This window comes from Mya arenaria, chromosome 11 (genome assembly GCF_026914265.1).
Source record: "Mya arenaria isolate MELC-2E11 chromosome 11, ASM2691426v1".
NCBI lineage: Eukaryota > Metazoa > Mollusca > Bivalvia > Myida > Myidae > Mya > Mya arenaria.
The window spans coordinates 19485290-19629468 of record NC_069132.1 but is presented as its reverse complement, the minus strand read 5'-3'; the positions used below and the strand labels follow the sequence as shown (position 1 = coordinate 19629468).

The window sequence follows — 144179 nt, the reverse complement described above, 5'->3', positions numbered from 1 at the left end:
CAACTTTCAGCAGTTGCAGCAGGGAACGGAGATTGGCAAAATGGTCATGCTGATTGCTCACGCATGTGGCACACGTACACACGCACGCACGCACACACGCACACGCACGCACACACGCATGCACACGCACACACACACACGCACACGCACACACACACACACGCACACACACACACACACACACACAAACACACACACATAATATACACATAGAATATGTATTAAACCAATTCAAAAACACAGTATTTTAATGATGTATTCACATTTTAAAACACACTGTATTTGATGATAAAGTTACATTTTAAAACACACTGTGTTTAATTGTATATTTGCATTTAAAACACAAAATGTTAAATGATATCTGTACACTTTAAAAACACTGTATTTTAAGATATCGTTTCATTTTAAAACACACTTTTTTAATTGTATATCTACATTTAAAAGTACACTATAATTTATTATATAGCTACATTTTAAAACACTGTATGTTCATTCAATGATATATGTAGATTTCAAAACACACTACGTTTAATAATATAGTTACAGTTTTAAACACAATATATTAAACAGTGTTAAAAGATATGTGCACGTTTTAAAGCACATTGTGTTTGATGATATAATTACATTTCAAAACTATCTAGCGACAACGCTTTAATTGATCTTTACTTGGAAATAATCCTTACCAGTGCACGTGTGTTCTGTTTAGTCACGTGACGTTCACTCGATTAGATCAATTGTACTTCATTACAATCTGTTTCGACGCCAAATATAAACAGTAACAGACGTTATTTATTATCATTAATTCTCATCTCCAAGTTTTCTTTTCATTATAACCATGTTCGGTGTTTAACAAGGCATAACTGATGTTAATTACCTCTGTGGTCAGTCTCGCTGGACACTGGCTGTGATCAATACTGGACGCAGCGCTGGTCATCGTAAGGGAGGACAAGAAAATGAAATCTTGCAAAATGTCCGTAATACAACGACTTAATATTTACAACATAAATATTAATATATTAAAGTAAAATGTTTAATTGTCTGAAATTTTATTAAAGCAAAGTGATGGTGTGTTGCTTTTGTGTGTTTTCTCAAGAACAACGTATACACAAATTATTGTACTACACTTTCACTCTAGTAGCGGGTCCGTGGTCTTGCAATATGACAATAGTCTATCAATCCAGGTGTCGCGGGCTCGATCCCATACCTCATCACATATTTCGGGACTGGACGTTAAACCAGGGTCCCGTGTGACAGTGCTACACACTGGGTTACTCTGAAGAACCAGAGTAGCTCTGACCAGGCTAGCAGCATGTATGCATAATGACCACACTCTAACAAGACTCATACACTCGCTGGCTACGACGCCGATGGATGATTTTCCCGGTGACGTCGTAAAATAAGCGTACATCCCCCAATATTTACAGTTTACCCAAGGCAATGGTATGTGTTTAGGCTAAAATGAAGACATTACGAAACCAAAGGCATGATACTGACACTTCCATGTATCATTATACTGAGCGTGCACCTGCAACATGAAATAAAACATAATGAAGTAATTTAAAGCGATAGAATAGAGGTGTTGTAATTAAATTATCAACCAAAGAGTGGGTGAAACAATTTTTTACGGAAGGGTTGTTTCAACTATGTGGCATATTTATGGCAAAAAAAGCTATGAAATGCATTTACTTTATAAAAATAGCGTTAGCAGAACAGGTTCACTAATTCAGGCACAACATTACGATAGTCTAGTACATAATGTGAGGCAATAACTGTTGTTGATTTATATACACTTTTCTATGGTGTAATACAAGTGCAACTGAATACTAATTACATTCCTCAAGCGGTAAAATATGTTTATAAATTTTTCGATATGTTTCCAAAGTCAATAAGATGCAAATACTAACTTACAGATGTATTTCAATGGGAATCAACCCGGCTATAGGAATTTACCTTCATGGCTCTGAAGACTTTATTTTACTAGAAAGGGATAAACTTTGTCTATCACATTGAGATAAACTGCGTTACCAAAACCAGATGTTAATAAACTAATAGCACAGATAACGCCAGAAAAGCTTCAAGAAATCTTCATTTTGAAATTGTTCTTAATATCCATATTTATAACTTTATTTAGGCATGTTGTTAAAACTCATTAAAACGCAAGTTTTTACTGATAATGCGAGCTTATGTCAAAAAGAATGCAAGTGTGATATGTGAAATCCAAATGAAAGTAACTATCGGCAATGCAGTAGGAACAATTGTGTAAACATTTAATATAATAGATTATTTTTAAATTGGCTTAGGTCATCAAACAAATTACTTTCAGCATTGTTTTGATGCAGGTAGGTCCGGAGTCGCCTTTCTGGCCACATAAGCGGAACGCCCAGGGGTCTCTCCATGTCTGCGCCCCAAACGCGTGTCTCTCTATATTCGTACCATTCCACACCTTCCACATGATAATAACTTTATATGGTGAGTGTACATATCCTCTCAAATACCCGAGCCGGTAGATTAATCATTTATCATACGAATATGATTTTTGAAATTGTAAATGACGCCACCTGTGTCGGAATATAGGCACCCTCCCCGGGAACTGGCTGGCGGCGAACAATGCAACATTGTTAGATGCTGGCTTCACAGCGCCACCTACTTGTAATACTGTCATAGTTTCTCGTAAATAAAAGTGTCATCCTAAAAGATTTATTTGTGTGTTTGGTATTCAGAAAAGTGGTCAACAAGCCACAAAATTGTTGCACGTCAAATTTCTCGGTTGGTTAGAGGACAGTAAATTACAAATGTATGTCTCGGACACGGTTCTCTGTTTATAGGCGTTTGCAACACCTGGATGAAACGAACTAAACGACCGTGGAATAGATTTCGATTTTTAATAATGATAAAACCTCCTGGCCATGATTTATTTCCAATACTTTTATTATTATCATTTCAATATTTGCGTGCGTTTTCTACTGGTAATGATAAATACAACGGACATTACATGGATATGGCCATCGTCTTTTACTTATTGTGGTCTTCTTAATTGCACAGCAATAAAAAGACAACTGTTTTAAATCATATGTAGATTTTATGGAAAATCGCACTTAGACTATTTGTAAGTAAATCACGTTTATCCATAAATCAAAATATAGACTTAATATGTTTGAGGACTCAATATAAATAAAACGCTATGAAGAACAAATCTTCCAGTGCGGGTTGAAACTGATTTCAAGGGAATAACTTTATACCCAATAAATATTTCAATAATGAGTGAATACTTGAATAAGGTTAGCCTAATTATAATGCGAAGTATTCGTGGAGAAACGCGATATTCGAAGATTAGAGAGTAATGTCCGGCGTTAACTGTGCTCCGTGTGAAAATGGTGAAAGGGGACACCAATTGTGTAAGTGATACATGATCAACGTTAACGTAAGATTGAACACTTATGGCCGGAGATGATCGGTAATGATCGGGTACGCTGTAATTACAGTCCAGGTGAGCGAGCGCTTCACAGTGGACCCACGAACGTACAACATACCCTGTTATTTTGGTAGGTATTTTCTCACGACTTTGGTTCTTCATCGGCCGGACACAATCGTATGACCGGTATCGTATGTTTCCAAAGGCATGTCAGCGTTTTGAAATATAAATATTTATAATAACACATACATGCCTTTTCCCGGATAATAATGACAGGCAAGAACTTAAATCCTCAAATTGAGCCTCAAATAAAGGTGTATTTGTCGAGTTTATCGCAAGCAATTTTCTATCAGTTCTATATACAAATGTTGTCATGCAACGAATTCAAATGACATTTTTCTTGTTAATGTAAAACAGGGACAGAGGAACGCGGATAATACTGAGACGGGAGAAGTCGTTTATAAAAAAATCGAAGAAATATATTCAGAAACGCATTGAGAAACATAAGAGAAATACGTGAAACAGCGTGTAAAATGTCACGGTATTGAATCAAGGAATAATCATCATGGAAGAGTCTGTAATTTAAATTGCTACAAATGTAATTCAACTAAAATAAAACACAAACTAGACAGGAACGTCGTGAAAATCGCTTACGTCGACCTCATAAAACACTTGACGAAAATGCCGTTTGAGTGACATAATTACGGCGAACGTTGCGAACAAGGAACACCTACAGAACCCCAAAAGAGCACACAGTGTGTAATAATCAAAGAATAATTACAAGATGGTCTTATATCTTAGAATTATAATGCGTGCTCATATTATTGTATTAGTTACGACGCGTAGCACATTTTGGGTAATAAGAAAATAGTAAAAGCTTTATTGATCGTTTTTATCAACTTGGGTGGTAGCTGAGAACAAACCGGTGTGCACAGATCGTCGGAACCGATTTGTACTTGTTCGTGAAATTGGCAACTCTGCATTCGGATAATTAATTTACTTTCTTGACACTCCGCTATTCTTTAATATACCTTGAACTAGTCATGATAGCACGTTTCATGGCCGTAACAATCTAATAAGGGATACAAAATGGTATCTCAAGGACAAGATGTTATACGGTGATTTATGAATATTGAATGGTCAATCAAAATGATTGTCTTGGTACTAAGTACCAGACCAATTAATCATACCGGCTTGTGAACGTTCATTCACCGGAGATTAGATGATACTGCGCGTCAGGACGACTCTCTGGTCCTAGATGACAGGAGTGGCACTTGCTCCTCTAGATTGAAACATCAATAAAAAGCCGGCCATGCTGGGAGATAATTCCTGGAAGTATAGTAGGTAAGCCCGATAAGGACCGGACGAGGACAAACGCTGCTTGCTCCTGATCCTATCTCCCTGCCACCTCGTCGAGGACCGCCAAGGCTCAAAGCCCGCAAACGAGATAAAAACTACAAATGAAACCCAATAAAACGGAAATCAAATAAGGGATCATTGAATTTTATTTACTGTTGTTAATTCATTAGTACATTGTTCGCATTGATGTTTGACGAATTTGTCTTGAGATTGACCCTGGACAAGACACGTACCAACAAATGTGTCTATGACGTGCTCTGTATCTTCTTGTTATACGTTTTTTTGAAGTTCAAGGGGTTGAATGATAATTATCGTAAGTTCATTATCCATACATATGAAGTTTTACATGGATCTGAGTTAAACAGATTTTGAGGCGTCACCTTATTGATTTACCGTCAAATGTTCTCTAAGCTGCATAAAATTAATGATTGTAACACGCTGTTATTACATTGAGACTGTAAAAGTCTCGTAAAAACTAATACAGCATATGTATCCGTGAACCGATTTTATTTAACGTGGGTGTCCAACTAGTTTTGTTTTATTGCTTTGAACCTTTTGCTCACATTACCATCTATTTACTTTTTGATACGATATCAATTTATTTTTATTTGCTAGCACAGATGATGTACAGGTGCTCGTGTAATATAAGCAAGCCTCGCTGCCAGATGTGCCACGGAGGGGTTCCCTGTCGCTCCAAGCGGTCTTGCCGCTCTTCCAACCGTGGTGGGAACGAGGCCACCGCCGCCTCGTAAACATGCCGATACCGCGGCCCCATTGCCGACTCGTCCGGTCATGTTAGGGTTTGTAGGAAATTGGTTTGGGCAACACTGTGAATATGGTCTTCGTTCTTGATTAACATTACAACTAAAAATAAAACTCATAAAAGACGAAATTACATAATAAATGTAGTAACTGTGTCGTTATATTAAGTACAATCTCATCGGAAGGAAAACATTATTGCGAGGTATACTTTTGAAACGACAAGACCCGTAGCTTCTTAATGGTCGAGCTGTAATTAATATATTTTGTGAAATATCGTCATGCGCTAAAAAATGTGTTTCAAAAAGACAAGACAAGTCAAATGCAAAGTTTAAAGAAAAAATAAATAAAACCCCTTTTGCCGGCTTCAAAATCTCCAAACAGGGTCAGTGATTGTTGGTATTTGGGGGTACACACTGCACAATGCACAGCCATTAATTGCAGGGTGTATTTTACCAGCTTTAAGAAGAGCGAAGGAACAGAACCCCAGAGGCCCACCGATGTCTATAATCAAGTTGTCCGCGTCATCAATTGCCCACAAATCAAATGACAATGGTGTGAAACCCTATACCCCACCAGACAATTGAAAAACCGGGTTTTGTGTATTTTACACACAAGGAATGTAATAAACGAGATATGCCATTGAAATTCGTTACCATGGAAATGCAAAAATAATTACTCTCAAGTTTTGAGGAATTGTTATCCTATACCCTATTTGGCTTAATTGATGATCACTCGAATAATTAGCTATTCTATCGATTTGAGTTAATAATGTAAGCTATAATTGACAATGCTTAGTTCCTCCATTGGCATTGAAATGTCCTTTGACAATAAAAGCATTATGTTCATGGGTTAAAATACATTCTCCCTCATAAATAAGTCACATGTGCATCACTGCACATGCATAGTTATGTTTATGTATATGTGTATTAATTATATATGTTTTTTTTATTTATGCATTTATTTATCTATTTTATTTATTTATTTATTTATTTATTTATTTATTTATTTATTTATTTATTTATTTATTTATTTATTTATTTATTTATTTATTTATTTATTTATTTATTCATTCATTCATTCATTCATTCATTCATTCATTCATTCATTCATTCATTCATTCATTCATTCATTCATTCATTCATTCATTCATTTATTTATTTTATTTTATTTTATTTTATTTTATTTTATTTTATTTTATTTATTTATTCATTCATTTTCTTTCTTTCTTTCTTTCTTTCTTTCTTTCTTTCTTTCTTTCTTTCTTTCTTTCTTTCTTTCGATTTGACTGATTGATTACTTGATTTATTTATCAATTGTTAATTCATTTATTCATTCATTCATTCATTTATTCATTCGTTCGTTCGTTCGTTCGTTCGTTCGTTCGTTCGTTCGTTCGTTCGTTCGTTCGTTCGTTCGTTCATTCATTCATTCATTCATTTATTTATTTATTAATTGTTTTTTATTTATTCATTTATTGTTTATCTATTTATTCACATTTGTACATTCATACGTTCGTTCGTTTGTTCTTTCCTCCGTTCATTCGTTTTTTCGTATAACCATCCATTCATTTATTCGCTCGTTCGTTCATTGGTTCGTTCGTTCGTTCGTTCGTTCATTTATTCATTTTTTTGTTTATTTATGTTTTTATGTATGTATGAATGAATCTATGTATTTATATCTATATATTGTATTATTATTTTTTTTCAAATAAAAGAACAAGATTTTTGAGTATGCATCTTTGTGTTGTGTATCTGAAAAAAACATTCGTGATTTTCAGTGAATGGGCGGCAACTAAAATCCGTACTAAAATGATCCGGCAATCAGGATCTATTTATTTGTCAATATGAGTATTCGCGCGGGGAAGGGTACTCAGTCTTGTTCCAATATTATACGATGTAGAAGTATAACGACGCTGAAATATGTAGGACATTGTTGAAGAAACATGTTAGACATTGTTGAAGAGACATGTTATTACGCAATTGTGATTTTAACTTTCTATTACACCGTTCATCCATAAAACACAACTAACATATATAATTCATAGTCCAAACCCCGAGAGAAAAGCTGCATTTTAATGGTATGGTCTACACGTCATTTAAAACCTGTTGTTACAGTTTTTACGAGGTTTCAGTTTCAGAACGAATATCAGATGTTGCGAACATTTAGTGACACTGTAAGCTGATCCAACCCGCTTCAACCGGCAACTAACCGGGCGTCGGGTAGCTGCTACAAAATTATGTCTCATGTTATATACGGCCATATTAAATGAGACCCTGTTGAGGAAGCATACATTATTACTTAAAAAACACAGTTTTACCCATGCACAAATAGATACTATAAATACGAACAGCCGAGAAACCTCAATGGCGAAAGAGAAAATCCTTTCATCTTTCATAGCAATTATTTCCTTCCAAATGAAGCGTTTTTGTTAGTATACGTAAATATATAACAATAATGAAAAGAAGAATTCTCAAAAACGCGGCTGAATAGGTTTAAATGTGAATATATATATTTTTATCATTATTCGGATGAATGTAAAAGTTGAAACGTTCTAATAAGTGTTAGAAATAACATTGAAGCGACACTTGAGATATGTGGAAGATGTTCCATACACCACATAAGGTTTGTCCTCGCCTATGCCTGCCTATTTCAGTAATCTAAACCTTACTCTAAGCGCTTAACTTGCACTGCTGTTCTTATTCGTTAAAACAGACGACAAGTATGCGCGTGCATTTGTAGCGATTTTCGAGCACAGTGCTTTCACTTAACAAAGGGAAATAACCACTGCGTCTGACCGGCGACCAGTCACAATAAAAAAGAAGCTAAAACTTATGTTGTTTTTCGTAATAGCCGTCTGGATAACATTTCTTTATCAAACATATTTTATATCAGTCTTTTATCTATTAACGGACATCAAAACGGTTCATTTACAACAAAGTTGACGGAAAGTTAAAAGAAATATGTGATTGATAAGAATTAACCGTCAATAATCAATAAAGTTACCCATAGACACTTGTCCATTAAATATTGTAAAAATGTATCCCTATAGACACGGCCTTTGGGTCGATTCTTACCACGAAGAAGGTCATCAACGTTCTAGGATTTTTTACTGAGAAACCTGAAAATCGGCAATTAAAACACATGCGTCGAGCTTATATCAAAATGGATTCTAAAGCGTTGAGTAGTGTGCTTTCTTCCGGAACCCCTACAGTAAACAACAACTCCCCTACAGTAAACAACAGCCCCTACAGTAAACAACAACCCCTACAGTAAACAACAACTCCTACAGTAAACAACATCTGTATAACTGTTAGAAATAACTTTGAACCCCTACAGTAAACAACAACTCCCCTACAGTAAACAACAGCCCCTACAGTAACCAACAACCCCTACAGTAAACAACAACTCCTACAGTAAACAACAACTCCTACAGTAAACAACAACTCCCCTACAGTAAACAACAACAGCCCCTACAGTAAACAATAACCCCTACAGTAAACAACAACTCCTACAGTAAACAACAACTCCTACAGTAAACAACAACTCCCCTACAGTAAACAACAACTCCCCTACAGTAAACAACAGCCCCTACAGTAAACAACAACCCCTACAGTAAACAACAACTCCTACAGTAAACAACAACTGTATAACTGTTAGAAATAATATTGAACCCCTATAGTAAACAACAACTCCCCTACAGTAAACAACAACTCCCCTACAGTAAACAACAACTCCCCTACAGTAAACAACAGCCCCTACAGTAAACAACAACCCCTACAGTAAACAACAACTCCTACAGTAAACAACAACTGTATAACTGTTAGAAATAACATTGAACCCCTACAGTAAACAACAACTCCCCTACAGTAAACAAGAACTCCCCTACAACTCCCCTACAACCCCTACAGTAAACAACAACTCCCCATACAACTCCCCTACAACCCCTACAGTAAACAACAACTCCTACAGTAAACAAAAACTCCCCTACAGTAAACAACAAACCCTACAGTAAACAACAACTCCCCTACAGTAAGCAACAACTCACCTACAGTAAACAACAACTCCCCTACAACTCCCCTACAACCCCTACAGTAAACAACAACTCCTGCAGTAAACAACAACTCCCCTACAACCCCTACAGTAAACAACAACTCCTACAGTAAACAACAACTCCCCTACAGTAAACAACAAACCCTACAGTAAACAACAACTCCCCTACAGTAAGCAACAACTCACCTACAGTAAACAACAACTCCCCTACAGTAAACAACAAATCCCCTACAGTAAACAACAACTCCCCTACAGTAAACAACAACTCCCCTACAGTAAACAACAAACCCCCTACAGTAAACAACAAACCCCCTACAGTAAACAACAACTCCCCTACAGTAAACAACAATCCCTACAGTAAACAACAACTCCCCTACAGTAAACAACAAACCCCCTACAGTAAACAACAACTCCCCTACAGTAAACAACAACTCCCCTACAGTAAACAACAAACCCCCTACAGTAATGGAGATGGTGCAACGTAGTGCAGTCAGGTACATCTGCAGCCAATACACCAACAGAATATGCTGGAGAAATTCTTTTTGGTTCCTTAGATTTAAGACGAATCAAAACTCCATCACACCATTATGAATCGAATCATCAGCATCAAAGTCGGCATCGAATCATCGGACAATACCATCCAGCATTAACATTTATTCAAGGCAAGTGTCTTCACGAACAGGCTGTTTCAAGCACAGAGTCTTTCCGCGTCCTATAATCCACTGCAATGTTCTACTAGCATCCAATTAATGGTCAACGACAGGTTTTCTCAAGACGTACGTTATCGGGCTATCAAAAAGTTAAATTAATGCAATTATACATTTAACATCTACATTGGGAACTACTGGTGCAAGCCAAGCAGGAAAACCGATTTAAATGCACAAGGATGAAGGCCTTATGGAAACTCACCGAGAGACATTGTACAAGGATGAAGGCCTTACGGACACTTACCGAGAGACATTGTACAAGGATGAAGGCCTTAAGGACACGCACCGAGAGACATTGTACAAGGATGAAGGCCTTACGGACACTTACCGAGAGACATTGTACAAGGATGAAGGCCTTACGGACACTTACCGAGAGACATTGTACAAGGATGAAGGCCTTACGGACACTCACCGAGAGACATTGTACAAGGATGATGGCCTTACGGACACTCACCGAGAGACATTGTACAAGGATGAAGGCCTTAAGGACACGCACCGAGAGACATTGCACAAGGATGATGGCCTTACGGACACTCACCGAGAGACATTGTACAAGGATGAAGGCCTTAAGGACACGCACCGAGAGACATTGTACAAGGATGAAGGCCTTATGGACACTCACCGAGAGACATTGTACAAGGCTGAAGGCCTTATGGAAACTCACCGAGAGACATTGCACAAGGATGAAGGCCGTACGGACACGCACCGAGAGACATTGCACAAGGATGAAGGCCTTACGGACACTCACCGAGAGACATTGTACAAGGATGAAGGCCTTACGGACACACACCGAGGGACGGTGCACAGGGATGAAGGCCTTACGGACACTTACCGAGAGACATTGTACAAGGATGAAGGCCGTACGGACACTTACCGAGAGACATTGTACAAGGATGAAGGCCGTACGGACACTTACCGAGATACATTGTACAAGGATGAAGGCCGTACGGACACACACCGAGGGACAGTGCACAGGGATGAAGGCCTTACGGACACTTACCGAGATACATTGTACAAGGATGTAGGCCTTACGGACACTTACCGAGAGACATTGTACAAGGATGAAGGCCGTACGGACACTTACCGAGAGACATTGTACAAGGATGAAGGCCGTACGGACACTTACCGAGAGACATTGTACAAGGATGAAGGCCGTACGGACACTTACCGAGAGACATTGTACAAGGATGAAGGCCGTACGGACACTTACCGAGAGACATTGTACAAGGATGTAGGCCTTACGGACACACACCGAGAGACATTGTACAAGGATGAATGCCTTACGGACACACACCGAGAGACATTGTACAAGGATGATGGCCTTACGGACACTCACCGAGAGACATTGTACAAGGATGAAGGCCTTACGGACACACACCGAGGGACATTGTACAAGGATGAAGGCCGTACGGACATATTGCACAAGGATGAAGGCCTTACGGACACTTAACGAGAGACATTGTACAAGGATGAAGGCCGTACGGACACATTGCACAAGGATGAAGGCCTTACGGACACCTACCGAGGGACAGTGCACAAGGACGAGGGCCTTACGGACACACATCGAGAGACATAAAACTAAGATGAAGGCCTTACGGACACTCACCGAGGGACATTGCACAAGGATGAAGGCCTTACGGACACTCACCGAGGGACAGTGCAAAAGGATGAAGGCCTTACGGACACACACCGAGAGACATTGCAAAAGGATGAAGGCCTTACGGACACTCACCGAGGGACAGTGCAAAAGGATGAAGGCCTTACGGACACTCACCGAGGGACAGTGCAAAAGGATGAAGGCCTTACGGACACTTACCGAGAGACATTGTACAAGGATGTAGGCCTTACGGACACACACCGAGAGACATTGCACAGGGATGTAGGCCTTTACGGACACGCACCGAGGGACATTGCACAAGGATGAAGGCCTTACGGACACATACCGAGGGACGGTGCACAAGGATGTAGGCCTTTACGGACACGCACCGAGAGACATTGCACAAGGATGAAGGCCTTTACGGACACATACCGAGGGACGGTGCACAAGGATGTAGGCCTTTACGGACACGCACCGAGAGACATTGCACAAGGATGAAGGCCTTACGGACACATACCGAGGGACGGTGCACAAGGATGTAGGCCTTTACGGACACGCACCGAGAGATATTGCACAAGGATGGAGGCCTTACGGACACATACCGAGGGACGGTGCACAAGGATGTAGGCCTTTACGGACACGCACCGAGGGACGGTGCACAAGGATGGAGGCCTTACGGACACATACCGAGAGACATTGCACAAGGATGAAGGCCTTACGGACACACACCGAGGGACGGTGCACAAGGATGAAGGCCTTTACGGACACGCACCGAGAGACATTGCACAAGGATGGAGGCCTTACGGACACATACCGAGGGACGGTGCACAAGGATGTAGGCCTTTACGGACACGCACCGAGAGACATTGCACAAGGATGAAGGCCTTACGGACACATACCGAGGGACGGTGCACAAGGATGAAGGCCTTTACGGACACGCACCGAGAGACATTGCACAAGGATGAAGGCCTTACGGACACATACCGAGGGACGGTGCACAAGGATGAAGGCCTTTACGGACACGCACCGAGAGATATTGCACAAGGATGGAGGCCTTACGGACACATACCGAGGGACGGTGCACAAGGATGAAGGCCTTACGGACACGCACCGAGGGACATACAACATTTAAAGCCAAGTAACAGGGATTGCATGAACAACATACTATCGTTATCAATGTTGGGAATACCGCCTTGGAGCAGGTTTAATCGGTTTCCAATTACCCATTTTAAGTTTTTAACTGATTAAACAGTAATAAATCTTCTTCGTTATTAGATTATTATAAAGTGTACTGTAGGGTCATTTTGTGGGTTTCATAACATATTCTAGGTTTGTTAGTTTGTCCTTACTGCTATTTTTCAATAATGAAATGTTTTCAACCCTATCGAAAGGTAACGCAATGCCATGTGCTTTCTTATTAGATTTATTGTAGGGCGTCAATTATACGTATAACCAACAGGAACTGAGTTCTTGAGAACATTCGTTTAGACTATACTGATCGATAATGAAGGGAGCAAGACCGTGTGGCTTGCGACTATACGCTCTTTTAAAATATAAGATTATCAACTTTTATAAGCTATCATTATAAAATAATATGTAACACACTATAGTATATAATGAAACATAAAATAACTATTCATAAAACGTTCATTTCACTAGTAAGAACTTCCTTTATTATCTATATGATCAGCAATTAGCCAGCAGTATCCGTCCATTTCTATATGGTCAGCGAATTGGTCAGCACTTTAGCATGGCCCGAAATGACGTTTTTGTTCAGTACGTCTCAACGAAAGGAAGGAGAACAAAGCTTGACCGTATTACACCCATATAACAATCAAGTCCGAAAACAATGTGTATACTATCTTTAGCGTTTTACTCGTTGTGGTTTACCATTGAAAGATAATCTGTCTTTCTTTTCTGGAAATATCGTTCCCAGACAATAAAGTTCCACAACTTCTAAAAAAATCAGAGATCGAAAGAGCTTGTTTCCGATACTTCTTTATTTGTTTTGACTTATTGCATTTACTTTCTAGTTTAAGTTTAGAATGACCGATGAAAAAATTTGAGTTCATTTCTGCGAAATTCACAGGAAGTCAGTGTGATTTCACATGACAAATATAATGCAATCATTTGATTGACACCCGGACAATCTTTAAGCAGGTTAACTGCACTACGTAACAAAGATTTTACAATATGCAGATCAGACATTATATGAGTTTTGATATTGTTTCATTTGTCCAAATGGTTTACCATCTACCCTGATGTATAGTGAAACGCATGTAATAGTCGTTATCTAGTGCAAGGAATCAAAGCTTACCTCGGATATCACATCGTACCGTACATTTGCTGTATCTCTTCCAAGTATTGTTGAAGATATAATAAGCCTAATAGCTGATTAAGTACCATAATTCTCGACTTTTAAATTATCATTAAGTGTGCTTTAGAAATAGGCACGATTGTGATTTAATACGTGTTTACCTATAGACGTATATATGGGGTTACACCCAGACGGCTGCTATAATTACCACACTGCCTCTACATGTAGCCGTTAATTTCCCATTAGACCAGAATCTCATGCATAACAGACGTTAATAGCAAAGACCATAAACAACGCATATAACAAGAACATTTGATGAATTAACACTTATGCATTTAATCATTTCTTGTCTAGAAAATGAACATTAGACTTTTCTTAATGACCATTAGGGGTAATTATGTAATGGGAGAACACATTACGAACTTTGATGCATTCTTTGAATCAGCGGATCTGGAAGGTTTTAACATATAAAACGCAGAAGATAGCAGGGGAAATACACGCTATCTGATATAAGCCATTCTGTGTAACAACATTATATCATTTTCTAAGACATTTCACTAGTTGAATGCAGGGTTCGGGTTGGGGTCGGAAGACATTTCACTAGTTGAATGCAGGGTTCGGGTGAGGGTCGGAAGACATTTCACTAGTTGAATGCAGGGTTCGGGTGAGGGTCGGAAGACATTTCACTAATTGTCGGAAGACATTTCACTAGTTGAATGCAGGATTCGGAAGGTGAGGGTCGGAAGACATTTCACTAGTTGAATGCAGGGTTCGGGTGAGGGTCGGAAGACATTTCACTAATTGTCGGAAGACATTTCACTAGTTGAATGCAGGATTCGGAAGGTGAGGGTCGGAAGACATTTCACTAGTTGAATGCAGGATTCGGGTGAGGGTCGGAAGACATTTCACTAGTTGAATGCAGGGTTCGGGTGAGGGTCGGAAGACATTTCACTAATTGTCGGAAGACATTTCACTAGTTGAATGCAGGATTCGGAAGGTGAGGGTCGGAAGACATTTCACTAGTTGAATGCAGGATTCGGGTGAGGGTCGGAAGACATTTCACTAGTTGAATGCAGGGTTCGATGCAGGGTTCGGGTGAGGGTCGGAAGACATTTCACTAGTTGAATGCAGGGTTCGGGTGAGGGTCGGAAGACATTTCACTAGTTGAATGCAGGGTTCGGGTGAGGGTCGGAAGAACTAAGGCCATTAAGAGAAGCAGGACGGAATGTGTGCGTGTAAAGTACATATATCTTAAAGTGTAAGATAATTAATATCCACTTTAACTTTTTTCAAACAGGTCAGAAGTTTTTTTTCCTTGGTTGACCTATACGCCAAACGTATTCCAAAGGGCGAACGTTGATTGCACACAAAAACTGGGGCTAATTGGACCACGCCTGCATTGCCCATTTTATACACACATACACATTGCGTTATTATATTATAACACCGTGCTGCACATTCCGCAATAACAAACAATTTATTATATGGTGAACATAAATTAACTTACATCTGGTAAATTGTGTTTATCAACTGTTACAGCATTTTAGTGTTCTGCACTCAGATACAAACGAAAGTATACCTTTAAACATCGGGTGGTTATTTTCAATGTAAAAGGCATTATTATTATGCTGTTGTTTTTTCGGAGAAATAATTATTAGGATTTGTATTAAAGACATCCGTTTATTTTTCGTATTTATGATACTTCCTTGAAAGAATCATTTTCAAATAAAATAATGTTTGATTTGAAGGTCCATTCCAAGAAATGAAGATTTTGGAGCGTTTTGAAAATAGTTGATTTTACATATTTTTACTCGGAATCAATCTTATGAAACTTGTGTAAATCATTTCAGAGTGGTCCACGTGTGTTCTTAACATTGAAAAAGTAACGTTTCTTGTTAGAAAAATAAAATTGATTTAACGTAACCACTATGTATTCGATTAAGTGACCGCGTCCGGTATATCAGTATTTAAACAATGAGGTGAAAACATTAACCAAAAAGTAGATCATGTAGATTCATCATATTCAGCATGTTTCAAGTCATAACTTTTTCAGCTTCAAAACCTATTACAATGGAAAGGAGCCAATGGTCTGGAATGGTATAACCATGGTTTGATTCACTGTCAGATGCTAATGAAAAAGAAGAACAACACACGTATATGTAACTGCGAATTGATGAATTGGTGAAATTAGCCCTCAAAGTTGGAAGGTCAAAGGAGACGCGACAAACAAAACGGCGTTTTCGGCAAAATACAACCGTTATCGTGCATTATCTGAGTTTTGTTTGATAGAGTATTGTCCTAATTTGGTCAATTTTAATGACGTCATAATCATTGGCCATAGTTCTATTTCTTTTTCCCTTGTGCAGTTAAATTGTTTTTCATGATTAAGTGCGATTTACCTGCAGGAAATATTCTGGTTGTTCTGAAAGTCAGATTTTGAGTCCGTCTGATTAAAAAGTTATCTTACTTTTTAAATGTTGCTAATTTTGCGGGTTTTTTTCTTATACGCACCCTTTGTCTCGAAACGCCTTATTTCATTAATAGAAAAAAGTTTAAACCAACGTTTCCTAAGAGAATGTTGTTTTTTTCTGGTAAAACATGGGCAAATAAATATAAAGCACGTTTTGCGAGAGGAAATTTGCTAGTTGCTGAACACTGATAGCCGCATTATACATGTAAAACTATTCCCAGAATAAGAATTATATGAAAAATAAAAACATACAAAGAATCGCTTAGTGAATCGCTTAGAATACGTACACAGAACATGAAAGTAGCAAATACACTTCTATAATGAAACAACAGTTTACATACTAAATTAACATGATGACTATAAGTTAAAGTCATAATAACATGAAGATCATAACATGTGTTTTGCTTTCGGGCATGTTCTTGTCCCAATTGCATTTAAAGAACTCGAAAACAAACGTTTTACCAATAGATTACTGAAGCCATCAACATAGTTTATTCTATAACAAATGGTACAAACCCAGATGAAAACCTATGTGACTAGTTCTAGATTTGAAGGCACCAAGACTAGCTAAAGGCCAACACAAATCTAAACTCGACATCGCATACAATATTTAGACTGGACAACACGTGCGCCATTAAGACTGAACAACACATACAATATTTAGACTGGACATAAACTACAATATTAATACTGGACAACACATACAATATTTAGACTGGACAACACATATAATATTTAGAATGGACATCGCATACAATATTTAGACTGGACAACACATATAATGTTAAGACTGGACAACACATAAAATATCTATATTGGTTTAGACTGGATATCAAATACGACATTCAGACTTGACAATACATACACTATTTAGACTGAACAACACATAGAATATTTATATAGGTTTAGATCGGATAACACGTACAATATATAGACTGGACAACACATACAATATTTAGACTTGACAACACATAACATATTTATATTGGTTTAGACTGGATATCATCTATAATATTCAGACTGGACAACACATACAATAATTAGACTTGGCAACACATACACAATTTATATTGGTTAAGACTGGATATCACATATAATATTTAGACTGGACAATGCATACAATAATTAGACTAGACAACACATACAGTATTTAAACTAGACAACACATACAATATTTAGACTGGACAACACATACAATATTTAGACTAGACAACACATACAGTATTTAAACTAGACAACACATACAGTATTTAGACTAGACAACACATACAGTATTTAGACTAGACAACACATACAATATTTAGACTGGACAGCACATACAAGATTTAGACTGCACAACACGTACAAGATTTAGACTTGACAACGCATAAAATATTTAGACTAAAAAACACATACAATATTTAGACTGGACAAGACATACAAGCAAGATTTAGACTGGACAACACAATCAAGATTTAAACTGGATATCACATCCAAGATTTAGACAGAACAACACATACAATATTTAGACTGGACAACAGATAAAATATTTATATAGGTTTAGACTGGATATCAAGTACAATATTGAGACTGGACAACACATACAATATTAAGACTAGACATCACATTCAAAATTAAATCAAGACATCATAGAACTTGGAATTAAATGTGGATTCAATCATTCATCCATAGGTATGAGGTTACCGGCGTAACCAATGGGGTGTACAATGTATAAAGAAAATGTGAAACAACTAGTTGAGAAGAGTATAAAGCAATTGGGTTTAGTGTGTGAGTCACTGTTACCCTATAGTATTATCAACGATCGTCTGGACCACCGTGCTTTTCTGACTGGTAAATCCAAGATGCATAGTACCAAATATTTAATCGAAACTTGTTTTTATTTAACATGTAAGATACAGCTAGACAAATGTGAATTTGAATAAATCAATTTTAAATTAATAAGTAATCTTAATGCAATCCTTAATTTCATTTTACGATATTTGGTCGTACGGTATTTGGTTGTACGCTCGTTAGTAAGTTGAACCCAATATGAATTAACAAGGCCGTAGTCAAGTTTTAAATATGTAAACTGTTATAGATCACGGAAGGGACTTTCAGAGGGTCGAGACGGCGCTATGTCTTGATTATATTGCATCTACTCGTTTATAAATTGCGGCCAAAATGACGAAAATGGGTAAGGTTTTGGGTTGTCTCCCGCCCATATAATCGGCCCCTGATCCAAGAAGCTATCTACTGTAACGGGTGCAGATATATCGGTTACGTGGTTTCCTAATTACCCGTTCATATATTAGTCACTACCTGTTCAAAGACTTGCAAAATGTAAGAGCAAACTTAAGCCTTGTAATGTTAGATGATAATCATGCCATTGTATCTTATATTACATTGGTTCTAATACCACGAAACTATAGACTGCCAGAAACAAAGCAGTTAATTAACGTTCACAAATAATTACTATACATTAAAAGAAAGATAAAATGGTTAATAAGTACGAACACGTGATCAATGAATGATATTATTGTTTATGGTATATCAAAAATCACAACAAACATTAAATGAAATGGTATAACCGCTGTGACATCTGGCCTTAGATAGGAACTATTGTGTTGGAATTTTGACACGGACTTGCATTCAAACAGAACATGTGGAATAAGTAGTACTCATGATGAGGCAAACTAAAGGTGTTACACAGAAGAGAGACTTAGAAAAAACATTTAAGCTTACTTCTCAATTCTGTGAATGTGTACTTTATAATAACAATTACTAGTAGGACTTATTCTTGCTACCTCATACTTTCAAATATCGAATATCATAATACATTTTGTGGTTATCTGTCTATTTGCAATTATATGTGTATTGAACTTATAATATTATCAAAATAAATACTGATCAAACCAAGTTGTCACTCTAAAACTGTTCATTCATACATCGGTTGTATCTAATGAAGTCTCATATATTTAATATTAACTATAAGCGATTTCTGTGACTTTTCCCTATAACCATTTTCCGCGATTCTCGTTGCTATACAGGAATTATAACTTTGCTGCCTTTCTGGTAATTATAATGCAAATCATTTCAGTTTGAAGAGCGGCCAGAAGAAGGCCCGCCAAAACATGTTTGTGCGTCCTGTCAAATTTGACTTATTACCATAGATTGCCAGTCGACACGCTTTTGGAGTTTCATAATATTCAAAAGGTATTCGGTATCAATATGGAAATCGCAATTGAAACAAGAGACCCAAGATTGTCTATCTCTTCTGAAAATCTTTGTAATCGGTGTCAGTCCGTGCACTTAACTGCTTGAAATAAGCTTTTGAAGTAAATGTTGCATGGTTCAAACCGAAGTATGACGAGATACTTAACAAATTTGGGATAAAAGATGAATACAGATCAAAGACATTGGTGCTTCTGTAATTACAAGATACAACGTTTTAATTGATAGCAGGATATCAACTGATAGTGACCAGGTTTTTGCAACGATTAACAGCTCAATTGGCTAGGTCATTTGTCTTTATAGATTCAGTGCGAATTGCCTATAAACTGGTGTGTATAGAGTTTATTATTGAATATGAAGGTCTACTATTTATTGAAACTGATCTATATCCTTAATTCGAGTGCCCTGTGTCCAGTTCAAGCGCAATTAACTAGGTGGATACAATGTATATAGCATAATATTAAGTCTGGACAACACATAAAATATGAATGTCTACTGTTTATTTAAACTGATCTATATCCTTAATCAGAGTGTCCTGTGTCCAGTTTTAGCGCAATTAACTGGGTAAATACATTGTATATAGTACAAGACTCAAGACACTTGGTAAGGGAAATGTTTGGTATGAATCCCTAGAATAGATTGTAACGTGCAACAAAGGTTAAAACAAAATGGCCAAAGAAACACAGGACGCAAAATACATGTTTTGCATTAATATCATTTTATGTTTCAACCACAAATATCACGTAGTGTACACGTTATGTTATAATATTAAATTAGTAATGCCAAAGACCAACGACTAGTGAAATCAGAGTACAAAATTAAGACCCACTCTAAATGAATGGAAAGATGCTGGGTAGAAGGTGATAGTAATATAGTGTCTTTTGGAACTTAAATTTAAACATTTTTATCTGTTGAGTCCAAATATCATTGACCAAAATACAGCGAATTAAGATGTTAATGATTTAAACCGTATATCTGCTGTTGGTCAACATTGAATACGTTTGAATATCGTCTAAGCTGTAATTCAAACAAGACACTTTACTGTTTAGCAAAATAAATCTAATTTGCTAACCAGGGAAAGGATGCTTGAATGTAAACAGTTATGTAGAATCCATGGTATACGAGTTCCAATACGGTTGATACTCTCACTCGAGCAACAATAAGATGCTATATCATGTTTAGTTGCTCCAGAAAGTTATGTTTGTTATTTCCTCCATTCATTGTATGTGTATATGCTTTAAACACTATAATATTTTAGGCAATAAAACGGTAAACCGGTGCGATTGAAAAAAAAACGTAATTTTAGCGATATCATTCATTATTTGAGGCTATTCTTAGGTTTACTAAAAAATGGTCCGATATACATTGTGACCTTTCATTTATATGTAAGCATGCTTAACATGTTTGCTTCGATGTCAGCGCATGTAAGTGTACTATTGTATTTCATTTTACAATGTTTGGTATCATTTTACCAACTTTTAGACACTTTAGGTACCATTTTATGTTTCCATGTTCGGATTTAAAGGGCATAATATTATAATATTTAAAACATAATAATATCTCTCGAAAGAGCCCGATCAGTTTTCATTGGAACGGTTTAATTGCTATTTGTATTTCATCATTCTATCTTGTTAAATAAACATAATCATAAAGTTGGCTTTATTATATCAATACGTTCAAAGCTATATTGTAACACTGTGGTAATATGCCACCGGGACCACCCTTGTTGAGATGAGATGATAGCCAAATTTAAATAATAATTTTGATCAAACCGATATAAAAATTATTCAAGCCTTGTAAATTTTACGATTAGTCAGAATGTCATTTTATGATTTATTACCCCGGAACAGAAACTCCACTGTGTTCGCTGTAGAGATATTGTTAGTGTAACCATTTGTTTGTGACTTTTCAGTGCTTTGGAAGCTCCGGCAGGTCATCAGAGTCATCTCAGACGATGGCAGCGTTAGCAAAGTGCCCTTCGTCCTGTACTCGCCGCACACCCCACCCGCGGCATCACTGGCCACAGACGCTACTAGCTGAATTGTGGATGGAGAACCCTAATCATTAAATAGTATAAATCAAGGCAAAATACCCTTGGGCTATGAAAAAAACATTCAGTACGTTTTTGCGTGGTGTTCTTTTCTTATAATAACGCCAATTTGTCATCATTCATTCTTACACTGTTTATATCGAAGGGAAGCAACTCCTATCCGTTTTCAGGAAAATGGAATGATATATACGTATTTCTTGTTTTGTAAATGACATATAACAAAGCATAGCAACATACAGAAAGTTTGGAGTGAATTGTTATCCGGAAGGACCATGCACTTTAGATATACCACCCAACATTTGCTAAGGATCACCTAAAGCTTCTAGTAGCATACCTCATACAGGCCTTCCATTTTGGAGACATCTTGGACTGGCGATATATTGAAAAATATTTTTTCATTTGTTTAATCAAAGGGAATTGATACAGAATTACAAGAGCTTTACCAGAAAATCAGCCAAATGTTCACCACGTTATAATGTCAACGACCACATCTCAAGTATAACGTAAACAAATATAAAACTTCAATGTATAGGTTTATAGTCACGTGTCAGGATATTTTTATATTGACGTCATTTTTGACGTCAGATCACTGGATATACTATTATGCATATATTATATTTTTTTTACAAAAATATCATATTATCTATAATGTTTGTCCAAATACAAATGGTAACGTATACCAGGAACTGTGAGTTTAAGTCTGAGTAGTATGCAAATATGTTGCTGACATTGCCTACGCCAAGCATTTTCCGGCTGAAACATTTATGAGTGTCATTGAACACTGTATCAAATCGTAATTAACAAACAATTACGCACGGTTGTGCGAACACTCCAACCATTGTGACACGTTATTGTTATCCAAACCGTGTACATGTTATCGCCTATCTCGACCAGCAGATCACTGACGACCAGGAGCGCTAGCGAGCGACCACCCCTGGCGTCTTCTGTCGGCACGGTTACCAGCGCTTTCCCCCTGTCAGCACATGGGCAATTATCTGATCACTTTAATAACGAATGAACAAGACACGGAACATGTTTTAAAGACGTGAAAACTACGAAAACCCTTTCATTACTAATATTGACACCATTAGTAAATTACCATTTTCTTAATTATAAAGTATTCCACAAGTGAGAAACGGTATAATAAGTGACTTTTACCCTTCTTAATCTTAATTTCTAAAGAATGAATCATTATGAGATATCAAAATCAGCAATCTCTGAATGTGGCATTTTTGCGATATGATGGATATTTCCATTGTTGCTCCACAAAAGGCAAGGTTTCTAAAGTTTGCTTTTAAAGACTGCCCTTTCTTTCTACAATGTGACATGAAAACAGATACGAACATTATCTTTTTCAATCATCACGCAATGTGTCGTTAAGTGCAACCATATTAACACCGCGAGAATAAAAATATAGGGATTTGAATATTTTATCAGTTGTTCACTAGAATATGCTGTGATTAATTTTATCATTCAGTTTCAAACACGCAGTTATCGTTTCCATTGTCATTGTAATGTCACCGTTAATGAGTATTTCATGTGCATGTTCATCAATTTTGCCATGTGTTTGTTCTATTTCTATAAAGCAAAGTCTTGAAAGAGCAGTTCCAACTTTATGATAAATAACAAAACGTTTACAGAACAAACTCTAAACTTGCCTCTGATAAATGTTTGTATTAATGTTGGTTGAAGAGAAAGGTTAAGTACTCGATTCCGTGAAACCCACAGTAAATGCGAAACGTCCCAATGCGGTAACCCCCAAGATGTATTGATCTCAATGAATGCGTACCGTTCCAACGCGGTAGCCCCAATAAGATGATAAATGCTTAATGTTGATGTGCGGACCGTTACAAGGCAGTTACCCCCAAGATGTATTGATAAACGATTTATGTTGATGTGCGGACCGTTACAAGGCAGTTACCCCCAAGATGTATTGATAAACAATTTATGTTGATGTGCGGACCGTTCCAGGGCAGTTACCCCCAAGATGTATTGATAAACGATTTATGTTGATGTGCGGACCGTTCCAGGGCAGTTATCCCCAAGATGTATTGATAAACGATTTATGTTGATGTGCGGACCGTTCCAAGGCAGTTATCCCCAAGATGTATTGATAAACGATTTATGTTGATGTGCGGACCGTTCCAAGGCAGTTACCCCCAAGATGTATTGATAAACGATTTATGTTGATGTGCGGACCGTTCCAGGGCTGTTATCCCCAAGATGTATTGATAAACGATTTATGTTGATGTGCGGACCGTTCCAAGGCAGTTTCCCCCAAAATGTATTGATAAACGATTTATGTTGATGTGCGGACCGTTCCAGGGCAGTTATCCCCAAGATGTATTGATAAACGATTTATGTTGATGTGCGGACCGTTCCAGGGCAGTTATCCCCAAGATGTATTGATAAACAATTTATGTTGATGTGCGGACCGTTCCAATGCAGTTATCCCCAAAATGTATTGATAAACGATTTATGTTGATGTGCGGACCGTTCCAGGGCAGTTATCCCCAAGATGTATTGATAAACGATTTATGTTGATGTGCGGACCGTTCCAATGCAGTTTCCCCTAAGATGTATTGATAAACGATTTATGTTGATGTGCGGACCGTTCCAATGCAGTTATCCCCAAGATGTATTGATAAACGATTTATGTTGATGTGCGGACCGTTCCAGGGCAGTTATCCCCAAGATGTATTGATAAACGATTTATGTTGATGTGCGGACCGTTCCAAGGCAGTTACCCCCAAGATGTATTGATAAACTATTTATGTTGATGTGCGGACCGTTCCAATGCAGTTATCCCCAAGATGTATTGATAAACGATTTATGTTGATGTGCGGACCGTTCCAGGGCAGTTATCCCCAAGATGTATTGATAAACGATTTATGTTGATGTGCAGACCGTTCCAGGGCAGTTACCCCCCAGATGTATTGATAAACGATTTATGTTGGTGTGCGGACCGTTCCAGGGCAGTTTCCCCTAAGATGTATTGATAAACGACTTATGTTGATGTGCGGACCGTTCCAGGGCAGTTTCCCCTAAGATGTATTGATAAACGATTTATGTTGATGTGCGGACCGTTCCAGGGCAGTTTCCCCTAAGATGTATTGATAAACGATTTATGTTGTACGTGTAAGGTTAAGTACTCAATTCCGTGAAACCCACAATAAATGCGAAACATTCCAATGCGGTAACCCCCAAGATGTATTGATCTCAGTGAATGCGTAACGTTCCAACGCGGTAGCCCCCATAAGATGATAAACGATTTATGTTGATGTGCGGACCGTTCCAGGGCACTTACCCCCAGATGTATTGATACACGATTTATGTTGATGTGTTGATGCGTTGTGTGTTTTCTTGTTCCTTCGATAAACTCTTTAAATTTGTTTAGATTATAACCTTCATTTCCAGCCAATAAATCACCTATTGACTTCTTATTAGTACCACGCTTAATTCATATGACTTACATTATTAAAGATTAACAAACATGACGTCATTATTTGGTGTACAAATTTAATTAAGAATGATGCCGTCTTCTTAATCATTAAGAATGTACACAATATGTTCAACTATCACAAATCTGTATTAATAGACAACGTAAAATGCTTCAGAACTTACTTGGCCTTCAACGCATTCCGTCCACATTCCTAGAATGATCAGGAACAGTATCAAATGTCTGTGCAATTTTACTTATCACACTCTTGGGGTGGTTTTCAGCCTTTATGGCATTGCATGGAAAGAGTTTTGATAAAATCACTTTGATCTTAATGTTATATTGTATTCTGGAAGTCCAACGTCTGTTTACACGAACACTTGAACGTCAATCAATCCTTAAAATTGGAATTACCGTCTGGTTGATAATCTATTTTTCTGAATTATTTCAAAAATTGAGATGGTGAACATTGCTGATGATTTCAATGTGTATGTCGCCGAATGTGGGCATATTGAAATCGTACCATTCGTCCGTCCGTCAGTCCGGTTTTCCGTGTCCGGGCTGTAACTTTGACGGAATATATTGGCACATATATTCGGTACATAAATATGGCGTGTCGCGTGTAAGACACACGTCTCTACCTCAATGGTAAAGGTCACACTTTTTATATTTATCATAATGGACTGTTTTTCCATGTCCGTGCTGTAACTTGGTCATGCAACGAGGGATTTTAAAAGTATTGGCAAATGTGTTCGGTACATAAAGACGAGGTTTCGCGTGTGAGACCCACGTCCCTATCTCATAGGTCATAATGGACTGGTTTTCCGTGTATGTGCTGTATGGGCTATGACTTTGTCAAGCAGGGAGGGATTTTAGAATTACTTGGCACATGTGTTCGGTACATAACGATGACATATCGCCTACAAAACCCACGTCCCTACCTCAAATGGCAATGTTGCACTAACAGGTTTATCATTATGAAATGATACATAATTTATATACATAAATAGTATAGTCGGTCGTGTTCGGGCTGTAACTTTGTCATAAACGGAGGAATTTTTAAACAAATTGCCTCATGCATTCGCTAAATAAAGGCAATATGTCACATGTACGACCTACGACCCTACTTAAAAGTTCAAGGTTACACTTAGTGTTCAATCATTATGGAACGCTGTGTATATGCAATGGAGTATCTGTGATCAGGCTGTACCTTTGTCATGCATAGAGGGATTTTTAAGTTAATTAGCACATGCGTTCGGTACAGAACGGTGATTTGTCGCATGCAAAACCCACGAAACTACACTACCAAAAAGTTCAAGGTCACATTTAGAGTGCAATCTTGATAAATGTTGCATGTTTGCACATAGAAAGAGTAGAGTTGATGTTATCCAAGCTGTAACCTTGTCATGTACGATTTTTTGAAAATTACTTTGACCTTGTGGTTCGAACATAAAGACGCGTTTCGCGTGCAAGACCCACGACCCACGACCATTCATCTAACTGCATCGCTCCTCCACTCTTGACATCAATAATTATGCTTAAAGCTCATGATAGATCTTCCTGAATATAGGCATAAAAGTAATTGCATAACCTATTAAACTGGATGGCACTTCGGGGGTATTCGTCACTTATTTTGTACATTCAATAATGTAGTGTACACTACATCTAAAAGCCTATACTATGGCTTTTTAACACTATAATTAAAAGCAAAAAAGAAGCTTAAAATACAACTGGTACTGATCGCGTATTACATTATGAATAAAGTAAGAATGATAAAAGATAAGAAAATATCATTAACCTTTAACCGGTTCAAACCTCGTTCTGTAACTGTTCTAAGCGCACAATTACAGCAATGAATATATACTCTTTCCATGTAAGATCCATAGAACTCGCTGATGTTTGAACAATCAAAGCCCTCCATCCATTCGCTATGTAGACACCATGTCCATCTGACGCCCCTAGGAACCTGTTTTCGACAATATGTCCATCCGACGCCCCTGAGAAGCTGTCGTCGACACCATGTCAATCTGACGCCCCTGCGAAGCTGTCGTGGACACCATGTCCATCTGACGCCCCTGCGAAGCTGTCGTCGCCATCATGTCCATCCGACCCCCCTGCGAAGCTGTCGTCGCCACCATGTCCATCTAATGCCCCTGCGAATCTATCGTCGCCACCATTTCCATCTGACGCCCCTGCGAAGCTGTCGTCGCCACCATGTCCATCTGACGCCCCTGCGAAGCTGTCGTCGCCACCATGTCCATCTGACGCCCCTCGAAGCTATCGTCGCGATCATGTCCATCTGACGCCCCTCGAAGCTGTCGACTCCACCATGTCCATCTGACGCCCCTCGATGCTGTCGTCGCCACCATGTCCATCTGACGCCCCTGTAAAGCTGTCGTGGACAACATGCCCATCTGACGCCCCTCGAAGCTGTCGTCGCCACCATGTCCACCTTACGCCCCTCGAAGCTGTCGTCGCCACTATTTCCATCTGACGCCCCATCTGACGATCCTGCGAAGCTGTCGTGGACAGCAATGTCCATCTGACGCCCCTGCGAAGCTGTCGTGAACACCATGTCCATCTGATGCCCCTGCGAAGCTGTCGTGGACACCTTGTCCATCTGACGCCCCTGCGAAAGTGTCGTGGACACCATGACCATCTGACGCCCCTGCGAAGCTGTCGTGGACACCATGTCCATCTGACGCCCCTGTGAAGCTGTCGTGGACACCATGTCGATCTGACGATCCTGCGAAGCTGTCGTGGACACCTTGTCCGTCTGAAGCCCCTCGAAGCAGTCGTGGACACCATGTCCATCTGACGCCCCTGCGAAGCTGTCGTCGCCAACATTTCCATCTGACGTCCCTGCGAAGCTGTGGTCGCCACCTTGTCCGTCTGACGCCCCTCGAAGCTGTCGTCGCCACCATATCTATGTGACACCCCTGTGAAATTGTCGTCGAAACCCTGTCCTGCTGATGCCCCTTTGAAGCTGTCGTCGACACCATGTCCATCTGACGCCCTTGCGAATTTGTCCATGAGTCCGCAGGATCGTCCAATATTTTCTACGTCGGAACAGCCATGGCTGACAAACAACTGCACCCTGATGCAAACGCCAAAGCTCGTCGTTATTGTTTTGGTTGAACAAACAAGTGGCAGAACACGACTTCTATTAAAGCCAGAGTGTTTGGTCCTGCTATATTTATCAGTGCATATTGTCTCTTGAAACATGTGTGCCAAAGTCGCTCTCCATTATATTGAACGGCTTTAGAGACATAGCTATTAAGATACTGCAATACGACGACGTATCCGACGACTCCGACGACACCAAGGCTGTCATCATACCCCGATTCTTTTTTTTCTTCAAAAACAGCCGAGCTTGAAAGGCGTCTGTTCAGCTTGGCGGATTTATTCAGATCGACGACAAAACAGTGAAGAATAGCAAACCATTACAAAGATATAAGAAATAATTGTTTATGTATTGTAACTCTCACCGTTTGTAGTATTCATAGTATTAAATTTGGTGAAATACATGACATAATAACCTCTATTAGAACTTTTGAGTTTTGAATAAGCTTAAACACCTGAAACTACATTTTTAATGTTCTAAATATTCTCTATCGACATTTGCAATGTCAGGGCATACGGTCAGGAAGATGTTTCCCCAAGGCATGGTACATCGGCATGATGGCGACCGCTACTCGGTCTCATCCGCAAATTTAGAATTATCATAAACATAAGATCATCAAAGCAACGTTTCAGTTCAGTTTTAAACGTGTTGACAATCGTCATATCTTATTTTGTTAGTTTTCAATCACATCATATAGGCAGTTTTTGAAACAAGTTTTGAAAATACAATACTGGTTGACGGTACAATATACTGCAGTACAGTACACTGTACAGTAAGGCCACCTGGTCGTGAACGTTACATCTGGAATAACTGTTCTATATAGATGTGGTAAACACATGTTGCCATTTACAAATAATATTTTGAGCATGATCTTGGGTTGAACAAAGATGTCCAAGTATAATTTAGCACATGTATTTCCCGAAGTTAATTCATAACTCGACGTTTTCACTAAAACAAGGAAGTATCTAGTCACGTGATATCAAAATGGCGGACTGTCAAACCAAACTTCGTTTTCCTATAAATTCCAAATAAATTGCCAAGGATTAATTTCCTTGCCAAATGGTTAAAATATTTTGATTTGATTTAAAAGATTTTCTGTCCATCTAGATAGAAAAAACACACCATGACATCGGTTAAGGTTGCTGTGAGAGTTAGACCTCTGAATAAAAGGTTTGTAATATTAAAAGTTTCTGTTATTGCCTTTTAAATATTCAAGGACATTATATGGATTCTTAATTTAAACTTAAATACAGTATTATCTGTTATGTTGAAAATTGAGGTTTATTAAATACAATGACATCATTTAATTTATCATACCAGCCCCTCGGTTAGCTCAGTTGGTTAGAGAGCCCGGGTAGTTGCCAGGCCTTTTTCTACCCATTTTGGGAAAAATACCTTAGATATTTTGGGAATATTTGCCTCTTGAATTATGCCATTTCGAGAAAAAAATCATTGCTTTACAGAAAAAAAAATGGGAAAATATTTTTAAAAAAATGGGAAAATATTCAGATAAAAGAACAAGCTTTTTTATCTTCTGCAAAGGAAGAAATTATGAAAATATATGTCTATTTTCCCTTTCGAAAGACCTGAAATTGCTAAAATATCAATCCTTGAGGTGTAAATATCTATTGCAATAAATCATGGTAGTAAATATTGCATACTATTCTCTGAATGTAATGAAAACTTAACATCACACAATTCATTAGGATGTTGAATGAACCATTATAGGCTTGTTTGTTTTCAGTGCTCCAGCTAGCCCGTTTTTCAATGGCGCAGCGCCCGTGCCCCTTTTCTTACCGCCCTGCCCCTTTTTTGAGTAGTGCCCTTTTCACAAATGCTCTATTAGCGCCAATTATCCCGTTAGTGCCCTTTTTACTATTTAAATCATTATTAAAGATCGGCAGTCGCTGTCATAATTGAGACAAATTACGTAATATGTCACCATGCTGCCCCATTGCCGACTGCTTAAAATATGCCATATGACAGCTAATTGTGTATTTGTGTAGTTAGCAGACGACCTGTGTTTTCATAACCGGTCATCTTTTAATCCGATAGTTAGGAAAAGCCAAATAGGGAACATCGGCAGGAGGCGGAGCTATTGAATACCAGCCAATCAGAATATACATTGAGAACTCGTTTATTCAATGCTGAAAGTTCGTAAAATGCTATAGAAAATGTGAGGGGATGGTGAAAAATGTTGTCAAGCACAATTAAATATTTTAAAATAATTGTTTATTGTGTTGTACAGACGAGACTCGCCATTTTAAACAGTGTTGATTTGAAGCAGACGGTCACTGCCGATTTATAAACACAGGAAAAGTGGCGCTAACACAATCAAATACATCACTTATTCAGTAAATGTTTTGAAAGTTTATTTCTAAAATATTGATGTTAAAAATTTCTTTGTAACCCACAAAAATATGTTGATGCTTTATATAGTGTTAACCTATCATGTCCACGATCTTGTCAAAATTCGCCGAAACCGCCATTTTGTCAGACCGAATTTCGGAGTTATTTTATCAATGTTCTATGTTTTATAAGTGACTTTTTAAGCAAGGGCAGTGATTTTTATTGTCATTTTATTCTAAAACATCAGCATATTAAACATTATTTTATTAAAGACAATTAAATAACAGCCAGGCTGAATGTAACATTCGTACCCAATCCTGAACGTACCAAATTAACATTCGTCCCTTACATATTTGTTTTTTGTGTATTTATTTATTTGATTGCTTCAAATGTTTAACTGTCTTTGTTTTTTTCTTCATTTTACATGATTTTTAGGAGAAATATGTGACATTGCACTAAAGATGACTCCAGTCAAGTACAATCACAGTATACCACAGACAATAAGACAAATTTTAATTTTGATATTAAAACACACCCTTCTAAATTTTGAGAAAAAGACCCATTTTGTTCAAGTCTGAAAATCATGGAAAATGATTTAAATTGATTATGAAAACAAAACAAATTCTAGGGTGAGACCTCCCCCCCCAAAAAAAAAACCCTTGTGACAGGGGTGGACCCCTCTCACAACCACCCCCAATCGCCCCTACACGACTCATGTAGCTTGCCCTTTTCAAAACTCCACCCTGCCCTTTTCAAATCCTGGCTGGAGCACTGGTTTTTAATGGCTTGATTCCGGCGGTCCTGGATAAGAGCCCAACATTGTTCTCACTTTTCCTCCCAACTTCATGTTACCGGGTGTTGGATATGTATAAAGCGGCACTTATACTGTATTGCTATAGAGCTACCTTTAAAGCGACATGGTAGAGTGTCCGCCTGCAGAGCGAGATGTCGTGAGTTCGAACCCCGACAGGTGCACATAGCAATTTGTGAAGTCTGTAACATTTTGGCTCCCCGACGGGGAATCGTAGTGGTTGTGTGTACATTCACTTTACTGTGGGATGTTTAAGGTATAGCAGCCTGGCTACCTCTGGAATGAGAGGTTCAGGGTTCATTGACTTGTTGGGGCGAACTCTCTCTTTCTTTCACTTAAGGTGCCTTTATGGCTTACACTACTACAGTAAAATGATTAATTAATAAGATAAGTTTAAAAAATAACATTTAAGTGTTATTGTCTTAATCATCCTGTTTTTAATTCCAGAGAGGTGGATCTAAACAGCAATTTTATAATTGAAATGCATGGGAAAAAGACCACAATTACAAATACAAAGGTATTTATGTTTATACTTGAAAAAAAATATATGATTAATAATACATGCTGATATCCTCAATTCATTAAATCAATCCTTTTCTAAATTAAATCAAGCAAATTATCTATTCCAAGGTAAGACAGTTCTGATATTTTTTTCTAACACCCTATAGCCTATATGATAGAGTCCATGTTTTTTTACTACCATCATAAAACTTAATGTTTCTTTATGAAGTCTTTGTCATGTTTCATTATGGGTTAAAGGGAAGTCACTAGGTCAATTTTTCTTCTACTCTGGTAAGATATTTAGAGCTTTCATGTTTTTATTGTTCAATATGAGTAAAAGATTTAAGTAAATTAAAAAAAAAAATAATAATAATTTCTGTATGTAACAGTTGGCAGAGGAGAAGTTGGATGGAGTCTCGGAGACAACACGGGAGGCTATGAGGGTGAAGGATTTCACTTTTGACTTCTCCTTCTGGACTGTGGACCGATTGGACACTGAAAGATACCACGACCAGCAGACAGTACTCAGCCATTCTTATTTAAATGCAAATTGAGTGGCCCATGGCATATTGTTGTGGAATTTGTATAGTGAACATGAGTTTTTCAATTTAAAGATAAAGCAGACAATGCAAGACATACTACACTGACTGCTCATAGTTTTTGCAGGTGTTGTAATACATGTTTTGTGAGGAGTTTTTCCATTCCTGATGTATAGTTGCAGCTTTACCTTTTTTCTTTCATACATATTTTCTTTCAATGTAAATTGTAGCATTTTTAATTAGTTACTAATGTACATAATTTCAAAGTTACAAACTTTATTACAAGCATACACAATTTCTTTAGGTGTACAATGGTCTTGGAGTGGATGTGGTTGACTCTGCTTATGAAGGCTACAACGCTTGTGTTTTTGCCTATGGACAGACAGGATCGGGGAAAACCTACACCATGATGGGACCTCCTGTATGTTCTTAAGCTGTTCATAATAATTACCAGCTTTGTTTAACAGAATAATACATATTGAATCCAAACCCATGTGCGTCTGTCTACGGTCGTCATGTGACTAGTATACCTCACCATTGTTTACACAGTTACATTTATCAAAATTGGGGTATTTTGATGTTCTAGCCTGATTTCTTTCAGTAGTGCTTGCTATAGAAAAATAGCCATTTAACAATAGTCTACAAGCCCTGATTTATAAAATTTCAATGTCATTCTGCACACCATTTTACCATTGATACTGTGAAACAAGTGTTTCTGAACTAAGAATTTTCTTTCCTATAGGACGATGTAGGATTGATTCCTCGTATCTGTCAAGAGTTGTTTATTAGAATGACAGATGAAACAACCAGTTATAGAACAGAAGTCAGGTATGTTCAAAATTAATGTATTCAATTATACATGTAGTTTTTATCCAACCTCTTCTTTTGTCATGGATTGTCTTTAATAAGGAAAGAAGATATGTTCTTAGTGTTTCTTTTATTGTCCATATGAAGGCCCATACACATTGTATATCTGGTTTAAAGCATAATGTGATAATATCACCTTATGCTTTAAACCAGATAAAATTATATCTTCATACCATTTGGCCACCATAGGCCTAACATTGTTCCATTTCTGTTTCCTAGTTATCTGGAGATCTACAACGAGAAGGTTCGTGACCTGTTAAAGGGGAACTTGTCCGATCATGTAGTCCACAATCTGAGGGTCCGGGAACACCCAAAGGATGGGCCTTATGTCCAGGGTCAGTACAAGGATAAGATCATAATTTTGATTCAGCAACTCTTGAATTTCATTTGAAATTAATTCTGCTCTTGCTTGGTTCTTGCTAAGTCATATCTGTTTAATCTTTTTGGATAAAGAGTTAGAATACCTTGGAAGTATTATTTTTAAGCTTGGCAGTGAAGTTTTTAATCATAGCTACAGCTGTAACTATACCAAGAATGTTACTCTACATCTATAATCTCGTGTTTTTATACAGAAAAAAATAATAAAGATACATTTGATATCTACCTGCCCTTTTACAGGTTTATCAAAGTACATAGTAAACAGCTACACAGAGATTGAAGGCTTGATGCAGAAAGGCAATTCTGTCAGGTATGTTTTGTGCTTTATACTTTCATTTCATGAAACATATAGTAACATTTTGTTATAAAATTATAACAAAAACATTCTGTTATAGTTACATTTTTTTTTTTATGAAATGTAAAGTTTATAACATAAAATATTGTTTTCAGAACAACTGCCTCGACAAACATGAATGATGTTAGCAGCCGATCTCACGCAATCTTCACTATAATCTTCACTCAGGTATTGTACTATAGCCTATATCTTCGCTCAGGTGTCGTACTATGGCAAATGGTCTTCACCAAAGTATTGTACTATAGCATATGGTCTTCACCAAAGTATTGTACTATAGCATATGGTCTTCACCAAAGTATTGTACTATAGTATATGGTCTTCACCAAAGTATTGTACTATAGCATATGGTCTTCATCAAAGTATTGTACTATAGCCTTTAGTATTCACCCAGGTCTTGTACTAAAGCATATAGTCTTCACCAAAGTATTGTACTATAGCCTTTAGTATTCACCCAGGTCTTGTACTAAAGCATATAGTCTTCACCGAAGTATTGTACTATAGCCTTTAGTATTCACTCAGGTCTTGTACTAAAGCATATAGTCTTCACCAAAGTATTGTACTATAGCCTTTAGTATTCACTCAGGTCTTGTACTAAAGCATATAGTCTTCACCCAGGTCTTGTACTATAGCCTTTAGTATTCACCCAGGTCTTGTACTACAGCATATAGTCTTCACTATGAAATTGTACTCAAAATACCAAGTAAAATTTTAGATTGTAATTTTATTGGCTTGTTTGATTTTCAAAGAAATTGAGTGCATACGTTGTTCTTCCATGGGTGTAATATTTCATTAATAATGCACTTTTATCAACTTTGAAAAAGAGACAATTATTGACCTTTGTTATAATTGTTTATGTTCTGTTATGTTTCTTGGAATTAGTTTTGTAAACAGTAATAGAGGTTATATCTCACAGGCTTATACTTGTTTATAGCATACTTTTTACCTAGTTCATATCTTGATATTTAATATAAATTGTTTTGTTTAGTTTTCAAGATATGGCTATCCTGTATAATTATTGAGCATTTATATGCAATAATTAAATAGAAGTAAAGTGTTATAAGAGTTGGATACACTTCGATATTTGTTCAAGTTTTATTTTTGTAAGTACTGTTTAGTAATCCCTGTGGCCATTTCACCCATGTTACAGGGAATAAAAGTAGTCATTGACTTTATAAAAAGAAAAGAATAAGATGACTTTAAAGTAAACTATACGTTTTATGTCTTTTACAGGCCACAATAAAATCTGGTATCCCCAGTGAAAAGACAAGTAAAGTTCACCTTGTAGATCTGGCAGGAAGGTAATGGGAATACACATGCATACATCTCCATATAATGACATATCATTTGTATTTCTCAATGTTTTGTGCATTTCTATATAAATTTCAGTGAAATGTTTATCGCATCAAAACCCATATTTATCAGAAGGTATGTTTCAGTGAGCGTGCCACAGCCACCGGGGCGACAGGTGTGCGGCTGAGGGAAGGAGGAAGTATAAACAAGTCGCTTGTCTCCCTTGGAACAGTTATCAAACAGCTTGGTACCTTTTAAAAATTTTTTATTTAGTTTACACACTATTAATTCCTAGCTTACAATGGCCGGTTCTCTGGGTTTCTAAACTCAGGATTGAGAGCTTTTAACTTTAGACTATTTAGTGATTATTCAAACTGTTGTGAATATTGGTTTCTGCTTGGAGATTTGCATCATAAACAGAAGGAAGTACCTTGAAATTAAAATAAATGACTAAACTTTACCCTAGAAACAACTTTAAAAGGGTGACGGATGAAAAAAGATAGCATTAGTAAAATTATTTTAAAAGTACTTGAAGAAATTTTGTAAAGAGAGTCAAACTATTTCCCTTCTCCCAGCTGAGGCCTCAGAGAAAGGCCAGCGAGCGGGAAAGGGCACTTTTATCCCGTACCGAGATTCCGTCCTCACCTGGCTCCTCAAGGACAGTCTTGGAGGAAACTCTCGCACCATCATGATCACCAGTAAGTATAAAATGTTCAGAGACACAATCAACACATTCCTTGAAATTAAAAAATGGACACAAGAAATTCTGCTTAAAATATGAGAATATATTGATTTTTCCAAGTACTTTATATTCACATATCTTCTTTCAAATATTAAAACAGCATACATGTACATGTACCTGTGTAGTTATTAACACATACAACAAAAGTGGTTAATTGATATATCCCTCTATAACACTAATTGCAGCAATTTCACCAGCCGAAGTGAACTATGCAGAAACCCTAAGTGCCTTACGATATGCCAATAGGGCTAAAAATATCATCAACAGACCTACTGTCAATGAGGTAAGCATTTTCGATTTTAGTCTGTATTCTACTGTTTTTAAGATTTTTGCTCTTAGAAAGATTATTGATAAAATACAGTATAGAATCATCTCAGATCTTCTAAGCAAAAATAAGGCAAATTAACATGTTGTTATTTTGTTCTGATAGCCTACCAATAGTCAGATACTGTATGTACAAAGATTATGGTCTATATTTGTGTATTTGCAGGACAAGAATGTGAAGATAATCCGAGAGTTGCGGGAAGAGATAGAGCGACTGAAGACCATGATTGGAGGAGATATTGTAAGTAATGGCTGTACATGGGTCTCTGAGACCATGATTGGGGAAGATATTGTGAGTAATGGCTGAACATGGGTCTCTGAGACCATGATTGGGGGAGATATTGTGAATAATGGCTGTACATTTGTCTCTGAGACCATGATTGGTGGAGATATTTTGAGTAATGGCTGTACATGTGTCTCTGAGACCATGATTGGGGGAGATATTGTGAGTAATGGCTGTACATAGGTCTCTGAGACCATGATTGGGGGAGATATTGTAAGTAATGGCTGTACATGGGTCTCTGAGACCATGAATGGTGGAGATATTGTAATGGCTGTACATGGGTCTCGGAGATCATGATTGGGGGAGATATTGTGAGTAAGGGCTGTGGATGGGTTCCTGAGACCATGATTGGGGAAGATATTGTGAGTAATGGCTGTACATGGGTCTTGGAGACCATGATTGGGGGAGATATTGTGAGTAATGGCTGTACATGTGTCTCGGAGACCATGATTGGGGGAGATATATTGAGTAATGGCTGTACATGGGTCTCGGAGACCATGATTGGGGAAGATATTGTGAGTAATGGCTGTACATGGGTCTTGGAGACCATGATTGGGGGAGATATTGTGAGTAATGGCTGTACATGGTCTCTGAGATCATGATTGGTGGAGATATTGTGAGTAATGGCTGTACATGTGTCTCTGAGACCATGATTGGGGGGAGATATTGTGAGTAATGGCTGTACATGGGACTCGGAGACCATGATTGGGGGAGATATTGTGAGTAATGGCTGTACATGGGTCTCAGAGACCATGATTGGGGGAGATATTGTGAGTAATGGCTGTACATGTGTCCCTGAGACCATGATTGGGGGAGATATTGTGAGTAATGGCTGTACATGTGTCCCTGAGACCATGATTGGTGGAGATATTGTGAGTAATGGCTGTACATGGGTCCCTGAGACCATGATTGGGGGAGATATTGTAAGTAATGGCTGTACAAGTGTCTCTGAGACCATGATTGGGGGAGATATTGTGAGTAATGGCTGTACATGTGTCTCTGAGACCATGATTGGGGGAGATATTGTGAGTAATGGCTGTACAAGTGTCTCTGAGACCATGATTGGGGGAGATATTGTGAGTAATGGCTGTACATGGGTCTCGGAGACCATGATTGGGGGAGATATTGTGAGTAATGGCTGTACATGGGTCTTGGGGACCATGATTGGGGGAGATATTGTGAGTAATGGCTGTACATGTGTCTCTGAGACCAGAGATATTGTGACTTAGTGAGTAATGGCTGTGCATGGGTCACCCATTGAAAATCTGTACATTTGTACATTTGTCCTTCATTATTGCACTTGTTAGTAAACAAATGAGTAATATTTAATATAATATGTTGCTGAGGCAGCTGTTTCCACTGCACAATGGCTTGGAACAGCCATTCAGACTGTTTTTCGCATTGGTCTTCATGATTTATGATAGTTGTTTATTTCATGAATGAAATTGGAAAACTAGAATAATGAGGTTTATTACATTATTATTTGTAATTTAAATGTATTGTTTCTCTGCAGGTTTTTTTTCTATTGTCTTTTTTATCACCAGAATTAACAACTATAACTATATTTTATCCTACATGTATGTGCTATTTGTTTTTCCAGGATAGCATTTCAGCACCGATGGTGAAGGAAAAGCTACATGAGAGTGAGGCTAGGGTACGGTATATCAACATATCTACACTTAACTTGCAGTCTTTTTGTAAAGAAGAAAATGCTCAAAATGACATATGGTTAAAAAATGAAATCTGTTCAATTTGGTATGGACTATTCGAAGAATAAGGAGAGCTATCCTAGTCACCCGAGCGTCGGCGTCGGCGTAACCACTTATGTTAAAGGTTTGCGTACCACCTCAAATATTTTCAAAGTCCATTGACATATGGCTTTGAAACTTTGCACACTTGTTTAACATCATGCCCCCAGCCTGTACACAGGAAGAGGTAACTCTATCAAGCATTTTGACAAAATTATGCCTTTTTTTCTACTTAGAATTTACGTTTAAGTTTGCATACCACCTCAAATATTTTCAAAGTCCATTGACATCTGTCTTTGAAACTTTGCACGCTTGTTCACCATCATGCCCCCCATCCTGTACACAGGAGGAGGTCACTGTATCGAGCATTTTGACAGAATTATGCCCCTTTTTTGACTTAGAATTTACATTAAAGTTTGCGTACCACCCAAATATTTTCCAATTCAATTTATGTAAATATCTCAGCACATCATGTATTGCATTGAAATCTAATCTAATAGTGATCCATGCATGTTTCGCCAAAACTTTTCAATCCATACACCGAAAAGCGGCGGAATAGTCGAGCGCGCTGTCTCTGTGACAGCTCTTGTTCTACATTCTGAACTGTGGCATTCTTTATGCAAGAAGAATTTAAAGGTCATCACAATTATTAAGTTACAGGTCTCCCTTTAGAACTAGGTCAGATTTAAACCAATAAATATGTTACATTAACTGAACATAAGCCCATGTGTGTGCATATACCGTTTTTGTGTTTCTTTCAGATGAAAGTATTGACAGAAGAATGGAGTGAAAAATGGAAGGATATTGCTTCAATCCTGAAAGTATACTCAATAAACACAAAACATTCATGTCCATGTTTGTGTACTTAGATAAATCATGATAAAATTCCTAAATTACTTTTAAACAAAAACATCATTTATTATGAACTATTTAATAATTAGTTTAACAAAAGCAAATGCATGTTCCTTTTTCAAAGCTTGATCATGCTGGTCAGCCCACTTCAATTTTATATTTTAATCAACATATTCCTTACATGCCTTTGAATGCCCCCCCCCCCCCCCCCCCCTGTCAAATTGCTATCATTCAGTGCCCATACCACATCCTATGATGGCTTCTGTGTGTGTCTGTTCTTGTAGGAGCAGGGAACGTTGGCCCTACGGAAGGAAGGTGCGGGAGTGGTGTTAGATTCTGCCCTACCTCACTTGATCGGCATCGATGATGACATCCTCTCCACTGGCATCATGCTCTTCCATCTCAAGGTGAAATTCTTTGTGCCATTTGTGATCATGTATTGTATAAAACTTAATGGCCAAGCTTCCTGATATTGGGTTCCCTTCTATATCTAATGAAACAGTTTATACATTGTTTTCGATGTTAGATACACAAGTTCAATGAACACAGTAGGGGCACATTAGATGAGGCCCTGATAAAAACTGTTGGTTGATTAACCTGTTTGAAAGTCATTGACAATTGGCTGTGACCAACTGTCTGTATACCTCCACTATTATAAGGAAGGACCATGAATATTTAAAGAGTATTTTTCACCAGATACCTTAAATTGATGAATATCAATTAAAATTGTACCAGATTTTTTTATACATATACAATATATTCACATATTTAGAAAGCAGACATTTTTCTATATTCTAGGAAGGGAAAACAAGAGTTGGGAAAAGTCATGCTCAGCCATCTGTGGATATTGGTATATCTTCAGTTTGCCTTTTTGCAAAATAAAAAACAATTACTTCAATTCTCCATAACTGTTTATTGCCAACTATACCATTTCTACATTATATGTTTTATACAATCTTGTTACAGTAGCTCGTTTTATTTCGCTTGTTCTTTATTTTTCCAATTTACATTTTTTTGCAGTTCTGCAAGGTAAGGGCTATTCCAGGCAAACATATAGCCCACGGGGGGGGAGGCAATTATTTAAATAGTATATGGGTGGGTGTCTTTTTAGCTAATTTGGACTCCGAAAGGGTAAATTTGCTTCTGTAGGGGGGAGGTATATTTCAAAAGTGCCTTCCCCCCGGGGGTTATATGTTTAAATGGAATAGCCCTTAGATATAATGTTGCCTTTACTCATGGCTAATCTTTTAAATTTGTAACTTTATCAATTTGCAAAAAACATAATCATAAAATTTTGATCCATAGCAAAAAGAAAACAATATACAATTATTGTTGATTATTTTTAAAACCTTTCTGTTTATGTTGTTCAGTGATAGCCGGTGAGGAGGTAAAGGTGGAGCACTGTATGATAGAGAATGTGAACAACTCTGTCACACTCTTCCCCGCCCCAGACGCCCTCTGCTCTGTCAACGGAAACCTTGCCACCCAGCCAACCAAACTCACTCAGGGTAAAGATAAATAGTTGATTAGTCTATTTCATAACATAATTTCTATTCTAAATGTTCTGACTTCAGACCAATTAAAATTATATAGACACAGTATACACTACATATAGCATACACTACATACAGTGTCAATACATACAGTATTCATTGAATACAGCATACACTACCTACAGTGTCAATACATACAGTATTCATTGAATACAGCATACACTACATACAGTGTCAATACATACAGTATTCATTGAATACAGCATACACTACATACAGTGTCAATACATACAGTATTCATTGAATACAGCATACACTACATACAGTGTCAATACATACAGTGTTCATTGAACACAGCATACACTACATACAGTGTCAATACATACAGTATTCATTGAACACAGCATACACTACAAACAGTGTCAATACATACAGTATTCATTGAACACAGCATACACTACATACAATGTCAATACATACAGTATTCATTGAACACAGCATACAGTACATAATATGTCAATACATATAATATTCATTGAACACAGCATACACTATATTCATTGAATACAGCATACACTACATACAATGTCAATACATAAAGTATTCTTTGAATACAGCATACAGTACATACAGTGTCAATACATACAGTATTCATTGAATACAGCATACACTACATACAATGTTAATACATACAGTATTCATTGAATACAGCATACAGTACATACAGTGTCAATACATACAGTATTCATTGAATACAGCATACACTACATACAGTGTCAATACATACAGTATTCATTGAATACAGCATACACTACATACAATGTCAATACATACAGTATTCATTGAATACAGCATACACTACATACAATGTCAATACATACAGTATTCATTGAATACAGCATACACTACATACAATGTCAATACATACAGTATTCATTGAATACAGCATACACTACATACAGTGTTACACTTCCGTATTTGGTGGTTAGTTTTGTATATTTTCCTTTCCTATCCTTTCCAAAGAATGGTCTGAATTGCTCTATTTCTCTTTTGTATCCTCCATTAATGTTTAAAACTTAAAGATATTAAAACGGTATTCCACTATAAAAGTAGATAGTATTAACATTTTTCTAATAATCGCTGCTAGATTCTATTCTCTGATTATTCACCTCCATCATTGATGTCTGTCCACCCCTGTAGGACAGTCTTACCTGTAATAGCGCACACCTGTGTACCTCATGAGTGTACTGACAGCATCTTGCATGTACTAAAATACAGGTGCAGTGGTGGTTCTTGGGAAGACAAACATGTTCCGATACAACAACCCAACCGAGGCTGCTCAGATGAAGGAGGAACTCAAAAAGGTAGGTGTAGACGAGGATAGGGGATTGTGTTTAAAGTAGATGTTGGTAGTAATGTTTGTGGTATTGTTTGGAATAAGTGTTAAAGTTGTTACGTCGATTCCCTTGAGCTACATGTTTTGTTTGTTGTGTTATACATTGACTTGTAATCTTGTGATATCAAAGGGTAATTTGTTTCATCTGAAAGAATTTTTCTATCCTTTTTATAAAGTTTTGTTTTGACAGTTTTTTGAAATTTTGAATAATGCTTGATGTTACTGATTTGATCTCTTACACCAGTAAATACTTGTTTGTTGTTTAGATCGTATTTGTTGTGATATAAGTTTATTTTACCAATTTATCTTGGTATTCTGTCTGTATGTTTTATTATGAAAACATTATTCTTTATCAAACTATTTTGGTCAATTCCTAGGGAACATTTCTTATGCAGAAGGTAGAAATGTACAATGTTCTTAACTTTTTCTTGGTGTATTGAAATGTATTTCAAATGCATGTTTTTTCTGTAAGTGTAGCTACTAGTGACATGTGTTTTTAAGTGTGTGGCTTACTACCTGTTAAGCTTTGAAATCATTGTTTCAATACTCCGCTTTTGAAATTTCATTGTTGCTGATGCAAATCACATTATGCTTCATCTTAGTTTGCCTTTCAAGAAATCTGATTTGCTCTACTTAACTATGTAACATATATTGCATTAGAAAATGAAGGCTTGTGGTGACAGTGAATATTTGATTTCTGTTGCCCTTCATGTTCCATTTTTAATCATTTAAGGTAGCTGGATATTATAATAAGTATAATAAAATGAAAATTAAAAAAATAATTACTTACCATTGATGATAACTAATGACAAATGTAATAACGTTAATGTTTGTGTTTTATTTTTTTGTCAGTTAAAAAAAATTACATAATACAAAATGGATTCTTAAGGATTCTAAACTGCCTGGAAAGAGTAAAGTTATGCCAACGATGAATTAAAACCTTATGTAGTTGTAAATATGTTTCCTCAATCATAGAGTGGCATGCGTCTGTCGCTGTCCAGGACAACCCTAATCAGCCAGTCAATGGGAGATCTCTACCGCTCATCTGACAACATTTCAGGGTAATTCCATTTTGAATGTTCACTCCTTCATTTTCTTAAGAATAAGCAAAGATCAATTTAGTTGTGATGGCTACGTATCAAAGTATATTCCTAGTCACTTCTGTAAACAAAAGAATGAAGATATATTTAAGGGTTTTTGAAGGTTAACATCGTACAGAAATGTTTTGTGTTTTCAGATGGGAGCTGGACAGTTCCCACAGAGAGGAGAAGGAGAGGATAGAGGAACTGAGGTACAGGATTTTTTCCGAGTAATCAAATGATGAGGTCATGCTCACAAGTTCAAGGTCATATTTCTACCCCCATTAGAGAGGTCAGATTCATCTGCTTAAGTACCTTAACCCACATGAAAGCAGATGACTGCAAACATTGCTCAACTTTTGTAAACTTTTTACTCACTGATAAACTGAAATTGTGAAAATTTCAACCACATAGTTCATACTTCGTCTTATTACAGAGGTCAGATCCGGTGTTTAGAGGACCGTTACCACGCGGAGGAGGAAGAACGGATCAACCAGCAGGTGGCACTGGAGATGGAGCTGGAGAGACGGCAGGGACAGCTGGACCGCGCCCAGCGTGACCTTGAACGTGTTCAGCTGGAGGTCATACAGGTACAGAAGCATGACCTTCGCTCTTACCAGGGGTCATTGTTTAAACTTTCATTGTAATGGTGGATTAGACTATACATGTAGTAATATTGTGACAGTAGAATGGATAAATGTTATGACCATAATGACCATTTCTAAGTTAACTAATATGTGAAAACAAAATTTACGTATACTTTTATTTTGTGTGTGAGTTTTTAGTTGTTTGCATATTCTATTAGTAGTAAATAGTCTTGTTTAAGTTAAATAACATCATAGAATTGGCATGGTAACATTCAACTTTCTGTTTTGTTGTTTATTGTAGAAAGGACAAAGATATTTCAAGGTCTCATAGTTTATATAGTTTTTAAAATAGTTTTACCCCATATTTATTTGTGCATTGATTGCTGTTTTGCTTTGACAAGGGATTTCACTTCATCCTAATTCAAAATTGTGTGAGACACTGTTAAAGTAATACAAGTCAGAAATATATGTATTGAATATATATACCTCATTTGTTTAAAGTTTTCAAAATGTCGAATACACATACTCAATAAGTTGAGAATGAAACAGCCAGGCTCTGTGACATATTCATCTATTATAAGTTAATAAATCTGAATTGTAATGAAAGCCCTTGGGCCGTATTACAGAAACATCTTACGTAGAACATTTTCATATAATTTAACTAGAATAATATTTTGAATCATTATATTATTCTCAGAAAAACTTATGCTTTAAGGTGGTGTTTTCACTTTTAAAGTGCTATATTTCAATTGCAGAATATACACTTACACTTTTTAAAGCTGCACTCTCACAGATTGAACGTTTTGAGAACTTTTTTAATTTTTTTGTCTTGGAACGAGCCAAGTTTTGCGAAAATCGATGGAAACCAGTTATATAAGTCTGCTGACAAAAAAGCAGATCGCAGAGTTTTATAATTAAGTTCAAAAATTGATGTTTTATGCATTTTTCTTAAACAGTTAGTAACAGTTTAAGCCATACAACATTAATTTTGGAACGGAAATATGAAAATCTACGATCTGATTTTTTGTCAGCAATCTTATATCATTGGTTTGCAGTTATTTACGCAAAAAATTGCTCTTTCCAAGACAAAAAATAAAAGAGTTGTAAAAATGGTATATCTGTGAGAGTGCAGCTTTAATAGAAGAATATAACTGTTTAGAAAATATTTGAATTTAAGCAATAGTTACAATATAACTTAAGATGCTTCTGTAAAACGGCCCCTTGTCACAAGGAAACCATGTGATGCTGTATGTACTATGACTGTCCCTGTATTTACTCTGCACACATTTCCCCAGGCTCACCAGACCGGCATTGTTAAGCTGCCCAAGGTCAGTATTATCTTGCTTTTACAGATTCATAATTACTTCATGCCTTCTATATAAATATAGCACAAAAAAGAACTTTGCTAACCATAACATTATTTTTTCTGTACATTTTTTTCAAACTTAAAAGAATGCTTAAGTTAGAGTGTGAAACAAAATGTGTTATAAATTTTAGACATTTTCACTTATGTTCTATGATAAAAGATGAAAATAAGCATTACAAGTGGGATTATTAAAAAATAATATTTTTTTACACATCACAGTTTTGTTTAGAAAAATCTGATAGTTTGTGTGTCTGCATAGACGGTAACTGGCTTTGTCTTCCTCTTAGGGTTCTGAGATAGACGTCCTGTTATCAAGACTGGATGAGAGGGAGAGAGACATACAGGAGAGGGCCAGGCTCACTTCAGAAACCCTCCATCAGGTATGGGTGTGATATAGGGAGTGGTGGGTGGTGGATAGGGGAGGGAGGAGAGGGGGGGGGGATAAATGCCAAGGAGGGGACAGGCTCACTTTAAAATCTCCCGATCATGTATGGGGGTGATTTAGGGGGTTGGGCCTGGATGAGAGGGAGAGAAATGCTCTTACAAATCTCACCATCAGGTATCGGGGTGCAATTAGGAACTTTGGCTGGGGGCCTGGATGAAAGGGATTGAGATACATAGGATCGGAGAGAGCCAGGCTTACTTCAGAATCTCTTTATCAGGTATGGGTGATATTGGGATAGGGGCTGGATGTGAGATATGGCCCGTAGAGGGCCAGAATCTCTCCATATGGTGTGGCGATGCTATTGGGGGTTTGGGGATAGGGGCTGGATGAGAGATATGGCCCGTAGAGGGCTAGAATCTCTCCATATGGTGTGGCGATGCTATTGGGGGTTTGGGGATAGGGGCTGGATGTGAGATATGGCCAGTAGAGGGCCAGAATCTCTCCATATGGTGTGGCGATGCTATTGGGGGTTTGGGGATAGGGGCTGGATGTGAGGGAGAGAGATGCTCAGGCTCACTTCAGAATCCCTCCATAAGGTGTGGGGGGATGGGCACCTGGATGACAGGGAGAGAGAAACACAGGAAAGAGCCAGGCTCATTTCAGAATCTCTCCATCAGGTATGGGGTGATATTGGGCTTTTGGGGTGGGCCCCTGGATGAGATCGAGAGAGATACACAGAAGAGAGCCAGGCTGACTTAAGAATTTCACCATAGGTATAGAGGCTGGGGGTGGGCGCCTTGATTTAATGGTTGAGTGCGATATCAAGGAGAGGGTTAGATTGATGTGGCAGAATTTCTCCATCAGGAACATTGTAAGCTGAACTTTTTCATGCTTCGTACAGTTTAGAGAGGGTGTAGCTTTAAAGAGTGATAGAGGGGCCTGCACGATTGACCTTAAAATCACACCAAACTATACAGGGATACTTACCAAAGAAGTTTTGGGCAGGATGAAAAGGAAGAAAATTAATACATGGCAGTGCAAAGTTGTATTTTAGACCTTGGACTTACTTGTGCCTTGCTTTTGTTGAAGTGCAGATTGGTGAGTTTAAATAAGTTCGTTTATAAATGGAATTATTTAGAAATTTGATACACTGTCTATAATGCCAAAAGCTTTTACTTAAATGTTGTTTTTTTCTGTTTTTTTTAGAAAATAGAGGATCTGCATTTAGAGAACGAGTGTCGTAAGGAACGCACCCTTGGGCACATAACTGTGTTGGAGGACAAATGTCGACTCAAGGACACAGAGGTCAAACTCCTGCAGGATGAACTGGCTGTGAAGAAACAGGCAGCACATGAACAGGATGCTGAGGTGAGGTGTTTAAATAAGGTGTTTAAATGATAAAAATGGGAAAATCATTTTTAGTAGGTGTTTATATAACCTGGAAGTGTGAAAATGTAGAGTGTAGCAAAGCCCATCACTCTGGTTTGAATAATTGTAGAATCCTGCCCTTCAGCTGACTGAGAAACATGCAGGAGAGTTGATATTCTCTCGAGATGCTATTGTGTATGTTTAATGACTTCTTATTGCCTCAGCTCTTATATATTGCTTTTCAGACAAAAAAGTATATATTCAAATACAATATAAATATTAAACTAAGTTGTTTTCTCCCTTGACAGGATCAGAAGGTGATCAATGTTGAGCAGGAGCAGCTGGACCGGATGAGGAAAGACTTTCAGGTCCTCTTTCACAGCCAGCTTGATGGAGATAAAGCACTAAAACAGAAATATACTGAGGTATGTCTGCTTGTCTGCACTCATTGGATTACGTCTCATGATAAATCTCTGGGATGTTTGAGTTTTCTATATTTAAATACCTTTTCAGATTAGTTGCCTTTGATAATATGTGACCAATATTTATTCTATAACTCATATTTTTTGTTCACATTTGGAGAACTCATTTAGAAGATTTTATTGTGAACTCTGTTTGCTGGTTGATACAACTGTGTAGGGAATTACAGCCCTTTTGCTTGTCTAGATGTATTACACACAATAAGATGCAACACAGTTTCAGGAGATACACCTCTTTCTTGTTCATATTTTCCCCACAAATTATGACTCAAGACCACATACTCTAGGTTGAACAGAGTGAGCAGAAGTTACAGTCAGAGTTTGCCTGTCGTGAGGGGGAGATGAAATCACGCTGGGAGCATAGCGTGCAGGATATTGCTGGAGAAAACCGGGACATCGAGGAGGCCTGGGCCGATCTCCGACATCAGGAGGACGAACTCAACCAGCTGCTGGAGACTGAGGTATAGAGTGTGATTTGTGGTTCAAATGATGACGCTTTTGTATGTTTTCATGCTCGGAACTAAGGAAGAAAGTTTAATCCAATAAATTACATGTTGTATGCTTTGAAGACTCTTTCCATGTTAAAACAAGTTTTATCAAATTTGTATGATGTACAAAAGTAACATCTACAATTTTCCACTTATCAAAACGGTCTACTCTTATGTATTTTCAGGGATTAACTGAGGGTGAGAGGGAGGAGGCTAAAACTGAAAGAGACCAACTAGAGGAAGCCAAGACCTTGCTGAAACTGGAGGAGCAGAAAGTGGCGACAAGAGAGAGGAAAATCCTCGATGCTATAGAGGTGGAGATGGACCGCTGGGAGAAATATAAGGGGGTGGAGCTGGAGAAGGTTGAGGAGATGAAAGATGCCATTGCTAAAGAGTGTGGAAATCAAGATCTTGATAGACTTAGTGGTAAAATACATGAGAAACAGACAGTGATAAGTGAAATGGTGGAGGATTTGAAGCATCAAGAGACTGCTTTAAGAGAGTTTGAGAAGGACATCGAACAAAGACAGAAAAAATATTTGGAAGAGAAGGAGGAGCTTCTTGTAGAGAAACAGAAACTCCATGATACTCAGTGTAAGGCAGTGATTAAGTTTGAGAAGGATATAATCTCCATCAATGAAGACCTTGAAGATCTAGACACAAAATTGAATGATGAGCTCAAGGAAATCCAGGAAGAGAGGGAGGGGTATGTGACTGTTTGTTTCCTGGCTGTATTTAACTTTTTGATTGGTTGAGCATGAAAGATTATGATTAACTACACCTTTTAATTGGTTGAGCAGGACTGATTATAATAAACTACAAAGTGCCAAAAATCATGAAAAGCACGAGCTCTCACGAAAAAGCAAACACAAAAAACAAGAAATGTCATGAAGCCACAAAAATAAAATTATAATGTCAATGGTTTTTATAGTGTACTCTTAATTTGAGGTAATAGTTTATATACTTTTTACAGTATTTGTAAAAATTGGCCACGAAAAGCACAAATCTCAGGCAATGCACACAAAATGACACGAGCAGATAATGGTCATAAAAAGTACAAAGTTTTACTGATTTTAGTATGAAATCATTTAAATTAGGTAAACTGGCTTCTATTAAATTCATCATTGCATTGCTTTTTGTTTCTTTTCCTTTCTTTTGTTGGATTCTTATGACTTATGCTGAAATTCTATTGTTAGAGAATAATGGACTCTAGGAACATGTTCGAAATAATTGCAAACCTACAAGCCCTGCAATGGTAAAATACTTTCCAGGCTTGTTCAAAATCTGAATTATATTTAGAAGGGCTTGTTATCATGCAGTAGTGTAAATATTTGGGCACATTCACCAAAAGTCTAGTTTTGATGACTGAAAGGGAAAAAATCATACAGTGATATTCCCTGATCCTGTCAAAAAGATTTGATACAGTGCTTTCTTATGTTGCTAGATTGTTGATGTTAAAGAAGTCACGGAGTATGGCAGACTCTGGGATCGAGGCGGGGGACCTAGATGAACATCTTCAGATGATTGATGTATCTGATAAAGACCAGCAACGCATTGAGGAGAAGAAAAAGGTAGGTTTATGTTGTTAAATTACTTATTTAATATAGAATAGTCTGTTTAATAATGTTGAATGGTGTATTCAAAAGACAGCTACATAATGCAATAGAAGCATGCAATCAGTAGTGCCATGACAAGAAATGAGGCTATATGTATGAGGCTTCATGATGGATCAGTGAAAGATAAAAAGAAAAATATGTACATTTGTTGAGTCCCTGAATTTTGACTAACAATTGTGATACTGTCATATGTATGAACATGTTTATGTGATCAGAGCTTCAGGCTGCGTTAGACCGGGCCAGCAGTTGGAAGAGATGGTCTGCACTTAAACCTTTCTTGCTACAACGAACCATGTCATTAATCACAGTGATGTTTTTGTAAGTGTATATACATGTACTTCTAGGAATTAACAGAGCTGCAGGCAGCTGTAGACCGTGCCAATGAGCAGCTGGAGGAGAAGGTTTGCCACTTTGACCTCGCTCGTGACAATGAGCTTGACTTCATCGAGTTGGAGAAAGACAGCCTGCAGGAACGTGTACGCCAGGACAAGTAGGTGGACATGGAACAAGTCTAGGGTTGTGTTTAAACTGTTCGATGCTTGAATAAGTAATAAAAACCAAGAATGAGATGGTATAGTTATAACAGTGTCTGTATCTCTCACTAAAGAGGTAGAAGGTTCAAACCCCACCAATGGCATTGTCTCACCGCCTGTCATTATGAACACAATAACTTGCTTTTCATCTCAGAGTTTTTCAAACTTAAAGAAATTATTATGGACAATAATGAAGTAAAGTTAGAAAATTGACTGCCATTGATATATATTACACTTTAACTTGCATCAATATATTATGTGATTGTGGTAAGTTCCCATATGTTTCACGTTTTCACTCATTTGTCCATGTACAATCAAGGATCAACGCCCTGGTGGAGCAAGAGGTGAAGCGTCGAATGTTTGAAGAGAAACTTGAGCGTGAGCAGAAACGACAGCTTGAGCGTGACCGGGAACGCCAGGAACGTGACGAGGAGATCAAACATCTCAAGGAGGCACACCATCGTGAGATGAAGAAACTCAAGGACAAATTTGAACGCAGGTACGGTAAAGTTGTGGTAAAGGTGAAACTTTTATTATGTGACATGGCAGAGACAGAGACTTTACTTTGGCTGTGGCGTGCACATCACACTTCCGTCTTTCTATCAATAGCTTTTTGTTAAAAATTCAACACCAGTTTAGAATATTCATATGTATGATAAGTACTACACATGCTTACAGTGTATTAAGGCCCTTACCTTTGGCTGTGATAATTGCTGAGTAATGCCTCTTAATGAAAAATAAGAATGAACAAGCGTTGACATCCACTTGAGGTGCTTTTGTTCTTAATCTTTGACCAATGTCTGTGAGATAACGCTCCATATTGTGATTGATTTATGTATTTACAATGGTTACAATGTACATGCGTTTATAGGTAAATGCAATGATAAACAAGTAATATTGCTTTCAACTGTTATGACAAACTGGGCTTCTTATATTTTCAGCCGGGCAGATACTGGTGGAAGAACCATGACCCCCTCTCTATCAAACCCCTATGTCACTGTCATGGTAACCATTGTCTCTAGTAATGTCAACAGTTCTTTAATTACATTATCACCTACCTAAAATTTGTGAGTTAAGTATACCAATAATCTTATTCTTAATCTTAATATTCTTTGTAATTATTTTATTTGAGGGCTTTATAGATGTTGCATTTGTTGTGTTATGTCAACAAAGTTCTGTGTTGTATGTACCTCTTTAAGTATTGCACCTATACAAGTTAAACTTTATAGGTATGTTGGTCAGCATGGGATGTTATTTCACTGCTGTGTAATTCACATTAAGAGATATTCCCTGAGCTTAGTAAAAAATGTCTGAAAAACTTTCTGTCACATGTAGCAACCAGTATTGTATCTACACTCTTGAAACTTCATCCATATGTAAGTCAGCATAGGTAAACCAATGGGGAAGGCTGTCATGCACCGCTATTCTGTCACATGTCACTCTGGCTTACAAGAGTTATGGCCCTTGACATAATCAATAGTCTGAAAAAGCATTGTTAAATGCATCCTAATACACAATGATAGTAACCAAAATGCTGATGTTGTTGATTCCTAAACAAGACATTGAACCATTCCTATGTCCTGACGGCGCTTCTGTGGGTACTAATACTGACTGTGAAAGCTGTATTTGTCACTGTAGAGATTTTGCTTAAACTCTCATTTCAGTCGGCAGACTCAGAAATGGACATGCCTAGAAGAAAAAGTGTAAGTTGATCACATTTCCTGTTCACAATACTTACTTCCCTATTTGGAATAAACTTTGGGATCTTCTTTTAAACACACTGTCTAATTTCTAGTTTAGTAACCTGGTTGCAGTTAATTTATGTTTTAATTTACAATTTAATCAGCATCATAGCACCAATTTGTCCTAAGTCAACATCTTATTGCGTGTTCATCCCACCATTCTAGACTGGTTGTTCGTTGAACCAGGAGTTGCCCGGGTCCATCCACATCTCCATTCCCTCATACCGTATCCAGGCATACGGCTCGGACAGCCACTATGAGTATGAGGTCAAGGTCAGTAAACTGAGATGCTCAAATGTCAAGGTCTCTGTATAGATATGCATCATTTAAAGAGTTGCCATTAACCTTGTAGTTCTAGTTTACATTGGAAACTTTTTTAATGTACATCCACTTTCTAGCTTTTCAGCCTTAAGATTTTTGAAGTAGAAAATGTAGAGTAATGCAAAATGTAATTATTAGCTTTTCTTTTATATTTTCCATCAGTTTACTAGAATAAAATTATATGCTAGTATTATTAGCTCGTCTATATTTCAAAGAAAAAATATTAATGCATTTTTATAGCCTTGGTGTCGTTGTTGCAGCATTGTTCTGCACACACTTGAACATTTGCCATAACTGAAAAACTGTTGTAGATATAAAAAAACAAATCTGGGAATACATGTTGTCTGAGACATATCCACTTCTAAAGCAAGCCTTTAATAAGTGTTCATCTTAGCTCCTTGTTTCACTGAAAAACAACAGATGAGCATTGGCCTTTGTTCCACGGCGCTCTTGTGTTGAACTTTGATTATAGTTCAAAATGGATTTTGTATTGTTTTTGTGTTTTTTTGGAGAAACTAAAATAAAACTGAAAATATATTTTAATAAGATCAATGTGATTAATAAGCCAGCTGCCTTTGCATGAAGGGTCTACTGAAGTGTGACCATCTTTACAGATTGTGATTGGGGATGATGTTTGGTCCATACAGCGTCGCTACAGCAAGTTCCGGGAGTTTCACATGGCCCTCAAGAGCAAGATTCCAGAGGTATAACTTAACATATGCTACCAAATATTTAAACTGCATTGAACCTTCCCCAATGTAATATATTTTTGCTGGTATAGTTTAAGGAAGAAAGTAGAAGATAACTTTTCATAAAAACATTTCATGTGCATATTGTCGTGAAATAAGATTAAGAATGTATATTTTATGTTTTTTAATCCATCCATGATAGTATTAGGCTGGTATTCATAAAAATCTTAAGTCATTTCTTAAGCCAATTTTCTTAAATGTTCAGTCAATTTCAAACAAAAGTATAAGTCTTTTATCATAAAAATATGAATATTCAATAACATGAGGACAAACGTAAAAAGTATTTCAGTAATTATTAAGTTATTATACTATATGACCAGTGAAACATTAACTTAGTTATGTAATGACTTAAGATGTTTTGTGAATACCGGCCAGGTCTATACAATTTATAAGAATATAAGATGATGATTTCTTTTACAGCTAAATGCACTAGTTTTCCCACCGAAGAAACTGTTCAGTAAAACAGACAAAGTGGCTGCAGAGAGAAGGGAACAGCTAGAGGTATGAAACCAAACACACTGTGCCTAGTATTATGATACACAACTTAGTATAAATATATAGGATCTGTTATGAGCTGTCATATAATGCACCATATTATGATATGAAAAATGAATTGCTGGAATGTTACAAATTTAAGTGTTTACATTTATGCGGATTAATATATTTCCTGACCAATAGAAATAGATCTAAGTCATTTTACTCAATCATGTATAATATAAAAAGAATCCATACGGCGTATTTAACTGACAACAAGGTGTAGCATGTGATCAAATGTAAAGCTATGTAACAGTTACATGTATTGATAATGAGTATAAGTTATAGGCATTATAAATAATGTTTTTTTTATATTTACTTGTACATAAGAGCAGGTGTACATGAAATCTTCTAGTGCCCAATATCACAGATCCTTACATGTACATGAATGCATAAAGAAGTTACAGGATTTTTTTTCTATTTTCAGTTTTACATGCGTAGTGTGTTGGAGATCTGTATGAAGATTCCCTCGTGTCCCCTACACTTGTCCCAGAATGCCTTTCTCTCCAAGCAGGTGATTTGTGACTTTGATCCCTTCTTTAGGAAGGGTCTCTTCGAAACTTCCAAGTATGGCACTGCATAGTGGTCTGTACATGTAACTGGCTCGTTATATTGTTAATGCATATTGTTGGAGAATGACAAGATGTTTTCTTTTAATCCACCAGAATGTCACTGCCTGATCTTTCCATTTGACATAGTGTATATTTATATGGACTTTGTATAGTAGGGCATCTTTCACAGCTTACAAGCTGCCAGTAATAACATGATTTTATTGTTGTGTTGCTGAATAGGCGACATAAGATATTGCATTTGACGGATGTGGCATTTATTATCCTTGTGTAGACTTTTACTTGATTATCCAGTCATCATGAAACTTGGTGACAGTGTTTCTGTGTAAACTGTCCATGCTAAGTTTGATTGTCAGATGAAAACACCAGAGTTATGCCCCTGTCAAATTCATTTTGATTGAAATATAGTTGGTTTATTGCTTTTTTCAGACAACACTTTGTATTTATAATGCTGAAACTTAGTGCTTGTGTTTGTGGTCACATTGTCCACGTGTAGTCTGATGATTTGCCACAGTAACACCAGATTTATACCCCTTACACTTTAAAATACAATTTGCTTATTTCTAGTTTTTATAGGTATAATAAATATACAGTTATGGTAGTATATTTGGTTTTGAAAATGATGGGCGACTCGACAGGTGACTCATCCAATTTAGCTGCATTCTAGAAACACATCGAGTAGAAACTACACATGTATATTACAAACTTTAGTCTAAATTGCAATCGTGCAGTTGCAATTATAAGAAATGCTAAGCCTCTATAATAATTAGTGCTAATGGCTAAAATGTTGTTTTTTCCTTTATATTTTTTTAATTCATCTACATATAGAATTTATGTAATATTTATTTATAATTGAACAAACTGACATTGTATTTTGATGTTGCCTTCATAAAGCTTACAATTCGTACACGTACATTGCTTACCTAGTTATTGTTATATGTTGTCATACAAATCATTTCCCCAGTCGTAATTAAAAAGTAAATTATTATTATTTTTGCACGTGCAGGGTTCAAGCTAGACTTTGAAAATAGGGTGACGAAGTATGGGATTTTTTTTTAGTATTTATTTCAAATAATTATACGGTAATCATAGAATTTAAACTGATAATTGATAAGATGAAAAATAGTGATTTCAAATATGATGAAGAGCACTGCTAACATTAATAGAATTTCTACAGAATTGAGAATTAAGTCTCCCTTCTGAGTTTGACAGTTGAGGGAGACTTTCCCAAAGTCCCCCTTAAAACATCATTGGCACCCCAGCGTAATAAAAACTTATATGATACCTTGGGAAAATTTGCTAACAAAACTCCATAATTCTTGAATATTTATTAGCATTTTATGACCAATGAAATAGCTGATAACAAAAAAGGAAGATTCTCCATTTTGAAATCAGCAAATAAACAAAATACTTGAATTTGATGTCCCGCCTAAAATGACTTCAAAGCGGCGATCTCATTGGATCATTCCAAACCAAAATTTGATCCTAACTTCTTAGCCATTTTACAGCCAGTTTACCAAGGGTATCATATATGTTTTGAAAATGCAGAGTTGCCGAGGATGCCCTTAAGATTAATCCCTGAGTGATGGAACGATGGATAGAAAAGCTTCGTTTGTTTGCTTCATAAATGTAATTAGTCAATTTTTTTACATTCATATGCAATGTAGGTTTATAGATTTGTGAGAGAGCATTGTTTTGGGTCTTTTATTGTATGATAAGATGGCAAGTAAATCCTAGCTGTTATGGGTATTTGTTTATGGTTTGGATTATTTCATTTTTTAGTTTATATATGCTTTATTTAAGATGTGTGTTTTGTTGATGCATGGATGAGATCTGATTTCATAGGTTAAGTTCTACCTGTAGTACTTAACATTGTTAAACGAAACTGTTCTTATACTACATTTGATTGATGTATTTTGTTTATTTTTAAATAATTTCATGATTTTTAACATTAGCCCATCACCTGGATAAATAATGAATAAATATTATGTCATTTTACCCCCAGCAAACAAAAGATTAATCGTGCCCGCATAAACTTCAAGAGGTATTGCATCACTCGTGTAATAGGTCTAGTTGTCATTGTTTTATGAAGCAATAACAGTTATTCTTGTTTGCCTACCACATCTTATAGCTTTTACACTTAAAGTTTTATCAATGTGTCGGTTAAAATATAATGAAAATTGTTGAATGAGAAATAAATTGAGAGATGAATGGTTACAATTTTAAACATGATGGTTATTATTTTATTAAACAATGTTATTTTGCATGGTGTTATGTGATACTGTACCCAGATCTGAGATTACTACTTCAAGGGGACCAACATGTTTTATTATTCTGATTATATAATAATTAGTATAGTAGTTATATGTATTTGGATAATGAGATTATCTCGTTTTGTATACAATGACAATAAATTGTATGTTATCATTAAAGGTTTATAAATAAAAGGTGCATGACAGATACATGTAGATTTTATAATTGTAAAGGAAAATTGTGTTCATTTAATAATTCTCATTCCATGTTGCTTGGTGTTATCCATGCTCTTTTTGTGTTCCTGCTTCTGTATTTCGGCAGCAAATCTGTTCGGCCAACTGGTACTTTAATTCCAAACTGATCAGTCATTTGGCACTTTAATTCATATATGTATTTGCCCAAATGGCATTTTAATCACAAAAAGTTTGGCCTATTTGCATTTTGATCCGAAGCTGGTTATATTATTAAAAATAAGCCGATTTACTGTCCGATAATGTAGTTAGCTATAGCATGTACAAAATAGCTTAGTGGTATTTATTGCTCCAATTGTCTAGTCATGCTTCAAGGTCATACCATAAACATTTATGTGCCAGGTCATCTACAATTTACAAATCTTACGGTATTTCTGTCAATCTTTTAATGGCATATCTCAGTGAAATGTAACATACCGGTAATAAAATTTGGTACTTTATGAAAATTACTTGCAGTAAAATAGGGTTGCATAGAGTTGATATGTGTGGGAAAAATTGCCTGTAAGTTGTGGCTATAACATAACTTAGTCATTTACACAAGGTCGGAGGAACAAAACAGTTAAAATACAAACAAACAAATCTCACACATGTTGCCTCTATGCTCCTGTAGTAAAATGGTCTGCATTATATGCATGTTTACATTGCTATCCAAATATTGCTATATTTGTTTGATTTTAGATATGCATGATGTAAAATATTATGATCATATTGTGAATCATCTTTCTAATGAATCAGGATATATTATGATGTTACATTATGTCAATGTTTCACTAACTGTGCTTATTTCCCGCACTATGATCATGCCTTATTCAACATACATATCATCATCCAAAGAAGCAAATCCTACGGGCATATACAGAAATATGTACTATTTACTTGTGTATAGACGGTATTAATTAATATGTTATTATTTAACACTCACGATATTGTACAATCAATGGCTATATATGAACTCATTTCAATATTCAAAATGTTAACAATGTTAGTCACATTTACCTCGGTTAGAATATGTTTGCAGTGCAGCAGTTGTATATGTCACACTACCCTTTAACACTTAAAACACTTAAATTAGCATTTAGTTACTTGAATGTTTTGGCGGCTTGTCCTCTACATGTATATTATCCACCGACTGTTAAATCATTTACATCTACAGATCCATCTCGAGACTACATCTCGGATATCCATAATGACTAGAGTACATTACTTTATTTTTTCAGTGTTTTATAACCAAGGTTTTAATTATTAGGAATATTGTTTACAATAGTTTTTACAAGCAAAATCTTACATATGTTGGACATATACTTGATGTTTGGAATATGACACAATAAACTGTTAAAACTTTATGTTGTGGGTTGTAACTGAAGTTCCAGAAATAAATGGAATAATGCAGACCCAATTATACCACTAATGCAGCAATCTTTGACTATCTTACCTTGAGGCTTGAGACATAGAACATGTAAAATGGAGGTTGACCTGTCAAATATTTTATTATTGATATGATGATGCTATAAAAGAAAATTTATAACTGATCATGAAGCAGTAGCACCTTCATGTGTGTTACTATCTAGGTCAATTAATATTGTTTACATGTAACAAGAGCTGGCAGCAAGCTGACAACAACGTTCCTGTTTTTCTAACTAATCCTGGGACAGAATCACTATTTTATCCAAACTAAAGGGTATGCAAGTTCATATGATCATGTGTAACATGTTAGGTAAAGGCTACTTACCATGTTGAATGGATTACGAGTTATGAACAAGGTTGAACTTTCTACCCAACAGCACCACCAACGATAGCACCGATGACAACACCTTGGTTATGACAATACATGTACTGAACTATTTCTTCAAAAATAAGACAAGTTGAAAAGTGAACACAACAAAGCTTTTTATTACAAAAAACTATAAACCACACCTGTACTACGCTAGATAATCTTATACACATTCTCTCCATGAAAATGTATTCATTTGAAAAATTAACTGTTCTGGCAAAAACAGCTTAGGCCTTAGCTGATTTGCTGCACCTATTTATTATACCCCCACAAACGAAGTTTGAGGGGGTATATAGGAGTGAGCTTGTCTGTCGGTCTGTCGGTTTTCATGGTTTCCGGACGATAACTCATGAAAGGCTAGACAGATTTGAAAAAAAATGGTACAAAGGAGTAACATCAGAAGATACAGGTCAAGTTCGATATTGGGGCTGGTGGGGCCAAGGTCAAGGTCACTGTTACTAAAAATAGAAAAACGGTTTCCGGACAATAACTCATGAAAGACTTGAGATTTGAAAAAAATTTGGTACACAGATGTAACATCAGAAGATACAGGTCAAGTTCGATATTGTGGCTGGTGGGGCCAAGGTCAAGGTCACTGTTACTAAAAAAAGAAAAACGGTTTCCGGACGATAACTCATGAAAGGCTAGACGGTTTTGAACAATTTTTGGTACACAGGTGTAACATCAGAAGATACAGATCAAGTTAGTGAGCTTGTCGGTGGGTCGGTCGGTCGGTTTTAATGGTTTCCGGACGATAACTCATGAAAGGCTAGACAGATTTGAAAAAAAATTTGGTACACAGGTGTAACATCAGAAGATACAGGTCAAGTTCGATATTGGGGCTGGTGGGGCCAAGGTCAAGGTCACTGTTATGAAAAATAGAAAAACGGTTTCCGGACGATAACTCATGAAAGGCTTGACAGATTTGAATTTTTTTTGGTACACAGGTGTAACATCAGAAGATACAGGTCAAGTTTGATATTGGGGCTGGTGGGGCCAAGGTCAAGGTCACTGTTTCTAAAAATAGAAAAACGGTTTCCGGACGATAACTCATGAAAGGCTTGACAGATTTGAAAAAAATTTGGTACACAGGTGTAACATCAGAAGATTTAGGTCAAGTTTGATATTGGGGCTGGTGGGGCCAAGGTCAAGGTCACTGTTACTAAAAAAAAGAAAAACGGTTTCAGGACGATAACTCATGAAAGGCTAAACGGATTTGAACAATTTTTGGTACACAGGTGTAACATCAGAAGATACAAATCAAGTTCGATATTGGGGCTGGTGGGGTCAAGGTCACTGTTACTAAAAATAGAAAAATGGTTTCCGGACGATAACTCATGAAAGGCTTGACAGATTTGAACTTTTTTGGTACACAGGTGTAACATTAGAAGATACAGGTCAAGTTCGATATTGGGGCTGGTGGGGCCAAGGTCAAGGTCACTGTTACTAAAAATAGAAAAATGGTTTCTGCTTCATAACTTTAATTGGGCATGAGATATTGTGATGAAACTTGCTGTATAGGCAGCCTCTGTGAAGACAATGTTTGTGATTGAAAATGGTGCCAGTGGAGTAAAGGTTTTTGTGCACTGTTACGAAAATAGAAAAACGGTTTCCGGGCAATTCCTCATGAAAGGTTTCACAGATTTTCATGATGTCTGAGAAGAACATTATGTGAGTATAAAGTTTACTTTGTTCATACACTAAACACAATATATAATCGATCACATGGCACCTTTCAAGTTCAGTTCCATTATAGTTGAATTTTTTTTTTACCTTTCCTGAGATATTTCTTTTCACAACTTGGCTTGTGAAGTAAGGGTTTACAACTGACATTTATTTTCAAATCTTCTGTTATATACAATGGAACACAGCTTAAATAAATGGCTACTTTCTCGTCGTGGTGCCGAACTTCATGCATCCAATCTCTATTTCTGCAAATTCATCCTCCATTTTATGTGGATATATCCACTTAATAATAATTATGTCACAGTAAACATATTTTGATGGTGCTGATTCTATTATTTTTCAAACTTTCTTGCCATTCCTATGTGATCCACTAATTTACCATTCACATTCAACATTGAGTGCATGTAGACTAAAGCCAAAATCATAAACTTACATTTCTTATGTTCTCCCTTTCAGACTTGTGGAGTACATTTGGACTTCTTACAACATGTAGGCGTCCATATATTTTGCTTATTTGTATCGCTTGTAGACAATAGAAGAAAAAGAATTTTCTTTGCATGCTATATTATACACCGATTATCAGTATTGCTTGTAGAGAGTAGATGCATGGTGATTGGTATTCCACAGGAAGTCTTCCCTCCACACTATTTTAATCAGAGACAGCGGGCTCGACTATTCCGCCGCTTTTCAGTGTAAGGATTGAAAAGTTTTGGCGAAACATGCATGGATCTGAACCAGAAACAGAACAGGCTAGGATGGAAGAAGCACAAGAAGGCCCTGAAGTTGAACCATCAGTTCATGGTGCATATGACACAGAAACTCACAACACTAGAACAGATGCAAATATTGTACCTCATGAATATATTCCATCAACAGAGGATGTCAGTAACAATGACTGGAAAGCCATGATACTTTCCTTGAACGATACCCAGTATCAACTTCATCAGTTCCTGGTCGCTTCGGCCAACTCCATGCTTCTTTCACACACAGGTCAAAAGCCAAACCGCTTTCACATCTTCCTCACTGCCAGAGTAGTACTTACTACTAATATTGACGTGTCAGATGGACTTGTGAATTCGGCTACTGGAACAGTCACGGGATTTGTTCCCTGGAGGTGGAATTCAGACTTGGATAAGGATGCATTCAAGCCCAAGTATGTACTCGTTTAATTTGATGATGATCGTGTTGGAAGAAAAGCTCGTGACTGTTCTAGAGGTCTTATTCCAGAAGAGATAAGGACATCTACTCCAATACCTATAATCGAAGTTCCAGTCTATCTTTCAAAAAGATCCTCAAAAGTAACTTGTAAACGTGTTCAGTTTCCTCTATCACTTGCCTGGGGTGTAACCATTCATAAAGAGCAGGGAAAGGCTGAATCTACTGCTGCCATCTGCTCCAAAGGCACATTCTTCAGTGGCCAGTTCTATACAGCTATCAGCAGGTTACAAAACCTTGCTGGCCTGCATTTTATTGGTGAAATTTCAAAATCAATCATCAAGACCAATTACTTGTCACTAAGAGAAATGATTCGAATGAAGGAAACACGTCCTTTCACACCAACAGTTCGATCCCATGACACTAAAGAAAACTCTTGATGTTTACCTGAAGCTCCAGTTGTTAAACATCAACTCAATTAAGCCACATATGGAGTGCTACTTGAAAGATCCTTCCATTCTTAATTATCATGTCATCTGTTTTCAAGAGACCTGGCTAACACAAGATGACACTCCTGACTTGCAACATTTTTGCTGTATCAGACAAGACAACTCCAGAAGTGTACGAAATCATAGACAGGGTGGTTTGTTGATGTACATCTATAAAGACTTCAAAACTTTGATGCAATACCACGTTCCAGATGTCATTGTAGAGTATCAGCTTGTTCTACTAGAAAATACACAGTACAATGGTCTACGAGTCATTGTTCTCACGGTATACAAACATTCTACACTTCCTATTAAAGATTTTCTCCCCCAATTTGAAAAACTACTGCAAAAAAAATAGACCAAAACGTACCATCATATATCATGGGTGATTTTAACACTGACATTAACGAAAATACTCAAGCATCCAGAGATTTGATCAACCTTGCTGGTCACTACGGCTTTTATCAACTTGTCCAAAGTCCAACTCATCGTAAAGGTGGTCTTCTAGATCTTATGTTTGCAAAACAAAACATGCCAGATACAAGTACTGACATCATTCCAACATATTACAGTGATCATTTTATTGTATCCAGTGTGATACCGTTGAATTCACTACAGTGAAATCTGAAAAAGTTCAACCTGTTGCTTTGAAACCATTTGTGTTAATATATGAGATAAAAACCTGGTTTTTGGAATTTCCATGCTTATGCCATTGATTACAAGCATTATTACTACAATCAAGAATTGTGTCAGTTTCATCAGAACAATATCCAGTATACAGTACTCACATGTTCACAAGTAACCAGTTGAAGAATTAACAATTGACAGATCCTTCAAAAACTAAATGAGCAAATATTTACCTTAAAAGTAATTGACACTTGGAAAGATGAACAAACAAAACAAATCCAGCATGCTTCATTTGAACCAGATGCCAGCGGAATACCAGCAGAACTTAAGTATGGCATATTTGCCACAGTAGTTGGGGCCAAATATTGACCTGTCAGATGGAATTGTTAATTCGGCTACAGGAACAGTCCCGGGATTTATTCCCAGGTGGATAAGGATGCATTCAAGCCCAAATATGTACTTGTAAAATTTGATGATGATTGTGTTGGAAGAAAAGCTCGTGAATGCTCTAGATGTCTTATTCCAGAAGATATCAGCTAGAGCATCAGCTAGTTTTTCTTGTCAGCAGTGTAACTTCTAAATTACTCAACAGATTTAAATAAAACAATACATGCATGATAAAAGAAGATACAGTGTGCAGTAACCTTGGAGTTATGGCCTCTTTTCAAAGGAATGGTTTGCCATTCTTGTGTCCAGGCGGCATTTGGGGGTATTCGTCACTCCTGTGACAGCTCTAGTTTTCACTGGGAGCAGGATTTCTTTGTGGAAATTAGTTTTTCTTTTTCTACCCAGTCACTTCCCTTTACGATTTGATGGTATTGTATAGTTATTGTACAATTATCGAACTGATGAGTGGAGTTTTATATATTAAACCAAATTATTGATGCTAATCATATCCAAGAAAATAGCGGCTTCTAGTTAACTTGTTGATTTTCAAACTGTGGTGAAATGTGGTTTTCCCACTGAAATGAAAACTTAATTCAAAGATTTTTTTTCAAAAAGCAAATTTAAAACAAGAGCTGTCACAGTATGTGACAAATGCCCCCGATTGTGACATTGACCTATGAACAAGGTCAGTACATGAAAAGTTGATCTTGCCTTTACATGTCAAATACATATGGCAAGTTATTTTAAATTGCCTCTAAACATAAAAAATACCACCCATAGTTGACAACCGACACTGTTATGTCCTTATATATGCAGCATTCCATTGTGAATAAACACCCAAGTGTGACCTTGACCTTTGAGATAGGGACACGGGTCTGTCATGCGACACGTCGTCTTGGTATGTGGAACACATGTGGCAAGTTATTTTAAAATCTGTCCATACAAGGGAAAGTTACAGCCCGGACACGACAACTTATACTCTATGTCCTTATATGCAGCACCCTGTTGTGAATAAACACTAAGTGTGACCTTGACCTTAGAGGTAGGGACACGGGTCTTGCACACGACACGTCATCTTGTTATGTGGAACACATGTGACAAGCTATTTTAAAATCTGTCCATACAAGGGAAAGTTACAGCCCGGACACGACAACCTATACTCTATGTCCTTATATGCAGCACTCCATTGTGAATAAACACTAAGTGTGACCTTGACCTTAGAGGTAGGGACACGGGTCGTTCACGCGACACGTTGTCTTGGTATGTGGAACACATGTGGCAAGTTATTTTAAAATCTGTCCATACATGGGAAAGTTACAGCCCGGACACGACAACCTATACTCTATGTCCTATATGCAGCACTCCATTGTGAATATAAACTAAGTAAGACCTTGACCTTTGAGGTAGGGACACGGGTCTTGCACGTGACACGTCGTCTTGGTATGTGGAACACATGTGGCAAGTTATTTTAAAATCTGTCCATACAAGGGAAAGTTACAGCCCGGAAACGACAACCTATACTCTATGTCCTATATGCAGCACTCCATTGTGAATAAAGACTAAGTGTGACCTTGACCTTTGAGGTAGGGACACGGGTCTTGCAGGCGACACGTCGTCTTGTTATGTGGAACACATGTGGCAAGTTATTTTAAAATCTGTCTATACATGGGAAAGTTACAGCCCGGACACGACAACCTATACTCTATGTCCTATATGCAGCACTCCATTGTGAATAAACACTAAGTGTGACCTTGACCTTTGAGGTAGGGGCACGGGTCTTGCACGCGACACGTCGTCTTGGTATGTGGAACACATGTGGCATGTTATTTTAAAATCTGTCCATACAAGGGAAAGTTACAGCCCGGACACGACAACCTATACTCTATGTCCTTATATGCAGGACTCCATGGTGAATAAAGACTAAGTGTGACCTTGACCTTTGAGGTAGGGACACGGGTCTTGCACGCGACAGGTCGTCTTGGTATGTGGAACACATGTGGCAAGTTATTTTAAAATCTGTCTATACATGGGAAAGTTACAGCCCGGACACGACAACCTATACTCTCTGTCCTATATGCAGCACTCCATTGTGAATAAACACTAAGTGTTACCTTGACCTTAGAGGTAGGGGCACGGGTCTTGCACGCGACACGTCATCTTGGTATGTGGAACACATGTGGCATGTTATTTTAAAATCTGTCCGTACAAGGGAAAGTTACAGCCCGGACACGACAACCTATACTCTATGTCCTATATGCAGCATTCCATTGTGAATAAAGACTAAGTGTGACCTTGACCTTTGAGGTAGGGGCACGGGTCTTGCACGCGACAGGTGGTCTTGGTATGTGGAACACATGTGGCAAGTTATTTTAAAATTTGTCCTTACAAGGGAAAGTTACAGCCCGGACACGATGTATTGAGCCGGACACACGGACGGACGGAAGGACGGGCGGACGGTGCGATTTTGATATGCCCACCTTCGGGGGCATAAAAATCCTATTGTTTGTCTGTGAAATGTTTGAAGATGATAAAAATACAAGTTTCCGCCTGTTCAAACTTTTTACTAGTTTTAGGCTTTTCTTTGTTCACAAGGCTTTTATCTGATTGAAGCCATATGATAATCACAACTAGAATTTGACCAGATGATGTTGATGACGTAGAAGATAGCCTTAACCAAACAGGAAAAGATTTTATTGTTTGGTCTGAAATGATGACGGAGTCATTTTTTACCGAGGCTACTGACAAAAACAACAATTTTGTACAAACATCTGGTCATAAAAAGCGATCAGTATAGAAAGGAATACTGGTTCAAACACACTGATAAAGGGTTTGTCTACTTTTGATATCTCTCAACACATTCTGGGGGGAATAAAACAACTCTGTGACGATAGAAGAATTCTGAACATAATGTTTATTTGGTAAGCACATGCCATCATTGCCTTTACAGCGATATTTTAAACAATTTTTTAATCAAGAAGCGGAAATGTTCATTGACACCTGAAATTCTTAATGCTGCCTTTGTAAAAAGAAGCAATCTTTATAACAATCAAAACTATATTTTTATATATAAAAAATCAATCAAAATAAGTGTCTAATGATGCTCAAGTGATGCAGGTAGGTAAATTGTTTCAAACCTTAATCCTTAGAAGACAGGTTTTAATTTATTCTCAATAAAAATGAATATTTTTCTAAAAATCCGTTATAATTATCTTAAGAACTTGGTTAATTCATTTTCGTGCTTTAATACTCAAAACTATGGAGTACATAGTAAGTATGGAAACTTTTTTCTAATCTCCAATAGAGATTAAGTTCAAGAATGCATTCAAATGTGTTGAAAAGCAATATGAGGAAAAACTTTCTTCCTTATATTGATTATAAGAACAAAAAGATTGTTTGCTTTTCGCTTCATTTTCTTTAACAATTGTTTTGTTTTCTTGCTCACTCAATCCATTTTTTCCCATAAATCTGTGGAAGAAAACATAATTTGCATATCTCTATCCGTGGCTGGTTCAATATGCGATTAAAGCACCGTTATTAACAGTAATTCCAACCTCTGAAAAACATTTTCAGTTTCCTTCTAAATAGTCCAACTATCACATTCTCCCTATCATTGCAATCTCAGAATTATATCATTTATAATAATAATGATGACACAAAAACTTGAATGCTTTTAACCATCAACATACTCTGCAGTACTGTCAGTGAGTAAATAAATAGTGTAGGACTTCCTAGAAGCTTGCCCCTGGAGCAGCTATGTTCCTGAGTTGGCTGTTCCTGCGTGTCTGACCCATTCAGGTGGCCTTGTACTTGCCAGTGGAAGAGATCTGGCAAGCTATTTGGATAGCGGACAGCAGCAGGCCTGCACAGTGACCCAGAACTGTTCCTAATACACAGGTGATAGGCCACACCTGCAAGACATGGAAGAAAGATAAATCTAAGCATAAACATTTAAGGGAACAATACATTTTTCTTCAAATTAGTTTAACTTTAGAGTACATATATTTCAAAAATAATTTAAAGCTTGAAGTTTATAAAATACAAAAGAGGAGCAAACCCCACACACTCAAATTGTTTTTCTCTCAGTCAGACAAGAGGCATAACTTAAAATAATGAAAGCTAAAGATATGGGCCTTCCTATACATATGCCTCCTGATGAGATGAGAAATAAAAACATAACAAATCAAACTACAATATTAAACAATCATAAACATGTATTGAATACAAGAACAATATTTCATTAAATTGTAACACTTTCTCATTACATCAATTGTTGAAAAAGATGCATGCATATCTGCAAATAATAGCAAAAGTTGTTTTATATGTAGTTACCTGCCATGGTCTGTCCCAGTCAAGAGGAATCGGCAGGGCCCCTAGCCACACTCCCAGCACACTGCATACACTTGTATAAAACACCATCGTCTCCACGCATTGGTCTGAACTATACAAATTCCGTGACACAGATGAATAATAATTGAAGAATCCTAAAGTAAGGGGTTACATTTACTTTGGTGTGTACACTTAGTAAATACAAGATGACATAGAAATGAATTAAAATTATTTCAATCAATGGTTTTAAAATATGATTTATGACTTTAAGTTATAAATAACAATGAATCAGAATATTTTGTAAATATTCTATATGGAATTTATTGTTTGTTAAAGTTTCTAATGGCAATATAAAGGTAAACTATAAACTCTCTACAGAATCCCTACCTTTGAAAGATAAATACTTTAAGCCATTTATCAACTGATGTACCTAGATGAATTATGGCTGGTGCAACTGATGTACTGCCTACCACAAGGGCTAAATGAAATGTTTCTGCTGTGTTTCTGAAAAGCATGGGTGGAGAACACTGTCACATATTTTTAGTGAATAACATGATGCATAATAACTTTATTAAAACTAGAAACGCTGCAATGCAACAAATCCAGGTTTTTAATATGGGCAATCAGAAATTATTCTCAATAAATTTCTTTATTATTTAGAAAAAAAGCAGTCTTTATCTTTACCTACATGAAAAAGAGACATAACAGAAAATTGTTGTATGAAAGTATCTTATGTGTATACATGTAGTTTCCATCAACTCTAGCTACATGTCAAGTTGTCGGCTAGGTAGGTCTTCACATAAGCTACATACACACAAATTTTAATTACTAGTCTATCCATTAATTATTACCAAAGTTATAACCATTTTTGAATTTTCTATTTGTAGTAACAGTAACTCACTGTCAGTGACCTTGACCCAAACGTTTTTAAAGACAATCCAAAGCTAGCTTTTCACATAAGCTACATACACACCAACTTTTATCACTTTCTACCAATTCTTAAGATATTGGGCACAAACCATTTGTCAATTTTTAGTAAAAGTGACCATGACCCCCCCCCCCCCCCCACCTCAAAAAGCAATCCCAAACTAGTGCTTCACATAAGCTACGGTACCTATAGACAAACTTTTATCACTATCCATCAATTTCATTTTAAGAATAAATGACCTTGACCCCCCCCATCAATATCAATCTCAAGCTAACTGTTCACTTAAACTACACACCAACTTTCATCTCTATCCATCAATGCTTACTTAAGTTATTGGGTGGAAACCATTTTTCTATTTTTAGTTACAGTGATCTTGATCCCAAACCACTCAAAAGCAATAAGATGAATCAGAACCTTCACATAAACTACCCACACACCAACTTTCATGACTATCCATTAATGTTAGCTTTAGTAATTGGGCAAAAAAACAATATTTAAAAACCTAGTTAAAATATGACAAAATGATGTTCTGTGAAATGTGATTTTATACAGCAAATTCTATCTTTAGTCAGAGCGTTTAGACTTACTCAAAGAAAGCTGCACCAAAGAGAACAAAGATACAGTGGAAGAGAACCACACTGATCAGCATCAACACAGCTCCTTTGAAACACGCCTGAAAACAAATAAAAATGTTGAATGTTTTACCATGCAAAAATCATAAAATATATATAAATTCTAAATTTTAAGATTTTTTGATTTTCCTTTTTCAAACATTTTAAAATATTAAATATCTTCTCAAATTCAAAAAAACAGGGGTGAATCCAGGGAGTACAGTTAGAGAGGGCATTACTTAGGGGCACAACCTTCTGATTATTTCCCCTCCCTCATAACCAAAATTTAAATAGTTTAAAAGAGCACTCATATCCATTGCCCCATTGAATCTGCTAGTGATAAGCACTGATTAATTTTAACTGAACAAGCAATCTGGAATAACAGTTGGGCATGAGATTCAGGATAATCCCGAAATGCATTGTGATTAGCTAACTGGGTGTTACTTTGCTATATAAAAAATGTAATAAAAAATTGTCCAATGATAAATAATTGGATAACTTCTCTCACACACTACACTCCTCCCACGTTAACCTTTCAGGTCAATCCAAGCACTCAGGACTGCCTCTTTCATTAGTCCAAATAATTGTATGTTGACCGATTTTTATTAGATTTTTGATATGGCAAATCCTTCACGTACAAATTGTTTAGTATCAAAAGTGGGTAGTTGTTCCAATCAGGATTCCGGGTTAAAGCATATAGTGTCTATAAAATATCATAAAAACAAGAAATATTACCAGATAATGTTATTTTATATTAGTTCCGTACACAATAAATAAATATCCAACTTATAATTATGAGTTTGACGGCTTTTCTTCATTTCATTCTGTCAAAACATAACGATATATACATGAAGGGCACCTGCAAGGCTTCAGGGCACAGTTTTAAATTGCTCGGAACATTTCGGCCATATACGATTGTATAGCAAGGTCTATCTCGAAGCTTTGTCGGAGGAGGCCGAGTTATTACGATTGTATCGAGTTGTTCCCTTCGCATAATTGTTGTCTGTGTCAGTCAACTTTCGTTTTTTTCGAAAGGTAAACAACTTGTTTTAATGCATTAAATGCTTGTTTACTGCAAAATAACATTTCACATACATGGTAAAATATGAATATAAATCTTTATGATCAATTTCAACCATAAAATACTTCACTTAAAACAATTTCAATATTTTTAAAACACCCCCGTTTTTTGCACATTCCCATTTAGACGTTAGGGATTGGAAGAATCCTGTATTACACGTCTATTATTTTAGACTACCTCTTTCATCTGACACCAGTAATTTAATCATGGGAGGAAATGTGTGCCCCATGCAAAGCTTGAAACCACAACCACCAGAACACTGGCGAGGCACTCTTACCAACTGAACTAACTGGGCAAGTTGCTTCTAACCCACACACACTACATGTCCATGACTGATTAATTGATCAAAACTATGATCCCCATACAGGGTTCGAATTTAACTTTGAGGAGCACTCGCAAAATTTTGCGAGTGCATTTTGAGGCAACTCGCAAAATGACAAATCAACTTGCAATTTTATTATTTGCTTTATTCTTTTATAATATTGTATAATTAAAGTAGAAATTAAAACCTAAGACATATTATGAATATTAAAAAGTATCAATCTTGAGTGACTCGACTACTAGAACTTGTTGATGGCTTATTCTATTTGGGGGGTATGGAAAGACTCGTCTGATGCTGGCAGCTTTTTGATAACAAAGCTGTCCAATAATTTGACATTGTTCACTTTGTATATTTACCCTCGCCATCGGGTTATTTAATACCCCTTCGACAAGCACGCTACAGATTTCATTAAGTCTATAAGTATTAAAAACAATAAAATAATAAATTTAAAATAAAAAAGCAACAGTAAATGTAGCGTGGATACTTTGGACCATGAAATATATCGATCAACGAAGTCTATTCATTTTGACAGGATGATGGGGTGGGTCACGGACACTACGGACCATGGACATTACGGACCAGACATTACGGACCACATTTAGGGACATTACGGACCATCTTCAGAAACTTACGGACCATCATTTATAATGTTTTTAAACATTTTTTTTTTAATTTATTCACTCATTGGTCTTAAATTTGTTAATAAATACTTGAATATTAGTGCTCAGTATGAAAATTATCTTTAATGTAACTGAAAAATCCAGGAAATTCCAATGTTAAACATCAATGTATTTTTAATAAAATATTATAATAATTTGAATAATAATGAACGAAATATGTGTTTATCCTATAATTGTAAATGTGAATATTAATGTTTTCATATGTGATCGATTGCTTTCTGAAATAAACTTTGAATCGTCATATTTGTTTGTTTTCCGTTTCAACTGTTTTAATTGAAAGGTTCAGTCAAGGCGGGGAATCCACGTGACCAAATGGTTGGTTTCAGTGCAAGATGGCGTCACCAAAACGCTCAACTCGAGCCGAAAATCAACGTTATATCTATAATTATGTATATTGTTTATTTAATATATGCTCGATTTATTTTGGTAAATAAACTGTTTTGGAAAATACTTCTGCTCGATTTATTTTGGGAAATAAACTGTTTTGGAAAATATTTCTTCTGTTGCTTTTAACTGATTTAACTGCCGATCTTTCAAATTTCGTTCATTATTGTTCACATATTTGTTATAAATGCATAGTTCTTTAACACCTTTTGGAATTTCACAAGATTTTATATTGAGATCTATTCGAACTTCACAGGATTTTTCAGTTTTATGGAAGATATAACGTCATACTGAGCACTCATATTCAAGTATTTATTAACAAATTATAAACTAATGAGTGATTAATTTAAAAAAAAAAAATGTTTAAACCATGGTCCGTAAGATTCCGAAGATGGTCCGTAATGTCCCTAAATCTGGTCCGTAGTGTCCCTAAATCTGGTCCGTAATGTCTGGTCCGTAATGTCCATGGTCCGTAGTGTCCGTAATTCGATGGGGTTTACATATAGTGCGCAAAAGCGCTAAATTTAGCCAATGATTGAGCTAGGTGATTACGTCATTCCTATTTACTTTGTATTATGCACGCCTCGGAGCATCCCGGAAAGATTCGAGATAAAACTCGGCCTTTTCTGTATTTGTTCTATTTTTGAAAACCTACTAGAGCGTGACTCCGTTCTGTCTTCTTTATACCGGTAGTGTAAACATGCCACTTATAGGCTGTTTACACTCGACTACATAGCGGAATTAAGTTCATGTTTATTCTACTTTCCTTTTAACATTTTGTGGTCTAGAAAAAGCCACTCGCAGAATATTGCGAGCTTGAATAAAAGTCACTCGCAATTTCCAAATGTCGCTCGCATTTTGCGAGTATGCGAGTCTAAATTCGAACCCTGCCATATCCAAATTTTGCAACATTTAACACAAGGCAATAGCAACTGATGTTGGTTCACTTGACAAAAGGTATGTTTCATCACCTTTAAAAAAGCAACAGGTTTCAGAGTGTGTCGATCTGTCGCTGTAAACATGAACATTTCCAGCAAACTGTGAAGCATCAGACAGAAAACTGCCAACAGTTTTGACGTCCATAGCGAATTAAAAATTATGTCAAAATTAGAGCTAGTATTTAATGGTATGAATATGATACAGACTAATGCTATAACAATGAAAAGTTCAGCTAAAAGAACTTTTTTCAGTGATTTCTTGGTTCCACTTGAAATTGACAACATGGGCGCAGACATCTTGGAAATTCTCCACATTGAAGAGCTTCACAAGAAAACGTCACTTCCGCCTAACTGTCAAAAATGTAAATAAACTGTATTTGTGGACACGTGTCGATATCAGGTAATAACTTGCTTATCTAGTCATTATCAGATAAGAATGATTCTTTGAACATTTTGCTACACCATATGCTATCAATAGAATAAAGGATCTTAGGTAAGCATTTGCTTTTCTAAACATAATGTTGATCGCTTTGTTTACACTGTTTCAACGTTTGACAGTTGAACGCTTCACTGGCTTTCAGATGTCATATTCATATCAAAGTGGAGTTTACACATTTTGACGTTGTAGAATCTACTAATTAGTAAATCAAATTGACTTTTGATATTTTTAAAGCTGCCACTGTTATCTTTTTTTTTGAAAACACAAAGAGCATGCACGAACACTGGCCAACTACAGAATAGTCATCTATTGAGTATTGTATGGGCACCATATACAAAATGCCTTACAAACCAACTCGAGATTGTCCAATGTAGGGCAGCTCACTTTTTCAAGCATGAATATTCAAGGACCAGTAGTGTCAGTGACATGTTATCAGAGCTAAATTCGAGAATCCTTCAGTGCTGCTGAAGCAATGACTGGTTGACCATGCTATACAAGATCCTTAACAACTATGTAGACATTAGACCTCAGCTCCCTTAGACCAGCAAAAAATTCAAGGGGGCACAACCAGCAATATATCTTACTTATCATCAAGGTAATCAGCATACTGTAATAGTTTCTATCCAGCATAAATTCATTGTTCTCTGGAACTGACTGTCACAGGAAGTAGTCAGCAAGCCCGCTTTTGACAGGGTCCAGTAACTGTTGGCCCTTGTGAGACTGATGAGAGGCCATTTTTAACCATTTTTACCAAAGTAAACAAACAAAGATTTTTACCTGTAAAAAAACAAAAGCTTTCGCAATTCAATTGCTGCGTTAAAAGACTCAACATGAGTGATATGCTCACTTCAGATGATGATGATGATGCTGATGAACACAGATGATTTATGTCAACAAAATTATATACAGCCAATATTAGGATCATGTGATTTAAATATCGGATAGATATCGCCAACGATATAAGACCTAACTTTATTTGTCCATCAAGTAGAGCTGATACCTAGTCATTCTAAAATGCTGACCAGGCTTCTTTTTTTAATGATGTTAAGCCTGGTTAAACATCATTAAAAAAAGCCTGGACGGCATTTTAGAATGACTAGGCTGATACCATGTCGGCTACACATCTGACCTTATTTGACCCATAAACATTATATTTTTCAGAATTAAAAACTGCAGTCTCCAATGACACACAGCCAAAGGTTTAGATGTCTCACTTGAGCAATGAGGTTTCACATCCGGAAGTAATCTCCTTAGTGGATCACAGCAGTCCCATCACGTGTCTTCCGACCGAGACCCTGACTGAGATCTTCCAGCATCTGCCCTGCAGGGAAATTGTCCAGTGTTCTCAGACCTGTCAACGCTGGCACAAAATCATCCAGCACAGTGACGCTATTTGGAGAAGACTGTGTAGATCATTGACTGACTTCCAGCAAGATATTGAGATTGACCGACTTCGAGGATATACTTGGAGGGTATCCACTTTGAAAATTAACATTTGACATAAAAAATTATTAGACCTTTCTCATGATATGTTCTGGTAAGGGACTGAGTTTGTTCTTGAATATCTTGAGAAACTGAGAGTGAACTGTTCAAATAATTTGCTCACTTAAGAAGATCCAGATTAAATAAAAAAGAAGTTTCCAACTGATAACATAATATTTTATTTATTTCTTATTTCTCTAAAATTGAACAACTGACCTGTTTACACAAGCATTTGGGGGTGTTTTTTGTTGACTGGTCAAAATTTGATATCAACCCGCTGGATGAAATATGACGCAATCTTGTGCAGTATCAACATTGCTGATTAATTGCTCATTTTCAGAAAAAAAGATTAGTCTTCCGATTTTGATGCTTCGTTTGAACGAAAACTATCATTTGTATGAAAAACAATCATAATGGATTTGCTTAATAATGGAATAACAGTGTGGGTGAATAATTAGTATGGATGCATAAAATCCTATAAATGTTCTCCTTTAATTTCATATTTTTATGTCTGCGTAGCTTTTAGATTATTAACCTCTATAAAACAAGAATTATATAGGCAAATATATGTGAAATTATGCTTTTTCCATTTTTTTTAGCTTTGCCTCAATATTTTTACAGGCAACATTCCAGCGTTACTACGGTGCAAATGGTGTGAAGCTTCTGTGGCGGCAGGGTGTGTTCAGCAACATTTTAACGTACGATCAGCTGCCGGCTTCAGGCTTTTGCCATCTAGACACTGCCTCCTGGGGTCAGATCCTACAGTGGGAGCTAGAGAGATCTTGACATCTTTACTAACAAGACTGTCCCAGTTAACTACAATAGGAATGAATCCTAGACATTTTCGTTTATAACAAAGGGGAAAAATCTCAATTTAATTGTTAAAGTAAAGATATCTGCATCAGGATTTTATAAATAATTGCTTTCATTGAATCAGTATGTTTATTTTGAAGAAGGCTTTATTTCCTGCTCATTAAAGAAGCTTTCTTAAGAATCTTGTACTAAGACTTGAAGGGCTTCTGTGAATTTGTGTCTCATTTTTTTTATGGAAAGGTGTGATTGTGTTCAACAAATGTTTTAATGATTTATTGTTAAGCTCTTATCAGATTTTTATTGTAAAGCATTTACATTTGTGTAAGGCTAGGCCTTGATTGTTCACTGTGATATTATTGGTTTTACACACAGCTGTCAGCTATAATTATATGTTTACTTGTTAACATTTTATACACACTAATATTGCAACTATTATTTGTATAACTTACGGTAGATCTAAAAGATAATTTTATTATTATTTCAAGATGTTCTCATTTCTGATGCAAATAGCATTTCTGCTATCAACACTAAGTCTTCATCTCATCAGTGGACACAATGACGGAAATTTATATCAAGCCAAAGATAATCTTCCAGAGTTTGGTCCAGCAAAGCCAACACGCTATCTCCTTTATGATGTCAATCCAGGGGAAGGGTTCAACCTGAGACGGGATGTATACATGAGGGTGGCCAACATGGTCAAGTTTCTCAATGAGGTTGAGCCCTGGGTGTTGGTGCTGCCTCCCTGGGGCCGGCTCTACCACTGGCAGTCGGGGATTCAGCAGACCAAGCAACCCTGGAGGCATTTCTTTGATGTAAACAGCCTCGCTCTGCTTGCACCCGTGATGGAGTTTGAAGATTACCTGAAAACTGTAGCAAAAGACGTGGATCATGTGTATTACCTACAGCGATTCAAGGGAGGCTGGAGCGGTAAATGGGAGGAGAAGATGGAGATATGTGAGTGTGTTGAGCAACCTCGCTACAGGCAGTTAGGTAATGGTTTGTGGGAGGGGCAGTTCTTTGGATATGAGAATTTCTATGCCAAAAAATTTGACTGTTTGTCAGCTCAGGCCTATTATGTAACATTTAAAGATTTTTTGGTGAATAATTCAACTGATAGATCAGTATTTTTGGACAGGGCTGAGACATTGATTCATGGCCGGTATAGTGAATGGTCTCCTGAATGGTGGACGGCTAGACGCAGCATGGTATTTGCCAAGCAGCTCAGGGACATTGGTGATAAGTTCAGAAAGGATTTCCTTGACTCTGATGATCAGTCAGACAAAACAGAGCTAGAGGTCTGGACTCAGATGAAGAGGAAACATGGTGAGGCTAAAGGAGGGCCATATGCTGCCCTGCATCTGAGGAGGAAGGATTATCTTTATGCCCATAAAAAGGAAGTGCCTAGTCTTGAAAATGCTGCAAAACAAATTGCCAAATATCTAAAGAAGTACAAACTTAAAAAGCTGTTTCTTTCCACAGATGCTCCAGCTGACCAGGTTAAAGAATTCAAAGAGCTTGTTGAAAAAGCTGGATATGAAGTATTCAAATATACACCAACTTCAAAAGATTTGGAAATTCTGAAAGATGGAGGTGTAGCTATTATAGACCAATGGATTTGTGCACACGCTCAGATATTTGTGGGCACATATGTTTCTACGTTTTCATTCCGCATCCAGGAAGAGCGGGAAATCATGGGATTTAATCAAGAGGCTACATTTAACCGACTTTGTGGTGATGAAGAAGGGAAAGACTGTGAACAGCCAACTAAATGGGATATGAAGCTCTAGTTGAAGAGAAAATATTACGTTTTTGTGGTTTTTGGCTTTATTGTCTTTATGTGTAATAATTATCATTAAAGGGGCTTGTTCATGTTTTATAGGGCTAGACATCAAAATATTGAGTGTGAAATGCAAGCAAAATGCTTGTTTCAGTGATGAAACACCATTAAAAGCTAAAAGTAGAGAATAAGTATTTAAAAATAAAACAGGAAATTATTTATTTTGCCGAAAAGCGTTAGTAAAGCTTTTGAAAACTGATTTTTTAGGCTTGTTTTATGCAATTCTTTTTCGATCAATATATGCAATTTTTGTTTGGTGTTTGGTCATAAAAGTAAGGAAAATGAATTTTAACAAAGTATGAAATAATGCTGCCAATATAAAAGTTAGTCCTTTTAAAAGTTAGTGTTAACCCTTAAGATTTGAGTTTTAGAAAATTTGATTTTAAAGAAACATCTGACCATGTTCATTTTATTTATTCTGTTATCTTTTATATAAAAAAACCCTTTAAACTTACTTTATATGTTTTGATCATTCTGTTTGTGAGTTATGTTTATTGCTTTTATATTTTAATTGGGTGATTATGTAATATGTATACCGTTAGCTGTATATATGGTTTAATACTTTATAATATGAAGTGTCACTTAAAAAAATCTTACAGGGAAACAGTGTGGTTTTTTTCTGGTCAATATAAAAATAAACATTTTTTCCCAAAAGTGAAAGTAAAACTCAAAAATAATTTCATCAAGACATCAGACCCTCATATCAGAATTCCAACCAATGGATGAATTGGTGTTTTCTTATAGAAACAAACTTGATCACATTCTTTCATTTTTTATGAATATTTGTTAAAGCATTTTTATCAACTTCTATGCAAAATTGTAGTTCTCAGTTTTAGTCAAAGTGACGACAGTTACCCTGTTGGAAAGGCCCTTTTCCCCTATTCCAAAAATACCTTAATGATGGTGAAAAAAACACTGTATAGGTTTTATTTTGATTCTATTGTTTATAAATGAATATTTTACTGAATACCTATGCGACATATGTGGTTAAACATTTATCAAACTTTTTAAATATATTTGTTAAGCACTGGTGAATTTACAATGTACTTGTTTGTTGTGGTTGATATTGTCATAATAAAATTTTCCACTGCCACAATTATTTTAAATGTTTTTAACTAAATCAAATGTTATTTATTTATACTGTGTACTTATATTTGATGTCATTTGTTTTTTTATTAAGTTTCCAAGTTTCCAAGTGTCCGAATAAACTGTGTGCGATAATAAAAGCCTTGTTTGTGTGCATCATTATATCAACTGAGTAGAGTCATTATATTGTACATACACTGTACCAAGATAGCTTCATGGTCCTAATTAAATATTTAATGGCACTGCCTATAAAGGTCACCAAAGGTCAAGGTCATTCCAGGGTCGAAATGTGAAAAAGTGCGAAACAATCAGTTATTTACCTTTAATTGTTTTTAATAATGTACAAATTAATGTAATCTTCCATTAAAAGAGAATAGCTCTGTAACATATAATTAAGTCATATCATACTCATCCAAAAGAAGGCATACGGTGTACTGGTATTAAAAGTACACCAATTTACGTACCAACACCTTATCCTGGTGTTTGCTGAAAATGATCTTATTGTAATATTATTGTAACGGTCCGCTGATGGCGGCGGATGTGTGTCATAGTCTAACATTCCGTTATAGACGGAAAGTACGTTCATAGTACGTATGTGTACTTGGTTTGTAATGTATACGTAACGGTCCGCTATTGGCGACGGATGTGCGTTCATAGTATAACATTACGTTATAGACGGAAGTATACGTTCATAGTACGTATGTTTACTTGGTTGGTAATATGCAAATAAGCAAAAACCCGGGCTCTGTGTGGATTGAGAGCATGCTTTTCTCTGAAGGGATCTGTTGGTGTTTGTTTGTCGTCGCACGTTACATTATTAAACAAGCAACACTTTTTGATAGACTATATATAAGGCTATTTAGTATCTTGATGTTTTAAATAATATACATTGATGCATCAAATCCTTATTCAATTTTTAAGACAATTTGGTCATGTTTGAATGATTGAAATTTAATGGTCCGCTATTAAGGTCGGTCGTCTAAAGGTTAATTACCACATGAATATTAAATCTCTAAAAGGCATTACAACCTGAGTGACATTAAGTGGGTTTTGAGGCAACAAAGGTAGATTTAGCGGTGATTTATCCAAATTGTTCGGACAATTCTGTATTATATAAACCTGGCGAGATAAATTGCAAACACGTGGTGCGGACCAAATAATCCAAGATAGCGCCCAAGATGGCGCTCAAGATTGCTAATTTATTTTAAATGTTATAGTCGAATATGCCAATTATCGTTAAAAAGATACAAGTGAATATTCACATGAATATTACTTCTCCCATAATGTTCTTTAAAGTGAAATATGACATTGACCTTCTCAATGTTAAGGTCAAGGTCATTTCATGATCAAAGTACAAAAATATCTTGACTTTTACTGTATACTTTTCTTCTTTCAAACATTTTTTTGTTAAGTTTCTATGAACAGTTGTGGCCGAACTGTAAATTGTATGTTCTTTCATTTTTTTATCTATATTTATTAAATCGCTATGGCTTTGTAACATTACAACGTACAATAGTGATCTCAATCACCATTGTGATTGCTGTAAAATTCGCAAAAACTTAATTTTTCGTTTGTATATCTTTATTTTGGAAGTCACGGCATGCTCATTTACAATATGAGTACATAACTGGCCCGTGCAGTATCACTGGGACCACGACCCGATTATTTAGGATTGCCATTGGATAACACATAACCTATATGCCAAATTGTGGTTGCTTAGGCTTATTTAGAGATGCAAATGGGTTTGTTTGGCTTGTGAGCTTAGTTTGCTGCCAACATGCGGTCTATTTGGCACTGAGTAGTCTAAATAAGATCTGCACATGTGTATATTTGGATCTAATTGGGCTGTATGGTTGCCGACATGTGGTCTGTTTGACATTGAGAAGTCTCAATTAGAGTTGCACATGTGTTTGGTTGGCTCTAAATGGACTTTCTGACTGCGTGCAAGTGGTCCATTGGGCACTGAGAAGTCTATATTAGTGTTGAATATGTGTTCGTTTGGCTCTAAATGGGCTTAATGGTGCCAACATGTAATATGTAAGTCACTGAATAGTCTGAACTGGAATTGTATATGTGAATCTTTGGCTCTAAATGCGCTTTATGGCGCCAACATGTGGTCAATTTTCGGTAATGAGTTGTCTATATAAGAGTTGCAAGTGATTTTGTTTGGCTCTAAATGGGCTTTATGGTTGCCAACATATGGTAAGTTTGGCACTGAGAAGTCTATATTAGTGTTGTATAAGAATTTGTTTGGCTCTAAATGGGTTTTATGGTACCAACATGTGGTCTGTAAGTCACTAAGTTGTCAGAACTTGAGTTGAATATGTGTTTGTTTGGCTCTAAACGGGCTTTATGGTGCCAACATGAGGTCATTTTTTGCAGTAATGAGAAGTCTAAATTAGAGTTGCACGTGGTTTTGTTTGGTTCCAAAAGAGCTTTATGGTTGCCAACATATGGTAAGTTTGACACTGAGTAGACTATATTAGAGTTTCATATGTGTTTATTTGGCTTTAAACAAGCTTTACGGTTGCCAACATGTGGTCATTTTTTGATAATGGGTAAATAAGTTAGGTAAAGCACTGGATTGACTTGAACAGTGCTTAAATTCCGGATGAATGGGCTTATATGTAATTCACACAAATAGTATACATGCAGTTTGTTAAGCACTGGATGAGGTAAAGTGAGGTCAAATGCGCTAAACCTGATTTCGTTTATTCAGTTTCGATATGGGAAAAGATATGATATATGATTCAAAATGTTCTGTGATTTTAATTATGTTTTGACTTTTTCAAATGAAATCCATAATGATGTTATAAATAACACAGACGGTATGCTTAATATTCGCTTTTTGAAATTCAAATGATCATTTCGACCTTGATTTTGAATTGCTTAGTTCTGTATATCATGATTATAAAGTTTATTATAAAACATTTATCCTCTATTCCTTAAGATACGTATTTTAAAGTAAAACAGTTAGTTACAATGTCATATGATAGTTTCTTCGGAGCAGCCTGTTTTTGGTAAAATGCGTTGGGATCACACTACGCCTAGCTGCTTTCACAAAAACTTAAAAATGTTTCACTGTAAAACATAACAAAGAGAAATATAGTGGAATTAGACCATGACTTTTCTATAACAACTCCTGTAAGCAAACTCAAATAAATTAAAAACAACTTATTACCTTCAAAAACCCTTGGCATTCATGAAGTAAGTATTGTATGCTAACATGAAGCACATTGCCAAAAAATACATCCCATGCTGTTGCACATGTAAGTGTTACGCACTTAGGCTAGCACAATTTGCCCTACAACTATAATAGCAATCCTTTGACAACCTTCGGGACGTTGTAATAGCATTTAAATGTGCACTCTCACAGATTTATCGTTTTGACATTTTCTTAAATTTGTGTCTTTAGATAACCCAATTTTTGCGTAAATGTCTGGAATCCAGTAATATGAGACTGCTGACAAAAGATCAAATCTCAGCTTATCATACCTACGTTCATAACATGATGTGTTATGACTTATGTATTACTAACGCTTTAAGAAAAATGAAATTTCCGGCAGTTTACCAACCAATTAAGGCCTGTTCTGTTGTGATTTATCAAATTGTGAGTTATAAATTGAAGGCATTGATGCGAAAATGACCCGATTCTGGGACATTTTTCTTTTAAAAAGTGTCAAATCTGTGAGAGTGCAGCTTTAAGAAACCATCTGAACAGTTTACCGTAAAATATTGTTTTTATAAAAAACACATACATTTCTGCCACAAGTATATAACACAAACTAAACGTAAATTATTTTCAAAAGAAGAAAAGTGTGCATTAAAATTCAGAAAAAAACGCACAAATTTTGAGGTATATTCGTACTTTAACCTTGAAATGACATTGACCTTGACCTTGAGGTGGTCATTGGTACATGGCAATTCGAAGTGCATTATAGGAGAAGTAATATCAATGAATATCAATGCAAATATTCACCCCTATATTTTATTGATTTTTGCCGCATTCCAGTATAATGTTCTAACTGAATTTGCAAGTTATTGCGGCCATTTTGGGCGCCACCTTTGATTGCTCGATCCTCAACACGTGTTGGCAATTAATGACACCAGCTCCATATAATACAGGCTTTGCCAAACATTTTGGTACATACCATCGCTTATTTTACTTTTGTTTCAACTCTTCTCCAAAATCGATTAATGGTCACTCAATTATTAATGCCAATACAGTAGGTGTATAACCTTTAAATGACCTTGAATCTGCACTATAACAGATTGAACGTTTTGACAACCTTTTTTTCTTGTCTTGGAACGAGCCAATTTTTGCGAAAATCCATGGAAACCAGTTATATAAGACTGCTGACAAAAATTTAGATTCAGAAAAGTCGATATAAGGAGGTAATTCGCTGGTGTATCTTACCAGACTATCTTATGCCGTTCTCTGTTGGATTATTCTGATGGGAAGTGATTACATGTCACAAAAATATGCTCTTTAAATGTAATTTTGCATTAGTTTGCAAATGATTCAAACAATCAGAGGTAAATAACTGATATTTTAGCACTTATACACATTTCGACCTTTAAATGACACTGGCCGTAACCTTTGCTTACCTTGATGGTCAGCATAGTAGAAAGCCATGTGTACATAATAACTTCAAACATTTAAGTCAATAAATTTTTGTTTTAATAGTTATAATAAATATTGTAAGACTAGTCATGGGCTAAGAAAACGACTGCCATCTTGGCTGTTGTCTTTGTTATCATGGTAACCTGCAGGACCAACTGTCCAGCCGCGCTAAAATGAAATTCAGACATCCCCCGACACAAATATACCATGAGACCCTTTGGACACAAAATGAACACAAATATCTCTTGGAACTAGACTAATATCCTGCACGGTTTGATTTCAGACCAGGAAACTTCAGGTTTTGTTGAACCAGTTATGATACGGTTCTGGGTACCTGGGACCAATAATCCTCCTCCCAGATTAAACTATCCAACTCTCTTCTACCGGACATAGAATCACAGACTAAGAAACTATAGTTTTTAATAAAGATGTAAATCTAAACACATTATTGGAAAACATAAAAGGTTCGATAAGAAATAAAATAATAAAGCATGCTCAAAACTGAAGAGGAAAGCATTCTAAATGATATAGAGTAAGTTGAACCGGAACTTAACATGACAGAATTATTAGTTTAGACCACACACTGATACAAAATAACTCTATGCCATCTAAATCAATCATATACATTGAACTAGATTAAGGTTAAATGCAATGTATTAATACCCGTTGTATTAACAACAAAATATTTTGCAAATTTGGAGAGATAAGATGATGGTTGACTTAAAATTGAGGTCATGCTATATCTTGAAAACAATTAATATGCCTCAGGGGTGTTTTTTTTCTGCCGGCTATTAAAAAAAACTTTATAGTTTTGACCACTCGGTATCCTGCAAACGTTAAATTTTGGCGAAGATTTAAAACAAGGGACAAAACTCTTCTATAAAGCTAAACAAAGTATATTGACAAACAATGGTCATTTGTCGGAAACGTTCAATGTTTACAAATACATTACAATCCTTATTTAAAATGTTCAGCTCTAAAACTTAACACAAACATATCCATAATTTTAAGAGAGAGTGGTTTAAAACACAGCAATATAAATCTTCAACTATTTATATTGCCTTCAGAATATGCCACAGCTTTGTTGTTTTCTTTCTTCAAAAATAAACACAGAACAATCGACAAACTGAATACCAGCAAAAAGTATGTAGCACTTCGTACGACATTAAACCAGTGGGAACACACTGTACCTATATATATTTCACATTCCTAACGTTTCCAAGCAAACAAATTGTCCAAGATCTATGTGCATATTTCTTTGGAATATAGTGTACCCAAACTATGAACATATTGGGTTAAAGCTTACAAATATCAAATTATATCTTGACTCTATAAAACTGTTTGGGTTAAAAGATGCTTGGATAAAAATAATGAAAGTCAATGGAAAATATTTTGTCTCCAGAAACTACTTTCTTATTGAAATAATCTTATATTTTTAAAATGAAATGGAGAATTTCTTCATTAAGAAAGGGTCAGCAAATGGTAAATTTTTGAATGACGCTTTCAAAATTATGGAACAGAATAAAATATATCAGAATAAAACAAACACATGTCTCGAGTGAAATTAAAATAGCCTTGACAGGGATCTAGAACAATACGTCATAAAACAAGAAACACGTTATTATTAAAATAGATGTTTAAAAAGGGTACAACATATTATGAACTCGGTTTGATTGTAGAACTCATATTTAGTTGGTGTTCTATATCTATGGAACGGACTATAGATAGACTGACCACGTGATTGGCCAGAGCCCGCGGAGCCCGGCACGCTCCAGCGTCAGTCATTAACTATAGCTCGATAGGATAACATGCAACTGTAGATTGTGTATTAAACTGTTAAATAGACATAGCCTTTTGTACTTGCCTTCACCCTTGTGTTGACTTTACATTAGCACTACTACAAATATAAAACATGATGTCAGAAAATAAACGAATTACGTAGTCCTGTGACAGTGATCTTGACATTATTTGGACTTAATTCATAACAGCGAAATATGGATATGTCAGGAATTACACCTCCGTGCATGGATTGGGACAGTACAAACCTCCCGGAGGCGTGGGAAAGGTTCAAGCGACACGTGGAACTCATCTTCACTGGACCTTTGAGCTCCAAATCAGAGATAGAGAAAGTGTCATATCTTCTCTTGTGGATAGGCGACAAAGGCCGCGACGTTCATCAAGCGTGGACTCTGACTGAAGCCGAGAAAAAGAGCCTGAAATCCATTTACAAGAAATTTCAAGCTCACGTCCAGCCAAAACTCAACCCAATTTTCGCGCGCTTCAGATTCTACAACGAAGTTCAAGGAGCTGACACTATCGACAAATTTGTCACTCGACTACGACTACGCTCACGTGACTGTAAGTTCAACGCAAACGAAGACGAAATGATCAGAGACAGGATCGTTTTCGGCACGAACAATTCAAGAATAAGGGAAAAACTCATCAATGAAGGAGAGAAGCTAACGCTTGACAAAGCACTCCAGATAGCTCAAAGCTTTGAGTACTGCCAGACTCAAATGGCAACCATGAATTTGACGTCAACGCAAACGGACACACCGCCAGTCACCCCAACACCCGTGGACGCCATACACAGACGTAACGGACGTAAGCCACCGCCAGACAACCACCAACAGCAGCGCCAACCACCACAGCAGCGCCAACAACAACGTTCATATCAACGATATGAGAAATCATGTGACAATTGCGGACGAGTGCACGGACCTACCAAAACTCAGTGCCCAGCATTTGGCAAATTGTGTAACAAGTGCCAAAAACAAAATCATTTTGGACATATGTGCAGAAGTAACCAGAATTACCACAAATCTGTACATGACATTGACGCTAGTGCTGTAGACGGTGCATGTGGATATTCATGTGACACACCGGAATACTACATCGACATGGTAAGCACACGTTCTTTATCACAATCGCCAGACCGTGCCTTCGTTCCCATCACTCTTGGTCCTAGCAAAGTACCAATACATTTCAAAATTGATACAGGCAGTGAATGCAACATAGTTTCACATGAAACGTTCAAACGCCTAAAATTAAGTGCCCCTCTCGAGCCCCCCGACAGCAAACTGACCTCTTACTCAGGCGACCTTCTCAAGGTTCTTGGAAAAGTGAGTCTTCCCTGCTGCCACAAATCTGATACAATCATGGCTACAATCTATGTTGTTGAGAATCGTGCCCCTCCATTGTTAGGACTCAGATCATCACTAGAGTTGAATTTGATCAAGCTGACCTACTCTGTAGAAAACTCCCCCAAAGAGCCCCAAGTACTGACTAGGGATTCTGTAATGTCCGAATACAAAGAGCTTTTCCATGGAGTTGGGGAAATTCCAGGGTTTGCGAAATTACACCTTAAGGAAAATGCAGTCCCCGTTGTGAACCCCCCGCGAAAAGTGCCCGAAGCTCTTAAACCACGACTTAAGGACGAACTCAACCGCATGGTCAAAGACGGAATTGTCACTAAGGTCACCGAACCCACTGACTGGGTAAATTCGATAGTTTTGGTAGAAAAGCCAAAGACAGGTAAACTTAGGGTTTGCATTGACCCAAAGGCTCTAAATGACTCAATCCGTAGACCGCATTACCCAATGCCGACTTTAGACGACGTGACGTCAGAGCTATGTGGGGCTACACATTTCAGTATTCTAGATATTACGCATGCGTATTGGAGTGTCAAACTAGATCACGAGTCTTCCCTACTTACAACGTTCAGTACGCCTTTCGGCAGATATAGATACCTAAGGCTCCCATTTGGCATCACATCTTCAGGCGACATATTTCAGCAGAAATGCAATGAAATCTTTGAAAACTTGCCCGGAATTCATGCCATAGTAGACGACATTTTGATACATGGTCGCTCACGGTCAGAACACGACGAAAATTTGCGAAAAGCGCTCAATAGAGCACACGAAATAGGCATTAAATTTAATCCCGACAAATGCGTTATCGGAGCGACAGAAGTCCATTTCTTTGGTCACGTCATTTCTAGTCATGGCCTCAAACCCGACAATGCCAAAATAGACGCCATTGTGAAACTCAAAACGCCGGACTCCCGCGCAGAGTTAGAAACATTCCTCGGCATGGTCAATTACTTGGCCAAATTCGCGCCAAAACTCGCCGAAACCACATCCCCTCTCCGGAGCCTCTTGCAGAAAGATATCGAGTTCTTTTGGGATGAGCCGCAGACACGCGCGTTCGAAAAGGTCAAGGAGACGATAACAAGCTCACCCGTTCTAGGTTACTTTGACCCAAAGAAGCCCTTAGTCTTAGAATGTGACGCATCACAAAACGGGCTCGGATGCTCCTTATGGCAGGACGGTAGGCCCATAGCATACGCTTCAAAAAGCTTAACTAATACCGAGAAAATGTACGCAAACATTGAACGCGATCTCCTTGCAATCGTGTTTGGTTGTAAGCGATTCCATCAGTTTACGTATGGTAGACACGTAATAGTTCACAGTGACCACCGACCGATTTCTGCAATAATGAAAAAAAAAACTGTCGGCAGCCCCTCCCAGGCTTCAGAGATTGCTGCTATCTCTGCAAAAGTATGACGTAACAGTAGAACACGTACGCGGAAAGGACATTCCCGTTTCTGATTACTTGTCAAGGCACTCAGTAAATGAAACTTACCCGACACTGATTGAAGGTTTGGACACACACGTCCATTCGGTTAAAAGACAGCTTCTTGTAACCGACTCACGACTTGAAAAAATAAGACAGGCTATTAGAGACGATCATGACATGAAAGTATTGAAACGGACTATACTACAAGGTTGGCCGGAATCGCGGTCAGACTGCGAGTCCGCGGTAACCGATTTCTGGAATCACCGGGACGAATTGTCATTCGAAGATGAACTATTTTTCAGAACTCAAACACTCCTCATTCCAAAATCCCTGCAAGTAGAAATGGTTAAACAGGTTCACACAGGTCACCTAGGTGTAACCAAGACTTTACAGCGCGCCAAAGACTGTTTGTTTTGGCCTGGCATGCAAAGGCAGATCACAGAACACGTGTTGCAATGCCCTATATGTTTGACTCACAGAGATTCAAATACGAAAGAACCCATGATCTCTCTAGAATTCCCAGACAGACCGTACCAAGTTTTGTCAACAGACTTGTTTCATTTGGACGGCAGAGACTATCTACTTACGATTGATCATTATTCAAGATTTTTTGAAGTTGACCATTTGACAAATACACGATCTAGTACGATTGTTCACAAACTGCAGGCACATTTTGCTCGCAATGGAATTTGCGATGTTTTACATAGTGATAATGGGCCTCAATTTTCGAGCTCAGAATTCGCTGATTTTGCAAAATCATGGAATTTCAAACATCAAACGTCTTCACCTCTTCATCCCCAGGGTAACTGCTTGGCTGAACGCGGAGTAGGTATTGCGAAGAAAATTATGAAAAAAGCAAGAGATAGTGGTCAAAATGTATACCTTGCTTTATTAGAATATAGAAATACGCCACTAGATTGTGGATACACCCCTGTTCAACTACTTTGTAGTCGCAGAACCAAATCAGTTTTGCCAATCACAAACAAAGCTCTATTGCCCCAAATAGTGAATGCTAGCAAGGTGAAACAGACGGCTATTCATACAAAATCGAAGCAAAAGCAGCATCACGATTCATCATCAAGGCAATTAAAGCCCATATCCATTAATGACTCTGTTAGAGTTCAAACAGGAAAAATTTGGGTTCCTGCAAAAGTCGCGCAACAAAATGGACCGAGGTCATTCACTGTACAAACACGAGATGGAAAAATTTACCGCCGAAATCGCAAAGTTCTACATAAAACAAATGAAATTGTATCAGACATCCTGCCTTTAGATTACAACATTTCGGCTAGCTCTCCGATTTCCCCAGATGCGCCCCAGTCGGTCAGCTCAGGTCAAATTCCGACTTCAAGCAATTCAAACAGTGAATCAGGCTCCCCTTATGTAACACGGTCTGGCAGATTTGTGAGAAGGAATGTGCGCAACTATGATCAGAACTGGGTTAACCACTAATCAGCGATCAAATGCTGATAAGCACATTTTCCTTTACCTGTGCTTTGAACAATGTAGGAGCAGTGGTTAACTAGCACGATTTATTGTTTTTACATGTAATGTATACAACTAATCCACATTGGTATTAGCATCTCATTTTGTAATGCAAGAACTTATTTTATTCCAGAACGAGGAAGATGTTCTATATCTATGGAACGGACTATAGATAGACTGACCACGTGATTGGCCAGAGCCCGCGGAGCCCGGCACGCTCCAGCGTCAGTCATTAACTATAGCTCGATAGGATAACATGCAACTGTAGATTGTGTATTAAACTGTTAAATAGACATAGCCTTTTGTACTTGCCTTCACCCTTGTGTTGACTTTACATTAGCACTACTACAAATATAAAACTGTTGGAATTTAATCAAATGGAATATGTATATGGTATGAAAATGTTCTGATTTCAAACTCTCATGATCGAAACAAAGATTCAGCTCATCAAAGATAGAATAAACTTCATTGATAACGTGCCATTAAAAGCAAAAATGGTCCAATCGAGTTTTTTTTATACTTTTTAAACTCTTAAGATCAACCTGAAAATGATTTAATAACTGTATTTGTGAACATACATACAACAATACAGACAAATAAAGATATATTGAGAATAAGCTAATTTGAAAGCATCAATTTCATGTTATCATCAGAATACAACAACACAGACAAGAAAGATATTATGAGAATAAGCCAATTTGAAAGCATACATTTCATGTCATCATTACAATACACAGTTATCATTGATTTTAGAAATAATAGGTTTTATTATAATCGCAGAGAAGAACAAATATACAGGTGGTAAGAGATGCTCTTTTGGTTCATGATAATTTTAATCATAATTTTAAGAATTTTTCAAGTACAAATGTTCAATTGATACAGATGATGTTCATTATGGTAATTAAACATTGACAGCAGAAATAACACAGTTTTTTGTTGTTGTATTTTTTTTTATTTAAAAAAACACATCAAGCTTTGATATGATATACACTTCAAACAACATTAACACCATCTTCAGAATTAGAATGGACCGAAGTCGCAGCAAACGAAAAATACTTTAAAAGGAATTGGGAAAAGAAGTATGGTACGACGACATAACCATACGCAATTGTGTTTGGACAACCCTCGTTTTTAACCAAAGGAATGAAATCTCGTTTAGAGGGGAAAAGTAAGGGCCTAAACGACACTAAGCGAGGAACACAAACGTACCCTTACCCGAGACCACGCACGCATGAAAATAGTGTTGTCAATAAATGTAGGGACTACCCCCTATAAACGGTCAGTGAAACACGAGTTGAACACACGTTAACTGCTGCTTGAACTAGTTTATATGCACATAACCTCTTACTTGTCCCAACTTTTATCAAAAATTACAAAATTAATAAGCCAACATCAACTTGAGGCAATGAAGAATAAAGTAAAACTAACATAAATAGATGAAGTAATTTCAGACACAGGCATAACTTGCAAACGAATGAAACAGTGCCAACTCATAAAAGGTAAAATTCAGCCATTCAACGCCATTTTGAGAGTTATAACACGTACAGTATCATTTGCAATTTTCTAATTGTTTTCATGAAATATATTTTACATAAAATCAACGACGTGGAGTTTAAAAAAGAGCAACTACCATTGATAACAAAGACAATTGTTTATTGTATGTTGAAAATCAATTTTGATTTCAGTATGTCTTAAAGACAACGGTATGTTTTCCAATATTTCCAAAATGTGCTGAGTATATGATATACCGCTGTCCTCTTTTTTCAATTTAATAGTTTAATTATTCATTTATAACTCTCCGTAGACTGTTAGACTGACTATACTTGTTTTAAAACATATTGCGTTGAAAACCACAATTTTCCAAAATCTCATTTGGATTCCTCGCCATGTCAGCTGATACTGTTTTCTTGGTTGTTGTGATATAAAAATCGCCGTTATATCCAATAAAGGTCAGTGTTGTTGTTGTTGTTGTTGTTGTTGTAGCATCATTGGTGCTGTTTACATCTTTGTTCTTTCACTTGACTGCATTTGCAATATTTATGAATGAAAATCAAATATGTATCATAAATGTTTGATTCATTCTATTTGACAAAATAATGCTCATTCATCCCCATACATACTCAAATAACAGAATAAAAACTGCAAGTAATATTTGATGTATGCTGTTCTAAAATTATTGATATACCACTCTAGTTGAAGACCACATTACATAACCTCAAATAGTTGTATTAGTGGTGCTTTAAACTTTCCAGAGGTCGAATTTAGCACAGCACACAAGCCCTGCCCTGGTTAAATGTTTTCCGGGCTTTATAAACTTTGAATATTAATTAGTTGGGCTGTTATCAGAATTCTAAGATGTTTAATTTCAGCTGGTATTATTTTAATGTTTTGCAAAAATCCCGTGGTCCACACTAAACTACTGTCACATAACTATTGACTCAATATTCAGACTAAACTATGATAGAAAACAAAACGAATTCCCTTTCTTCTTTATTCTAGACATCAATATCTCTGCTCTCTGCCGGACCAGCAACATGTTTGAAGTCCAATATCACCGATGCGAGGGTCATTTTGGCGCCAAAATTCCCTGCCCAGAATTTCGTGTCTTTGCCATTGTGGTAGAAACCCACATACCGTATACCCATGGGGTAATCCTTGAACGTATACTTGGCCTGAATGGAGAGACAGAAAGTAATCCATAAGAAGATACAAACTTGTATAACTTGGTAAAGGTTGTAAACAATTAAAAATTCCCCAAAAGGATGTTTTTGAATAAGCAGTCAGAGATTAATATGTTTATTATATCAGCTATTATTATGTGAAAATAATACAATGAAAACTGCAGGGACAAGCCCAGTAGTCGCAATTAAATAAACACCCTGATTAGAAGCATAAGGAACAGGGCCAAAACGACAATAAACTTGAGACACAGACGTATAAACACCACACACAGACCACACACTCATTAAATAAGATTCATCGATAAATAATGGGATTACCACCTTGGAACATTCAGTGATACACGAATTCACGTAAACACGAGTCTATTAGGAGCGTAGATTAGTTTGAATGGTCATAACCTCACACATTTATCAATTATATTAAAATTAAAAATATAAGTCTCATCACCACGAACATCAACTTGTTAACAATGAACAAAAAAGTAAAAAACAAAACAAACAAAAAAACTCAGAAGGTAATTTCAAGTACACTGCGTCAGGATGCAAACATCGCCTGCAAATGAATGAATGACACCGGAGCAACAGTGCTTGCTCTAAAGTATTCAAGTCACTAAAAGAAAAACATCTTAGCAAGGTTTAAAACTATGTGTTCATATGTTCTAGTAATGAAAGTATCATCGTACAATTTGGAGGAAAACACAATGTAAGTAAATTAAAACAATAGTGTACATATGTAAATACTGCCGAATTTCCTCCAGGATAAAAACAAAACACAAACACGAAATGTATAATAAAAACACTTATGAAGCGTCTTTTACATCATCAGCAACCATTCGCGGACTCAAAAGCTTACCTCAATCGAAAACGATGTTGAAAACAGTATTTTAATATCGGAAAATAGTTATTGAAGCAAATGTCAAACATTCATATTTGCTTCAGAGTAGGGGAATAAGAGCACTTCAAACAAAATGGTATAAGTGTCATAAATGCTAGTCAGTTAATGCAGCGGACAGTTGAGATCATCATTATTATATCTTCAAGTGAATATTTTCAAACTCAAAAAATACACAAGTATTTCAAACTCAAAAAAGACATAAGTATTTAAAAGGTCATCAAGTAGATCAGATTGTTTATTAATGTTTCCATTTCAACGCTTAGTTATATTACTGTTCCCTGAACAGAACAACTTCCATAAAATAATGTTCACAACAAATTGCTGACCACATAATAGTTAATACTAATGCAACATATTTCCTATAAAGAATGCTTTAAATCCACTTATTTAAGAACTCGTGTTTGATCATTAATCACAAGAAGGACCTTTTAGTGGTGCTAGACGGACATACAACTATTCATACCTGGAACCAGTCTCCACTGCCAGCGAGTAAAGTGTCATCGAAAGAGTATGTGGTGTTTGTATTTTCTGTAGAAGCTGTCCAAAACTCCTCAGTCTTTTCTGGCATGAGTACTACCGTCATCTTGTACACTGCCCCACAGTCACGCCGAGCAGAATACCTGCAGATACCATGGTGTTATATTTTCTAAGACACTTGGCGTATTGTTCTGGCTAACAGAATGCAGACAAGCTGATAAGCATACCTGTAATGAGTGTTATATCTTCTAGAACTATTGGGCTACTGTTAATATACAATTGCAAAATGTTATACTCTCAGAGAAGCATATATCCTTATTTAGAATCAACGGTTAAAGAAGAAATCATCTATAATATGCTGATTGACATTTGTATCCTGTATATATGCACATGTAAGGTTACATGCTTGATGCTAGCTGTACACCAGTAGTGTGCAGGGTCATTTTTAAAGACTGATCAATTCAAGCGGCAGGGATAGGTTACGATGGCCAACTGGTTTGCGTATCAGACTTAGGATCGGAGGATCTTAACATAGCTTACGTACTCTTTCAGTCAATGGACCCTAAGCCTCTTACCACTGCTAATATAAAACTGTTTTCATTGTTAACTTTTTGCTCAATCCTTACATTTCTGTACCTCAAATACTTCAAAGTGATCTTCACAAGAGATGCTCAATTATTTTGGTCGGCGTCATGGAGCGCTATGAACATTTGATAAACCAACATCACATAACTGTCAATCGGCATATTGAGAATTTAACCCAATATTTTAACACCCAATTAACCGCAAATCTGTTAAAGGGGAATTGTTCTCAATCGGCACACACCTGTACGTGCATGATTTTGGATAATTTCCACAGACGTCCGTTTTTCCGTTCCCCATATTTCACTGCCGTACAAAAGAATAGACAAATATTTTGAAATACGCTGAATTGGGTGGTTAACTGAGTTTATATTATTTTGAGAGTAGTGCTACTAATATAAGTTTTCTTTATATGCTTGTTGACTAGACATTTATATAGTGAAAGGTGGCTTAAAAAGTATACACCAACGTATTCAAACCCATTAACAGTCACAAGTTGGTCTTCCCCATAATACCTTCCCTATAAATGATCATGCCTTGACAGATTAGCGCCGTTTTTATATACCATTACTTTTGTTTTGTCTTTATTTAATGTAAGAATAATATATTCAGTTATTTATTTAAGCACATTTAAAAGCCTCTATTATCCGACAACTGCATCTAAGGATAAGACCGAATCGTCCGCAAACACTAATGAAACAATTTCTCTCCAATCAAGAAAAAATGTATTCCCCTTTCTCCATTTTCTTCCAACCTTAAGACGAATTCTTTTAAGAGAAATACAAAAATCATCGGTGAATATAATCCACTGTGTTGATCTAATTTCAAAATTATTTATTACTATTTTTTTTTTATTTCAAAATATCTCCCCTCTTAGAGTTGAATATTATATTGTTGTTGTCCGGTGCGCATGTGAGTTATGTTTGTGGTCACCAAGCCGGACAAGTGGGTTTCCCCCGGGTACTCCGGTTTCCCCCACAACACAAGACAACACTCTCGCGTAACCTCGTGCCAACGTGAGTTATTGATAACATGTTGTTAAAACTTGTTTCACAATCGTTGTAAAAATATATTGGTTTAAAGTTATATTGTATGAAAACAAAAATGTATATTTAGTAATAATACAGGACTAAGGTCTGATTTCTTATTCGATCATCCAAGAATAAAGGCCAAGTAATTTCGACAAATTTTCGATTAAGTATATAACAAACTTCTTTCAACAACTAAAACAATCCCGACCTCTGTCACCAAAACATGTAAGACTACTCGTTTACTTATAATTATTTGATGTTAACTTCACTGATGAACTACAACATAATATAAGAAACGTTCTTGCAAACGTTTTTTAAACTTTATAATCGAAATATCTAGCTACTGTTTAAAATGCATTCAAAGCGGTGTATTATAAAACGAACTGCTTTTATACGTAAATTTATAAATAAATGATCCTTTCTAACAACTACTTCATTAAGTATTAACCATTTCCAACTATTGTTATTCTTTAAAATATGATATATTTTAGCTGATAAAAGATAAATAAACTTATTTTACATATCAAGAGTATTTCAACCTTTTATACTAACACGACTAGTCGATTTACATTTCCTTAAGTTTACAAAAATTGCCAAACTATATGGGTCTCTCTTCACTTAGTCGATGTCAACTTTCGATTCTAATATAATAAGTTGCAGCTTTCAAACTCATCATTACTGCACCAAACAGTAATACAACAATTACACAGCACGAAGCATCACTACAACCTGGTATCAAGTAATGTATATCAAAACCTAATGGTTGTGACAACAAGGCAGTTTTCAGATATATTTATTACAAGGATCAATGTCCAAGGTATTCGCTTCAGAAACTAGTGTCTTCATAAAAACCCCTGCACTATTGCAATGAATGAGAGGAGTTCCCTGAATACAACTAGTTACCTTTGCCGTAGACATGTTGACTCATCAAACTCCTTCTAGCCATCTACACACAACAAACTGGCTCGATTCTACTCCATTAGAGTTTCAACTCGGACTAACTGCTCACGATGGTGGTGTGTAAGCTTATTTATACTCGCACTCGGGCCTTGCCAATTTGACAAGTGCTCCGATAAGATTGTAAGTCATTTTAGGTTTTTGGAGCATAGTGTAACCCAAAATTCTTTAATGTTCACCAGTGTATAGTTCTGTCACACGGGACCAACATATAACGTCCCTCCCGGAAAACAATTAGTATTTTTGAGGTGCAGCGGGGAATCGAAATTGCGACTCCTTGATTGAGAGTCAAGTGTGTTACCAGTAGATCACGGACCCGCTATGCTCACAATAAATTCAAGCATTATAATATTTATCTAAGAACGAGCCCATTTCAGCACGATCTTATGGATATAACCTTTTAACTTAATAATTTTCTCTAATTTCGATTCAAAATGACCATTAGATCCTTTAATATCTCGAATTACAAAGCTAAATAAAATGTAATTTTCAAAACTAATAACATTACTAAACTTTCTGACTTATTCTTATAGAGTTATTTTTTACCAAATGCATTCCCTAACATGTACAATATTGACTATTCCACAATATCTAACTTTCTAATAAGCGTCTAAAACAATGACGAAATCAATCAATGTGGCGTTTGATTTAACTGAAACGCCGTTTAATTGCTGTTTTTAGGATGTTATTCTTATCTCTGCTATCTAATTATAATTAAAGTGACTAAGGAAAACAATGTTACAGTGTATAACCTACAAGTCATTCTGAAAAATCTCTGTGTATTAACTGTATCGGCGTAATAAAACAAAGGGAAGTAACGAACGACAGAGGTTAAATACAACTAAATCGGAACACATAAATCAACATTCGGAATACCTCGGCAATTTTCCATCGATAACAACCTCGGATGTATATAGACGGATTACAATGTCCGATATCTTTACATTTAACTACGCTGCAAGTAGATCGCGTGGTGATTTCAATTTAGCAGGTAAACTTAGTTCCTTTACTCTTGAAAATCTTAATTATCTATGCAATAAAACACTTCACTGGCAATCTATTACTATTTAATATAATATACGATTTGAATTCCCAGCTGCATTAATTTTTTTGTCGATACTCAAGTCATTTTCTGCTAAAACAGTTCCAATATGCCTATCATAGTTTTGTTCGTGTAATTTGTTGATTCATATGGTTGAAGATCATTATCACAATGTTGTATACATTTATCAATGTTGATAAAAAAAAACTGCAAAGTCACAACATTAATGCATCCTATGAACATACTTTGATAGTTCACTCTTTACAAGACCTTCACTAGCTCTTCCTTATGTACAACGCCTTATTGCCGGGCACAAATTAGTTTTAAAAGACTCAGAAAAGCCTGGAAGCTCATTTTCGTTTTCTATCAACGTTTCAAGAAATGCAAAAAAAAAACGGATAAGTTTTCTGAATAACTCAATAAATTGTTGTCAAAGATAATGATAAGAAAGACCATCTACATGCAATGATAGAAATAGTAAGTCAAAGTTTGTTTGGCCTCGGCCGTGTCCCCATTGTTCTGTACTTGATGGAGGGGCAGTATCATTCTTCACGTCACTTATATCATGCACTGCATCAGAATTGATCATTGCAATGTCGTTTTCATGGAGGCTATCATTTAGAACCACTTTTTCGCTCGTGTCGTTAGTTTTACAAACCGCCTTTCTGAAGTTTCTCGGTTTGAATACCATATCGTCTGATTAAGTACGTCCAACTAATTCCAATTGGCCTTTAAATAAATATCAATTCCGAACGTGTGCCTTTACGTTTATTTACGTTTTACGCCGTTTTAGAGTTAAGTCATTGCCAACTCGTATATTCAAATCCCTTAGCCTTTATCGACCTTCGAAAACAGCAAACTCGTCTCCACCGTGTCTGAAAGTAATTATGGTGAGCAGTTGCCTGCCTTCCTGTGGCTGACCAATAGGTTTAACATTTATATTGTTTATCCATGCAGCTTTTAGGACACGGCCTTTAACAAATTATATTAAATGTATCATAAACGGGCAGGTTAATTATGCGTTAATTGACTTTTATTGATACCCGCTCACAATTCTCGAGTCTCATCTCTATATCCATGATTCGGTAATCGATCCTACCAACGTCGCTAGCTACTTGGTAAATATCCAACCATTTAGTCTCTTGGGTGTCTTTCATCTCGGACAATTCCGTCTTTATATATCTCAGTGGAGTTTCTTGGTCCGAATTAAAATCATTGATGTTTGTAGATAATCGATTAATATCTGGTTTAATGTTGTTAATTTCCAAACGAACAGCTTCGAACTGTTGCAATATTCGACTCTCATTGCCTTTCGCCCTCGCCCGCTTAAGGCACAATATTGACTTCTACGTCGCCAGAAAGAAGTAGAGGGACTTCTGGCAGCGTTGCAGGTCTACAACTTGATGTTCATTCGTGGAAGAGAAAATCTCACTATCTCGGATAACAAGGCAGTGCAGTCTGCAGTGTCATTATGCGCAAAACGGTTGTGCAAATATGTCATTATGCGAGAATGTTCCTAAACGGATATGAAAAGCACAATGTCAATTTCCATGTATACAGGTAGCTCCACAAGGCAGACTCAACTGGGCTTCCGAAGAAAACAAATATGCAAACAGCGCAGTTGACAGTGTGTCCAGGTAGCGTAACTTAGGCAATAAACCGGAATTGTGCAGGTTTCATTATTTCCTTTTCACAAAGTAACGATTCCAACTTCACAAATTCATGATTTCACGAGTTCAAGACTTCACAAAAAGGAAACCCCCACCTTTTATGAACTCTAGATACAGTAAACGTATTATAAGACTTATTTATAAGACTCTACAAAAACAGAAAACACCTATAACAGAATTAAGAACATGGCAAACTGGTTAAGCGACACAAATTTCAGAAATCTTAAGACCAAGGTCAAAAGAGAATTTATCGCTGTTTATTTCCAATAACGGTGTAGTGGAGAAACCAAATCTAAAGATTTTTAGGCGACAAATACCTTTTTTCTCACAGAAACCTACAACTAAATCGGATAACCTAATAATACTCAAAGACAACATAGGAAAGTTGGTTTCTGATCAAAAGCTGGTGGCAAATAAAATTTTACCTCAATAAAGCGGAAAGGTTTGGAATATCTGGTACTCAGTTTAAAATCAAACATCCTTGTATTGACTAAATAGAGGAAAATTGCTAACTGTCAGCTGATTTTCATTTCATCCCGGTCACCGATGAAAAATATTGGAAAATATATTGATAGGTAAAAAAAAGAAGAAAAAAATGTTGCTCAATTGTTTTCTACGGAAGCCAAAAAAAAACACTGGAAAATAGATCTGATTCCACCCAAAAATATCCTTGCTGGCAAAGATGGCAAACTACCTATAATTTAAGGCTATTATGCACCTGGACTGATCGCTCTTGTAAATGCTCAATGTGCAAATAATCTTTTGTAACTTTTAAATAAGAAGAAATTGAGAATTACGATGTGTTTCATTGATTATATATTATCCTTTGTCTTAAGTACCTCCTAGCAATACTTTCGTGTGTGTTGTTCTAGCAAGCTAAAGTAAAAGAGACTTATAAGATCCTTTTATCAACTACACATCACTATACCATGCTGTAATTCCCATGTACATAATGCTGCTTACAACTATGCTGTTTAACGTGTATACTATAATTATCCTTAATTGATACTCTTGAAAGAAGACTGGGCGTACAGCTGGGGGAAAACAAGTTGCTGTTTCATTGAATAGAGTGCTCTTATCCATCTTACTTTTGTAATTGTATGCATGAATATAATTAAATATGGCTTTTGTTAATATTCTTTTTCTAATATTTTTTAATATGTAACCAATTTAACTATGTTCTATTACCAGGTCACCAGTTCATTGTTTGCTATGTATGTTTGCTATTCCTGTCAGAGAATCGCTCAATCAGCTAATGTTTCTTGTTGTCATATACCTTACTTTAAATAAAGATTCTTGTATCTTGTATCCGGTTTACCATTGTATGTAACAGTAAGAACATATGATGCAAAATCTTAAATGATTAAGGGCCACCCACAGTGCCAACGTTGTTTTTTTAATAATTTTGGTTTCAATATTTAGCAAACATAATACAAACAACCTTCGCAACATGTGTAGGTGTAATAAGGTGTTGAGAACATCTTACGAAAGACGATTTTATCCAATGTTGCATTTTGTTTACATATTTCTACACAATGTTTATGTTTTTTTGTGTCAAAATATTCAAGACCCAATTTTATGTATTGTGGCTTTGTTGTCATTGCTTCTATTTAAAGAAAGATATTTACCATAATTTAATCAGAAAATGAATTTATTTCATTATTTTGACTGTTATAGTAAATATTTTTCTTACATTGAAATATATCGTTATATTAAGAAACCACAACACTTCGTTGATACAAGTAGTAATAGTAGTGGGTAGTCTGGAGCATATATATATATATATATATATGCTCCAAACTTTTCCGTACAAAATGCAAATGCTTTTTGATCCAAAATCTGATCAAAGATTCTTTCGTACAATCTGCTTACTTTAACCACTTATTTCATCAAAAAATTTGCAAAGGATGCATGAAAGTGTTTTTGTTTTTGTTCCCTACCACTTTTGCAATCAGGAAGCCCCTTAAGGAAGTTGAGAGAGTAAAGCCAGGCAGCCCTTCTTGGCCCTTTTTATAAACATTTTATAAATATTATAATATAATTAAAGTTTTCAGAAGGCAGGGAACCAAATTATTGAACTAAATGTTACATTCCAACAAAAATCAGACTTCTGGTACAATGGATGTGATGACTGACCACTCGGACACATGTATAGCTGGCCGGACGTGGTCCAATACATATTTACAGCAGCCTGCGGCCATTAGGTCCACCACCTGGTACTTGGCACATTCTCTGTATGAGGTTGCCCAGCATCCGACCGAACCTGTGCGGAGCAAATGACATGACAAATGAACACAAGACAGCTATCAGTCAAAGCAATGCAATCATAGTTTATCGTATTTAATTTTACTGCTATTTTTCAACCTAATAAAAGAAATACAAAACTAATTTTCATTTTGCTAGTAGTCCAAATTGAATTCATCAACCACATAATTTGTCTGCTAAAATGTTATTGTCATCCAATAATGGTTTTTGAATTGTTGAAAGTAAAGAACCTTTGCATTCATTGTTGAAGTCTGAGACAGGGTCGGAGCCAATTGGCTCGGTCTCCACACTCCAGCCATCCCCACCATTTCCGACTACTTCCCATTCCATCATTCCTTTAATACATTTTTAATATTTCAGTAACTTAGAAGACCGTGTAACCCTTTGGATTAATTTAAAATATCAATCCTAAATACGCGGGCCGCCAGATTTGTTTGAAATACATTGATATGACATATATAATTATACTTGTATGTACAGACTTAAGATTACCAAAAATAATGTCATAACCCTTTCAATCATTTTAATGATATGATTTTAACAGCGAATTATCTAAATAGTTTTCTTATTTAATAAACAAGATGAATCCACACGGTAAAACTATGACACACATGCCATGTGGTAACTAAAATTAATTTGCAATATTGAGTTTCTAAATACTAGTAACTATTTTCATTAATGTTTAATATAATGAAACCTATGCTTGCCTATGGATGCATCTGGATTCTTTATCAAATTTCTTTCAGACCAAATGTCATCACAAGTGTTTGGAATCTGATCCAAATAGTCACTAGATGATTCCACGTCCATAGTTTGTCCACGCTACACTGTAAAGATAACTGAAATGGAGATATAAATAGAAATAGAAAATGAAAGTGCCTTTTAAAACAACTCAAACAAAAGGGCCATGAAGACCTAGTCGTTGATTCCCTGACGCTGTTTTAGCAGTTTAATGTGTGTGTGTGTGGGGGGGGGGGGTCGCAGGCGATACAGAGTCATTGATTGCTGCACTTTGCAAGCCTACCCGATATAATAACAGTATGTTAACAAAATGGCGGATTAACTAAACGCCTTATGGTTATACAGTGTATAACATTTCAAAAATAAAAAATAAACTGTAACATAATTAAGGAAGCAACGATAATTACAATTGTATAATGTAATGAATCATATTTTGACAAGTGAATAGAAGTAATATTTTTTAAGATTTGTTTGCCACAAGCATATTTTTTATATAATAAAGAAGGCTGTCATGCACACAAGTGAAATGCCCCCGAGCCGGTCATGCTGAAGTGATAGCCGTTTGTATTATATGAATGTATGTTGTATAGATGAACATGAACTGGTTGATTTTTTACATACTTTCTGAGATATGGTTACAGCTGAGACATGAATCCCTATCTGGCTCCATCGACTACGGAGTGTGACATTGACCTTTGTTGTGAAAGTATATATGTTTTGTTGTTTGTGCTGTTCTACAATTACGTGAAGTTTAATCAAATCTGATAAAAAGTGACGAAGTTCTTACAAATTGGACACAAATTAGTCCTAAGAAATCCCTTTCATTCTCCTTTTACCATTAAGTGTGACCTTGACCTTGAAGTAAGAGCAATAATGTTATGCACACTGTTGATCATACTCCCACAGGAATTATCAAAGTAACAGTTGAGACATAAGTTCTTTCAATAATACCTTTCAGGTAAATGACCACATAGTTTGACCTTGAAATTTGATGCGGAAGCATGAGTACTTCAATTCTGCTCAATCATTTCGAAAGATCTGATTAAAATCCAATTGAAATTGACAATGCTACAGCTCAGACACAAATTATTACTATGAAACCAATATAGTGCTCAACTGACCTTTAAGTATGGCCTTGCTAACAATAACAGTATGTGTGACGCATACAATCCAGTGAAGTTGGATCCAAATCTGATTGAAATTGACAAAGTTACGACCATGATATGGATTATTACCATGAAATCCCTCTATGTATCCCTCAGTACATAATTATATACTATATAAAAACTAGGTGTGTTTATCAAGGATTGTTAGGTACCGCCTTGGAATGGTCAGTAAAATGTAAATTAACTAGGGGTTAAACCAGTTTGTGTACACAACCACACTCTTATCCGAACAATCCCGAATAAAGTAAAAACGTAAATTGTAAATTTTATCAAAGACTGCATTAACTTAGGAAACTTATAATAGTAATAGGTAAACCCCAAGTTCTTTTATGATTAAGGACCTGACTTTATCTGCATACAAAGGAATACAATTCAGAGTACCTAATGCAAACACTTTTTAAAGATATGATGCAGTTATTGTTTGAAACTATGAACATCGAACACAGTCTGCCTTAACAAATAAAATGTTTGAATCTGTGTGATCATAGGTTTCATAATGAAAAGCATCATTGTACTAAAACTGGGTACAAAACAAAGAAAACATTATTAAAAAATATAAAAAACGTGACATATATTTGCTAAAATCTTCTTTACCTAGGCTTAAGCGTTCTTGTTATTGATCGGAAACCGGGGGGACAGACTGGTGGACAGACGGATGTGTAGACGAATCAATTATTATATTCCGCCCATCCAGGGTTTTAAATGAATGAACAAGTATGTGTTTAAAAAAGGAAAGTCTTATAATAAACGTTTATCATTTCTATAACAAATTCTAAGAGAATGCTAGAATACATTTGAATATACAAGGATGTTTATCTAACATAAGTATGTCTTTGTTTGGTTTCTTAAAATTGTGTTCGGAATTCTGACTTCAATTTTTTATGATTATTGTATGTTGTGGTTCTACGTTGAAATGCCGTTGTTGCCCTCCACTTGCTATTGATTACACTCCTGTCACACTTCCGCTTTTATCACCGTTACTTGCGATCCTGCCGCTGTTGTTACCACTAAACCCACTGTTGCTTACACCCATATTGCCTTTGTTACTCTTATCACCAATTACACATGTCTCGCCATCAGTATTTCCAGTTTCAACCTGCTTTATAAATTCTGATCCCTACTGCATGTATTTCCTTTTCATTAATTACGTTGACATTAACGTACTCTGTCGGTGTCGACTTTTCCTCTTGCCGTTGTTTTCAAGTCTCGCATAACCATAGTTTATACCCGAGTAGTTATTGTTACCCTTACCGTCGTTGTTGTTACCACTTTTGTCGATGTTTATTTACCTGTCGCTTTTAGTTTTATCCCATCATTGTTTTATAAGTCATGGCCGTAATAACAACTCAACTCCCGTTTCTGTTGGCGGCGTTCCCACCGTTGCTCTTACCACTTATGTCGATGTTTACTTTCTATCAGTTGCTCTCTTATCATTATTTTGAGAGCCATGATCGAAAAACTTATTTCCCCGTTTCCATCAGCGGCACTCCCATTGATGTAGTTACAATTTCCTTCGTCGTCACTACTACTCTACTTCATCGTCTTTGCCAGTCACCAATCAACGTTTAAGAATTTAGTTTTGGTGGTTTGTTGTAATCGATCGTCAATATTAGTTTCACGCTCTTGTATGGAATGGATTCTATTTTTGACTCTATTAAAATTTTAAAATATTCCTATGTCAACAGTCCGCATTAAAATTCATAATATTTTTGTACTTGTTCGTGACTTGCATACGACTGCAACGTGGCTAATTAAAAGACCAAATGCGGTAGCAGGTAATATGGGTCACAATGTAACGCAATTGTACGTATAGAAACGGTTATCCACAATAACCAAGGCACATACATCATAAGCACAATCAAAATCCAAATAATGCCATAAGCATAACAAATATAGGTTCACAAAACACTTTTATGACATTCAAAAAAACTAAAAATTACAAACAAACAAACAAAAAATCTGAAGTTGTCTAGCCATCAAACATTGCCGCAACTTAATTAATATAAATTAATTTTATTAAAAGCTAACATGTAACAAAAATATAACTTACGAAACACTGGTTCGCATTCCAATTTATAAACAGAAACTCAACATAATTATATTAATGTCTTTTCATTCGCACTTAACTAACTGACACAATATACTTTCGCCCTGAAACCCTCTCAGCCGCCAGCCAATCAAAACCTAAATCTGTAAAATGTATCTTCCGGCCAAATTATCAAAACAATGGGTCCAATTACCAATTTATTTCCCCGCATAATTCTTTCAATGAATCATACTACGTTAAGGACACATGTTTGCGATTTTCAATGAGGAAGTATTTATGGTAAAATTTTAATGAAACATAACAATTTTCATTCACCTTTACTTAAAATTGGTGGTAAAGAACCGTGTTGATGTAATACCCCCATCTACCAAAACGACATATTATATAAATAAGTTCACGGGTGAAACGAGTTATCAGAAAAAAATATTCACTGTCTAACCAGCTCGGTATATTAGAAATACCTTTTGATCAAAACGATTATGTTCAAGTTGTGCTAGTAATTAGGCTAAGTGTCATTCACGGACAAATTGTGAATAATAGTTTATGCTTTTCGATAAAACAACATAAGTGCCAAAACACGAAATTAATTGAATAAATTAAATTAACCTTTGTGCTAATGTGCTTACTTCCACAAACTACGCATCGGAATTTGCGTGATTTGGACTTGGTTAGTAGGTCACCATACCATGAGTGTTTCTACTTCATGGCGTGATTCTGTGGTTTTCATATTAACTATCGCGTCTTTTTTTTCGTTGTCTTTTTCACAGACCATATGACCGAAATAGCTCGATCACTTCCGATTGTCCTACAACTAGGTTGTCTGTGATGAAGACATCGTTTACAATCGATGCAATGCTAGTAGCCCCTCGAGTACCTCTTACATTTTTTTATATTTAAAATGTAATGCGATGATCAGATATCCGATGGCATATCGACCGAAAGGTGTTGTAAGTAGTGACGACTCCTCTGCTTTCGTCGCATCCAGCACGCTAAAACATTTCGCTCTATTTATGATATTATGATGTAATCATTGACTGCCTTATTCGAAGCTTTTCCCGAGTTTGGTTTATCAACACATATAAACGCATTCACCCAGTCTGTGTGCTTGATGACCTTGGATATGATACTTTGATCGTCCATTGACTTAAGTTCTGCCTTGAGTTTTTTTCTGCAATGGCATGGGTACTTTAGGAAGTGGGTAGACTACGGGTGTGACATTGTCTTGCAAAAGTATCGAACATGTGGCCTCAAAGTTCGAGATTCCCGAAAATGTCGCCAGATTTAGATATGATTGCGTCTTACTACTGCGAAACTTTGTTTCGTTTGTAACCGCATATGACAGTTGTATGGGACCGAGAACATACGTTGTTTTGAGCTTAGTCAATGCGGGGGCGTTTATTTCGGCTATTATGTAAAATTGGAATTGTGTTTGTTTTCTTTGCTCGCGCACCGCATGCTGGCTTTACCATGAACCGTGAGCTGATCACCTGTGTATGAGACAATTTAGCATCTGAGGGTAACAGGGACTCGTGCAATTTGTCTCAGTATTAAGGTTAGTTATATTACTGTTCACCTGACTGCCTGTGCCAATTCAAGCGTTTATTTTTACATTAATGGGGCCGAATAAAAGCTTCTCATGTCAAAAAGTAAATTTAAAGCTATACAGTGTGAATGTAGAATTCTGAGTCACTGGAGCTACTGTACTCTCTTGAGCAACTGTCATCGTCTTCCACAAAATTGACACTTTTGCTGTCAGCGTTTGTTTTGCACATTTTCGCGAAATGATTTAGTTTTTAATACTTGTTACCCACTTTCGCTATCCGTAACTGGCACACTGTTGGAGAATCCTCTGTCTCCAGGTTGTATCTGGAGCATTCGACTTCCATCGCTGCTTCTTCTTGCCATGATTTAGGCTTGCTTGGCGTTCGTTTGCTACACATTACCTGTGTGTTTCGGGGGTAAAATCACTACCCTTTTCAATCAGCCTCTGCCTCACCTTGTCTAACGTGCATCAAAACACTATTCTGTCCCTGATCATTTCGTCAGTTCATTCTGGACCGAAATCACACTCCTTGACATTTATTATTAATCGTGCTACAAATTGAGTCGTTTTGAACTTCCTGGTAAAATTTGTATCGCGCAGAAACAGGGTTTTCCTTAGGTTTCACAAAGTCCTTAAATTTTTGTAGCAATGTTTTTGTTGTTTTGTTTTCTTAATACGTAACTTACTACGAATACTGTTTTGATATTCAGTTCTGTAAGGTTCTTGGCATGCGCACTGCATACGGTGTGATCATGAACATATATGTACACAGTGTCGTATAAGAAGCTCGCTTCGGTTAAAATTCTTCGTATAGGTGCATTTTCTTGTAGATGTACGGCAAAAATAGAAAGTATCGATCGGATGTTCAAATGAACACCGAATGTTCTTTCGAATACGCTGTCAACTTCTGACAGTTACAGACGGATTTGCTAGCTCTTCCGGTGGGACTGAATCAGTAACTTCTTGGCATTCGAAATCCACTTTGTAAGTCTGAACCACCTCGACGGAGCATTTTTCTGAGATGCTTAAAATACAATACTGCCTTTACCTTGTTGTGTATTTACTACAATGAATCAAAGAAGGTCCTCTCCACTGTCGAGGTTACTACCGCTCTTCTTATTACGATGCGCAGCTAGGCGAGGAAATTGCGCCAAAACAATCGCACTTGCATCCGTTGGCATTCAGGCTGTTGAGTTAAGTTTCCTATGGCATACCATGGAAATCTAAGTGATTGGCAGTCTTCATCCTTCAATCGCACTTGGTGGAAAAAAAGCTTCAATATCTGCCACAAACGCAGCCCTTTCCTCTCTGAAACGCATAAGTGCTCTGACTATTCTGTTTACCAAATCGGAACCTTGAAGCAGACGATCATTCAGTTACATACCTTTGTACTTTGCAGCTCAGTCAAATATTACTTTTTCCTGTCCTGGATAACGTGGTCTTAAAACTGGATAATGCGAGAGGTACCAAATTCTTTTATTTTTACCCCTGTCTTTATTTTGTACAATCGTTTTGCATGACCAAGGGAGTCTAATGTTGTAATGTCCGCCCTCTTAAGGTGTTGTCTGCATCACTATACCCAACGCTCGTCGGTCTTCCTGGGACATTTCCCGTTTAGCGTCAGCTGCGTCCGGAAGGTCTGTAGACCAGATATTGTGTATTTACTGTAATAAATCGGCTTGTTTAAAATGCACACCGACATTCAAATGTTTAGACAACTTACCTGATCGTCCAACCTAATAACATCCTCATAGCGTATCGTTCGCTGGGCATATCTCTTCTTTTTTCTTCTATCCAGAAGGCTTGTGGTGTGTCACTAACAACCAAAAGCCAAATATTGAATGAGATAAAAAAAAAACGTAATCTTAATCCGTAATGCGTGTTTCAAAGCTATCATGAATTTGCGATTGTCTGCACATTAGCATTAGTAGCTATCGATGTTGCTAAAGTGGATACTCTCTCACTTTTCGTCCTATTCAAACCAGCTAAATCTCTCCCTTTATGACCACCTTGCCAGCGAGATCTTGTCTATACATAGGGTCGAATTCAGAACAACCACTCTCACTCACACTCAATGAGTTTATCCTCTGTAAGCGACATTTTCGAGTGAAAGTATTTATGAATTCACATGTGTGAGTGAGACTCAAGTGTTTTGCGTGATAGGGACATTTTACAAAAGCAGTCCGTCTTACTACTTTTATTATATATTAATATAAACATTTAATTCTATAAATGACAGTGGCTTAGATGAACACAGAAATACCACTGTGGTCTTCTTGGTAATGCTATGAGTGTTTCAGCGGGATATTTTTTTCATTTTTCATTTTATAGTGATTGTTAAAGACACGTTATGGTTTTTATTGTGTTCTTTTTTTTCATGTGCGTGAAGTTAGCACCGTAGCACCGTATCACCATATCACCGCGGGTATGCGGTGCTAGCACCGTATCACCATCAAAATCAATACAATAAGAGCATTAATCTCGAGGAAACATGTAAGGCTCGTTCTCGCAGAAACGAGCAAGGGGACCATAGGGACCTATGTCACTGTGTAGCCGAGACCTGGCCCTAGGTGATGGCACATGTGAATACCCTAGGATTTTAGGCAGGCTATGCGGGATAGGGACATGAACTCGATCCCCCATGCCAATTTGGCCCATATTCAGACACTGTTATGGTGCGGATGCCTTAAAAACGAGCAAGGGGACCAATGGCACTGTATCCAAGGGTTACCTGGCGGTGTGATACATTCGGGGAAACTGTTAATACTACGAGGATTTTAGTCTGGCCCCGTCCTTAGCCCAACATTGTGCGTATATGGGCAATATAAGCCCTACTGACCCCTACCATACATGTAAGGCTCGTTCTCGCAGAAACGAGCAAGGGGACCATAGGGACCTATGTCACTGTGTAGCCGAGACCTGGCCCTAGGTGATGGCACATGTGAATACCCTAGGATTTTAGGCAGGCTATGCGGGATAGGGACATGAACTCGATCCCCCATGCCAATTTGGCCCATATTCAGACACTGTTATGGTGCGGATGCCTTAAAAACGAGCAAGGGGACCAATGGCACTGTATCCAAGGGTTACCTGGCGGTGTGATACATTCGGGGAAACTGTTAATACTACGAGGATTTTAGTCTGGCCCCGTCCTTAGCCCAACATTGTGCGTATATGGGCAATATAAGTCCTACTGACCCCTACCATACATGTAAGGCTCGTTCTCGCAGAAACGAGCAAGGGGACCATAGGGACCTATGTCACTGTGTAGCCGAGACCTGGCCCTAGGTGATGGCACATGTGAATACCCTAGGATTTTAGGCAGGCTATGCGGGATAGGGACATGAACTCGATCCCCCATGCCAATTTGGCCCATATTCAGACACTGTTATGGTGCGGATGCCTTAAAAACGAGCAAGGGGACCAATGGCACTGTATCCAAGGGTTACCTGGCGGTGTGATACATTCGGGGAAACTGTTAATACTACGAGGATTTTAGTCTGGCCCCGTCCTTAGCCCAACATTGTGCGTATATGGGCAATATAAGCCCTACTGACCCCTACCATACATGTAAGGCTCGTTCTCGCAGAAACGAGCAAGGGGACCATAGGGACCTATGTCACTGTGTAGCCGAGACCTGGCCCTAGGTGATGGCACATGTGAATACCCTAGGATTTTAGGCAGGCTATGCGGGATAGGGACATGAACTCGATCCCCCATGCCAATTTGGCCCATATTCAGACACTGTTATGGTGCGGATGCCTTAAAAACGAGCAAGGGGACCAATGGCACTGTATCCAAGGGTTACCTGGCGGTGTGATACATTCGGGGAAACTGTTAATACTACGAGGATTTTAGTCTGGCCCCGTCCTTAGCCCAACATTGTGCGTATATGGGCAATATAAGCCCTACTGACCCCTACCATACATGTAAGGCTCGTTCTCGCAGAAACGAGCAAGGGGACCATAGGGACCTATGTCACTGTGTAGCCGAGACCTGGCCCTAGGTGATGGCACATGTGAATACCCTAGGATTTTAGGCAGGCTATGCGGGATAGGGACATGAACTCGATCCCCCATGCCAATTTGGCCCATTATTCAGACACTGTTATGGTGCGGATGCCTTAAAAACGAGCAAGGGGACCAATGGCACTGTATCCAAGGGTTACCTGGCGGTGTGATACATTCGGGGAAACTGTTAATACTACGAGGATTTTAGTCTGGCCCCGTCCTTAGCCCAACATTGTGCGTATATGGGCAATATAAGCCCTACTGACCCCTACCATACATGTAAGGCTCGTTCTCGCAGAAACGAGCAAGGGGACCATAGGGACCTATGTCACTGTGTAGCCGAGACCTGGCCCTAGGTGATGGCACATGTGAATACCCTAGGATTTTAGGCAGGCTATGCGGGATAGGGACATGAACTCGATCCCCCATGCCAATTTGGCCCATATTCAGACACTGTTATGGTGCGGATGCCTTAAAAACGAGCAAGGGGACCAATGGCACTGTATCCAAGGGTTACCTGGCGGTGTGATACATTCGGGGAAACTGTTAATACTACGAGGATTTTAGTCTGGCCCCGTCCTTAGCCCAACATTGTGCGTATATGGGCAATATAAGCCCTACTGACCCCTACCATACATGTAAGGCTCGTTCTCGCAGAAACGAGCAAGGGGACCATAGGGACCTATGTCACTGTGTAGCCGAGACCTGGCCCTAGGTGATGGCACATGTGAATACCCTAGGATTTTAGGCAGGCTATGCGGGATAGGGACATGAACTCGATCCCCCATGCCAATTTGGCCCATATTCAGACACTGTTATGGTGCGGATGCCTTAAAAACGAGCAAGGGGACCAATGGCACTGTATCCAAGGGTTACCTGGCGGTGTGATACATTCGGGGAAACTGTTAATACTACGAGGATTTTAGTCTGGCCCCGTCCTTAGCCCAACATTGTGCGTATATGGGCAATATAAGCCCTACTGACCCCTACCATACATGTAAGGCTCGTTCTCGCAGAAACGAGCAAGGGGACCATAGGGACCTATGTCACTGTGTAGCCGAGACCTGGCCCTAGGTGATGGCACATGTGAATACCCTAGGATTTTAGGCAGGCTATGCGGGATAGGGACATGAACTCGATCCCCCATGCCAATTTGGCCCATATTCAGACACTGTTATGGTGCGGATGCCTTAAAAACGAGCAAGGGGACCAATGGCACTGTATCCAAGGGTTACCTGGCGGTGTGATACATTCGGGGAAACTGTTAATACTACGAGGATTTTAGTCTGGCCCCGTCCTTAGCCCAACATTGTGCGTATATGGGCAATATAAGCCCTACTGACCCCTACCATACATGTAAGGCTCGTTCTCGCAGAAACGAGCAAGGGGACCATAGGGACCTATGTCACTGTGTAGCCGAGACCTGGCCCTAGGTGATGGCACATGTGAATACCCTAGGATTTTAGGCAGGCTATGCGGGATAGGGACATGAACTCGATCCCCCATGCCAATTTGGCCCATATTCAGACACTGTTATGGTGCGGATGCCTTAAAAACGAGCAAGGGGACCAATGGCACTGTATCCAAGGGTTACCTGGCGGTGTGATACATTCGGGGAAACTGTTAATACTACGAGGATTTTAGTCTGGCCCCGTCCTTAGCCCAACATTGTGCGTATATGGGCAATATAAGCCCTACTGACCCCTACCATACATGTAAGGCTCGTTCTCGCAGAAACGAGCAAGGGGACCATAGGGACCTATGTCACTGTGTAGCCGAGACCTGGCCCTAGGTGATGGCACATGTGAATACCCTAGGATTTTAGGCAGGCTATGCGGGATAGGGACATGAACTCGATCCCCCATGCCAATTTGGCCCATTATCAGACACTGTTATGGTGCGGATGCCTTAAAAACGAGCAAGGGGACCAATGGCACTGTATCCAAGGGTTACCTGGCGGTGTGATACATTCGGGGAAACTGTTAATACTACGAGGATTTTAGTCTGGCCCCGTCCTTAGCCCAACATTGTGCGTATATGGGCAATATAAGCCCTACTGACCCCTACCATACATGTAAGGCTCGTTCTCGCAGAAACGAGCAAGGGGACCATAGGGACCTATGTCACTGTGTAGCCGAGACCTGGCCCTAGGTGATGGCACATGTGAATACCCTAGGATTTTAGGCAGGCTATGCGGGATAGGGACAAACTGACCCAAAAATTTTACCTAGGGGACATAACGATAAGTGTAGGGATGAACTAGGCCACGATGCCTACTTTATGATCAATTTATTTCGCTGGAGCTGTTGTACTGAATAGCCGATAATAGAGCTCGAAAATTGAACTTTGCTGCTGCAAAAGCCATTTTTGGGACGGACTGACCCGATTATTCGACTAAGAGGTCCTTAACAGAAAGTGTAATGATAACTAGGTTCAGGGCCTATAATGTGAACTATAGATAATAATAATACTCTTTCATGGCTCATGTTCTAGGCATTGATACGTTTGCTTAAAATTATCATGGCTTTTGCCACTATGCTAGAGTGGTCGGCATTTGGAATCTCTTCAACCTCAAATATACCATTGTATTCGGAAAAGTCTGGTTTGAGCACATTAACATGTGAGCATTGCCTTATGCCTCAATATGCTGTGATGGCTCATGTTCGAGGCATTCACGAGTTTATGTTCAATTAACATGAATATTGCCAGAGTGGTAGGAATTTGGAATCACTTCAACCTCACATAGGCCATTGATCTGGGGAAACTCTGGTCTGAGCATAATGAACGAACACATGAATATACATTGCTAAGGTGTTTGAGCACACAACATGAAAATCCCGTGTCAATAGAAAAAAAACGTTATTTTGGTAAATGAAATGTAAATTATTGAGAACACTGCGTTGGAGATTGATTAACACCGGGTTGCAGACATCAGGTTTAAAGCTGCCCTCTCACAGATTTACCGTTTTCCCTTTCTTTTCTTTTTTTGTCATGGAATTGGAAAATATTGCGTAAATATCTGCTTACCAGTGATTAAAGACTGTTGACAAAAAAACAGATCGCAGATCTTCATATTTCCATTCCAAATTTAATGATTTATGGCTTAAACCGTTACTAACGGTTTAAGAAAAATGCATAAAACATAAATTTTGGGACGGAAATATGTAAAGCTGCAATCTGATCTTTAGTCAGCAGTCTTTTACCATTGGTTTGCAGATATTTACGCAAAAATATTCTCGTTTCAAGACAAAAAAAAGTTGTCAAAACGTTCAATCTGTGAGAGTACAGCTTTAAAGCTTAGCTTCAGATTTGAAATGTAGGGTGTTTCTAGCACAGTTTCGAATTTAAATTGGCCCTATATAAGAAACAGTCGTAACATAGTACCTGTTTAACAAAAACAATAGCTTTATATTTTTTAGAGACAGATATTGCCGAAATTTACCTTCAATGCCTTATAGATAGAAATTTGGGATCCCCGATTCGCATCTTAAGATGAACAATCGAATGATGACTAAACGATTGACTGCTACCGAACATCCGTATTAACGGAGGGTACACAGGGGTAACATTTTGGATGGTATAAGAGGTGCAGGAGAGAAAACAATGATTACTTACAGGGGAAAAGAGGGCTTTTTGTTTAGCAGTGTTGTTGAGTATCCAATATGTTTACTTTTAGATAAAGATAAGTAGCATTATCTTTATGTTTAGGTCTATAAACGTATGCTACATATATACAATATATTTCTTGAATGAATTATATTTAAAAATATGGTAACATTTTGTAAACTTATGAATGTGTTAGTATACTTTCCTGAATGTGGCCATTTGAAGCGGTAATTTATCAAAGCCTGTCATTAATAAGCATACATCAAGTTTATAAATATGCATTTATCACAAATCAGCATTGCTCTCCGGGATACGACATTATGTAACGGCAAACATCTTCACCGTATTCCGGGATAGTTCCAAGCCTCTGTCATGTGTATGTATTACAAAATGCACAGTTTTAGAATTATTTTAGCCGCGCATTTGTTTAGGTGTTAACATATTTTCGGCTAACATGGAAGACGTCACATTCCCAATGTGACGCCATAAAATTAATGTTTTATGTCCATATAAATAAACAAATATTACACCAAAGTGCACAATTCAAGACTGAATTTAGACATAGCGATATTATAGCGTAAGAACCCTCAAATCTCCTTATTTATTTATGCCGCATATTCTATGCTTCAAGAGGAAGACGGATCAAGACTAAGTTGTGATCCCTAGGAAATATCAAATCGTGGACCGCCCCTTACTGCAATAGCAAATCTTATAAGGGTACCCTAGGCCTCAACCCACTTTTGGCTATATAAGTTTAACAACATACTTTGGGATTCCATGGAAGACGGTGCACACCCAAAGGTGTTATGTCAATGTTATGATCGATATGACAGTGTATTTATGTTAATTATACAGCAGAGTCCACAGTTAAGGGCTTCACACACTTTGACCAGCCCAATTGCGTTCATACCCCGATAATGACATCAACCCAGCAATTCATTCCTTAAGTAAAAACTAAAGTCCACTGTTGTTTACGGCCATCACACAATAAGGTGTAGACATCGTAATAACCCTAAATACAAATAAAAGCTGGACCTATTTATTTATTTAATTGCCTATGACAGGCACATTTATATACACACATTAAACACGCATTAAGAACCAAATGTATGTCCCTATCTCGAATAGCCTTTCGAAAAAGTTATTCACATAAGGCCTCACCAAGAGCCAGGTCTCAGTTACACTGTGATATTGGTCGATATGGTACCCTTGGTCATTGTAAGGATTCCGCAACATAAAGGGTAAGTATGTGGGTCAGGTAGGTGTTGGGAGCTTATTTCATGTCCCTATCCCGCATTATCACCCTAAAATCCTAAGTGATTCACATACAGAATGTGTAAGGAAGCATTACTGAAGGATTTCTTAAATGAAATGAAGTATTTTTTTAACGATTCTTGAATGAAATAATGAACTATTGGTGTAAATATAAGGAATTAATTGCGGGGTTGATATCATTATCGGGGTATGAACGCAATTGGGCTTGTCAAAGTGTGTGGAGTCCGAACCCTGCAATTCATTTCTTAAGTAAATACTAAAGTGCACTGTCGTTTACGGCCATCACACAATTAGGTGTTAACACCGTAGTAACTCTAAATACAAATAAAAGCTGGACCTATTTATTTATTTAATTGCCTATGACAGGCACATTTATATACACACATTAAACACGCATTAAGAACCAAATGTATGTCCCTATCTCGAATAGCCTTTCGAAAATCCGAAGTTATTCACATAAGGCCTCACCAAGGGCCAGGTCTCAGTTACACTGTGATATTGATCGATATGGTACCCTTGTTCGTTGTAAGGATTCCGCAACATAAACGGTAAGTATGTGGGTCAGGTAGGTGTTGGGAGCTTATTTCATGTCCCTATCCCGCATTATCACCCTACAATCCTAAGTGATTCACATATGCCATAAACTTAAACCAGTCTCGGCTATACAGTGGCAATGGTCCCTATGGTTCGCTTGCTTATTTTAAGGTTATCGCACCATAACAGTTGTATATTGGATATTAGGTATTGGGAGTCTTATCATGTCCTATCCTGCATAACTTGCCTAAAATCCTAGGTTATTCAAATATATGCCATCATTTGGTGCAAGGTCTCGGCTGAACCGTGACATATGTCCATATTGTCGCAGTGCACGTTTTAATGTTTCCACACAATAACAAACAATAACGCTGCAAGAATATCGGGTAAATTACTAATATGCATAATGGGCATATTTTATGTCCCTATCCCGCATAGCATAGGATATTTTTATGTTTCAACACCGAGTATGACCAGGTCTCGGCTAAACGGTGACATAGGTCGCTATGGTCTGCTTTCTCGTTTAAAGGTTTCCGCACCATAACATGTTAGTAATGCCAGGTAGGCATTGGAAGTATTTTTCATGTCCCTATCTAGCCTAGCATAAGTTGCCTAGGTTGATCCATATACCATCACTTCAAGCCAAATATTGGCTACAAAGTGTCATAGGTTACTACTCATTGTAATGTTATCGCACCATAAAAGTTGTATATTGGCTAAATAGTACTTGGGATTCTTTTAAATGCCCCTTTCCCGCAAAATCTGCCTTAAATCCTAACTAATTCACATATGGAATTATCTGAGGTAAAGTCTCGGCTACACAGTGACTAAGGTCGCTATGATCTCTTTGAGTGTTGTAAGGTTTCCGCACCATAACAATGCCAGAATATAAATAACTAAATATCCATTAGGAGCAAATTTCATGTCCCTATCCCGCATAGCCTGCATAAATTCCTATGATATTCATATGATCACTCACCGTGTATGGCCAGGTCGCGATTTGGGACGCTATGGTATATGTGTTCGTGTTCATGTTTTCGCTGTTTGTTATTAATGCAATAAAGGCATTTGGAGCTTATTTCATGCCCCTTTCCCTCGAAGCCTGCCTAAAATTCTTGGTAATTCAGCGATGTTATCACTTAAAGCGAGGCCTGGGCTACAAAGTGCCATAGGTCCATTCGTGCGCTTGCTCGTGTTAAGGGTTTCGCACCGTTTTAGTTGCATATTGGGTAAATAGGAATTGGGAGTCATTTTCATTTCCCTATCCCGCATAACCTGCCTATATATTCACATAAACCATCATCTGGGAAAGGTCAAGTCTACTTAGTAACGTAAGTCACTATGTCCCCTTACTCGTTTTAAGGTTTCCGCGCAATGCCAGATTATGAGGGAAATAGACATTGGTAGCCTTTCCATGTCCCTTTCCTGCATAGCCTGCCTAGGACTAGGTCTTAGCTAAACGCTGACATAGGTCGTTATGGTCCACTTGCTCGTTGTAATGTTTCCGCACCATAACTTGTAATGAATATGTGGCAAATAGGCATTGGGAGCATTTTCCATGTCTCTATCTCGCATAGCATGCCTACAATACGAGGTTATTCATATGAAGTTCACATAGGACAAGATCTCGTCTATAAGGTGACATAGGTTGCTATGGTCCCGTTTGTCGTTTTAAGGTTTCTGAACCATAACATGTAACGAATATGTGTCAAATAGACATTGGGAGCCTTTTCCATGTCCCCATCACACATAGCATGCCTAAAATCCTGTTATATCACCTAAGACTAGGTTTCGGCTAAACGATGACATAGGTCGCTTTGGTCCCGTTTCTCGTTTGTTTTAAGTTTTCTGCACCATAATATGTAATGAATATAGGTCAAAAGCCATTGGGAGCATTTTCCTAGTCCCCAACTTGCATAGCATGCCTAATATCCTAGGTTATTCATATGCACTATGTCCTAGGACTAGGTCTCGACTACATTATGGCATAGGTCGATATGGTACCCTTGATCATTTTAATTTTTCCGCGCCATTACCAGTTAATGACTATGCCGCAAATAGGAATATGGAGCCTTTTCCATGTCCCTATCACGCATAGTCTGCCTAAAATCATAGGTTACTCATATGTTCTATCACCTACGACTAGGTCTCGTCTATAAGGTGAAATAGGTCGATATGGTCCCGTTTCTCGTTTTAAGGTTTCTGCACCATAGCATATAATGAATATGAGTCAAATAGACATTGGGAGCCTTTTCCGCGTCACCATCCCACATAGCCTGCCTAAAATCCTAGGTTATTCATATCTAAGATTAGGTTTCTGCTAAACAATGACATAGGTCGCTTTGGTCCCGTTTCTTGTTTTAAGTTTTCTGCATCATAACATGTAATGAATATGAAGCAAATGAGCATTGGGACCCTTTTTCCATATCCCCATCTCGCATAGCCTGCCTAAAATCCTAGGTAATTTAAATGCATTTTCACCTAGGACTAGGTCTAAGATACACGCTGACATAGGTCGCTATGGTCTCCTTGTCTGTTTCAAGGTTTCTGCACCATAACCTTTAATGAGTATGAGGTAAAATAGGCATTGTGAGCCTTTTCCATGTCCCAATATCGCATGGCCTGCCTAAAATTCTGTGTAATTCATCTGTACTAACATATTGGATTAGGTCTAAGCAACGAGCTGACATCAGTCGCTGTGGTCCCCTGGCTCGTTTTAAGGTTTCAGCACCATAACCTTTAATGAATATGAGGTAAAAATAGGCATTGGGAGCCTTTTCCATGTCTCTATCTCGCACAATCTGCCTAAAATCCTAGGTAATTCATAAATACTATCACCTAGGACTAGGTCTAAGATACAAGCTGATATAGGTCGCTATGGTCCCCTTGCTCGTTTTAAAGTTTCTGCACCATAACATGTAATGAATATTAGACAAATTGAAAATGGGAGCCTTTTCCATGTCCCTATCTTGCATAGTCTGCCTAAAATCCTAGGTAATTAATATATACTATCACCTAGGACTAGGTCTACGCAACGAACTGTCATAGGGCGCTATGGTCCACTTGATCGTTTTAAGGTTTTTTCACCATAACATTTAATAAATATGAGGCAAATAGGCATAAGGGGCCATTTTCCATGTCCCTATATCGCATAGCCTGCTTAAAATTATAGGTAATTCATATGTACTATCACCTAGGACTAGGTCTAATCAACAAGCTGACAAAGGTCGCTTTGGTTCCCTAGCTCGTTTTGAGGTTTTTGCACAATAACATTTAATGAAATTGGCATTGAGAGCATTGACCATGTCCCTATCACGCATAGCCTGCCGAAAATCTTACGTTATTCATATGTACTATCATCTAGGACTCAGTCTCTGCTACATGGTGACATAGGTCGCTATTGTCCCCTTGCTTGTTTTAAGGTTTCTGCACCAAAACATGTATAGAATATGAATCAAATATACATTGGTAGCCTTTTCCACGTTCCTATCTCGCATAGCATACCTAAAATCCTAGGTTATTCATATGTACTATCACCTAGGACTAGGTCTTGGCTACATGATGACAAAGGGCGATATGATCCCCATGCTCTTTTAAGGTTTCCGCACCATAACATGCAATGAATATGAGACAAATAGGCATTGGGAGCATTTTCCATGTCCCTATCTCGCATAGTCTGCGCAAAATCTTAAATATTTATATGTACTATCACCTAGGACTAGGTTTAAGATACACGCTGACATAGGTCGGTATGGTCTCCTTGCTCGTTTGAAGGTTTTTGCAACATAACATTTAATGAATATGAGGTAAAAATAGGCATCGTGAGCCTTTATCATGTCCTTATCTCGCACACTCTGCCTAAAATCCTAGGTAGTTCATATGTACTTTCACCTAGGATAAGGTCTATACACGCTGATATAGGTTGCTGTGGTCCCCTTGCTGGTTTTAAGGTTTCTGCACCATAACATTTAATGAATATGAGGCAAATAGGGATTGGGACCCTTTTCCTTGTCCCTATCTCGTATAGCCTGCCTTAAATCCTAGATAATTCATATGTACTATCACCTAGGACTAGGTCTCGGCTACACGCTGACATAGTTCGCTATGGCCCCCTTGCTTGTTTTAAGGTTAATGCATCATAACATGTAATAATATGAGGCAAATAGGGATTTGGAGCCTTTTCCATGTCCCTATCTCGCATAGCCTGCCTAAAATCCTGGTAATACATATATACTATCACATAGGACTAGGTTTAATACACGAGCTGACATAGGTCGCTATTGTCCCTTTGCACGTTTTAAGGTTTCTGCACCGTAACATTTAATGAATATGAGTTAAAAATAGGCATTTGGGGCCTTTTCCATATCACTTTCTCGCACAATCTGCATTAAATCCTATGTAATTCATATGTACTATCACCTAGGACAAGGTTTAAGCAACGACCTGCCATAGTTCGCTATGGTCCCTTTGCTCGTTTTAAGGTTTTTGCACCATAACATGTAATGAATATGAGGGAAATAGGCATTGGGAGCCTTTTCCATGTCCCTATCTCGCAAAGCATGCCTAAAATCCTAGGTTATTCATATGTACTATCACCTAGGACTAGGTCTCGGCTGCATGATGACAAAGGTCGATATGGTCCCGATGCTCGTTTTAAGGTTTCCGCACCATAACATGTAATGAATATTAGACAATTATACATTGGGAGCCTTTTCAATGTCCCTATCTCGCGTAGCCTGCCAAAAATCTTAGGTTATTCATATGTACTATCACCTAGGACTAGGTGTGAGAAACAAGCTGACATAGGTCGGTATGGTCTCCTTGCTCGTTTAAAGGCTTCTGCACCGTAACATTTAGTGAATATGAGGTAAAAATAGGCACCGCGAGCCTTTTCCATGTCCATATCTCGCATAGCCTGCCTAAAATCCTAGGTGATTCATATGTACTATCACATAGGACTAGGTCTAAGCTACATCTTGACATAGGTCACTTTGGTCCCCTTAATTGTTTTAAGGTTTTTGCACAATAACATGTAATAAATGTGAGGCAAATTGGCATTGGGAGCATTTTTATGTCCCTATCTCACATAGCCTCCTGCCTAAAATCCTAGGTAATTCATATGTACTACCATCTAGGACTGGGTTCAAGCAACGAGCTGACATAGGTCGCTTTGGTCCCCTTGCTCGTTCTTAGGTTTCTGCACCATAACATTTAATGAATATGAGGTAAAAATAGGCATTTGGAGCCTTTTCCATGTCACTTTCTGTCACAATCTGCCTAAAATCCTAGGTAATTCATATGTACTATCACCTAGGAATAGGTCTAAGCAACGAACTGGCATAGGTCGCTATGGTCCCCTTGCTCGTTTTAAGGTTTCTTCACCATAACATGTAATGAATATGAGGCAAATAGGCATAAGGGGCCTTTCCCATGTCCCTATATTGCATAGCCTGCCTAAAATCCTAGATAATTCATATGTACTACCACCTAGAAAAAGATCTAAGTAACAAGCTGACATAGGTCGCTTTGGTCCCCTTGCTCGTTTTAAGGTGTTTGCACAATAATATGTAATGAATATGAGGCAAATAGGCATAAGGGGCCTTTCCCATGTCCCTATATTGCATAGCCTGCCTAAAATCCTAGATAATTCATATGTACTACCACCTAGAAAAAGATCTAAGTAACGAGCTGACATAGGTCGCTTTGGTTCCCTTGCTCGTTTTAAGGTGTTTGCACAATAACATGTAATGAATATGAGGGAAATAGCCATTGGGAGACTTTTCCATGCCCCTATCACTCATAGCCTACCTAAAATCCTAGGTAATTCATATGTACTATCACCTAGGACTAGGTCTAAGATTCACACTGATATAGGGCGCTATGGTCCCCTTGCTTGTTTGAAGGTTTTTGCACCATAACATGTAATGTATATGAGGAAAATATACATTGGGAGCCTTTTCTAAGTCCCTATCTCGCATAGCCTGCATAAAATCCTAGGTTAGTCATATGTACTATCACCTAGGACTAGGACTCTGCTACATGGTGACATAGGTCGCTTTGGTCACGTTTCTCGTTTTATGGTTTTTGCACCATAACATGTCATTTATAAGAGGCAAATAGGCATTGGGAGTCTTTTCCATGTACGTATCTCGCATAGCCTACTTAAAATCCTAGGTTATTCATATGTACTATAAACTAGGACTAGGTCTCGGCTACATGGTGACATATGTCGATATGGTCCCCTTGCTTGTTTTAAAGTGTCCGTGCCATAACCAGTTGATGAATATGCGGCAAATAGACATTGGGGGTCTATTCTATGTTCCTCTACCGCAAAGCCTGTCTAAAATCCTAGGTTATTCACAAATACTATTACCTAGGCCTAGTCCTCGGCTACACGATGACATAGGTCGTTATGGTCTCCATGCTCATTTTGAGGTTTCCGCACCATAGTTATACCATTTTATGCGATGAATAGTCATTTGGAACCTATGTCATCTCCTTATTCCGCCTATTCAGCCTGAATTCCTAGGAAATTAACATGTTCTATCACCCATGGCCATGTTTTGGCTACACGGTGACATTGATCGCTATGGTCCCATCGCTGATTTTAAGGTTTCCCCTGTATATGAGTTACTGACTATGTGGTTAATTGAGTAACACAAAAAATAACACGTATACTTTACTTTTAATTATAAACCAACGTTTCGGCGTGTTTTTTTTACTGACTATGTGGCGAATAGCCATTATGTGCCTATATTCAAATACGGCATTGCCGGCCTTAAATCCTAGGTTATTCACATGCAACTTTTACCTATGGTTAGGTCTTGTCCCCACAGTGTTATAGGTGTCATATCCAGGAATAAGAGACTCTTAACACTACTAGTATACTGATCTGACAATATATGGAGATACGGTGCTAGCACCGCATCACCGCGGTGATATGGTGATACGGTGCTACGGTGCTAACTTCACGCACATTTTTTTTCCATAGTTTATTTAGACGTGTTTTGTATGATTTATTAAACAATTCAGGTGTGTATTCTCATATGTTTTGTTATACTACTTACTTTGTCTTTTTTGTTATATAATTTTGGATTACATTTGTAATTTTCTTCTCAAAGTATCAAAACATTTTTGTAATACACTTTTATACAGGTTTATATAATATTTTGAATCCTTACACATATTTTCTGCTGGAGATAACTTAAAATTGTTTCTTTATCAGTTTGCACGTTAATTTTGGAAAAGTGAAGTATCAAATATCATATGTTTAATAAGTTTTAATAGGCAGGCTATTTCTGAATTATTGAAATTCATACAAAATACTCTGTTTGATATTTGATCAAAATGATTTATTTCAATGAAAACAATCCAAAATTAATTTCGTTTCATTAAACATGTAACACAACATAACCACAATCCAGGGTAAATTTTTTATAAAACACTTTGTAGTATAATTTTAGGATAGGATCAGATTATCCATTATATATTTCGGTTCTTGTATATAACATTAAATTTTTTAAAAACATTGTCCTCGTGTTTAGATTCCGAATATGGTAGGATAGGCAGTACAACAAGTTTCCTCTACAGCATTATATATATCAGTGTGTGTATACCACGTGATAAATTACGTCATATATGCTACGTCGGAAGGCAACATTTTGCTTAAAATGAAGACTTAAATCAAAGATAACTTTTCCTTTACTACACCATTTTAAATAAAGCAAAGGGCAATCTATGCCGCTTAAATAGCCCCGAAGCTTGATAAGATAATTAGTTTCATCAAACACTTCGACAAACCTGTTTCCAAAATAGTGTTTTGACATGCTCCGTCAGACGGCCATATTGTGAAAAGGTTTGTCGAAGTGTTTTAAGAAACTAAACCCTCAATCAAACTCTGGTAAAAGACCGAAGGTGGGGCTCCGTAAGAGGCGTAGACTGCGCTATGTTTCATTTCAAATGGTGAAGAAATCGTCAAGTTATCTTAGTTTAAAGTCATCATTAGAAGCAAAATATTGCCTTCCGACGTAGCATTTATGACGCAATTTATCACGTGGTATACACACACTGTATATGCTGTGTAATCACAAAAGTAATGTTTTTTGTTGTTGTTTTTATATGCTTTAAGTGTTTTGAAATGTTAAAAATCGCCATTTCATATATTCATGACTTGCATATGTTGTTGCTGAACATTTAAACAGTTGTCTGAACTGTTATAATAGTGATAAATGCTTTTGAGTTAACTTTTCCATTACGGCAGGTTATTCATTAAAATAGCAAGGCATATGAAAATGACCCTTAAAACTTAAAATATCCTAATTGCGAAATATAGATACGGTAGAACTGAAGTAACGACAAATTAGTGCACCTTTAGTTTTGCGCGAACACAAGACAACAACAAGGTTAACTCTTTGCAACTATTTTGCTATTTCGTTGCCTGTTTCTGCAATAATTACATTAAATATTTCAATGCGAAATAGTGTCGAACTATATCATAGGAAAGAACGCATGTATACATGCCAAACATTAGAAATTTGTTACTTCAGCTGTTTTCCTATGTAAAACCACATTTAACCAGATGTTTCATCGAAAGACTTGAAGATGTGCATACACGGGATGTCTTTCAAACTCATCGATAGGAAACACCAATTATAGGTAATTTCGAAAAGTAAAGAGCGATAACATTCAAATGCTACAGCGAAAAATTTGTCCGAGATATTATGCCCATATACAGTCCGGCAATATGTGATGATGATTGGATGAAGTTTTCAAAAGTTATTGATCACGACAGACCAATTTTAGATTGAACGATTACCCACAACTAATCAGACTAGCGAATGTCAAAAAGTGATAAAACGGTTAAGTTTATTCTTTGACGTTTCAAGATTTCTGTGTCTAGTTCCCTATTCCTTATTCGATTTTCTTTCTATTTTGTGCATTGTTTTATTTCACAAAGCTATTTAATTATTATGGAAAGACAAAACACATTGCAAAGAAACAATTTCATGCCTATCTGCAATAATACATTTTGAATAAGGAATAAGGAACTAGTTATTTTGTTCCTTATTCAAAACAGGAATAAGGAATAAGGAACACACCTATGACGTACGATTGGGGTCTTTATTGCCGATGCAGCATTATGCTAATGTAAAATAAGCCGATGCAGCATCGGCAGGCTGAAGCAGCATCGGCAGAGCATCATGCCGCATCGGCAAAATAATAATTGAGCATCATGCTCAAGAACAATAAAGACCCTTTCGTACGCGCTAATGTAAAATAAGCCGATGCAGCATCGGTAAAGCCCATGCAGCATCGGCAAAGCCCATGCACCATCGGCAGGCTGAAGCAGCATCGGCAGAGCATCATGCTGTATCGGCAAAATAATGATTGAGCATCATGCTTAAGAACAATAAAGACCCTTTCGTATGCGTAATGCACATAACTTTTATATGCTATTTTTATCATCGGCACTTTAGGGTTTATCCAAATTTATTGCAATCAAAAAATAGCATATAAAAGTTATGCGCATTACGCACACGAAAGGGTCTTTATTGTTCTTAAGCATGATGCTCAATCATTATTTTGCCGATACAGCATGATGCTCTGCCGATGCTGCTTCAGCCTGCCGATGGTGCCGATGGTGCATGGGCTTTGCCGATGCTGCATGGGCTTTACCGATGCTGCATCGGCTTATTTTACATTAGCGCGTACGAAAGGGTCTTTATTGTTCTTAAGCATGATGCTCAATTATTATTTTGCCGATGCAGCATGGTGCTCTGCCGATGCTGCTTCAGCCTGCCGACGGTGCATGGGCTTTGCCGATGCTGCATCGGCTTATTTTACATTAGCGCGTACGAAAGGGTCTTCTTTGTTCTTGAGCATGATGCTCAATTATTATTTTGCCAATGCAGCATGATGCTCTGCCGATGCTGCTTCAGCCTGCCGATGCTGCATGGGCTTTGCCGATGCTGCATAGGCTTATTTTACATTAGCATGATGCTGCATCGGCAATAAAGACCCTAATCGTACGTCATACTTACCGTCCATGAAAAAAATGCAGAGAAGACAATAGAGTACAAACTAAAAGAGTAAACCATGATATAGTGGCTGTTGTATTCCTTGGGATGGGTGTGAGATGTACAAAGACACAAAAAAATTGTTTAATGTTTACTGTGTAAAGCCCGATTAATAAGTGCTACTAAACTATACGACATCAGTATATAATAAACAATTCATGCAATAGAGTTTATGATTAAAGGGAAGAAATGCAATTTAACTCATTGTCTATTGTAGTCTTTGAGTACTGTTTAAAATACAACAGGGGCGAGTTTTAAAAATACATTAGTAGAGGTAAGGTAAAATTTGACAAAACAAATATAGCAAATACACAGACCAAGATTATGACATTTGAGAAAAATATTTCTTATTACTGTCAACCGTAAGCTTTCCGAAATTGATCCCACATCCTGCGAATGTCTAATTACAATATTGCTTTAAAAGATTTTGCAATAATAAAAGTCCCGGTTCAGATGCATTCGGAACACCTCGGCCATTGTCCATTGAAAACAACCTCGGATCTTGGAGTAGAATTATGTTATTGGTCCCTGCTCGAATGAATGCGTGTACATCAGTAGAAGTAGTTCGTACATTTTTAAATACTAGTATTAATTAATTCTAGTGTTTTCAGTTGTATTTTGTAAAACCAAGTTTAAATTGATTGCGAGTGAAGCGTATTATTTCAAAATAATTAAGATTCCCAAGAGTAAAGTCATAAAGTTTAACTGCTAATTGAAATTACTACGCAATTGACTTGCAGCGCAGTTAAATGTTATGATTTCTGACATTGAAAACCGTCCATATACATCCGGGGTCGTTTTCGATGGGAAATGGCCGTGGTGATCCGCATAGGTTTAGATGGTCTTACATATTTAAATACATCCCATTGAAACACGTCTAAAATGGTGATCAATGACAATTTTGCCGCGTGTTTCTTTTTTTTAAATGTCAACATTTAGAAATTCTTTCTTATTGGAGGAGACCAATCAGCTAACTATATCTAGTTTGTAAAATAGCAACAAACACAAAATCAAATGATTTGAAAAAGAACAACTCCTTAAAAGTGGAATTAGAGCAAAAACAGGTTTTATGAGAGGTAAGGATATTGGCGAAAATGATCGATTGAGGTCATGCTATATCTCGAAACCAATAAATATGCCTCGGAAATTATTTTTGCCGACTTTAAAAAAAGTGTCTGATAGTTTTCACCACTCGTTTATGTTTGACAGTCTGCAAACGTTATATTTTGGCTCTGACAGATAAAGTATAAGGGACAAAATTCTTCTATAAAGATAAACAACAGTATATTGACAACAAAGGTAATTGTTAGAAGCGTTCAAAGGAGTACGATAAGTGTATTAGTAAGTATTTACTGACAATCAACTTATGTGTTTACAAATACTGTTCAGCTATATTAAGCAAAATCCTGATATCAATGGAATAATGGTTTGTTATACGGAAATGAAACAAACACTTTTTCTTTTGACATGCTACTTATGACTATGATGATCCTTTCTAAAATGCTCAGGTCTAAACCTAATAACAAACAAATATATAATTTTAAGAGTGGGTACTTTAAAGACATAGCAATATAATGTTCCCAGTCTGAATTATTTTTATGGACTTCAGAATAAGCCTTAGAATTATGTATTTTCTTTTACAACAATACGCACTAAACAATCGATAAACTGAATACCAAAAATTGGGAGAACTTCATAAGGCATCAAAAACAGTTTGAACACAGTTACTGTTGTGAAAACTTATGCTTGACTAAAATGATGTATTCTTTCACAGTACTAGCATTTCAAAGCAAACAAATTGTCGAAAGAATGAAAGAGCTATTTCCAAATTTCTTTTTTGAACTGTTTGTCTTTGTAATCTGAACTTCCCGTAAATTCACACACCAATTAACAGATTTACTGACAATCTTTACCCCAACCATGCCTCAAAGTCTGTCAAAAACCTAGCATGATTTGCTGACACGTTCGACCTTCAAAATTTTCATTCAATAAATGGCGGCTCAGCATTTTATCGTGTATTCATGCCCTGCAGAAATTTGTTGACTTCAGTGTAAGATCGTATTTAATTTCACTCTTAATCACTGAAAAGTACATATTTTCCATGGAACTCATGAAATTAAATACGATCTTACATTAATATCACCAAATATCTTTTATTACTTGGTTATGATATACACCATTAACACTATCTTCAGAATTGAAACGGACCAAAGCCGTCAAAAACAAAATAGACAAAAAATATAATGGAAAAAGATATACAATACTATGAACAAACAATAGACATAAGACAGCGTCACTGTATGTATACCACGTGATAAATTACGTCACATTTACTACAGTACGTCCGAAGGCACTATTTTGCTTAAAATGCATTTATGACGCAATTTATCACCTGGTATACACACACTGTAACAATACACATAACCTTACGCAATGTTATTACAATAATACAATGAAAACTACATGGTCAAGCCCTGGCCCCAATATCACAAAAATACTTAAGTCAAATCTCAAACTCAATCTCAACTCATTTTACCACATAACATCAACATTTATTAAAAATAATATATGTTTTTACATATTTTTAAACCACATGCTTTCATTGAATATGTTTCTGCAGCCAAAAATGTACTTGAGTACAATTCATTGCCTTTTAACTCAACTCAACTCAATATTCTTTTATTATATCACAGTTTACATTAAAGTAAAAGCATGTGAAAACGCAATATATATATGTTAACACAGGTATAAATATGTGGGTTAATGGCGGCTTCACAACAGGTTTAGAGTTTATCATTATACAAAACAAATATAATTAGTAAGGGGAATGTGGTTAGTTTAAATAGTATTATTTTTTTTATGACAAAACAAATTCATTTATTTGAATTAGGATACAATATAATCGATATAGTCATGATATATCAAATGAAAAACTATAAAATACATGATCAGATTCGTTTAAAGATATTAACTAAGATTTTAACAAAAATTGCTGTTTTCCTTAAGGTATCCGGGTTCTTACAATTTAAAACTTCACTAAAGTGTAAGACATTAGGTCTTGAGTAAAAACGACTACTTATGTATTTTTTTCTGGTAGGATTAAAAAAAGGACTGTATGTAATTTTTCTTTGTTCGAAGTCGATTTATTCATATTATAAGCTTTCCGTGCTTTATTGTATAGCGACCGCTATATATATATATATACAACAATAACTCAAGTATATTATTTGCTCTAGGATAGGTTTTCTTTGAAATATAGTCAAAATCTTTCAAAAACACATTCTATGAGACAATAAGCTTTCAAAAAGTATAAAAACATGCAAGATTTTGAATAATATTTTGCTTTTGTGTGGTAAAATGAGTTGAGAATGAGATTGAGATTTGACTTAAGTATTTTCGTGATATTGGGCCCAGGAGTCAAAAATGTAATCTCGTTTAGAGGCTCAATACAATTGAGGGCCCAAACGGCACTGAACGAAGGACACAAACGTACACTCACCAGAGACCACACACGCATGGAAATTGTGTTGTCAATAAATGTAGGGACTACCGCCTAGGAACGGTCAGTGAAAGACGGGTTCACTTGAACAAAAGTTGACTGGTGTTTAAACTAGTTTATTAAATATGCACATAACCTTATACTTGTCCCAACTTTCATCAATAATTACAAAATAAAAAACACAAGCCAGTTTAAACTTGAAGCAATGAAGTATAAAGTAAAACTAAAATATAAACAGACGGAGTAATTTCTGACACAGGCATAACTTGCAAACGAATGAGTTAAGCAATAGAAACAGTCATAAAAGGTAAAATTCAGCCATTCAAAGCCATTTTGAGAGTTATAACACGTACAGTATCATTTGCAATTTTCTAATTGTTTTCATGAAATATATTTTACATAAAATCAACGAAGTGGAGTTTAAAAAAAGATCAAATACAATTGATAACAAAGACAATTGTTTATTGTATGTTGAATACCAATTTTGATTTCATTATGTCTTAAAGACAACGGTATGTTTTCCAAAATGTGCTGAGTATATGATATACCGCTGTCCTCTTTATTCAATTTAATAGTTAAATTATTCATTTATCGCAATTTTCCAAAATCACATTTGGATCCCTCGCCATGTCAGCTGATACCTTGGTTGTTGTGATATAAAAATCGCCGTTATTTCCAATAAAGGTCAGTTGTTGTTGTTGTTGTTGATGATGATGATAAGAACTAAGCCACCAATAAGACAAAGAAAATAGTTCATTCAAAATTTTTAAGAATGGAGGCTCCTTTTTACTACTATTTGTAGCATCATCGATGCTTTTTACATCTTTGTTCTTTCACTTGTCTGCATTTGCAATATTTATGAATGAAAATCAAATATGTATCATAAATGCTTGATTCATTCTATTTGACAAAATAATGCTCATTCATCCCCATACATACTAAAAAAACAGAATAAAAACTACCAGTAATATTTGATGCATGCTATTCTAAAATTATTAATATACTACTCTAGTTGAGGACCTCATTACATTACCTCAAATAGTTTTATTAGTGGTGCTTTAAACTTTCAAGAGGTCGATTTTAGCGCATCACACAAGCCCTGCCCTGGTTTAATGTTTTCCGGGCTTAATAAACTTTGAATATTAAATAGTTGGGCTGTTATCAGAATTCTAAGATGTTTAATTTCAGCTGGTTTTATTTTAATGTTTTGCAAAAATCCCGTGGTCCACACTAAACTACTGTCAATTGACTCAATATTCAGACTAAACTATGATAGAAAACAAAACGAATTCCCTCATGTCCTTTGTTCTCTATTCTAGACATCATCATCTCTGCTCTCTGCCGGACCAGCAACATGTTTGAAGTCCAATATCACCGATGCGAGGGTCATTTTGGGGCCCTTTTCCATTAAACTGTATTCCTTGTTTTTGCCACTGTGGTAGAAACCAACAAACCGTATACCCATGGGGTAATCCTGGAACGTATGCTTGATCTGAATGGAGGGACGGAAAGTAATCCATAAGAAGATATAAACTGGTATAACTAAAAAAAAGTTGTAAACAATTAAAAGTTCCATAAAAATGATATTCTTGATTTAGCAGTCAGAGATTGATGTTAAAATAATACAATGTAAACTACAGGGACAAGCCCAGTAGTCGCAATTCAAAAACAACACCCTGTTTAGAGGCACAAGGAAAGGGCCAAAACTACAATAAACTGACACTGACATATAAACACCACAAACAGACCACACTCTCATTTAATAAGCTTTATCGATAAATAATGGGAAAACCAACTTGGAACAATTAGTGAAACACGACTTTGTCAATAAATAATGGGAATACCACCTTGGAACATCCAGTGCAACACGAATTCACGTAAAAATGAGTCTACTGTGGGCGTTATTAAGTAAGAATGCTCATAACCTGACACATTTATCAGTCATATCAAAATTAAAAGTATAAGCATAATTAGCACGAACATCACTTATCTAAGAATAAATAAAAAAAATGGTTGAGTTTGATTAATATTAATGGCACTCAAACAATTTTTGTTTGGGTTCTCCCTGTGGTGCTCTTATTCTCCTACTCTCAAGCATTCTTTCATTGATTCATTTGCAGGCGATATTTGCATCCGGACGTTGTGTACTTGAAATAACCCTGTTTGCAGGGGGTTGGGGGTACTCCCAATTCAAATGCAATGGTAAAATATCCTATATTTTTTTAGATATGTCACACAGTTTGTAATTATATATAAATGCTTGTCAAATGGCATGCAGCTCAGATTCCAAAACGTGGTTAAACTGTTAGCAGCACACATTTAGGTGGTAACACCAAAACAAAATGACCATAAAAGGTTTTATACAGCAAACCGTCAGGAAATTAAAATACCACATTTGAATAATGGAGAAGAAAATGTGTATTTTGAGTTAAAATGACCTTTAAAGTTTCAAAATATTGCTTTCTTCATTTGTAAACATCAGGCTGGTCGAGGGTTTTCCTTCAATAATATGTTTTAATTCCGTAATTTATAGCTTGAAATAAAAAGCCGAGAGAAACATAGAGATTGTACAGCCGAATGTGCTTTATGAAATGTATGAAAGAAATAATTTATACTTCTTAATAGGCAAAAACAGGTTCCAAAAATCCTATTTTTTTAACGTTTCGCCGCCATCTTGCAACTCAGATCGTCACTTAAACCGTTGCAGGTTCGGAATACGTGTACCCCATGAGTGGTGCAAGACGGACATACAACTATTCATACCTGATGCCAGTCACTTCTGCCCGCGGGTAAAGTGACATCAACAGAGTATCTCATATTTCCTGAGGGAGCTATCCAAAAAGTGTCTCCCTTATTTGACATGAGTTCTACCGTCATATTGTACTCTGCCTCAATGTTTCCTCGACCTGAATGCCTGCAAATACCACAATGTTATATTTTCTAAGACACTTGGCGTTCTGTTCTGACTCACAGATAGCAGACAAGCTGATAAGCATACCTGTAATGAGTGTAATAAATATCTTCAACGACTATTAATATACAATAACAGAATTCTATACTCTCAAATTAGCATAAGTTATGTCCTTATTTAGAATAAACGGCGAAAGAAGAAATCATATATAATGCTGATTGACATTGTTTATGCTGAATATGCACATGCAAGGTTATATGCTTGATACTATCTGTAAACCAGTAGAGTCCAGGGTCATTTTTAAAGACTGATCAATTCAAACGACCTACCGGCAGGGATAGGTTACGATGGCCAACTGGTTTGCGTATCAGATTTTGGATCGGATGATCTTAACATAGCTTACGTACTCTTTCAGTCAATGGAGTATTTGAATACCTTCAGTACTCAATTTCTAAATAAAGTGAAGAACATCTTAAATTAGAAAATGAACTTAATTCTTAACCATCTAATTGTTTATGTCTAAATAGCACTCATGTTCAATATTGGATTTTATGTGAACATACATCTTCAATTTTAACTACCCGAAGTAAGAGTTGAGTCTTGTAGTTATTGGTTCCAACGCCTCTGTACCACTGCTGATACCAAACTGTTTTCATTGTAAACACGTTTCCGTAAACCAAATGGTTCAAAATGTTCTTCACACGAGATGCACAATTATTTTGGCCCGCGTCATGAAGGGTTATGAACATATGATAAACCAACTTCACATATCTGTCATTTGGCATACGGAGAATTAAACCCAATATTTAAACACCTACCTATTCCATGGCATATTTGTTTCAGAGGAATCGTCCACAATCGGCACACATCTGTATCGATTACGTGCATAGTTTTGGATAATTTCAAAAGACGTCTGCCTTTCCATTCCACATTTTCACTGCTGTACAAAAGAACTGACATAAATCAACATTCGCAACACCCCGGCCATTTCCCATCGATAACAAACTCGAATGTATATGGACGGTTTACAATGTCATATATCTTTACATTTAACTCCGCTGTAAGTAGATCGCGTGGTGATTTCAATTTAGCAGTTAAACTGTTGATAAAATGCAGAGTCACAACATTAATGCATTCTCTGAACATACTTTGATAGTTCACTTTTTACAACACAACAAGACCTGTATTAGCCCTTCCCTATGTACAACGCCTTATTGCCGGGCCAAAAATAGTTTTAAAAGATTCTGATAAGCCTCGAAGCTCATTTTAGTTTTCTATCCACGTATAATAAAATAATAATATTTCTAAATAACTCACTGAATCGTTGTCAAAAGATTAGTAAGACCATCTAAATTCCATGATAGAAATAGTTAGTCGAAGTTTGTTTGGCCTCGGCCGTGTCTCCATTGTTCTATACTTGATGGAGGGGCAGTAGCATTCTTCACGTCACTTATATCTTCCTACATCAGCACTGATCATTTCAATGTCGTTTTCATGTAAACTATCATTTAGGACCACAACTTTTCTCGTGTCGTTAGTTTTACAAAACGCCTTTCTGAAGTTTACCATATCATCTGATTAAATACTTAATTACAACTAGTTTCAACTGGCCTTTGGAGCAATATCCTTTCCGACCGTGTGCCTTTCTGTTGTTCAACGTTTAACAGTTTTATGTCATAGGCTGCGACTTTAAGGACATGGCCTTAACAATTCCCTCGGGTTTATAATGCATGTATCATCAATGGGCAGGTTACGTATGCGTAAATTGTCTCTTATTGATACCCGCTCACGATTCTCGAGTCTCATTTCTTTATCCATGATTCGGTCGTCGATCCTGCCATCGTTGATAGCTACTTGGTAAATATCAAACCGTAGTGTCTCGTGGGTGTCTTTTATCTCAGACATTTCCGTCTTTACATGTCTCAGTGGAGTTTGACGGTTTTCTGGTCCGATTTAAAATAAATAATGTTTGTAGATAATCGATTCATATCTGTTTTAATGTTGATAATTTCTAGACGAACAGCTTCGAACTGTTTCAATACACGACTCTCACTGCTTTTAATTGCTTCTATAATTCTGCTTTCGCCCTCGCCCATCTAGGGCACTGGATTGACTTATACGCCGCCAGAAAGAAGTATAGAGACTGCTAGCAGCATTGTATGTCCACAACTTGATGTTCCTACGTGAAAGATAATATGGCTGCGCTATCTCGGATGACCAGGAACCGCAGTCCTCACGGTTGTGCAAAGACAGGATATCGTGTGCAAGTGCAAACGAGCAAAACAAACATCGAAGCAAACAGATGACTGTTCGGAATTATTTTTTGAGTCTTCTGGGTTTATGCGAGAATGTTCCTAAACGGATCCGAAGAACACAATGTCAATTCACATGTATACAGGTAGCGCCGCAAGGGAGACTCAACTGGGCTTCCGTAGAAAAACAATTGTGCAGATAGACCAGGTAATGTAACTTAGGTAGTACACAGGTTATGTGCACATATCATGATTTCATTTACAAAAATTAACGATTCCAACTTCACGAATTCAAGATTTTACGATTTCACAAACAGGAATCCCCAACAAAACATGAACTCTATGTATCGTAATCGTAGTTTAAGTCTTATTTACAAGACTTGTCAAGAAAGGAAACACCTATAACAGAAATCAGAACATGGTAAACTGGCTAAGCTACACAAAGTTCAGAAAATAGTAAGACCAAAGTCGAAAAAGAATCTATAGCTGTTTATTTCCAAGAACGGTGTAGTGAAGGGCCCCAATCTAAAGATTTCCTAGCGTCAATTAAACCTTTTCTCTCACAGAAACCTACAAATAAATCGGATAACCCTATAATACTCAAAGACAACATAGGAAATTGGTCTCCGATCAAAAGCTGGTTGCAAATAAAAAGAAATTATTTTACCTCAATACCTGGTATAGCGGAAAGTTTTGGAATATTTTGTACTCAGTTTAAAACAAACACCCTAGTATTGAAAAAAATACATTTCAGCTGGTCACCGATAAAGATATTGGAAAAATATTGATAGGTTACTCCCCCCCCCCCAAAAAAAAAAAAAAAAAAAAAAAAACAACAACAAACAAACAAACTTGAAGAGATCATTCTGATTCCTCTCAAAAGTATGATTGCAGGCAAAGATACTTTATAAGGTCCCATCCGAAAAATGGCAAACTACCTATAATTTAAAAGGCTATTCTGCACCTGTACAGGTCCCTCTTATAAATCCACAATGTGCAATTAATATTTTGTAAGTTATTACAAATAAGAAATTGGGAGAGAATTACGATGTGTTTCACTGAATATAGTTATACCTTTGACTTAAGTACATCATAGCAATACTTACATTTTTTTCTAGCAAGCTTAAGTAAAAAAAGACAATCTATAACATCATTTTACCAACTACACACCACTATACCATGCTGTAATTCCCATGTACATAATTCTGCTTACAACTCTGCTGTTTAAATTGTATACTATAATTATCTTTAATTTATACTCTTAAAAGAAATACCATTTTACTGCGGTGGACTGGGTTGACAGCTGGGGAAAACTAGTTTATTGATGTTTCATACAGTGCTTTAATCTTACTCTTTTTTTAATTGTCTGCATGGATATAATAGGGTTATTAGTACTGCGTTTTGATCCGGGAGGTTGTATTCGACTCAAGTGGATTTTTGTAGATTCGGAATCAAAATCTGCAAAAATCCACGAGAGTCGAATACGACATTCCGCATCAAAACGCAGTACTAATAACCCTTTCATTATATACATTTCTGGTTAGATCACTTAAAAGCCAAATGCTTTCATAATAAACGTAATTTTAACGACGCACTATTTTGTTTTATGACATCATTTAAACATCGCGCAACGATACTTGTAATGAGGAGACGTCACAAGAGTGGAATACGGCCGTATTGTACTGGGCAGATATACGGAGTGCCGTATTTTGCGATATGTATTGCGTGTGGATTTATGATGGGTATATAATAAGATTAAATATGGCTTTTTTGTTAATACTTTATAACCAATATGTAACCCATTTAAAACTACTGGCTTTTTTCAGGTCATAACTTCATTGTTGTGTTTTGTTGTTATGTATGTTTGCTAATCATGTAAAAAAATAGCTCAATGAGCTAATGTTTCTTGTTATCATATACCTTACTTTAAATAAAGAATCCTGTATCTTGTATCCGGTTAACCTTTGTATCATGTAACAGTAGGGACATACAATGTACAATCAATATTCAGCAAGCATGATACATACATCCTTTGTAACATATGCAGGTGTAATAAGGAGTTGAGAACATCTTACGAAAGATGATTTAACAATTTTGGATCAAAAACCATTTGCATTTTTTTATAGTATTTCTACACAATGAATATGTTTTTGTGTCTCGTGGCTTTATTGTCATTTGCTTATATTTAAAGAAAGATATTTGCAATTTTATAATCAGAAAATGAATTTATTTCATTAGTTTTACTGTTTTATTGAATATTTTTCTTATTTTGAAAGATATAATCAAGAAACCACAAAACTTTGTTGATAGTAGTAGTGGTAGTGGCGGGTAGTCTGGAGTATTTCTACAAAAAACAACAACATATTTATATGGTTGACCGACTTCCCGAAAATCATGCAAATGCTTTTTAATCCAAATTCTGATACAATCTTCTTTCGTAGAATCTTCTTAACTATTTATTACCCTTAAACATTTTGCAAAGGATGCATAAAGGTCTTTTTTGTTGGTCTTCCCCCCCACCCACCTACTTTTGCACTGTGACCGCCCCTAAAGGAAGTTGCGAGGGTGAAGCCAGCAAGCCCTTCTTGGCCATTTATATAAAGATTTTATATATGTTATCATGTATTTTAATGATAGAAAGTTTATAGAAGGCAGGAAACCAAATAATAATTCATTGGCTTGAACTATAGGTTACATTCCAAGAAAGATCAGACTTGTGGTACAATGGGTGTGAGGACTGACCATTCGGACACATGTATTGCTGGTCGGAAGTGGTCCAACACATGTTTACTGCAGCCTGCAGCCATAAGGTCCACCACCTGGTACTTTGCACATTTGCCAAATGATGCTGCCCAGCATCCAACCGTACCTGTGCGGAGCCAATAACATGACAAATGTAGACAAGAAAGCTATCAGTCAAAGAAATGCAATCAGTTTATTGTACTATGTAATTTAATTTTACTGCTGTTTTTCAAGTCAAGAAAAACCAAGCAATTTTAAGAAAGATAAAACTCTTCTTGCTTTTAGTCCAGAACGAAATCATCATAACCATACTTCACCTGCTTAAGTTTAATTTAGATTGTGTTATCCCTTTCTAAATTTGGTTTTGGAATTGTTGAAAAGAACAAACCAGGATCTGATCCATTTGGATTGGCCTCCACACTCCAGCCGACACCACCATTACAGATTACTTGCCATTCCGACAATCCTTTAAAACATGTTTAATTTATCAGTAGCAAAGAAGGCCATGTTACCTGGGATAAGTTTTAAATATCAATCCTATTTACACGGGCCAGATTTATTTAAAATACATTGATCTGACATATATGATAATACTTGTATGTACACACTTAAGATTACAAAAAATAATGTCCTAACCCTTTAAATCATTTTAATAATATTTTAACAGTGAATTATCTGATTGATTGATTTTAAGTAATAATTTCTGTTCCCTATTTTGTAAACAAGCTGAATTCACTCGGTAAAACTTTGACAAGTTGTAAATAAACTTAATTTAGTTCCCAAATAACGTTTTTTATTAATGTTTTAATAGAATGAAACATTTGTATTTGCTTGCCTGTGGATGCATCTGGATTTTTTATCAAATTTCTATCATAAGGATGTTCCATGTCTTGAATACATTTCTTCTTCCAAAAATATATATCTTTAAGTATGCGTTGCATCTGTTTGCACACAAAGAAACAAGACTCATCAAGGTCTCTGGTTGGCACCCTTAACAGAATCTCGAACCAAACGTCTTCGAATCTGGGATGATTCGAATTGTATGAGTCACTGCATGAAGCCACGTCCATGGTTTATCACCGCTACTCTGTAAAGATAACTTTATTTAATATATGAATAGAAAGTCACTATTAAAAACAACTCAAACAAAAGGGCCATGAATTCAGAACATCCAATCTCACTCACACTCCAACAAACGACAATCATTATTATTCTGAAACTGAAATTAACATTTTAAAACAATTAGTTAATAAAAAATAATCATTTTGGATTGTAAATAACTGTTGCAAAATGCGTTAAAATGCATGGGGTTTTTTTGTTGTTGTTGTTGTTTTATATACGTTGTCGTTTTCCATTGTATCACGTGATTTAAATTTCTGTTCGTATATAATTTTGCTTTTGTAGTCTGCCTAAAGCGGCCTTAGCAGATGAAAGTTGAAAACACTTAATAAAAAATAGCACATGGATACAATTAGCGAATGAAATACTTTTTATGGGGAAATTACACCTCGGAGTGAAAAACAGCTCAAGAAATGTAGGGAAAATTGGATAATAATAATAATAATAATAATAATAATAATAATAATAATAATAATGATAATAATAACAATTACAACAATAATAATAATCCAATTGAATGTAGGCTGGAAAATAAATATCAATTATCTTACCACGCTCTGAAATGAACATGTCGCGTAAAACCTTGTGCGTGAAGTAAGCGGCCTAGCGGCCTAAAATTGTTTCCTATTTCAAAGCATTTTATATGCGTTCTTTTCTAAAACAATGATAAATTAAACTTTTCTATTCACAAATCAACATCATTTAGCGAATATCAGCATTTACTCCCATTTTTTAAGGCTTCTGGATTGAGTTTTTGGGAAGTTTAGGCCGCTTGACTACTTGATCGACTATTTGAGAGAGAAAAAATCGCTCCAAACGGGCAGAGTGATGAATTTTGCATAAAAACAATTATTTTAGCATTGTTTTAGAATAAACTCATATAAAAACGCTCATAAATAGAAAACAATTCAAGTGCTTGTTAATGTATAAATAAAATAACATTGATTTATCATTGTGTTCAAACTAAACGAATGAACAATTACTTTGAAATAGAGAACAGATTTGGGCCGCTAGGCCGCAAACTTCGCGTTAATATGTGATTGGCGCATCCTTTTGAAATTTTTTTTTATAGAAATTCATGTTATTGAAGTACATGTACTTCATTGGATTATCCCGGTCTCTTAAATATTGTCTGCGGGAAGAGGATGTCCCTTATATGTTCCAAATATCTGATATATTCCATCGTTTCTACTTGTCAAGTACATCTATTACTCACACTCATTCAGTTCGTTTTCACAACCAATCCTCGAGGGCGGTTCAAGTCACAAATGTCCAACTCACGCAAAACACTTGAGTCTCACTCACACCTGTGAATACGGATATACCTTTCACTCGAAAATACCCGAGCAGTTATGTGATAACAGAGGATTAGTGTGAGTGAGAGTGGTTGTTCTGAATTCGGCCCTTAGTCGTTGCTTCTGTGGCACTGTTTTAGCATTTTAATCTCTCTTTTTTTCGCGGGCGATAAAGAGTCGTGGATTGGTTCACTTTGCAAACCAACACGATATTTGTATGTTAAAAAATGGCGGATTAATTATAGGAAGTAACCTAGGAATCAATCCTTACGGTTATGCACTGTATAACATGTCTAAAATCAAAAAGCCATAAAAGAATCGTAAAAAATCCTATACACAAGCCATTTCAATAAGATACCTTTCAGGTGTATGACCACACAGTTTGACATTGATGCGGAAGCATGAGTGCTTTAATGCTGCTCAAAACGTTTGAAAATGTTGATGAAAATCCAATTGAAAGTGACAAAGTAACCCCTTAGTCACAAATTATAACTATTGAATCCCTAAAGCGCTTAACTGACCTCTAAGTATGACCTTGCGAACAATAACAGTATGTGTGACACATACAATCTTGATTAACATGGAATTCCTGTGTGACTGAATCAAACCAGCATGATCTTGACCTCGAGATCACGAACACTATTTGCAAGACATTTTCGTGTCCTCAATTGATAGGTATCACTTGAGAAATCCTTTAGGCTCAATTGACCTCAAAGTGTGACCTTGATTTTAAAGGCAAGATCACTATTGCTATGTGTTAGACACTTTCCTATGCATTTGTATTGACTTCTATGTAAACCCTGTTAGGCTCAATTTATCGTTATGCGTGACCTCGACCTTTAATACACAAATTCTAAAGTGACTACACCTTTGACGTACTTAAATCACAATCGAATAGGTTAAATTCATCTGTTTGTCAGGATTAAGGATCCTACTAGGTTGGAGGACCATATCACCAATTGTATTGGATATATTAAGTGAATAATGACCTTGACCAACTGACCTCAAATCAATAGGGGCCAACTAAATGTTCTGGTAAACGTACATCTTTTTTACCAGCAGTGTGTCCCTGCAGGTCGGGTATTTTACCCGAGTTTTGAGAGACCGGAAGTCAAAGTCCCTGCTATTCCGGACTTAGAGGGGAGCATATACAATTGGCTGTTACATAAAAACATCTAAATAACCAAAAAAAGTACTCTGGAAAATACTCTTGTTCTTTTTGTTTTAATAAGCACATGCCATTGCATTTCCTGTTTCCATTTAGTCTTATGTTATATGGAGTCTGTTGTTTGATGATGCCTGTGTAAGTGATCACTTTTTACAAATCCAAAATCAATCCTAAGTTATGTCTAAATACAGTTGCATATGATGTTAAACTGATTCAGGTAGTTTTATATAAGTCGTTTCAAACTATTTACTAAAAGCAGGGTTATTTATTATTATGAATAATCGTCATATTTAAGTACGTCTTAATTCTATAAGAAATTAGATTTATCCATATAATGTTTGTACTAAACACGGATGAATAAATAGTATGTATTCCGACATTTTCCCAATGTCCATTAGAGGTTCAGTTCAAGATGGCATTAAATTGGGTTTAAGGGCAATTTTCTTTCTTATTTATATTGAATATAAGGAAAAATATATTTTTCGCTCTTCGCTCGCTTCTGTTTTTTTGAAAACTGATATATATATATATTTTTCGCTCGCTCGCTCCATTTCTTTTGCAAAAATCCGAGGAACTAAACATTAATTTGGTGTGGCCTAACTGACACAATATATTTTCGCCCTGAAACCCTCTCAGCCGCCAGCCAATCAAAACCTAAAATTGCAAAATGTATCTTCCGGTAAAATTGTTAAAACAATGGGTCCAATTAGCAATTTATGCTACGTTAAGGACACATGTTTGCGATTTTCAATGAGGAAGTATATATGGTAAAATGTTAATGAAAATAACAATTTTCAGTCACCTTTACTTAAAATTGTTAGTAAAGAACCCGGCGTGTTGATGTAATACCTCCCATCTACCAAACCGACATATTATATGAATAAGCTTCACGGTTTAAACGAGAAATCAGAAAAAAATATTCACTGTCTTTTTATGTTGGCTGGTAGCCGGTCATACCAGCTCGGTATATTAGAAATATTCACTTTCTGATCAAAACGATTATGTTCAAGTTGTGTTAGTATTGGGGCAGGGGAGGATACACTGACATATTGAGAAAAGTAGTTTATGTTGTTCGATAAAAAAACATAAGTGCCAAAACACGAAATTAAAATTAACCTTTGTGCTATTGTGCTTACTTCCAGAAACTACGCATCCGACTTTGCGAGATGTGGACTTGGTTAGTAAGTCACCATGCAATCAGTGTTTCTAATTCATGGTGTGATTCTGTGGTTTTCATATTTACTATCGCGTCTATTTTTTCGTTGTCTACGAACAACTCTTTTTCACAGACCACATGACCGAAATAGCTCGATCACTTCCGTTTGTCATACAACTAGCTTGTCTGTGATGAATTTGAAGCCCTCCCGCGCGCGGATTAGAAGGCGTCTTAGGTTGTGTCATGTTCCGGTTTCTAAAGTGACCTACACAAGACATCGTTTACAATCGATGCAATGCTTGTAGCCCGTCGAAAACCTCTTCCATTTTTCGATGTAATGTAATGCGATGATCAGATACCCAATGGCATATCGACCGACCGATGTTATAAGTAGTGACGACTCCTATGTCTTCGTCGCACCCAGCAGGCTAAAAATCATTGAGTGGGTAGACAACGGGTGTGACATTGTCTTGCAATAGTATCGAACATGTGGCTTCAAAGTTAAGATTCCCGAAAACGTCGCCAACTGATATATGCGTTCGTTAACCGCATACGTCAGGTGTATGAGACCGAGAACAGACGTAGTTTTGAGATTAGTCATTGCGGGGCTGTTTATTTCGGCTATTATGTAAAATTGGGATTTTGTTTGTTTTTCTTTGTACGTGCACCGCATGCTGGCTTTACTATGAACCGTGAGCTAATCACCTGTGTATTAGGCAATTCAGCAACTGAGGGTAACAGTTACTAATGCAATTTATCTCAATATTTGGGTTAGTAAATTACTGTTCACCTGATTGCCTGTGCTAAGCGTTTATTTTTACATTAATGGGGCCAAATAAAAGTTGAACAACAGCTTTTTCACGTCAAAAACGAAATTTAAAGCTTTACGGTGTGGACGTAGAATACTGAGTCACTGGAGCAACTGTCATCGTCTTCCACAATATCGACACTTTTGCTGTCAGCATTTGTTATGCATATTTTTGCGAAATTTTTGAGTTTTAAATACGTGTTACACACTTCTACCAAGGCAGAGGATTGTGTCATAATTTTGTGTTTCGCTCTTCCGCATCTGGCACACTGTTGGAGAAATCTCCCAGTTGAAGCTAGAGCATCCGACCTCCATCGCTGCTTCTTCTTCCCATGGTCTAGACTTGCTCTAAACATTGCCTGTGTGTTTCGGTCTCGCACCGCGGCTTCGTACAAGATCTACGTCTTTTTCCTGGGATTTCATCGCGTCAATTTTCTTCTTGTTGTACTGATTGATCGTTTTGGACTGCTTTTTCTAGGGTAAATTCACTACCCTTTTCAATCAGCCTCACCCTCACCTTGTCTGACGAAGATCCACACACTATTCTGTCCCTGATCATTTCGTCGTTTCTTTCTGGATCGAAATCACAGTCCTTGGCACTTATTGTTAACCGGGCTACAAATTCGTCAATTGAGTCGTTCTGAACTTCGTGGTAGAATTTGTATCGCGCAAAAACAGGGTTTGCCTTAGGTTTCACAAAGTCCTTAAACTCTTGCAGCAATGTTTTTGTAGTTTTGTTTTCTTTACACGTAACTTAACACGAAAAATGTCTTGTAAGGTTCTTGGCATGCGCACTGCATACGCTCTGATCATTTATATACATGTAAAAGAGGATCGTATAAGGAGCTCGCTACAGTTAAAACTCCATTTCGTATAGATGCCTTTTCTTTCAGATGTACGGCAAAAATAAAAAGTATCGATCGGATGTTCAAATGAACACCGAGTGTTCTTTCGAATACGCTGTCAACTTCTGACAGTTTCAGACGGTTTTGCTTGCTCTTCCGCTGGGACTGAATCAATTACTTCTTGGCAATTCGAAATCCACTTTGTAAGCCTGAAACCACCTCGACGGAGCATTTCTCGGAGATGCTTAAAATGCAATACTGCCTTTACCTTGCTGTGTATTTACTACAATGAGTCATAGAATTTCCTCTCCACTGTCGATGTTACTTCCGGTCTATACATTCCTGTATTGTCACTCACCGTTCTTCTTAATGTAAACGATGCGCAGCTAGGCGAGGAAGTTGCGTCAAACAAATGCACTTGCATCCGTTGGCATTCAGGCTGTTGAGTTAAGTTTCTTATGGCCCACCATGGAAATCTAAGCGCTTGGCAGTCTTCATCCTTCATCCACACTGGGTGAAAAATAGCTTCAATATCTGCCACAAACGCAATCCTTTCCTCTCTGAAACGCGTAAGGGCTCTGACTAATCTGTTTACCAAATCGGAACCTTGAAGCAGGCGATCGTTCAGTGACATACCGTAGTATTTTGCAGCTCAGTCAAATAATACTATTTCCTGTCCTGCATTAATGCGGGAGGTGCCAAATTCTTTCACTTTTACCCCTGTTTCAATTGTGTACAAACGTTTTGCATGACCTTTCGATTTATGGCCATCTGAAATGTTCTGTGTAACGGTAAGTAACAGATCCTTGTTTATGTAAAGGAGTAAGTCAGACCCGAAACGGGATTTGTATAAAAGTTTTTTTTTTCTATACAACATTTTAAAAACAACTAATTATGATTTTTGGAATACATGAATATAATAAAGTGAAAGCTGTTCGTTGACGACTAGCTGGTAGGCAGTGCTTATCAGATCCTGCAGAGCATATCAGAGACCACTACACCATCCATTGTATCACTATACCTTTAATGCAAATTACCTTGCCATTTTGAGGCCTGCTAGACGTAAAAGTGCCATGTGTTTGCTATGTGGAAGACATTTGTCATCGCGCAAAGGGAGTCTGATATTGTATTGTCCGTCTTCTTGAGTTGTTGTCTGCATCACTTTACCCAACCCTTTTCGGTCTTCTTGGGACATGTCCCGTTTAGCGTCAGCTGCGTCATGAAGGTCTGTATACCAGAGTTTGTGCATTTGGTGTTATACATCGGCTTGTTGATAATGCATACCGACATTCCAACGCTTAGACAACTTACCT

The 144179-nt window shown here is 36.9% G+C and overlaps 7 protein-coding genes across 10 annotated transcripts; 4 read left to right on the top strand and 3 right to left on the bottom strand.

Annotated features, from left to right (window-relative positions):
- The first annotated feature begins 29487 nt into the window (after window positions 1–29487).
- On the top strand, window positions 29488–58088 carry LOC128208151 (kinesin-like protein KIF16B). Of its 2 annotated transcripts, XM_052911546.1 has the most exons (38): window positions 29488–29667; window positions 32105–32174; window positions 32548–32679; window positions 33002–33118; window positions 33440–33525; window positions 33784–33899; window positions 34183–34252; window positions 34393–34465; window positions 35528–35595; window positions 35734–35834; window positions 36163–36285; window positions 36515–36612; window positions 36820–36894; window positions 38537–38590; window positions 39446–39505; window positions 39821–39943; window positions 40335–40386; window positions 40907–41044; window positions 42308–42393; window positions 42803–42823; window positions 43401–43486; window positions 43663–43716; window positions 43941–44094; window positions 45387–45419; window positions 45745–45837; window positions 47049–47210; window positions 47519–47635; window positions 47977–48150; window positions 48363–48883; window positions 49622–49748; window positions 50138–50283; window positions 50646–50825; window positions 51268–51331; window positions 51991–52029; window positions 52234–52341; window positions 53004–53093; window positions 53559–53639; window positions 54100–58088. In XM_052911546.1, the coding sequence occupies exons 1-38, from the start codon at window positions 29621–29623 to the stop codon at window positions 54253–54255; spliced, it is 4095 nt and encodes a 1364-aa protein (XP_052767506.1). In that variant the 5' UTR covers window positions 29488–29620; the 3' UTR covers window positions 54256–58088. The 2 variants fall into 2 exon arrangements, with proteins under 2 accessions (XP_052767506.1, XP_052767507.1); XM_052911547.1 differs by lacking the exon at window positions 42803–42823.
- Window positions 58089–65759: 7671 nt separating this feature from the next.
- On the bottom strand, window positions 65760–72430 carry LOC128209100 (phosphatidylinositol-glycan biosynthesis class F protein-like). Its single transcript, XM_052912955.1, has 5 exons — window positions 72163–72430; window positions 68701–68786; window positions 67573–67689; window positions 67189–67297; window positions 65760–66767 (listed from the first exon to the last, which is right to left on the bottom strand). Exons 1-5 carry the CDS (start codon window positions 72424–72426, stop codon window positions 66651–66653), a joined length of 693 nt encoding a protein of 230 aa, XP_052768915.1. The 5' UTR covers window positions 72427–72430; the 3' UTR covers window positions 65760–66650.
- Window positions 72431–72465: 35 nt separating this feature from the next.
- On the top strand, window positions 72466–74836 carry LOC128209901 (F-box only protein 48-like). Of its 2 annotated transcripts, none has more exons than XM_052914159.1 (3): window positions 72466–72529; window positions 73730–74040; window positions 74672–74836. In XM_052914159.1, the coding sequence occupies exons 2-3, from the start codon at window positions 73774–73776 to the stop codon at window positions 74834–74836; spliced, it is 432 nt and encodes a 143-aa protein (XP_052770119.1). In that variant the 5' UTR covers window positions 72466–72529; window positions 73730–73773. The 2 variants fall into 2 exon arrangements, with proteins under 2 accessions (XP_052770119.1, XP_052770120.1); XM_052914160.1 differs by having other exon boundaries at window positions 72527–72622.
- Window positions 74837–75341: 505 nt separating this feature from the next.
- Window positions 75342–77945, top strand: LOC128209900 (GDP-fucose protein O-fucosyltransferase 2-like). Its single transcript, XM_052914157.1, has one exon. It carries the CDS (start codon window positions 75349–75351, stop codon window positions 76648–76650), a length of 1302 nt encoding a protein of 433 aa, XP_052770117.1. The 5' UTR covers window positions 75342–75348; the 3' UTR covers window positions 76651–77945.
- A 6417-nt stretch (window positions 77946–84362) lies between these two features.
- LOC128207393 (uncharacterized) lies at window positions 84363–88806 on the top strand. The gene is made up of 2 exons (XM_052910274.1): window positions 84363–85532; window positions 88607–88806. The coding sequence occupies exons 1-2, from the start codon at window positions 84405–84407 to the stop codon at window positions 88643–88645; spliced, it is 1167 nt and encodes a 388-aa protein (XP_052766234.1). The 5' UTR covers window positions 84363–84404; the 3' UTR covers window positions 88646–88806.
- A 374-nt stretch (window positions 88807–89180) lies between these two features.
- Window positions 89181–104130, bottom strand: LOC128207394 (F-box only protein 6-like). Of its 2 annotated transcripts, none has more exons than XM_052910276.1 (6): window positions 104031–104092; window positions 100781–100900; window positions 100304–100408; window positions 99945–100071; window positions 92513–92669; window positions 89181–91145 (listed from the first exon to the last, which is right to left on the bottom strand). In XM_052910276.1, exons 2-6 carry the CDS (start codon window positions 100881–100883, stop codon window positions 90969–90971), a joined length of 669 nt encoding a protein of 222 aa, XP_052766236.1. In that variant the 5' UTR covers window positions 100884–100900; window positions 104031–104092; the 3' UTR covers window positions 89181–90968. The 2 variants fall into 2 exon arrangements, with proteins under 2 accessions (XP_052766236.1, XP_052766235.1); XM_052910275.1 differs by having other exon boundaries at window positions 89187–91145; window positions 100781–100912; window positions 104031–104130.
- Window positions 104131–129885: 25755 nt separating this feature from the next.
- Window positions 129886–142336, bottom strand: LOC128208389 (F-box only protein 6-like). Its single transcript, XM_052911948.1, has 5 exons — window positions 142237–142336; window positions 136864–136941; window positions 136476–136602; window positions 131334–131484; window positions 129886–130062 (listed from the first exon to the last, which is right to left on the bottom strand). The coding sequence occupies exons 1-5, from the start codon at window positions 142334–142336 to the stop codon at window positions 129886–129888; spliced, it is 633 nt and encodes a 210-aa protein (XP_052767908.1).
- Between the last annotated feature and the right edge of the window lie 1843 nt (window positions 142337–144179).

Bases quoted from the DNA above. Each gene is read 5' to 3' on its own strand.
- LOC128209901 (XM_052914159.1), top strand. From the start codon at position 73,774: ATGTCTCACTTGAGCAATGAGGTTTCACATCCGGAAGTAATCTCCTTA. The intron at 74,041-74,671 runs GTATCCACTTTG...ATATTTTTACAG, and splicing joins TTCGAGGATATACTTGGAGG to GCAACATTCCAGCGTTACTA.
- LOC128208389 (XM_052911948.1), bottom strand. From the start codon at position 142,336: ATGGAGGTCGGATGCTCTAGCTTCAACTGGGAGATTTCTCCAACAGTG. The intron at 131,485-136,475 runs GTCAGTCCTCAC...TGGTATTTGCAG, and splicing joins GCAATACATGTGTCCGAATG to GCATTCAGGTCGAGGAAACA. The intron at 130,063-131,333 runs GTATGAATAGTT...CCCTCCATTCAG, and splicing joins GCAGAAGTGACTGGCATCAG to ATCAAGCATACGTTCCAGGA.
- LOC128207393 (XM_052910274.1), top strand. From the start codon at position 84,405: ATGGATATGTCAGGAATTACACCTCCGTGCATGGATTGGGACAGTACA. The intron at 85,533-88,606 runs GTGAGTCTTCCC...ATTTTATTCCAG, and splicing joins TTCTCAAGGTTCTTGGAAAA to AACGAGGAAGATGTTCTATA.
- LOC128207394 (XM_052910275.1), bottom strand. From the start codon at position 100,883: ATGGACGTGGAATCATCTAGTGACTATTTGGATCAGATTCCAAACACT. The intron at 92,670-99,944 runs GTCAGTCATCAC...TGGTATCTGCAG, and splicing joins GCTATACATGTGTCCGAGTG to GTATTCTGCTCGGCGTGACT. The intron at 91,146-92,512 runs GTATGAATAGTT...CTCTCCATTCAG, and splicing joins GCAGTGGAGACTGGTTCCAG to GCCAAGTATACGTTCAAGGA.
- LOC128209100 (XM_052912955.1), bottom strand. From the start codon at position 72,426: ATGTCTGCGCCCATGTTGTCAATTTCAAGTGGAACCAAGAAATCACTG. The intron at 67,298-67,572 runs GTAGGGATTCTG...GAATTTGTATAG, and splicing joins AAAGTATTTATCTTTCAAAG to TTCAGACCAATGCGTGGAGA. The intron at 66,768-67,188 runs GTAACTACATAT...CATGTCTTGCAG, and splicing joins ACTGGGACAGACCATGGCAG to GTGTGGCCTATCACCTGTGT.
- LOC128208151 (XM_052911546.1), top strand. From the start codon at position 29,621: ATGACATCGGTTAAGGTTGCTGTGAGAGTTAGACCTCTGAATAAAAG. The intron at 34,253-34,392 runs GTATGTTTTGTG...TATTGTTTTCAG, and splicing joins CAGAAAGGCAATTCTGTCAG to AACAACTGCCTCGACAAACA. The intron at 50,826-51,267 runs GTACGGTAAAGT...TTATATTTTCAG, and splicing joins AAGGACAAATTTGAACGCAG to CCGGGCAGATACTGGTGGAA.
- LOC128209900 (XM_052914157.1), top strand. From the start codon at position 75,349: ATGTTCTCATTTCTGATGCAAATAGCATTTCTGCTATCAACACTAAGT.